At 42.9% G+C, this 138,513-nt stretch overlaps 20 protein-coding genes across 22 annotated transcripts; 6 read left to right on the top strand and 14 right to left on the bottom strand.

Moving 5' to 3' along the window:
- Positions 1-8,407: 8,407 nt before the first annotated feature.
- LOC101786233 (germin-like protein 8-5) lies at positions 8,408-9,434 on the bottom strand. The gene is made up of 2 exons (XM_004972626.4): positions 9,259-9,434; positions 8,408-9,094 (listed from the first exon to the last, which is right to left on the bottom strand). Exons 1-2 carry the CDS (start codon positions 9,371-9,373, stop codon positions 8,535-8,537), a joined length of 675 nt encoding a protein of 224 aa, XP_004972683.1. The 5' UTR covers positions 9,374-9,434; the 3' UTR covers positions 8,408-8,534.
- Positions 9,435-13,389: 3,955 nt separating this feature from the next.
- On the bottom strand, positions 13,390-14,622 carry LOC101785826 (putative germin-like protein 12-4). Its single transcript, XM_004972625.2, has 2 exons — positions 14,318-14,622; positions 13,390-14,155 (listed from the first exon to the last, which is right to left on the bottom strand). Exons 1-2 carry the CDS (start codon positions 14,565-14,567, stop codon positions 13,596-13,598), a joined length of 810 nt encoding a protein of 269 aa, XP_004972682.1. The 5' UTR covers positions 14,568-14,622; the 3' UTR covers positions 13,390-13,595.
- A 15,047-nt stretch (positions 14,623-29,669) lies between these two features.
- Positions 29,670-30,821, bottom strand: LOC101786629 (germin-like protein 8-5). Its single transcript, XM_004972627.2, has 2 exons — positions 30,618-30,821; positions 29,670-30,452 (listed from the first exon to the last, which is right to left on the bottom strand). The coding sequence occupies exons 1-2, from the start codon at positions 30,733-30,735 to the stop codon at positions 29,890-29,892; spliced, it is 681 nt and encodes a 226-aa protein (XP_004972684.1). The 5' UTR covers positions 30,736-30,821; the 3' UTR covers positions 29,670-29,889.
- A 10,500-nt stretch (positions 30,822-41,321) lies between these two features.
- On the bottom strand, positions 41,322-42,289 carry LOC101752483 (putative germin-like protein 12-4). Its single transcript, XM_004972628.2, has 2 exons — positions 42,100-42,289; positions 41,322-42,004 (listed from the first exon to the last, which is right to left on the bottom strand). The coding sequence occupies exons 1-2, from the start codon at positions 42,215-42,217 to the stop codon at positions 41,442-41,444; spliced, it is 681 nt and encodes a 226-aa protein (XP_004972685.1). The 5' UTR covers positions 42,218-42,289; the 3' UTR covers positions 41,322-41,441.
- A 2,834-nt stretch (positions 42,290-45,123) lies between these two features.
- LOC101752894 (putative germin-like protein 12-4) lies at positions 45,124-46,233 on the bottom strand. Its single transcript, XM_004972629.2, has 2 exons — positions 46,067-46,233; positions 45,124-45,882 (listed from the first exon to the last, which is right to left on the bottom strand). Exons 1-2 carry the CDS (start codon positions 46,182-46,184, stop codon positions 45,320-45,322), a joined length of 681 nt encoding a protein of 226 aa, XP_004972686.1. The 5' UTR covers positions 46,185-46,233; the 3' UTR covers positions 45,124-45,319.
- Positions 46,234-46,814: 581 nt separating this feature from the next.
- On the top strand, positions 46,815-47,707 carry LOC101753303 (germin-like protein 12-2). The gene is made up of 2 exons (XM_004972630.2): positions 46,815-46,979; positions 47,134-47,707. Exons 1-2 carry the CDS (start codon positions 46,859-46,861, stop codon positions 47,694-47,696), a joined length of 684 nt encoding a protein of 227 aa, XP_004972687.1. The 5' UTR covers positions 46,815-46,858; the 3' UTR covers positions 47,697-47,707.
- Positions 47,708-50,672: 2,965 nt separating this feature from the next.
- Positions 50,673-51,693, bottom strand: LOC101753713 (putative germin-like protein 12-4). Its single transcript, XM_004972631.2, has 2 exons — positions 51,495-51,693; positions 50,673-51,399 (listed from the first exon to the last, which is right to left on the bottom strand). The coding sequence occupies exons 1-2, from the start codon at positions 51,610-51,612 to the stop codon at positions 50,837-50,839; spliced, it is 681 nt and encodes a 226-aa protein (XP_004972688.1). The 5' UTR covers positions 51,613-51,693; the 3' UTR covers positions 50,673-50,836.
- A 2,201-nt stretch (positions 51,694-53,894) lies between these two features.
- On the bottom strand, positions 53,895-55,004 carry LOC101754119 (putative germin-like protein 12-4). Its single transcript, XM_004972632.2, has 2 exons — positions 54,838-55,004; positions 53,895-54,653 (listed from the first exon to the last, which is right to left on the bottom strand). Exons 1-2 carry the CDS (start codon positions 54,953-54,955, stop codon positions 54,091-54,093), a joined length of 681 nt encoding a protein of 226 aa, XP_004972689.1. The 5' UTR covers positions 54,956-55,004; the 3' UTR covers positions 53,895-54,090.
- A 581-nt stretch (positions 55,005-55,585) lies between these two features.
- Positions 55,586-56,571, top strand: LOC101754512 (germin-like protein 12-2). Its single transcript, XM_004972633.2, has 2 exons — positions 55,586-55,750; positions 55,905-56,571. Exons 1-2 carry the CDS (start codon positions 55,630-55,632, stop codon positions 56,465-56,467), a joined length of 684 nt encoding a protein of 227 aa, XP_004972690.1. The 5' UTR covers positions 55,586-55,629; the 3' UTR covers positions 56,468-56,571.
- A 3,024-nt stretch (positions 56,572-59,595) lies between these two features.
- On the bottom strand, positions 59,596-60,527 carry LOC101754789 (fatty acid desaturase 4, chloroplastic). The gene has a single exon (XM_004974325.2). The coding sequence runs from the start codon at positions 60,511-60,513 to the stop codon at positions 59,716-59,718; it is 798 nt and encodes a 265-aa protein (XP_004974382.2). The 5' UTR covers positions 60,514-60,527; the 3' UTR covers positions 59,596-59,715.
- Positions 60,528-64,612: 4,085 nt separating this feature from the next.
- Positions 64,613-71,064, bottom strand: LOC111257632. Its single transcript, XM_022827584.1, has 5 exons — positions 71,044-71,064; positions 70,690-70,983; positions 70,335-70,498; positions 66,227-66,518; positions 64,613-64,876 (listed from the first exon to the last, which is right to left on the bottom strand). Exons 1-5 carry the CDS (start codon positions 71,062-71,064, stop codon positions 64,613-64,615), a joined length of 1,035 nt encoding a protein of 344 aa, XP_022683319.1.
- Positions 71,065-71,260: 196 nt separating this feature from the next.
- On the top strand, positions 71,261-74,045 carry LOC101754915 (CRS2-associated factor 2, mitochondrial). 2 transcript variants are annotated; one of them, XM_004972635.2, is made up of 6 exons: positions 71,261-71,776; positions 72,475-72,602; positions 72,687-72,912; positions 73,029-73,156; positions 73,320-73,460; positions 73,535-74,045. In XM_004972635.2, exons 1-5 carry the CDS (start codon positions 71,272-71,274, stop codon positions 73,431-73,433), a joined length of 1,101 nt encoding a protein of 366 aa, XP_004972692.1. In that variant the 5' UTR covers positions 71,261-71,271; the 3' UTR covers positions 73,434-73,460; positions 73,535-74,045. The 2 variants fall into 2 exon arrangements, with proteins under 2 accessions (XP_004972692.1, XP_004972691.1); XM_004972634.2 differs by having other exon boundaries at positions 73,320-74,045.
- A 239-nt stretch (positions 74,046-74,284) lies between these two features.
- LOC101755587 (fatty acid desaturase 4, chloroplastic) lies at positions 74,285-75,704 on the bottom strand. The gene is made up of 2 exons (XM_004972636.4): positions 74,620-75,704; positions 74,285-74,509 (listed from the first exon to the last, which is right to left on the bottom strand). Exon 1 carries the CDS (start codon positions 75,534-75,536, stop codon positions 74,622-74,624), a length of 915 nt encoding a protein of 304 aa, XP_004972693.1. The 5' UTR covers positions 75,537-75,704; the 3' UTR covers positions 74,285-74,509; positions 74,620-74,621.
- Positions 75,705-76,768: 1,064 nt separating this feature from the next.
- LOC101755994 (glucose-6-phosphate/phosphate translocator 2, chloroplastic) lies at positions 76,769-80,881 on the bottom strand. The gene is made up of 6 exons (XM_004972637.3): positions 80,593-80,881; positions 79,225-79,718; positions 78,911-79,136; positions 78,170-78,392; positions 77,651-77,864; positions 76,769-77,154 (listed from the first exon to the last, which is right to left on the bottom strand). The coding sequence occupies exons 2-6, from the start codon at positions 79,711-79,713 to the stop codon at positions 77,143-77,145; spliced, it is 1,164 nt and encodes a 387-aa protein (XP_004972694.1). The 5' UTR covers positions 79,714-79,718; positions 80,593-80,881; the 3' UTR covers positions 76,769-77,142.
- A 9,254-nt stretch (positions 80,882-90,135) lies between these two features.
- Positions 90,136-99,089, top strand: LOC101756392 (polyadenylation and cleavage factor homolog 4). 2 transcript variants are annotated; one of them, XR_001164379.3, is made up of 8 exons: positions 90,136-90,554; positions 91,478-91,843; positions 92,074-92,181; positions 92,701-93,399; positions 94,517-95,467; positions 95,572-96,104; positions 96,931-97,063; positions 98,398-99,089. XR_001164379.3 is itself a non-coding variant. In XM_004972639.4 (7 exons), exons 1-6 carry the CDS (start codon positions 90,312-90,314, stop codon positions 96,088-96,090), a joined length of 2,886 nt encoding a protein of 961 aa, XP_004972696.1. In that variant the 5' UTR covers positions 90,138-90,311; the 3' UTR covers positions 96,091-96,104; positions 98,398-99,089. The 2 variants fall into 2 exon arrangements, 1 of the variants encoding a protein (XP_004972696.1); XM_004972639.4 differs by lacking the exon at positions 96,931-97,063 and having other exon boundaries at positions 90,138-90,554.
- Positions 99,090-99,758: 669 nt separating this feature from the next.
- On the bottom strand, positions 99,759-105,406 carry LOC101757084 (homeobox-leucine zipper protein ROC1). Its single transcript, XM_004972640.4, has 12 exons — positions 105,166-105,406; positions 104,763-104,914; positions 103,625-103,887; positions 103,395-103,512; positions 102,357-103,010; positions 102,153-102,254; positions 101,851-102,051; positions 101,513-101,687; positions 101,135-101,406; positions 100,932-101,027; positions 100,400-100,799; positions 99,759-100,245 (listed from the first exon to the last, which is right to left on the bottom strand). Exons 2-11 carry the CDS (start codon positions 104,844-104,846, stop codon positions 100,407-100,409), a joined length of 2,358 nt encoding a protein of 785 aa, XP_004972697.1. The 5' UTR covers positions 104,847-104,914; positions 105,166-105,406; the 3' UTR covers positions 99,759-100,245; positions 100,400-100,406.
- A 12,765-nt stretch (positions 105,407-118,171) lies between these two features.
- On the top strand, positions 118,172-126,223 carry LOC101758007 (5'-3' exoribonuclease 3). The gene is made up of 23 exons (XM_004972643.4): positions 118,172-118,562; positions 119,478-119,580; positions 119,758-119,834; positions 119,964-120,155; positions 120,313-120,432; positions 120,517-120,579; positions 120,808-120,954; positions 121,039-121,203; positions 121,379-121,456; positions 121,571-121,657; positions 122,246-122,497; positions 122,593-122,688; positions 123,000-123,095; positions 123,222-123,292; positions 123,401-123,529; positions 123,616-123,692; positions 123,777-123,817; positions 123,929-124,003; positions 124,106-124,263; positions 124,432-124,536; positions 124,619-124,694; positions 124,806-124,960; positions 125,042-126,223. Exons 1-23 carry the CDS (start codon positions 118,359-118,361, stop codon positions 125,667-125,669), a joined length of 3,195 nt encoding a protein of 1,064 aa, XP_004972700.1. The 5' UTR covers positions 118,172-118,358; the 3' UTR covers positions 125,670-126,223.
- A 356-nt stretch (positions 126,224-126,579) lies between these two features.
- On the bottom strand, positions 126,580-129,049 carry LOC101755190 (CRIB domain-containing protein RIC10). Its single transcript, XM_004974326.2, has 5 exons — positions 128,953-129,049; positions 128,707-128,789; positions 128,485-128,588; positions 128,269-128,350; positions 126,580-127,135 (listed from the first exon to the last, which is right to left on the bottom strand). Exons 1-5 carry the CDS (start codon positions 129,030-129,032, stop codon positions 126,888-126,890), a joined length of 597 nt encoding a protein of 198 aa, XP_004974383.2. The 5' UTR covers positions 129,033-129,049; the 3' UTR covers positions 126,580-126,887.
- Positions 129,050-130,476: 1,427 nt separating this feature from the next.
- On the top strand, positions 130,477-133,902 carry LOC101759101 (polyubiquitin-D-like). Its single transcript, XM_012846750.1, has 2 exons — positions 130,477-130,629; positions 133,615-133,902. Exons 1-2 carry the CDS (start codon positions 130,477-130,479, stop codon positions 133,900-133,902), a joined length of 441 nt encoding a protein of 146 aa, XP_012702204.1.
- Positions 133,903-134,174: 272 nt separating this feature from the next.
- Positions 134,175-135,076, bottom strand: LOC101758695 (expansin-B9). Its single transcript, XM_004972645.1, has 2 exons — positions 134,592-135,076; positions 134,175-134,499 (listed from the first exon to the last, which is right to left on the bottom strand). The coding sequence occupies exons 1-2, from the start codon at positions 135,074-135,076 to the stop codon at positions 134,175-134,177; spliced, it is 810 nt and encodes a 269-aa protein (XP_004972702.1).
- Between the last annotated feature and the right edge of the window lie 3,437 nt (positions 135,077-138,513).

Below are 138,513 nucleotides of genomic sequence, written 5' to 3' on the forward strand. Positions count from 1 at the left end.
GCATTTCAAAGGGGTGCTAGACTATAAAAAACCTGCACACCCTAATGAAAAGCATGTATTTGAGATGATAAAGGATGTAGTAGTCTTTAGAAAGGGTCTTGGTAGCAAACCTGTCCTGAACGATGATAACGGACGTGCACCCATGTAGAAGAAGAAGTCTATATTTTGGGAGCTACCTTATTAGGAAATCCTAGAGGTCCGCAACGCAATTAACATGATGAACCTGATGAAGAATCTTTGAGTGAACATGCTAGGCTTCCCGGGTTGTTATAGGAACTCAAAAGATACATTGGAAGCATGATAGGACCTGAAACTTATAAAGCAACAAGATGATCATTATCCGAAAAAGAGAGATAAAGGACAACACTACTTACATCCTGCCAATTACACTCTCAGCAAGGAAGAGAAGAATAGCATGTTTGATTGCATGAATAGTATCAAGGTTCAGTCTGGGTACTCCTCGAATATAAAGGGAATAATTAATATGAAAGAAAAGAAATTCACAAATTTAAAGGCCCATGACTACCACATGTTGATGACCCAGTTGCTTCTGGTTGCATTGAGGGGTATTCTACCAGAGAATGTACGATTGGCTCTCGTAAAGCTATGCACATTTCTCAATGCAATTTCGCAGAAGGCAATTGATCCAACCAAGCTACTAAAGCTACAGAATGATGTGGTACAATGTCTTGTCAACTTTGAGTTGGTACTTCCACCATCCTTCTTCAAAATTATGATGCACCTCCCAATTCACATAGTTAAAAAGATTACTATTCTCGGTCTAGTATTCCTGCACAATATGTGATCTTTCGAGAGGTTCATATCAATCCTAAAAAACTATATTCTTAATCATGCCCGTCCAAAGCGAAGCATCACCAAGGGATATGGAATCGAAGGTCATTGAGTTTTGTGTTCATTTTATTGACTCAATTAATTTGATTGGGGTTCCAGTATCATGTCACAAGGGGAGGCTACGGGGGAAGGGCACCCTTGGAAGAAAATCATGTTTGAACACTGATAGTGATTTGTTTCATAAAGCACACTTCATGATTCTGCAACAATCAACCTTGAGGGCCCCGTATATCGAGGAACACAACCAGATTCTATTTTTCCAATACCCAATGAAATCCGATGCCTGAATTATATGTCATCACATGATTACTTTTCCCTCTTGGTTGCGTCAACACCTTATGGGTAACTCCATGATTCATGAACAACTTGTTTGGTTAGCTAGGGGGATCTTCTAGCACAATCGTGAAATTCCAGGGTTACGAGATAAATGGTTATATATTTTACACAAGAGCTCAAGACCAAAAAAGCACTAACTAAAATAGTGACGTCCGTACAGATGTCATAGACAGCCACAAGAGCAATGACTTGTATTATGATTTTATAAAGGAGATTTGGGAACTCGACTACTGACTGCTGAACATCCCTCTATTTCGTTGCTAATGGGTGAAGCTGACTGGAGGTGGTGTAATGAAAGATCAATATGGAATGACAATAGTGGACCTAAGCAAGACTGGATACAAAGATGAACCATTCGTCCTTGCTAATGATGTGCATAAGGTTTTCTATGTGAAGGACATATCTAGCAAACCCAAGAATAATTCAGAAGATAAAGAAAAATAATGGGAGCCAAAGTGCCACATAGTTCTTCCAGATAAAAGAGTAACTGTGGGAGTCGAGGACAAAACGGACCAGTCAAATGATTTTCATCAGCTTGATGGCATGCCTCCATTCGCTGTCGAAGTTGACCCAAGCATCATGCTAGCCAAAGAAGAGGCTCTGTACTTACGCCGTGATCATGACCAAGGAACTTTGGTCAAGAAGAAATTTTTTAATGTTACATTGTAATGATCTATGGTCAACCTTTATGTAATGCTCTATGGTCATATGTCAGAACCTTTCTATTATATTTTAGTGATATGAAAAACTAATTTATGTAATGCACTAGATATGATCATCGAGTTTTTTGGTCATCACATTATTATTTGATCAAATTATTATGAGGTTGTGCGGGAAATGCAAAGGGGAGGAAATTGGGACTTCCATCAAGAGCAAGTTCAAAATTATTATGAGGTTTAAAACAATTGAATACACTTTATCATGATCAAATTATTTATTATAAGAGTTTTTTATCAATAAAGTGTAGAAATTATTTGATAATTTAATATATTTTTGCATGTTCAAAATATTGAATATTACCATTTTTCTTGGATGATAGAAGTACAAAATAAATTTAGAAACATATGAAGAAATCAACTTAATTTAATCGAACTTTTGGTATAGCGTGGGAAGTGAAATGGGAGAATTCGTTTAGTCCCGGTTGGTAGTAACAACAGGGACTAAAGGGGGGGCATTTTCATCTGCCGCGTGCCAGCCACCCTTTAGTCCCAGGTGATATTATGACCAGGGACTAAAGACCCCCCCTTTAGTCCCAGGTGGTAATACCAACAGGGACTAAAGAGCGATATAAATATTCCAACCCCTTCTCTGTCCTCGGGACCTAGCCGTTTTCATCGCCTTCCGCGCCCTTTCGTCATCCTCGTCGCCTCCGAAGCCGCCGCATCGCCGCCGTCATCTCCGCGGGCATCCACGATGATGTCATCATCGCTCCCCGGCCACCGCATCGCCACCATAATCTCCGTGCCCTGGTTCCCCGGTGTGACCCCCCCTCCCCCTCCCCATCCCCACAGAGCGTCGCTTCAGGTGTCCCGGCCCGACACCGCACGCCGCCATGCCGCTGACCTTGATCTCCTTTGCCTCCGCGCCCCGCAGCTCCCCGGTGGCGCCCTCCTCAAACCCCAACATCACCCTCCCGCCCTAGCACTGTGCACCCAGCCGCATCACCACCGTCGACCGCCCCTTCTCCTCCGGCTAGCCCCCTCTGCGACGCTCGCGTGGCCCCGACAACGCCCCTCTTGCGCCGCCATCCGTCGCAGCCCCCTGTGCTGCCTTCCTGATGCCCCGACCTACCCCCACCACCCGTCAGCTGGTAAGTACGGTGCCAATCGGGTGCTAACGCAAGCCAAAAAGGATTGCCATCATCATCTAGGGCAAGATGGAACATGACCTACTTGATCGAGGTATCGTATCAGCGACTATTAACTAGCCTAATCAATCAAAGAATTGGTATTACGCTCCTGGAGGCACCCTTAGCCCTGAGGATGGGACTTGTTTTCAATGAAACAATATGTGAGAAGGCCCTTAGGCTTATCGAAAACATTGAAGATTCTAAAGTGGGAAAGTTCAAGCTTGATAGAGAGAATGATGAGCTGACTTTAGCGCTCAGGAATCCCGAACACCCAGGACATTGCCGAGGCTTCGGTGTGGTTTCAAGGAAGTAGGCTTTCCATAGGGACATTGACACATACAAAAGCTAGAAGAGAAGAAAGGAACACCAAGAGGAGAGGTGGCGGCGCATGTTAGAAGCTAAAGTGCATGAACAAGATGTAAGAATGTCGGAAGAAATTAATTGGCGAGTGGCCCTGGCAGTTATTGAGATGGCCCAATCTGGAGTACTGCTGGATCCCAACGTCGTCTTTAGCCCTTCTCAATGCTGAAGCAACTGTGCTGGACAATCTTACCCATGGTTGTGCTGGACAACCAACGGTACCTTGTGGATGACATCACTCAGCGCACCTCATGTGAGCTGTATAGACCATTTGGCAACCTCCCTATTAAGGTTACATATATATAATATATGCAACTATCTCAATTGATCCACGCCTCAATCAGGAATTTAATAACTTCTTTATTTCTCCTATATGTATAGGTGGTGTACGGAAGTGCTTTACCAATACTGCCAGGGCAAACAAGCCATGGCATGACGATTCCACCTGGCTGCTCCATTGTTGGGGAGGAGCAAATTTTTGATAGTAAATATGAAGGCCTAGAGCTCGACCTCCCGAGAGGTGATGGGGAAAGGACACTAGGAGATGCACTTCATGGTATCATTCTATGGCGCAAATATTACATCATCATTCCTAGCCAGGAGGCATCATTTCTTCTCATAGATCCCCCACAACCACCATCTCCTTAGAACTCAAGACCGTCATCTCCAGCACATCCATCTCTAGGACCGTCGTCACCACCAGGACCGTGGCATCCTGCTTGGTCACCATCTCCAACACCATCGAGTCCTGTAGGTGGGAGCGACAATGAACAAAACAACCCTCCTCAATCACCATCTGCAGTGTTTGGACTAAAGTCTAGTGTGAGCAAGGAACCATCTGGAACACCTCTCAAGAAGTCACGACCACCGCCTTCCAAGCCAAGGAAGGCAGCCAAAGGCGAAAGAACCGAGGAAGCACACAAACAAGTTTGAACCTATTAAGAAGCTAGCAGGCAATATGACTCTCGAGGAATTGAAGCAGGCATCGCAAGCACATGTAAGGGAGAGGTTGGAAAAAAATTGCCGCAGAAAGAAAAGCGAAGGAGATGGAGCCTAAGCCAGTAGATCAAGCCACTTTAAAGTTTTTTTTTCTATGAAAAAACAAGTCAAGAAAACGTTACCATCGAACTACAATCGTTCGTTAATTAAGTCTTGGCAGAAGAAAAAACAAGGAGAGTTGTTGTCCAGTCGTACTATCCCCCAACTTGAGGAGCAAGATCAACAAGCAGATCAAGAAGCTCAACAAATAACAGCTTTGCCTTTAGAACAATAAATCAAGGTCATTAAGTTTATGGAAGTGACAGGTCTCTCGCTTGCTAAAGTTCTAGGGCAAGATGAACCACCACCTGCGGAAAAGACTGTACCAAAATGGCCCTTTGAGTTAGGCAAGCCTCTAGTAAGGCCTGAATTGGTATGAAAGCTCACAACTAAGTTGTATGAATTCAATAAGTGGTACATGGAGCAGTTGGCCAATGATAGAGCATGTTCCCTCTTCTTCTTAAACCTATTAATTTTTTCAGTGAAAGTGAGAAACTGATGTGGTTGGAATTTAAAGATATTTATGAAGTGTACCATCAAGATGCCCTTGATGTCTCTCTTATCAGCGCCTGGGTTCTGTAAGTGTGTGTTAATTAGATGTTAATTTTAGCTCAGCTCATTATTAGGTGTGTGTCGTCCCACTAACTTTGTCTTTCATTTTATGTAGGATGCAAATTCAAAGGTGCCGCCGAGAATCCTACTTCAACGTTGGCCTGATGGACCCAACACTTGTTAACCAAAAGCAGATACGGAATCATCCAAAGTCTACATTGGATGCAATATACATATTCTTGTAGCAACAGAATTACAAGCGATACATACTACTGCCTTACAAATTTAAGTAAGTGTGGGTACCGTCTATTTTTGTTTTCCTTTCCTTACCTAATTAGTATTAGTTAGTTCTAATATGGACATTTATGTACATAGTTACCACTGGATTCTTCTTATAATTATGATTGATCAAAGCAACGTTATTATATTTGATTTGTTGAGGAAAGCAAAGGGCGAGTACCAAGACATTCAAAACATGCTTAACTCATAATAATTTTTGACCTTTATCTCTATGCAAAAGTTTGTTTCCTAAAGTTTCACCTAACACTGTATCATATTCATTAATTTAATTCACAGCGCATGGAAACGCTGGTACAAAACTCGCCTTTAGTCCCGGTTGGTAGGGGGCAAATCTCCCAAAAATCCATTTAATTGTTGGTGTAACATTCACATATTTTGAAGGATAATTGTTGGTGTAACATTCATATATTTTCAAATTACAAATGTGACGGATTAGCGAAGAACTCTTGGAGAAGGATAGGCTTTTGGCAATCCAAGAAGCTCTCATAGAATTTCTGGTGGATGAGGCGATAAATCCTAAAGGATCCTAAGAATTAAGTGGACAAATTATTGTATATATAGATACTACTTTGATGTGTATTATATACTAAGAATTGTATATATAGTAGTTATAATTAATATTATGCATATACTATCATGAAATATATATATATATATGACATGTATAAAATACGAGCGTATACGTCTTAGTGGTGTACGCTAAGGATGTACATGTATAGGTAAATATATATATATATATAAATAAGTGAAGCAACAATTAGTGTAATATGGAAAAGAATTCATAGTAAAAAGAAAAAAGGTCTTTAGTCCCAGGTGAGTGACCTGGGACTAAAGAGGGGACCTTTAGTCCCGAAAAATTAGTTCCGGTTGGATATTCGAGAGATATGACTCTCTCCAACTGGGACTAATGCTCACTTTTCCACAAATGGTGGTTTATTAATTATTGCAATGCAAGGTGCTGTTGTTGATATGGTTCACAAAGAAATTAATAAGTGTCATCATCCATTATTTACCAAATCACCTAAAAAATGGTATTATGTATATGATCCAATTTTCCAAAACAAAAGGGACAGAGTCACGTACAACACATCAGACCCTGCCATGTGTGCATAGCTGGTGCACTGTCATAGATCTGAAAAGTAGAAGGATGGACCAGTGCATCGGTCAATCTATTGCGCTCACACAGGATGTAAGAGGGAGAACTTGTCAAGGTAGGTGTCGTGCACATTTTACTTTTGGGCTCACATAACTTGGCATCATTCGTGATCACACTCTTTACTTGTGAGATAATCAGGTCCTACACATATATATTTTTATTGCAAGACTAGTTTCAACTTAAAACATGTTCAACTTTTTAACTGAGTCTTTTGTTGATTGGTATTTTATTAGCGTATGGTGGGACTAGTTTTCTTTCTAAGCCTGCGTTCACCTTGGTTCAGAGTGGATTCAATCTTGTAAATTATCAGGCATATATAGTCCGTTGGTAGGACAAGAAAGGGCGTATATAATAAGCAATTTAGTCATGGATGATCGGAATAATATCCTGAAAGGCTTTACAAACAGATCTTATCATATCTTTGCTTTGTACCTAATGTAGCTACTACACAATGTCCATATTTTCATCTATGATCGCCTGAGTCACAGAAGGTTAGTGTATCCAACATTTATACTTGGCAATTTTGTTGGAGCAGTTACTTGCACGACTTAATCTAGTGCACCCGTACCAAGATGGGAACGGTAGCTATCGCACATGCTTTTGTGCTAAACAAGTAAGGCTCCTTTCAATACAAAGTAACCACGTGATCAGCTGCCTAGTCAACTTGACTTGTTCATAAATCATACCCATACCTGCTCCTTCTGGCACACTAAGCAGCTGCATATGAAAAGTAGTGGGGCTGTGATTAATCATGTTTAACAAAACAATAATCTATATAATGCTGATCAAGTCAATTTTAAATATAAATCATATGAACATTAATGATTTCTTGGCTTATTCATATGCAGTTCACTACACTTGTTTCTTTTTATGTTCTTGGATGTGTGATTACTTGAACGCAGCATACGCATTTATAATTCTCAAGTCTCCGATACTGCATAGTCCTGATAATCGAACTCCTCAAAATCCTAAACCAGGATCAGCGTTGCCGGCCTTAAATTCGTTTTTTTAATGGAAATAATTTGACCTTTACGACTGCACACAGCCATCAACGGCCTTAAATTCTTGACATCATTTAACGTCCGCCACAGGCGCTGGCAGCGGCAACTTCTCGTGTCCACCTCATCGAGAAGATCCTGTACTGATCGACTCGGCCCCTACGCCTCGCACAGTTTGTAAGTCATGCGTGTCTACCGTCACCTGGCGGCTTGCGAGACCCGTCTTGCACTTGTTCATTGACGCGCTCGTACGTCTCCACCATTCTGTAGCTAGACAACCTGTTCATTTCCAATTTTTATCTCGATGGTGAACAGGGCCAAGGTGACGCTGGGCAATGGTAGTTGTTTTTTTATTTTATGAGCCGAGGAAGCACGCACGGGTAGAGAACCCGGTATTAGTCCCGGATGGGGGACGTAAATCTCCCCAAAAACCATCCGAGATAAAGCAATCGAGACAAAAAGGAGGTCTTTTATCCCGGATCCCTCAACCGGGACTAAAGAATCCCTTTTATCCTGGTTGGAAATACCAACCGGGATAAAACGGTCGCCATGTCAGGGGCAGCCCCCGCCCCCTTTTATCCGGTTGGTATTAGCAACCGGGACTATATGGTTTTGCAAAAAAAAATGCAAAAAAGGAAATCCCGGGGGGAGGGGGGGGTCCTTGGGAGGCCGCCCACACACGCATGCTCCAAGTCACAAGTCATATGTCACGTGATTTTTCACGCGAAATATGCGCATGCGCGCAATAAGTTGTCACACACAAATCAAAACAACCAGTTGCATGCAGGCTACCAGAAACCCACATGTTAAATATATTCATTCTTCTACATATCTGGATGCACAGAAATATTGATTTATGTAACATCACATCATGAATATACATACTTCAAGAAATTTTATACAAGCTCCATGCAGTTTACTTCAGTTTTCCAGAGAGAGCAGGGTACAGATCGCAGGCACACAATATGCAAGTAATAAGCACTCACCATTTATTTTATTGATCGTAGCATATAGAAACTCAAAACATGTAGCAATATGCAAAACGCATACAAAGCAGACACTCAGTACAACAAAGCCAAAACACTAACTACATTTAGTTGTGGTTATTCTCCCAGAATTGAGCTTGGAGCCAATCAATTGTGCCCTTTTGCACCTGGAATGCCTTGGCCAAGACATCATCTGAGATCGGTGGCTTTGATCCAAAAACCGCATTTGCGATGGTAATAGCCCCAGGGTTCTGGCTGCTGAGCGCGGCAATAGCAACTGCTGGCTTGTGAGGGTTTGGGTTGAACTGGAAGTGGATGAGCCCTTGTGGGAATACAAACACATCACCCTTGTTGAGAACCTTGGCAAACAGTTTGTTTGGGTTGGAGGTGACAAATCCGACGTACAGGGTCCCCTCGAGCACGGTGAGGATCTCTGTGGCACGTGGGTGGGTGTGTGGTGGATTCTGACCTAACGGCGCATAGTCAATGCGGGCCAATGAGATGCCCAGTGTGTTGAGTCCAGGCAACTGCATGACATTGATCAAAGTGACATTGGATCCAACCTTGCTCTTCTTGGTGTCCATAGGCTTATCAAGGTTGGCTGCCTTGAAGAAGTCATCTGCGTTCACGGCCATGGGGTCCTTGCAAACAAATCCATTGACCTTCACTGCAAATATAGATGAAAGAAAATTGGTAAACACATATTAGAAATTATTGGAGGCAGTAAATAAAGATGCTTTTTGTATGTAGATGTATGTTAACAAATGATTTTTTTGTGATCATAGATTTGGTTAAGGAACACATAATGATTTGAAGCAACTGCGTTCGTACCAGGAGAGTGTATGTCGGCAACACAAAAGTCCTGGAGCGGGCCAGGGTCGGAAGCAATGGCTTGAGAAGTGACCATTGCTAGAAAAGCTGCGAGCAGAAAGTAGGAGGCAGCCATTTGAGTTTGTCTCAGCTTTTGTGTTTGAGCTCTGAAGTAGACTATTCAGCTGCTTGTGATGGTGTATGTCTTGTTGATGCTTTGGGCATGGAGATGGTGGGCTTATATAGGCTGCCACAGAAAGTGGCAACATGAAGTTGACGACTGAACTAGTCTCGCTATGTTGAACGTACCAAAACAGAAGAAACGGTCTCTGGCTGCTAGAAGCTGATGATGAAACAACGCAATAAAAATTTAAAGCCGGTAACTAATTCCTTGATGTGTAGTGGTTTAATTATTTGTTAATTGTTACCACGCAAGGTACTGCTGCTGATACGGTTCAGAAAGAAAGCGCCCTCGTCCATTATTTACTTAACTAACTGCCACAGAAAAGTTGAAATATGGAGATGATCAACTTTCTAAAGCAAACTGACAGGGTCACACGATATGAGCCCTGCACAGGCGCGTAGTTGGTGCACTATGATAGTTGTGAAAACTAGAAAAATGGTATGGTGCATCCCGGTCAATCTGTGCTTGCACACACACATACGTACAGAATTAAAGAGTCGACAGTGCAAAGGTGTTTATTTTTAGATTAATTCACTTTGTATACTCATACAATAATCAGTCTCCCTATCGTCATTCATGATCACCTCATCTTTTTTACTTTTGAGTTGATCAGGCACGGCTTCTATCGCTACTAGATAAGAAACAGTTATCTGCCTATTCAACTCCTTGACTTGTTCATATCACACACATATCATCACACCCGTATAGGAAACTGCTGTTTAATTTAGGCCAAGTATTCGGGCGTTGCTAAGTGGTTTATTTGCTATGACTTAAGAACTGCAGGATCAGGTGATGGCTAATAATGCTCTAGAAGCATAGATCATTATTTAAAATACTGATCAGTACTAGATAATACAAAAAGTATTTTGCATTAAATCTCAAAACCATGAACAGATGTCTATCCACATAATAATTATTTCTCCGTTAATCTTAATATACTGGTTTTAACTTAAAAAGAAAACATGATCACCAACTTTTTGTTTACTGAGTCTATGCTTGATACTTTATTAGTGTATGGTGGGACGGCTGCTGCTTAGTGATTCAAGATGGTAAGCATTAATTTTAAAAAAATGTAGAAGTTTAGATTATGGAGTAATGTTCATAAAAGATATTTCCATTAATCACTACAGTGCTCGAGATCCAAATGAAAAATGTTGAAGCTGGTAAATGATTCTTTTATGCGTAGTGGTTTGTCAATTGTTACCATCCACGGGCATTTTATTGATTCGATTCATAAAAAAAGTGTCATCCATTATTTAGTTAATTAACTGATAGAAAATTGAAATATGAAGATGATTTAGTTTTCTAAAAAAAAATAGAGTCACACAAGAATTATAAGAATGGCATATGAGCAGCTTGTGGACTGTGATAGTTGCGGAAACTAGAAAAATGGTATGGTGCAGTGCAAAGGTCAAACTATGCTTGCACTCACCTAAATAAGAGTAAAAAGCGTGCAGAAATCTATTGTTACTTCCTAATATCCGCACATTGTACCTTATACAATGAACAATTTCCCTGTACTCATGTTCACCTGATACCAAGAAGGCATGCAAGAACAACTTGTAGAGGGGAAGCTGCCACACACGATTTACTTTTGAGATCAAACCAAATTAGCTGTGTCCTCACACGCTTTCCTTGTGAGTTAATCATCAGGTCAGGCTGCTATCACTCCTAGATAAAAGTAAAAAAGATGATCTGCCTACTCAGCTCCTTGACTTGTTCAAATATTACACAGGTATGTGTGAACGTGCTAATTAATTGAGGCCATGTATTCGGCTGCTGCTTAGTGATTTAACGGCCTATGACTTATGAACTACAGGATTAGGTAATGCATAATCATGCTTTGAAAGCATAACTAATTATTTAAAATACTGATAAATACCAGACAAGATGAATATATATATACAGTATATATATATATATATTTAAAATCATGAATATAGTTTTAACTTAAAGAGAATACTTGTGCAGTTTTTTTTTGTTAGTGTGTGGTATGTGGGACGGGTTTTCTTTCTTGCTCTGCATCTATGCCTAGGCCCATAAAGTGGATTCAATTTTTAAGGCATATACAGGTCCCTTTGGTAGAAGAAGCTGGATTAAGCGTGTAGCTGGTGGACGGCGCTGCTTGGTGTAAACTAATTACGAAGAAATGATGTTGCCTCTGTCAATTTAGTTATGTATGCATTCAAAAAGAAAATCCCACGTCATGGAGCACTTACAAACAAACCTTATAATATCTATGCTTTGTACCTAACACAGCTGGTAAAAAACTCAAGGTTATTGTCATCGATGATCACTTGGCCATAGAAGATCAAGGTTTCCAATATTTACTAGGCCAGCATTTTGTTGGAGCAGCTACTTGCATGACTTAATCCAATGCATCCGTACGATGATGAGGAGGGTAGCTGTCGCACATGCTTGCCTGTTGAATATTACCAGGTCAGTAACCATGTTATTGGCCTAGTCAACTTCTTGACTTGTTCATACTATACCGCCGAGTCAATAAGCAGCTGGATCTCTTTTCTTACAATACTATATATAGTTTATACTACACTTGACCTGAAGAGAGAACATGCATGCATGTACATTTTTTCAAAGATTCAATTCTATTGTTGCTTGATATTGTAACAGGGGAGGGTGTGGGAGGGTCTATTTGTTGATTCACAGCCTAGGTGAGGTATGTTTGACTAGGTGCTTTGAATATCTTGTGTATTTTCCGTAGCTCTAAAAATGTACTCCTTTCGTTTTAAAATATATGAAAAATATCTTGTCCTAAACACCGTGCATTTAAAAACATAGTACTACTGTTTGCACATCAATTGTCTAAATTTGCTGGTCTGGATGTTTCTTTTAAAATATTGGTGTTATTAGTTAGATAGAAAATTCTGCTCCTTGCGCGTTGTTGCAACTTGAAACCACATTGTCTGTAGGAAATTAAATGATAGATAATACTGATCTTTGTAATTTTGGGGTTAATTTATAGGAACTAAAGCACAATTCGAACTAATGATTTTAGATGGTTTTAATGGTGATTTCTTCCTGCACTATGTAAGAGGGTTTACGAGTACACTATCAAATATTTGAATAATTGAATGGCTAATCCTCCTTCAAATCGTCGTTTCATTATGTGGAGTACAGTTACAGAAGTTGTACTAATCATGTTGGACACACTAGCAAATCTGGCTTGTTTTATTTGCACTTACAACGTAACACTTACTCCCTCCGTCCCAAAAAGAATGCAACTCTCACTTCTCGAGGATTCAAACGGTTTTAAATTTGACTCCGAATAGATTTAGTATAAAAATATATTACATGGTTAATCTATTGATATTTATTTTGTACCATAAATGTTAGTACTATTTTGTATAAATTTGGTCAAATTTAAAATTGGTTAACTTCTCAGAAAACGAGAGTTTCATTCTTTTTGGGACGTTCCTTTCTTTTTCTTGCACATGAGATTACTTGGACGCAGCATAATTCTCAAGTGTCCAATGCTGCGTGTGGTCCTGATAATCAGACCCCATTTGTCAATATCTTGAAGCAGGAGCAGTGCTAGCGGCCTGTGGAAATGTCGACATCGTTCAAAACGCAGCCGATCAAAGACAAAAAGCTGTCACGTCAGCCAAGCACCGGAACCAGTTTGTTGACAAGCTCGTCTTCACAATTCTAGACAACCTGTTTGTTCCAGTACGTGTTCCATCTCAGTGCAAGCATCATCTCTCCATCCCAACTGAGCCAAGAGATGCTGCAATAATCTGCAAGGACTCCAGAGCGACCAGAGGAACGGGAGGTTTCATTTGAGCACGGCTTCAGTTTCATGGGCTAACATCTTGCGTGTAACAGGCTTCATGTTTCGTGGCTATATGGATGAAGATAAATTGCACCGTGACACTCAAAGGACAATAATAAGTTTTTTGCGGGTATAAGGACAATATAATAAGTTGAGGTACAAGTCAAGACCATCTGTGTTGAAGAAAAATATTGTTTACATTAATATAAAACGAAGACATATAATGGTACAACAGCTCGCAGGCACACATTAACAAGAAGTCAGTAGTACCTAATAGTCACCATTTATTTTCTAAATCGTAGCATAGAAACTTAAAACATGTAGTTATATGCAAGATGCATATAACGAAAACTCTCGGTACAACAAACCTAAAACATTGATTACTTAGTTGTGGTTATTCTCCCAGAATTGAGCTTGGAGCCAATCAATTGTCCCCTTTTGCACCTGGAATGCCTTGGCCAAGACATCATCAGAAATTGGTGGCTTTGATCCAAAAACCGCATTTGCGATGGTAATAGCACCAGGGTTCTGGCTGCTGAGCGCAGCTATAGCAACTGCAGGCTTGTCATAGACAGGGTTGAATTGGAAATGGATGAGCCCTTGTGGGAATACAAACACATCACCCTTGTTGAGCACCTTTGCAAACAGTTTGTTTGGGTTGGAGGTGACAAATCCAACATACAGGGTCCCCTCGAGCACGGTGAGGATCTCTGTGGCACGTGGGTGGGTGTGTGGTGGATTTTGACCTAACGGCGCATAGTCAATACGGGCCAATGAGATGCCCAGTGTGTTGAGTCCAGGCAACTGCATGACATTGATCAAAGTGACATTGGATCCAACCTTGCTCTTCTTGGTGTCCATAGGCTTATCAAGGTTGGCTGCTTTGAAGAAGTCATCTGCGTTCACGGCCATGGGGTCCTTGCAAACAAATCCATTGACCTTCACTGCAAATATAGATGAAAGAAAATTGGTAAACACATATTAGAAATTATTAGAGGCAGCAAATAAAGATGCTTTTTGTATGTAGATTATGTTAACAAATAACTTTTTTGTGATCATAGATTTGGTTAAGGAACACATAATGATTAAAGCAAGTGTGTTCGTACCAGGAGAGTGTATGTCGGCAACACAAAAGTCTTGGAGCGGGCCAGGGTCGGAAGCAATGGCTTGAGAAGTGACCATTGCTAGAAAAGCTGTGAGCAGAAAGTAGGAGGCAGCCATTTGAGTTTGTCTCAGCTTTTGTGTTTGAGCTCTCTGAAGTAGACTATTCAGCTGCTTCTGATTGTGTATGTCTTGTTGATGCTTTGGGCATGGAGATGGTGGGCTTATATAGGCTGCCACAGAAAGTGGCAACATGAAGATGACGACTGAAGTAGTCTAGCTATGTTGAACCTACCAAAACAGAAGACGGTCTCTGGCTGCTAGAAGCTGATGATGAAACAACGCAATTGTCTTATATGAAGAACATTTCAAAGCAGCAACACTTTCAGTACTTTTGCACTCAACAAACAAATCTGACGTGTTCTGTTTGATCTGATCCCATCACAATACTAGAAAAATATGTGCTTTGTTTACTTAGTCTATGCTTGATACTTTATTAGTGTATGGCGGGACGGCTGCTGCTTAGTGATTCAAGATGGTCAGCTTGTATTTTAAAAAATGTAGAAGTTTAGATTATGGAGTAATGTTGATAAAAGAGATTTCCATTAATCAGTACAGTGCTCGAGATCCAAATGAAAAATGTTGAAGCTGGTAAATGATTCTTTTATGTGTAGTGGTTTGTTAATTTTTACCATCCACGGGCGTTCTATTGATTTGATTCATAAAGAAAGTATCATCCATTATTCAGTTAATTAACTCATAGAAAATTGAAATATGAAGATGATTTAGTTTTCGAAAACAAAACAGTCACACAAAAATTATAAGGCTGGCATATGAGCAGCTTGTGGACTGTGATAGTTGCGGAAACCGGAAAAATGGTATGGTGCAGTGCAAAGGTCAAACTATGCTTGCACTCACCTACATAAGAGTAAAAAGCGTGGAGAAAACTAATGTTACTTCCTAATATCTGCACATTGTACCTCATACAATGAATAATTTCCCTGTACTCATGTTCACCTGATACCAAGAAGGCATGCAAGAACTTGCAGAGGGGCAGCTGCCGCCTGCCACAAACGATTTACTTTTGAGTTAATCAGGTAAGCTTCTATCCGTATGACATCAAACCAAATTAGCTGTGTCCTCACACGCTTTCCTTGTGAGTTAATCATCAGGTCAGGCTGCTATCACTCCTAGATAAAAGTAAAAAAGATGATCTGCCTACTCAGCTCCTTGACTTGTTCAAATATTACACAGGTATGTGTGAACGTGCTAATTAATTGAGGCCATGTATTCGGCTGCTGCTTAGTGATTTAACGGCCTATGACTTATGAACTACAGGATTAGGTAATGCATAATCATGCTTTGAAAGCATAACTAATTATTTAAAATACTGATAAATACCAGACAAGATGAATATATATAGTATATATACTGTATATATATACAATATATTATACACAGTATATATATATAAATTTAAAATCATGAATGTGTCTATCCACACAACGATTATTTCTCTATTAATATTACTAGAATACAGTTTTAACTTAAAGAGAAAACTTGTGCAGTTTTTTTTGTTAGTGTGTGGTATGTGGGACGGGTTTTCTTTCTTGCTCTGAATATTTGGTAGAAGAAGCTGGATTAAGCGTGTAGCTGGTGGACTGTGCTGCTTGGTGTAAACTAATTACGAAGAAATGATGTTGCCTCTGTCAATTTAGTTACGTATGCATTCAAAAAGAAAATCCCACGTCATGGAGCACTTACAAACAAACCTTATAATATCTATGCTTTGTACCTAACACAGTTGGTAAAAAAACTCAAGGTTAATGTGTCATAGAAGATCAAGGTTTCCAATATTTACTAGGCAATCATTTTGGTGGAGCAGCCACTTGCATCTCTTAATCCAATGCATCCGTACCTTGATGAGGAGGGTAGCTGTCGGACATGCTTGCCTGTTGAATTGAACAATACCAGATCAGTAACCATGTTATTGACCTAGTCAACTTCTTGACTTGTTCATATCATACCGTTACCTGCTCCTTCCGAGTCAATAAGCGGCTGGATCTCTTTTCTTACAACACTATATATAGTTTATACTATACTTGACCTGAAGAGAAAACATGTTCATTTTTTCAAAGATTCAATTCTATAGTTGCTTGATATTGTAACAGGGGAGGGTGTGGGAGGGTCTATTTCTTGATTCACAGCCTAGGTTTGGTATGGTTGACTAGTCAATGGGACTTCATCGGACTTGAATACCTTGTGTATTTCCCCTAGCTCTAAAAATGTACTCCTTTCGTTTTAAAATATAGGACATTTTATAAACTATGTGAACTAATATAAATATCTTGTCCTGATCACCGTGCATTTCAAAACATAGGACTACTGTTTGCACATCAATTGTCTAAATTTGCTGGTATGGATGTTCCTTTTAAAACATTGGTGTTATTAGTTAGATAGAAAATTCTGCTCCTTGCACGACGTTGCAACTTGCAACCACATTGTCTGTGGTCAATTATAGGATAGGTAATAAAGATCTTTGTAATTTTTGGGTTAATTTATAGGAACTAAAGCACAATTAGAACTAATGATTTTAGATGATTTTAATGGTGATTTCTTCCTTCAATATGTAAGAGGGTTTACGAGTACACTATCAAATATTTGAATAATTGAATGGCTAATCCTCCTTCAAATTGTCCTTTCATTATGTGAAGTACAATTACAGAAGTTGTACTAACCATGTTGGGACACGGTAGCAAATCTGGCTGGCTTGTTTTATATATATGCACTTACAACGTAAAACTTACTCCCTCCGTCTCAAAAAGAATGTCACACCCGGTTTTAAAAAAATAAATAGACAAGCATGGAGCGTCTATCATTGTAAAACAAGAAGTCCAGGTGAAAAGGGGCCAAGCGGGGAACGTAAGTTATCAAGGAGGATTAAGAAAAAAATAGTCAAGGAGTGAAATATTCACCGAAGAGGTCAAGGATTAGGTAGAAATTGCTTTTATAGTAAGATAGAACTTAGGAAGCGACCATTACTATCTAGGCTTACGTTCTACCATCGATACAATTCTGGTACGACTTTTGTCACACCTGGTTTTAAAAAAACCAAGTGCTACCTATATGTATGGTAGGATCTAGTTTCATACATATAGTGACATCATAAGTGGATAATAGTAATAGTATCACGTAAAGGAATAAGAGAGTATATCAAAGATTTATGCTTAATCATGGAAACGAAGACTCCAAACTTCACAAGCAAACGATTGGGGCTGCGTACGCCTAGAACTCAGGATCATCTTCACAACAACTTCACAGCAGCTTCTTCTTCTAAGCAACGTTGTTTATAGCAAGGGTGAGCACATGTAGTACTCAGCAAGTGTGGAGAAATATGAATGCAAGCCTTAAACAAGGAAAGGCTGACTAGTTGGCTGCATTAAGCATTTTTAGTTGGTCAAATTTTTATTAGCACCTGATTACTAAGGTATAAATATATACCAACCCACATTTAACATAAACATAAGCCATAAGCATATGGCATAACCATAACCACAATTTAAGTCCACCTTCAAGTATATTAATCATGTGAGGGTCCAGGCTGCTCTTGACCGTGAGCATGGCTAATCAATCAGTTTTACACTCTGCAGAGGTTGCACATCTTTACCCAAAATTCGTGTAAAAGTTCAAAAGAACTTTGGACCCAACCATGTTGTGCTGATCAGGCACTCATCACACTACTGAGATGTGACTACATAGGGATGCTACGAGGCCTTTACAAAGATTCGCTAGCAAGTGGTAACCCGCTAAGGTTTCCGGATCAGTAGCAGAGCATAGCCCTCCCTAGTGGGTTTAGTGTCTTAGCCAAGCCCACTTCCCAAGAGGACTAGGCTATACCCCATCTACCGCCACCCCTCTTTCCCTTTCCAAGCAAGATTACCTTAGACTAGAGTTTCTAATTAGTTAGCCAAGACCAGAGCCATTATAGTTCTTGTGGTTGCACTGTTTTCCTGGATGGTCGCTCCATGTTCCAATTAAGTATTGTGATCTTGTATTAACAAAAGGTACAGCACAAATAAGTTTAATCATTGAGTTCATTAAAACTACCATAACTGTCACACCCAATTTTAAGGACAAAACCGAGTGCATTGAATACATGTGCACCAGGATCAAGTTACACACATGTATGACATAAGTGAATAATAAAGATAGTGTCAAAATGGATAAAGAGAGTATTAAACAGTTATTACATGACTGAAAGTATCAATAAAGCACAAGCCTAATTTATTACGCAGCGGACTCCGAAGACGACGACGACACCACAGGCAGCTAACTGAAGAACTATACGCCTAGAACTCCTCAAAGTTATCAATGTACTCCACTAGATTATCTTGGTCTGAATAGCGGTTTTGCAAGGGTGAGTACACTTATGGTTGGTACTCAACATGTCGTGGGGAATAGAGTAGCGTAACGCCAATTAAGGTATGGCTAAGGCTAAATCAGCATCAGCTTTTAATTAAGTTGGTGAAATTTTATTAGCATTTAACTAAGTTCAAGTTCATACCACCCAAAATTAAACAAAAGCATAAATAAAGTAACAACATATGCATGAATGAAATAACAACAATTTAAGTCCATCTTTCGAATAGTATTATCATGTGAGGGTCCAAGCCGCTCTTAACCATGAGCATGGCTGATCGATCAGTTTTACACTCTGCGGAGGTCACACATCTTTACCCACAAGGTGCGTAAAAGTTCAAAAGAACTTTGGACCCAACCATGCGGTGTTTGCAAGGCACCATACCACACCTCCGAGGTGTGATTGCATAGGGACGCTACGAGGCCTTTACAAAGATTCACTAGTAAGTGGTAACCCGCTAAGGTTTTAGGTCAAAGCAGAGCATAACAGTCCCCTAATGGGTACAGTGTCTTAGCAAGGCCCACTTCCCAAGAGAGCGAGTGCTATGCCCCCATCAACGCCTTCCCTCTTGCCCTTTCGGTAAGATTACCCCATACTAGAGTTTCTAATTATTCAGCCAAGACCAGAGAGATTTAGTCTTGTGGTAGCACTGTTTTCCTGGGTGGTTCTCCATGTTCCGATTAAACATTTATGATCTTGTATTAATGAAAGGTATAATATAAGTAAAGCAGGATTAACCATTGAATTCAGTTAAACCACCATAACCCAAGTAAGCACTAAGCATGAGCTACCCAACATAACAATAACCCAGTTGGTCAAGGCAAAGGTAAATAAAATCTAGGCGAACCTTAATTGGGACCTATCATTTTTAAACTATTAAGTGCGTAGCGATGTTGTATTGAACATGAAAGTAAGTAAAGGTGAATAGGACTTAAAGAAGTGATCAAGGACACGACTTGCCTTCTTGACCTTGCTCTTGCTGTTCGTACTCCTCGAAAGCTTGATCTTCAAATCCCTCGAACTGCTGAACGTCTACACACGTCACATGAGCACATACAAACAAACAAAGGCATAATATAAGAAAAACAGTACACCAATCATAATAAAAAGAGAAAACAAGTTTGAAAAACTAATCTACGCATTAAAACAAACATGTGGATATAAAGAATGCGAAAAATAGAGTTAAGATGCAAAAGATATGATTAAAACAAGTTTCAGGGGCTTTTCTGCGAGAAAAACAAAACTTCCAAGGCTAAACTGCGAGAAACCGAGGACTTATACATAATTATGTGTATAAACCAAGGTTTAACGTGCAAAAACGCAGCTCAGGATGGTGGGTTAATTTTATAAAAAGCAGGGTTTAAAATAGAAGAAAATAGGATCGGCTCGTAAATATTTTTGAACTAGCTTGGACTGCAGGTTGATTTGCGGAGAACGTGAGGGCTTAAATGCAAAAATGATGCGGCGCGGCACTGTTGCAGTACGCTGCCGGTTGACTCTCGCGCAGGCCGTTGATTCGAGATTGAGCGGCTGGCAATGCGCTGCGCTGACGCCAGTGGCGGCGGGAGGTGGCATTGCGGCGGTGCTCTGCCAGAGCTGCTCGAAAATGAGCTCCTAGTCGTGGTTTCACATGCGGAGGAAGGAAGGCGGAAGAAAGGAAGGAGAAGAAGAAAGGTGCAGCGGAGGAAAAAGGAAAGGCCGGGGAACAAGAAAGGAAGGTTGAAGGAGGGACTGACCGACGGGCCCCGCGCGGCAGTGAGAGGAAGCGGAGCTGCAGCTCCAGCTGGGCCGCGCGGCGAAATGGGCTGGAGGGAGCTGGCTGGCGTGAGAGATTTGGCCGGGGGAGCGAGCTGCTGTGCTGCTGGGCTTCAAGGTGAAAGGGCAAGGAAAAGGGTCGGGGGAAAGAAATGGCCTGCTGCGCGGGTGGGCTGACGGAAAAAAGAAAAGAAGATGCAGGCCAAAAGAGAAAGATAGAAAGGAAAAGGGATAGTTTGAAATAAAATCAAATTATGAAATTTAATTCAATTCAAATCCAAGCACACAAAAGATATGCAGCAGCATGAATGCACAAAGAACCCCTATGATGGTTTAACTTAATTTTGGAAAATGCGTTTAAATGCCTAAAAATTTAAATGCGACCCTAAATTGGTTGAATTTTATTGAGTTTGAAATTTTAGAATTTTCGGGTGTTATAAATCCTACCCCCCTTAAGAAGAATCTCGTCCTCGAGATTCGGAAGATCTGGCAAAGAGATGGGGAAACTCCTTCTGTAACTCATCCTTTCTTTCCCAAGTTGCGTCGTCCTCTGTATGGTGACTCCACAGAACCTTGCACATCGTGATTACCTGGTTCCTGGTAACCTTTTCCAAAGTATCCAAAATCCTGATGGGGTACTCCGTATAAGTGAGGTCATATTGAACATTTAATTCCTCCATAGGCAACTGTTCTTCTGGAACTCTGAGGCACTTCTTAAGTTGTGAGATATGGAATACATCATGCACATCCGATAGCTGATTAGGTAAACTCCAGTCGATAAGCTACGTGTCCCACTCTTTCAAGAATTTTGAACGGTCCAATAAAAGTGATAACTTCCCTTTGACTTTGAATCTGCACATACCCTTGATGGGCGACACCTTGAGATACACATAATCACCTGCCTCAAAGGTCAATTCCCTTCTCCTGGTGTTAGCATAACTCTTCTACTGAGATTGTGCTGTCCTCAAGTTCTCCCTGATGATCTGGACCTGTCTTTATGCTTCTTGGATGATTTCTGGCCTAAACAACTGATTCTCTCCAGTCTCACTCTAGTAAAGAGGTTAAGAGAACTCTGCATAGGGCAAACTCTTGTTCCAACTGCCTCCATACTTTCGTGCACACGCTCTCAACATATCTTCCAGTATCTAATTTGTTCTCTCAGTTTGTCCATCCGTCTCAGGATGATAAGCTAAACTGAAGTTTAACCTTGTACCTAGAGATTTATGCAACTTTTGCTAGAAGCGTGATATGAACTGAGTATCTCTGTCAGACACTATCTTCGTGGGCACACCATGTAAACACACAATTCTTGCCATATACAACTCTGCTAACTTGGACCTAGTGTAGGTAGTCCTTACCGTATGAAGTGAGCTACCTTAGTCAACCGATCCACTATGACCCATATCGAGTCATACCCATCTTGGGTGCAAGGCAATCGAATGATGAAATCCATACCGATTTCTTCCCACTTCCATTCTAGCACCTTCAATGGTTGAAGTAACCTAGCTGGTCTCTGGTGTTCAGCTTTGACTCTTTGGCATATGTCGCAAACAGCACATGTGCAGCTACATCCCTCTTTATTCTGAGCCACCAATTCCTCTGCTTCAGATCCTGATACATCTTGGTACTCCAAGGGTGAATGGAATAAGCTGAATCATGAGCTTCCTTCAAGATTGAGGTCCTTCTGAGTGAAAATATACTTGAGACTCTTATGATCGGTATAGATCTAACATTTAGTCCCAAGAACATAGTGCCTCCAAATTTTCAAGGCATGTACCACTGTGGCTAACTCCAAATCATGAGTCGGGTAATTCTGCTCATGTTTCTTCAACTGCCTGGAAGCATAGGCTATAACATGACCTTCCTGCATAAGAACATAGCCTAAACCCTATCGAGATGCATCACAGTATATGTCAAAACCTTTATGCAGATCTGGCATTACCAACACTGGAGTTGTGGTCAACCTTTTCTTCAATTCCTCGAAATTTGCCTAACATGCCTCTGTCCACTTGAATTCCCTTCCTTTTTCCAATAGTGATGTGAGGGGTTTCACTACCTTGAAGAATCCTTCAATGAACCTGCGGTAGTAGCCTGCGAGTCCAAGAAAACTTCTGATTTCAGTCACTGTCTGCGGTGGGTTCCATTTTAGAACATCCCTGACCTTTGCCTGGATCCACCGCAATGCCACCGTTGGAGATGATATGACCAAGGAAAGAAACCTCTCTCAACCAGAAATCGCACTTACTGAACTTTGCGTATAGTTGATGTTCTCTCAACTTTTGAAGCACTAACCTCAAATGTTTTCCTCATGTTCTTCATCATTCTTGGAATAAATCAGGATATCATCAATAAACACCACAATGAACTTATCCAGGTACTCCATAAATACCTTATTCATCAGGTACATGAAGTAAGCTGGAGCATTTGTCAGCCCGAATGACATAACCGTATACTCATACAGACCGTATCTAGTAGTGAAAGCAGTCTTGGCTATGTCAGATGGCCTGATCTGTACCTGATGATAACCCGATTGCAAATCAATCTTGGAGAATACCTTGGCTCCTCTCATCTGATCAAACAAATCCTCGATGCAGGGCAATGGGTACTTGTTCTTGATGGTTAGCTCATTGAGTGACCTGTAGTCCACACACATCCTCTTCGTTCCATCCTTCTTGGGCACAAAAATAACCGGTGCTCCCCATGGTGATGAACTAGGCCGAATAAACTGTTTTGCTAATAATTCCTCTAATTGTTGCTTTAATTCTTTTAATTGCTTGACCAGCATTCCATATGGATGTTTCGAGATAGGTGCAGTACTACGTAAAAGATTAATAGCAAATTCAATTTCACAGTCAGGTAATTCGTCAAGGAACACATCTGGGTAATCATACACCACTTTGATATCCTCTAAGGATTTCCCTGCCAACGGATGCACTGCGCAGTTTGCTTTTGAAGGTAGAGTAGCCACAAACTCAATTCTTTCCCCTGTTGGACTTGTAAGAAGAATTGATCTTTTTGCACACTGTATTACTGCATCAAACTTGCTCAATCATCCCATACCAAGTATCACATCAATCCCCTTGGATTCCAACACTATAAGATTAGTCGAAAAATCTCTACCCAATATCTTGAGGTTCACTTGGTTACACTGATATGATGCCTTCATGTTTCCCCCTAGTGAGCTAACTAGCATGTGGCGTGGCATGGTACTAATGGGTATGTTATGCTTAGCTACATACTGTGCAGTAATGAAAGAATGGGATGCTCTAGAATCAAATAAAATTGAGGCGGGTGCCGAGTTGACAAAAAACATACCGAGCATAACTTCTGGAACCTCCTGGGCAGTGTCAACATCTACGTGGTTTACCTTGCCACGAATATAGTTTTGCTGTCCCTGAGAGTGCTGCGGGGTCTGATTCACATTCCTCGGCTGCTGCCCCTGCTGATTCTGCCAAGGAGCGCTGTTGTTTTGCACGGGAGTAGACGGCACATTCCTCTTAGGACAAGCGTTGGCATAGTAGCCAACTTCACCACACCTGAAGCAAAGTGTTTCCCACTGGAGCATTGGGCCTCACTGGAGTTCCTGCAAGAGTCATCTGGCGATTCTGCAGAAAACCGAAGCGTGGAGTTTGCATCCCTAGGTGCTGGAACTGCTGAGCTGGGCGCTGGAATGACTGCTACCCAAAATTCCCACTCGAGCCCCCTAGGCGGAGTGTTGTCCCTTGCTGTGGAGCAAGGCGAGGGTGAGTGTTGCTTCTTGACGATGATTGGGAGTTGAACTTCCTCTTCATCTCCCCAAGGTCATTCCTCTTGTGCTCCAGACCAATTGCTTTGTCCAGCAACTTCTAAAAGCTAGGGAAGGTATGCGACATTAGCTGGTACTGGAGTGGTCCAATCAAACCATCCAAGAACAACTCCTGCTTCTACTCATCATCTGTGACATGTTCAGGAGCATAGCGGGACAACTGGATAAATTTGTCCTTGTTCTCGGTCACTGTCATGTTCCCTTGCTTGAGAGCGAGGAACTCCTTCTTGAGTTTCATCAGTCCAGAAGAAATGTGGTGACTCCTGAAGTTAGTCCTGCATTCCTCCCAGGTAATGCCATTAGCGTTAGCATGGGTGGTGGTGTAGGCATCCCACCAATCTACAGCTGGCCCCTCCAGGCATCCTGAAGCATACAGGACCTTCGATCTATCAGAGCACTGGGTAATGTTCAGCATCTTCTCCACAGTCTTCAACCAGTCATCAGCATCAAAGCGGGTCTGGAGAGTGGGAGAACGTCGGGGGCTTATGGCTCATGACTCCCTGTGCTTGTCCCTAGGCTGCGGTTGCGGCTGGTTGTTGTTGTTTAGCTATGCCTGCATAGCCGCCACGGTGTTGGCCATGTTGGTGAGGAGCTGAGTCTGAGCTGCAAAGAACTGCTCCATCCCTACTGGTGCTTCTTGATTCGGCTGAGGAGCGAGGTTGGGGTTGCTGTTGTTGTTCCTATTACGAGGCATGACGGGCTGGTCAACTCCTGATCTGGACCTGGTGTTTACCATCGGAGCGTAAAAGACAATAGATTTAGATAGGTGTGTGAAGAGATAACTAAGAAAGATAAAGCAACAAGATATACAAGTAAGACATATTCTGTTAGCTTCATTAAATTAGATGTGGTCGTCAGTATGAGTGTCCAAAATTAGTGAAAAATTATCAGGACATAATTCACTAAATTTGTAAACCAACCCAACTGGAATCACCTCAATCGGAGATCTAGATCTCAGGATATTAACAAGCTAACGGCATCAGGTGACAGTTTCAGATTCTGATTGCTCCACTAATTCACACATATCTCCCAGATACATTATCCAAAAATTGATACATTATCCAAAAATTCTGAAAAATTTACAGAAACTACTCCACGAAATTCTGAAACTAACCCCACTAATTTCATGTCATTTGGAATTCCGTAGCTCGAGATATAATGAAAACAATACTGACATGTTGCTTAATGTCGAGAACAGAATTGAACATCTCATAGCTTGCATGACTGATAGATTTAGATAAATGGGAGATTAAGATTAAGAAGGGCTAGAAATTGATTTAGAATAGAACTAAAACCCAACCAAGCACTTATTACTAAAACCATTGCCATTGTGGCAATTACTCCACAACACACCGCAATCATTACAAAAATCCAACTCAATCGTTTAACACAAGACCAAGCATCCAAACACACTTTAAGCTAGCACACTCTAACGATGACGATGCTAACGATTACAAGAATTTAAACTTAACACTCCTAAATCCTAAAGATCTTCTGCAGCGGCGCCGGGTGAGTCGTAGTGGGGGCGCTTGGGTGATGGTGATGAAACTGGATACTCCACATCCTCTAGCGGTGGAGGTGCTCCTGTTGCAGAAACCACTAGTCGATCCCTCTCCCACCTAACTTCATGCAGCTCTTGTTGAGTAGCATAGAGAGCATTGTTAGTCTATTTCAAGGCGGTGAGAGTTGCAGATAGATACTTTCGGAGGTAGTCCATTGCCATGTCAAGTCCATCGTGCGAAGCTATGAAAGTCCTTGCTTCACCACTGGCCCTGGACGGAATGTACCGGCGATAGGTATGCTGCAGCCATGAACGTTCCTTGTGAGAGAGAACCTCAAGCGCTCTCCTAGCTGCCTCGGCTATGCCGGCCTCCAGGGTCATCCTCATTGCTACATCATGGTGAACAGACACCACCTCCCATCCTCTTTCATGCTCCTCATAGAGGGTAACCTTCACCTCCCAGAACGTAGGGTAGCGGGGGTGTGTGTACCATGCGCACTTGTAGGTAGGCCTCATGACATTTCCCAAATGGTGCCAGGTCCATCTCATCATGTCAGCCATAGGAACTCCTTGTCCAAGGTCCTCCTTCATCCACTTGGTCCACTTCTTGGGCTCAGGAGTTTGTGCAGCTACTTCTGGTTCAGGCTCTGGATCAGACGGCTCGGACGGATCTGACTCTGGATTTGAATCTGGGTCAGCATCCGATACGTCGACGATGTCAGGTGCTAGTGCTGGTGCTGGAGCTGGCGCAGGTACTGGAGCTGGTGCTGGCTCCTGCTCCACGGGTACGGCATCCTCGTCAGTCACATCCCCCGGGTGCTGAAAGTAGTAGACCTCCTCTTCTCTAGGCTCCATGGGGTGATACTGCATGATGCCGTGGCGCGGGGGTCGGGTGCTCTTGCGAGCTGTTCTCCTGGTGCGAGCCATCTAACAGAAGAAAGAAGATGGAATTAATTTAGAACAAAATTTTGAATGAACAAGGATAGACGCAAAATAAAGGATTAAGATAGAAGCATAGCAATAAGGATAAGGTAAAATCAAGGTTAAGATTATTTAAACAGATTTAAATTAAGGAGTAAGTAGGAATGGCTACTAGATAATTATAATTCTTAATTGTGACCATTTTCTAACTAGTCTAACGTCCTACAGTCAACACGGCTCTGATACCACTTCTGTCACACTCGGTTCTATCCTTAAAACCGGGTGTGACAATAACCCAAGTATAGCAGCTAAGCATAGCTTTCCAACAGAATGATAAATTCAGGTTGACAAGAAATGATTATAAAAACTAGGCAAACCTTATTAGGACCCATCAAGCATATGCAATAGTGATTAAATAAAGTTATTGGGATAAAAGCACAAGGACACACTTGCCTTTCTATAAGTAGTGTTGCTGCTCAGAATGTCTTCAACTTCTTGCTCTCGAATGTCCTTGAAGTACGTTCTACTCGCATCAATCATCCAAGACAAACATCCAGAGCACGCACATACAAGCAAACAAATGAAATAAATTAAAAACAGTACACCAATCATCAAACTAAATTATTCTACGTATTGATATGATCACGTGAGCGCAAGAATTGCTAAGTTCGAATTTGAAACAAGAAAGATATGAGATAAACAAAGTTGTGAACGAAATAAACATATTTCAGAAACATGGAGGTAAAAAGAAATTAGAAATCATTGAGCAAGAGAGATGTCAAACATGACCCAAGAAATAAGGAAAGAGATAAATGTAGTGAATAATAAGAGCTATGAAGTTAGCAAAGTAACGGTGGGCAAGGTTTGTAGTACTTGAAATAAAATATACTACAAATCAATGATGATAAGCATAAGACTTCGGATCTTTAATCATGCTGGAAATATGTAGAACCAAATTATTTTGCTAAAGAAAAGGTCAATGTTTATTGCATAATATGCATGGCATCAACGCGTACATATTGAGCTTGTACGAAGTCAAGTACATTGGTTGATTAGCGGCAGAACAACTGGCGATGGCCTCGTTGTACTGCACACAAAAGTATGCATCGCATGGCTACCCGTAACTCATCCAGGGGCATTACCATGCTTTGCTTGCAGGCGTGCATGGCTTGTGGATAGCTTTGGTAGAAGGTCTGTCTTGGCAGGGCAGCAAAAGGCATCTGCTCGACGCGCAGACAGCAGCAGCTGCCGACGGCACAGGCGGGGACGTTCATCCCGATCTGCAGACGAACGATCGGCGACGAGTGGAGACCAAACCTGACGATGACATCTATGGTTCAACCTCAGCGTGGACATGCTTCTGCTCCTCCTGCAGCAGCTCGGTCATGGACGGCGACCACGCTGGTGCTCCTCGTGGTGAAGTCCTCCCCGGCGGCCGGAAGAACACCGCCGACGGCTTCTTCAAGCCACGTCGCTCCAGTGGACGGCCGGCATCAGGAACCGGTGGCGGACCTGCAGCTCGATGGCGCGGAGCTCTAGGCGGTGGCGGCCCGGCACGTGAGGCATGAGGGGGGCGGTGGCACGGCCGGCGGCGGTGCGGCTCCGCGCTAGGCGAGGTGGCGGTGCAAGGGAGCAGCAGCAGGGCTGCGGGGCGCTCGTCGGTGGCTTTATATAGAGCGCAGGGCTGCGCCTGCCCAGCTAGGCACGCACGCCCAGAAGGCCAGAGCGGCAGCGACGGCCAGATGGGCCTCGGTCGGGCCGAAGCACGCCGGCTGGACGGGCCATAGAGGATCGGGCACCAAGGGCTCGGCCCAAAGGGTTAGGATAGGATTTTTTTTCAGAATTAATTTCTCATGAAAAGAAAAATTCAGGAAATCTTGATAATACATTTAAGCCATGAAAAATACTCTGAAAATCCTAAAATTTCCAGGACAATCCAAAGAAAATACTTGGAGCTCGTGAAAATAATTTTAAATCCTTCCAAAAATTGGATTTAACTCTAGAAAAAATGAGAATAAATTCCAGCAAAAGCTGCATGGACATCGTCTAAACGTATTTTTGAAAATTTTGCACTCAAGAAAAATCAAGATGCATCGGCATGAATGCACAGACACAGAATAACAAGATCTAATTTCAAGAACAAACAATTATTTTTTCCCTATACTAAATTTACTGCAAAGAAAAATAAATGCCAGGAAAAATTTTAAAATTATGAGAAATTCATGGTTATTTATTCCTTTTAATCGCATCCTGAAATTCAAAAATTTCAGGGTGTGACAGAATGCAACTCTCACTTCTCGAGTCAGACAGTTTCAAGTTGACTCCAAATAAATTTAGTATAAAAATATATTACATGATTAATCTATTGATATTTATTTTCTACCATAAATATTAGTACTATTTTGTATAAATTTGGTGAAATTTAAAATTGGTTGACTTCTTAGAAAGTGAGAGTTGCATTCTTTTTGGGACGGAGGGGGTATTTCCTTTCTTTTTCTTGCACAACATGAGATTACTTGGACGCAGCATAATTCTCAAGTCTCCAATGTTGCGTGTGGTCCTGATAATCAGACCCCATTTGTCAATATCTTGAAGCAGGAGCAGTGCTAGCGGCCTGTGGAAATGTCAAAGACAAAAAGCTGTCACGTCAGCCAAGAACCGGAACCAGTTTGTTGACAAGCTCGTCTTCACAATTCTAGACAACCTGTTTATGTTCCAGAACGTGTTCCATCTCAGTGCAAGCATCATCTCTCCATTCCAACTGAGCCAAAGAGACGCTGCAATAATCTGCAAGGACTCCAGAGCGACCAGAGGAACGGGAGGTTTCATTTGAGCACGACTTCAGTAACAGGCTTCATGTTTCGTGGCTATAGCGATGAAGATAAACTGCACAGTGACACTTTAAGGACAATAATAAGTTTTTTGCGGGTATAAGGACAATATAATAAGTTGAGGTACAAGTCAAAACAATCTGTGTTGAAGAAAAGTATTGTTTACATTAATATCCAAAAAAGACATATAATGGTACAACAGCTCGCAGGCACACATTAACAAGTAGTACCTAATACTCGCCATTTATTTTATAAATCGTAGCATAGAAACTAAAAACATGTAGTTATATGCAAGATGCATATAACCAAAACTCTCGGTACAACAAAACTAAAACATTGATTACTTAGTTCTGGTTATTCTCCCAGAATTGAGCTTGGAGCCAATCGATTGTTCCCTTTTGCACCTGGAATGCCTTGGCCAAGACATCATCTGAGATCGGTGGCTTTGATCCAAAAACTGCATTAGCGATGGTAATAGCCCCAGGGTTCTGGCTGCTGAGCGCGGCAATAGCAACTGCTGGCTTGTGATAGTCCGGGTTGAACTGGAAGTGGATGAGCCCTTGGGGGAATACAAACACATCACCCTTGTTGAGGACCTTGGCAAAAAGCGTGTTGTTTGGGTTGGAAGTGACAAACCCAACGTAGAGAGTCCCCTCGAGCACCGTGAGAATCTCAGTGGCACGGGGGTGGGTGTGCGGTGGGTTTTGACCTAAGGGTGCATAGTCAATGCGAGCCAGAGAGATGCCTAGAGTGTTCAGGCCAGGGAGCTGCAAGGCACTGATCAGTGTGACAACTGATCCCACCTTGCTATGCATGGTGTCCCTAGGCTTGTCCAGGTTTGCTGCCTTGAAAAAGTCATCTGGGTTCACGGCCATGGGGTCCTTGCAAACAAATCCATTCACCTTCACTGCACAGACAGATGAAAAAATGGTACACAGATCATAAGTTCTTTTGGAGCAGACATAAAAAAGCTTTTTGTATGTAGGTGTATGTTCTCACAAATTATTGCTATTCCTGTGATCAGCGATTTAGTTAAAGAACACGCAACGACTAAAAGTGAGTGCATTCATACCAGGAGAGTGCATGTCGGCGACACAGAAGTCCTGAAGGGGGCTGGGGTCAGAAGCAATGGCCCGAGAAATGACAATTGCGAAGAAGGCTGCTAGAAGAAAGTAGGAGGAGGCAGCCATTTGAGTTTCTCTCTGTTTTGGTTTTGAGCTATCTGAAGTAGACAATTCCGCTGCTTGTGTTTATGTCTGTTTTGTTGATCCTCTGGGCATGAGATGGTGTGCTTATATAGAGCCTGCCACAGCATGTGGCAACGTGAAGATAACGACTGATGAATAAGTCTTTGTTGAACCTACCAACAGAAGAAACGGTCTCTGGTAGAAGCTGCTGATGAAACAACACAATTATTTTATATGAAGAACATTTCAAAGCTACCTCCACCTTCTATATTTTTACACTCTACTAACAATCCTGACATGTTCTTTTTACTCCTATCAGAACATTAGAAAAATGCATGCCCTTTCTTTTCTTATGTTTTAGGGATGCAGCTTGAAGATGGTTGCACTTTTTTTCAAAAAAAATTCCAAATTATAGAGTAAATAATCTGAATAAGTGAGATTTCCAGTAGTCACAAAATAGTGCTCAAGATCCACAACAAAAATATTAAAGATGACGATAAATTATTTCTTGATGTGTAGTGGTTTGTTAATTGTTACTGTGCAAGGTACTTATATTGTACATCCATATGGTTCAAAAAGAAAGTGTGTCCCCGTCCATTATTTACTTAATTAATTGATAAAAAAAATTATTTTATGGGGACGATTCAATTTTTGAAACCAAAACGGACAGAGTCACGCGATATGAGACCGGGCCTAGCATGCGTAGCTGGTGCACTGTGATACGCTTGTGTAAACTAGAAAAATGGTATGGTGATGCACCGGTCCATCAATGCTTGCACTCACGTATGTATAGAAAGAGTCAACAGTGTGAAGGAGAAAAACAAGATTTGATCCAGTGCAGTACATTTGGTACCAAAAGGGCGAGAAACTTGTACTAGGGTCTACTACCAGATAAAAAAATGTGTGATCTCTGCCTCTTCAACTCCTTGACTTGTTCATAGCACACCCGTATCTGCTGCTCCTTCTGAGGCAACTTGCAGCTGCATGTGAAAGTGTTGTTTAATTTAGGCCATCTATTCGGCTGCTACTTTGCGGTTTAGTATTTGTTAATACGTATCATATATAGCGTATGAACAACGTACAGGATTAGGTAACGGTTGATCATGCTTTAAATTAAAGGTGGTAATAACTCATTATGGAAAATACCGAAGTATCACAAAAATGTATTTTTTATGTCCGGTATTATTAAGTCTAAAATAACGAACATGTTTGTCCTTCAAATAAGTATCAATATCTTAGAGGTGTCCTAAGTTGGTTACACAAAAACCGGGTGAGGTAATTTCTTCGTCATGGTGGTTCTGTTTCATGAGGTTTGTATAATGTTTTATAATTGAAGAAAACTTTTGTGATAGAAAATATTTTATTTGCCGTTGTTCTTACGGTATGAATCCCTTCAATATGAACAAGACCAATGCAAAAATTCACCATAACGACGACGTAGAAAACACAAGACACAATAACCTCTGACATCATATATGATTTCATATCTAAATACAGAGCACAAGAAAGAGAAAACATAGACAATATGCGTAAGAAGGAGAATCTCTATATTCAGTGACGTGAAACAAAATCGCATCACTAATCACTTATTAGTGATGATGGATATGTAGTTGAAACAGTACCACGTCATTAATGTTAGGTGACAAGTCATTAGTGACCGCATATATGTGGAGAAGGGTCGTCACTAATATTGTTCCATATCTATCACTGACGTGGTTCATTTAACCTCCAACACACATGCGCGCGGCTGTGCCACCCTAGCTACATACCCATCCCGGTGCGTGCAATGCATTCTAGCTGCCCCAGTGCTGTTGCCTTCCACCGCTTCTTGCCTAACTGATCTCGCAGCCGTGTTCCTGCAGAAGCTGGATCAGCTGCGGAACGAGCGCCAACCTGCAGCATCTCAATCTGTAGCATCTCGAGCTCCTGGGCCACTGCGGCGAGGTGCCCAACGTCTATGACATCAATAGCCTTCTCTATAATCACACTAGGGGCATCTCTCCCGACAATAAGACGCACGAACATTACAAATTAGATTTCATCAATTTCTACGCAAGGATATACATGGTAGTAGTACAGTAATGAAATGAAAGATAATATGAAACAAGTAGCTAGGAATATAATGTTCAATCGAGACTGTAGGATGAAGTAAGTCAAGTCAGTGCACTTAAAAAGTAAGTCAATTCAGAATTCAAACAAACAACGATGCGAAGGTAATACCATATTATGCTTGCACATTAGGTTCTTATTAAAAACATATTTATCGATGTGAGCAATAGCTATGCAGCCAATCAACTAGTCAAGGTCTTTAAGTAGACAATCAAGGTCATCCACCAGCTGATTCTTCAATGGGAACTCGAATATATCATCCATTGCTGAAAAAATTAATAAAAACATTAGCATGTAGACACACAGTAATGTAGAAGTAAAATGAAACGAAATCATGTGTAATCAGAAGAAAACTTCAAAGAAGAAGCATACCTGCTGCAGGATCGGCCTCTGCTTGATTGTCTTCTTGGGCGTTTGCAGGGTTCTGTTGCTGCACGAGGCCTGCTGGAATATTATGTCATAGAAGTTTTAGGTATCCAATGCACTCTTTGAAGGGTCCACAACTGGATATGGATTACAGTTTTACCTGCTTGTTCCTCCAAAATGTTTTGTTCATTATTCACAGCATTTGGTTCTTCTGCAAAACCTAGAAAAAATAATTACATATTAGCAGGCATCACAATAATGTAAAAAAAATTGCATGGAACAATTAAATGAAACCGTAATCAAAATAAGATTTCAATGGAGTTAAAAACCTGCAGGATCTCCGGCATTTGCAAGTTTCTGTTGTGGTGCTATGCCTACAAAAATATTATTACATTATAAAAGTCCTAGTTCTCCACTGCACTCTTTGAAGCGTAAAAAATTATATTTACCAAATTGTTCCTCGGGAATATCATCTAGTTCATTGTTTACAATATTTGGTTCTTTTGGCAAACCTAGAAAACAAGCAATACAGATTAGCATATCACCACAATGGTCGCCATAATTAAATGGAATAATAATGTAAAAACAATTCGAAAGGAGCAACAACATTACCTGCAGAATCTTCCAGAATGTCTTCACTGTTTGCTAAGTTTTGTTTCTCCATGATGCCTAGTATTATATATAGAACACTTAGTTTTCAAATGCAGTCTTTGAAGTGTCTGATTCAATGAGTTACAATGTTAGTATGTTGCCTGTATGCTCCTCTTGAATAGGGTGCTCATTGTTAACACTATCTGGTTTCTTTGCAAAACCTGGAAAAATACATTGAAAAAAGTCAAGGCACAATTTCATGTGCCTACATCACACAGTACTTAAAAAGGATGTATGTTTCATCAATTCCATTATTTGGTTCACTGGAGGCATAAAAAGTACCGTTTCCCTCCCTTATAAGTTTATGATTTGGTATAGAAAAACTCCAGATTAGTGGAAGGTACATGGGTTTTGTTGATCCCAAAGATGCACTTAACTAAATTACCATTGACAATCTTGAATTATCCTTCAAGGGAAGTTACTTATTAGTCTATGTGCTCCCTTTAAATTAAAATAAATAGTAGAGATTCTCTACTTCATCCTCATTTCTAGATTCTGCTCAGCTACTACACATGGACATGATACCCCCTAAGACACATGTCACCATACATCATGTGGCAAATCTTTCAGCACTATTGAATTGAAAATCTTTAGAATTCCTTCACCAAAAGAGGCAGATAACAACTCATGAAATTAATTACATCCACAATGTACCTGATTGTTGCTTCATGTCATGTGCACCCGGAACATCAAGCAGCAGCAAATCTTTTTGCCCTGTAATGTTATTAATTATTGGATCAATGTAAGTATATCTATTTACATTTCATGACTTCTTTAGTAGGAAAGAAGACTATATTCTTCATTCGAAGAAAAAGACAGTAGATAGACAAAACAGGGAACTGATCAAGTATAACCTGAGCATCCTATGGTGACTGCATCCCTGCTGGTTGCAGCCCTATGGTCCTTTCTTTGACCTAAAAATGAGAAAAATAATAATGAACAACAATCTTTTGTAAGCCAGGGAAGCTATTTTGTTGATTTAAAGAAAGAGCGAGTAGAATATATGAAACGGTGAACCATATGACCTTCTGTGGGTTCATCTCTGGGAGCAGCTTTTCGATTCTTTCTTTGATCTTGCAAGAGAGAAGAAAATTGTAAATCACAAAATGCAGTACAAATAAGAGTTTTACTTTTCAATTTCCCTATATAGCTTCTTCCCTAAAACAGAGGCTCACATAGATGCATCATATCGGATATATACTAACCAGCTGTAGCAGTACTTTTGGATGTTGTTCCCCCCTTTTCCTCCGCAGCACGTGACTTGTTTTTCTTGGGTTGGGGTGGAAACACTGCTGGTAATGCTAGAATAACATTGTCGTAGTCAACCTTGTTCCTTTGCCGCTTTGTTTCACTGTGTGATGCCATCTGAACAAAAAAACTGTATTAGTCAGTATATATAATATAATATAGCCAGTGCCCATTGGACTCTAGAACTGTGATATTGCATGCCATGATTTCAATCAATTAGAATATACAAACATTAGTACTACATACTCGGCTTGTTATATGTTATAGATAAGCCAAATGTGTCCATCTCTTCTTTTCCAATAGGTTATTAATTCATCAAAATAAAACCAAGAAAAAACAAACAAGAAAGGGTCAAGAAACTGGGCCCTGGGTGTTGTTTGGAGGACATGTGAACTGGACCAAGGGCACATGTAATGGAGACACAATAGGCCATGCAGATCCAAGTACCATTAATCGAACTTATCATTTAGGCAGACAATGCGCGGGTCTCTCTTGGTTGTCAAGGAAGAGGGCTGGGTACGAGTCAAGAGATCAACCATGCATGTTGATGACGATGAACATAATGTTATCAGAACCGTAGCCGGCCACATAGACAGCCATTGAAGTTAGGCAATTAACCAGAGCATACCATACACCATGTTAGAGTATGTACATACAACTTTGGCGTAATGTGTGCTCCACCACTTCGTCAGTTTCATTTTGACTGCCAAGGTAATTCCTGTTTAGGGTAGTGCGTGCTCCACTTTGTTTGTAGTTGGAAGACTTGAAGGTGAAGAAAAAAAGATCGTAGGTCCTGATGGCCATCGCAAGTGACAATGTGCAGAGAGAGAATATTTTGAAGCACAACGCACAACGAAGTGACAGTCATGCATTGGATGCATAAATATAGAGAGATACGGCCATTTACACAAGGCATTGTAACACACCGATATACCATGAAGAGGATAAGCCTAATGTTTATCGTGGATAAATGCTTTCATCAATCAAATAATAAAAATGGCAGTTCTTACCGTACGTAGCTTTCTCAGAAAAAAAATGGCTCCTCGCAACCAAAGAAAGATAAAAAATTTGGACGGTTGAGTGGAGTGCCTAACTCCACATAAGTGCTCAAGGCATGCTTGAAGAGCCGAACACTAACAAAGTTATCCAACAGATTTTTAGGCCTGTCCAGCAAAATAACTTTTGGACGCTGGAATGGAGCAGCTGGCTGCACATGAACACTCCTTCCACGCTCCGACCAGAGGCACACACGAAACATGCAGTACATGTAATAAACGAACGCAAGTGTCTGGCCCAGATCGATCGATGCGGTTTACCAAGTTCCCTTCCCACTTCCCATTCACCCATTTTGACCGAACTGAGAGACTTCCAAACTATAGAAGGATCTCGCAAACCGCACCAACCCTACGAACCACACTGCGACGCAACCAAGATAGGTGGCTGCAAGTTTTTTTAAAAGCACAATGCACAACACGAAGTGTGACATGCATGCAAGGATAGAGAGATACAGCCATTTGCACAAGGAACTGTAACTCCGATATACCATGAAGAGAAGAAGACCAGCTCTTACCACGGATAAACACTTCCATTAATCAACTAATAAAAATAACTTTTCAGAAAAAATATTTCGACTTCTCGCAGAAAAAAAGGGATAAAACATTTTGACTGTTGATCATGAGTGGAGTGGAGTGCCTAACTCCACGTAAAGTGCTCAAGGCATGCTTGAAGAGTCGAACCAAGTTTCCAACAGATTTTTAGGCCTGTCCAACAACTTTTGGACGCTGGAGTGGAGGGCCTGGCTGCACATGCATGAACGATCCGTCCAGACGCACACACGAAACATACATGTAAACGATCGAAGGCAAGTGCCTGAACAAGATCGACATGCAAGTGCCTTTGCCACTTCCCAGTCAGGCGCCTCCAAACTGACTCCCAAACTAGAGCAACACCGCCGAGAACTTGCAAACCCTATATCGCAAACGCTACGAACCAGTACGGCGCTACCAAGCTAAGACAGGCGCTCCTGGGCGGCTGCAAATCGACGAGACGGTGCCCTACGAACCACTGAAATCTAGCAAGCCCTGCATCTCTTTTACCTGCGCCGCCGGTGATGGCCTGGGTGTCTAGATGCAACTTGACGCGCGCGGTGACGTCGGGGGCTTGCGCTCGTCGGCGGCGGGCCCGACGGCGAAGCGATTCCTCGCGACCAGTCAGCGGCCAAGGACGACGAGCGCGGCCGGCCGGCTTGGGACTGCAGGGCGCGGTGGTTGGGGATTTCAGGTTGAAATTCCTCTCCGCTCCCTCTTTATCTTCCCCCTGGACTCATTTCCATCTCCTCCAGATTCCCAGAATGGCAGTCGAGGGAGATTCGAGCTGGAGTAATGAATTCAAATGATGGGTTTTGGAATCAAAATCGGTGAAACAAACAGCCTGCAGCTTCATGGAACCAGCAGTTTTTTGCTGGTACTCCGTTGTATATATGGGAATTTGTTTATTGCTCGCTCTGTGCTGGCAACCTGGGTTACTGGATACAGTACGTGTGGCGGTAGAGCAAGAATCACCCTGGATTATTTTTTTTTCGCTGTCAGTAGATGATCTTGCATGAGTTGTAATTAAGCAATCATTTATTGTAGAATTGTGTTTGCAAATCTATCAGATCTCGAGTCCTCCTATCTCATGCATATGTTGATTTGATATTTTGAAGTCTTCCAGTTTTACTGTATCTTCCTTAATTTTCCTTTTTGATCAGAGAACATCTGCAATATTAATGAACATAATATACGGTCTTAATTGGAGGCTATATGTAGTATATATTTCTGCTTTTTCTGAGGTATGTTCATTTTCTCTACCCTTAAGGCCAGCTGAATTGAAATGGCCCTATTGGTAAAATAGTACACTCTTGGTGGTCCAGCATACAGCCATGTAGAAATTCTGTTGCTGTATGACACCTAGAGAAATTAATGGTATAGTATGTATAGAACTCTTAAATTTCCCATTATACTATTTGAAGCTTGTCTAATTTGATTGGTTACAATATTACCTTTTTGTTCATGTAGAATAATATAATGGATTGTTCAAACATTTGGTTTGTTTGAAACACCTGGAAATATATTGGAAAAATAAGGTGCAATAATATAATGTTTATATCCTATTTCAAGCGCATATGAGCAGCTCTAATAAATCTGGAGAGAAAATAAATATAATTTAATTGCAGATACATTTGTGTATATGCCACTGGGAGTTCGACGTGTTTTTCACATGCCATTCCAAACTTTTTATTTGTGCGTATGCCACTTCAATTTTATGTGTATATGTCAACGGCCAGTACGTAGCATATGCACCTAAGGATACTGGGAGGGCTGTGGCCAACACAGAAATGTCAAAATTAAATGAAACAATAATCCAAGGACAATTTGAAAAAAGCAACAGCATTTCTGTAGAATACTCCAGAATGCCTTCAGTGTTTGCTAAGTTCTGTTGCTCCATGATGCCTAGAAAAATATTATATATTGAACTCTTAGTTTCCGAATTCAGTCTTTGAAGAGTCTCCAATTGAATGGGTTGCAGTATTACCTGTATGCTCCTCTGCATTCTTAGTGCTAGAATAGCATTATCATAGTCAACATTGCTCTTCTGCCGCTTTACACTGTATGTATGTCAATGGCCAGTCCCATGCACGTAAAGGATACTGGGAGGGCTGTGGCCTACACAAAACTTCAAGTCTCCTACATAAAACTAGCAAGTTTCGGAACAAATAAAGTTACAATCTTTTTGTGGCATACACACAAATTCCCGTAAATTGTATTTCAGTTTATTTTGTGCAAAAAAATGAACTTTGGGGTTCATACTATGGAAACAGATGAACAAAAATAATTTGCACTAGCATTGGCTATGCATCCACTCAGAGTCAAGGTCCATGTGTGTCGATTCTTCATGGGAAAGTTAAATATATTATTGCTTTTGTTTCCCAACCAAAATCTGACGACAGATTATGCTTCATTTAACCAGTCCACTGACAAATTACAAATAAGCCGGCCTCCAGTCCGTTGCATATATGGGGTGACCCTGTTTTTTTTTCTTTTTGCGCAAGGGGGCGACCCTGTTATTGGATACAGTGGTGGCCATAAAACCAAGAATCTCCCTGGATTTCTTTCGTGTCAGTCAATTATTTTTCTTATGAGTTGTAGCAATCATTTATTATATATTTACTAAATACATATCAGATCTCGAATTTTCATAGTGAAATTCAGATGCTTCAAGAAAAAATTCAGCAATGAAATCCTACAAATTATTTAATGTACTGATTTTTTTTTACATCAGATAAAATCATTGCCCAAGCAGCATCAAGAGAAAGCAAAAATTGAAAATTTGCATCTGTGTACCACAAACAATGCAGGAAATTGCACCCTGCACTGGCATAGCCACACAAGCTAAGGCTTGACAAATTAGATGGTCTTCTTGCTTCAAGCTGTAGAATATATTTTGTTAGTTCATGGTGCACTGCATAAGTTAATATTATAACTTTTAAACAATGGAAGTACAACTCTCCACCTCTCCACTAGTTCTATTATGCTCTCATGTTTCCTGAAGAACCATACACTTCCTGTACCCAGACAAGTGGGCGGGCACAGTGGCATCTGTGCTGGCGGGCCACATAAGCACACCGCCAGCACAGATTGGGCGATCTGTGCTGGCGGGTGCTTGTGTCGCCCGCCAGCACAGTGCCCACTGTGCTGGCGGGCGCTCCCCTGCCGGCCCGACGATTCTCTGTGTTGGTGGGTGCCAATCGCACCCACCAGCACGCTAATTTCTCTATGTCAGCACAAATCGTTTCTGGCGTAGTGCTAGACAAGTAGAGATGACCTTAAAATTTTTCATCATCACAGTACTATAGAGGTGGGCCTGCTCAAATTAGGAGCTGATTGGTTGCCTGGTTTCAGCCGAACCAGGCTCCCCGCATGCAACTAACGCATGATTGGATGGACGCAGCACAGACTGGGCTTATCCCGCATGGTGCAAGATTCCCTTCTCAGCTAGGCTCCAAGGATACGGAGGAAATGGTTGTTTCTGTCGAGCTAGGCTGACGGGGCGTGCAAACTGTACCAGGTAAAAAGAAACCTTGTTAATTATTAGGTTAATTGTAAGACATGCAATTTGGATAGGTTCATGCATGCGTTGCCACTTTCTTAACAGATAACCGTCTGCACACAAATCACTAACTGATCTGATTATTCTAAACTTATATATTGGTACCGTGGACACAGCATTGCACATGTATGACTAATTAGTTTGATCAGTTATACCTAGCAGGTGAAAAATTATTTTTCCATTATATTCACTTATCAAAAATAAATTTTATATGCACTATAAACTTATATATCAATGAATTAGATATTACACCTATCGACTGCAAGGGGGCACCAAAAAAATCCACAGCCATTGGTAAAATAAAATTTCTGCAAAGGATACTCCACTTTCGCACAAAAAATATTTTTTCTTTGGACGAGATGGCCAGTCACCACAATTAATAGTTTGACAAATGCGGCTTGACAATTAAGTTTATATTATAAAATCACTTTTCATGAAGAATCTTCTAGTTTCAAAGTTACCCGCATGTTTAACAATAAATAATCATTACTAAATAGTTTGACTTAGGAAAGGGTAGCCCCATATGTTCTAAATATTTTTTTAGAATGTCCTAAATAATTAAGCTGTACCATATATGTTCAAAAAACAATTCTAGTGTGTTGTAGTTATCATATTTTATTTTTTTCAACACATTCATACTAGCCTTTCATGAAAGTGATGTCATGGCAAGAGATGTTGACTATCAGGAAACATCACAAATAATGAACTTGATGGCAAAATGAAAGAGATACATAGGGTTCCACTAATTGAAGCTGGCAACATAAATCACCTGCATAAAGCTTGTGACACAAGTCAGAGTGCATATATCGTCATGCAAACCATCCAATGTCGAACATTTCTGGATCATGATCCGATTGTCTTTACGGAATATGTGTTTCACAGGAGTTTTGAAATTCTTTGATCCAAGAGAAGACCAGCATGGGTCCCATGCTTTTGCACAAACTTACTCAACGTTTCTGCATCATGATCTGATTGTCTTTATGGAATATGAGAGCTGAAAACCATATATTGCATCTCAATTAATTAACAACTGCATTTCATATATGATTTGCAGTTTACAAATGATGTCATATAATGTTTTACACAATCTATAAGGGAGTAATTTGCTACATCATATAGAGAAATAAAATTAATCAATGTTGTTTCTTATTACACAGCTAAGCAACCATGATGAAAGCATTCTTGACTTAGTTGTGGTTGTCCTCCCAAAACTGAGCTTGGAGCCAATCCACAACCTTCTTGTCCACCTGAAACGCCTTGGCAAGAACATCATCCGCAATCGGTGGTTTCGATCCAAACACTGCATTAGAAATGGTAATAGCCCCAGGGTTCTGGCTGCTTAGTGCCGCGATGGCAACTGCTGGCTTGTCATAACTTGGATTGAACTGAAAGTGGATCAGGCCTTGCGGGAACACAAAAACATCTCCCTTGTTGAGCATCTTACTGAAAAACTTGTTGTCCGGGTTAGACGTGACAAAACCAACGTAGAGTGAACCTTCAAGAACTGTTAGGATCTCCGTGGCACGGGGGTGAGTGTGTGGAGGGTTCTGTCCTTGAGGAGCATAGTCAATCCTTGCCATGGAGATGCCGAGGGTGTTGAGACCTGGGAGCTTCATCGCATTGATCAACGTGACGTTGGACTTGACCTTGCTCTTCGTCGTGTCCCCAGGCTTGTCAAGGTTGGCTGCTAGGAAGAAGTCATCGACCTTAACATCCTTCACATCCTTGCAGGGTAACCCGTTGACACGTACTGCATCAGCATACAAGCATGTGTTAGGAAGCTATTCTCAGGTTTTGCTGTAAAACATCAGAATGTGATCATGTTTTCTTAGATGAAGTACATACCAGGCGAGTATTTGTCTGCGACGCAGAAGTCCTGGAGAGGACCGGGATCCGAAGCCATGGCCCCATAAGCGATCAAGGCAAGAAGAACAAAGTGAAGAAGCAAGTTGGAGGAGGCCATGTCTAGCAACCTCGGAGTTTGCTTTCTTCTTGCAAGCTAGGGAGCTCCTGGTTGTGTCTCGGAATTTGTGTGTATAGCAATAGCTAGCTGATGCTTTCTCCTTGGGGGTGGTTCATCCTTATATATAGCTGCTGAGAGTCTGAAGAGGTCAATCAGCAGGGCCGGCGCACTATATTGAAATGGTCGATCAGGTGTAGTGCAACCCACGCAAGCAACTATTTGAATTTGTCAACACGGTCTTGTGTAGGTCATCTACGCCCAGGACGCCTGATGAAGTAACCTAGTAGTAATAAACTGGAGATCATGTAGATATAATGTGTTTCTAGCTATCGTCATGCATGACAATACAAAACGATAGTGCTGATTGGTTCTGTGATCCAGGTAAAAAGAAACCTTGTTAATTATTAGGTTAATTGTAAGACATGGCCATTTAATTTGGATAGGTTCATGCATGCGTTGACACTTTCATAACAGATAACCGTCTGCACGCAAATTACTAATAACTGATCTGATTATTCTAAATTAGCTCTTGTTTACTTCACCCCCAACTTCCAACTTTGGCACTATGCAAAAAGAAGATTCCCCATCACATCAAACTTGCGGTACATGCATGGAGTACTAAATGTAGACGAAATCAAAAACTAATTGCACAGTTTTGTTGTGCTTTGCGAGACGAATCTTTTGAGCCTAATTAGTCAATATTTAGACAATAATTCACAAATACAAACGAAACGCTACAGTGTCGCATTTATGACAAAATGTCAATTTTGGGGCTCCCAAGTTGGCAAGTAAACAAGGCGTTATTAGTTCGTAACAAATATTTATTGGTACCGTGGACACAGCATTGCACATGTATGACTAATTAGTTTGATCAGTTATACCTAGCACGTGAGAATTTATTTCTCCATTATATTCAGTTATCAAAAATAAATTTTATATGCACTATAAATTTATATACCAGTGAAGTAGATATTACACCTATCGACTGCAAGGGGGCACCAAAAAAAATTCACAGCCATTGGTAAAATAAAATTTCTGCAAGGGATAGTCTGCTGTCGCATAAAAAATATTTTTTCTTTGGACCAGATTGTCACTGAACGTCAGGATGTGATTAAAAAGAATAATTAAGCAATGATTTTCTCATAATTTTAGAAATTTATTATAGGAAAACAATTGGTCGTTTGTTTTAAATTAAACAAGGTTGTTCTGTGTGTCTGTTGCATTCATGCCGATGCATCTTGGTGTTTCTTAAGTGCAAAATATTTTAAAATGCTTTTAGATGATGACCATGTTCTTCTGAGTATTTCCCAACTTTTTCTAGAATTTGCACTCATTTTCCTATAGCTAAATCTATTTATTAGAAGGCTCTACAATCTTTTTCATGAGCTCCAAGTACTTTATTTGGATTCCTCATGTCCCAGTCTATCTATGGGATTTTTCCAAGAATTTTTGAGATTTTCAAAAGTATTTTTCATGGTTTAATCGAATTACCTAGATTTTTTCTGGATTTTTCTTTCACGAGAAATTATTTCTGAAAAAAAAGAAAAATCTAATCGATTCGGTCAAGCCTTTGGGGCCTAACCCTCTCCAGTCAACCCGCACCGACCCGGCACAGTTAACGGCCTAGCCTGGCCCACTAGACCCACCGGCCACCGGCAGCTCAAGGCCGAGCGTAGCTGCTCCTAGGCACCACCGAACCTCGCCGTGCGCGCCAAGGCAGCCACGGACCCACACGCCTATAAAAGGGCGAGCCCGTGCGCCTGCGACCCCCCCCCTGCTACAACCGCTTCCGCCTGCCGCTCACCCGGATCTCCATCGCCGCGCGTACCTGAGCCGCCCGCGAAGTAGAGTGCCCCCGGGCCCTCTATGGCCAGTCACCTCAATTAATAGTTTGATAAATGCGACTCGACAATTAAGTTTATATTATAAAATCACTTTTCATGATGAATCTTCTAGTTTCAAAGTTACTTGCATGTTTAACAATAAATAATCATTGCTAACTGCCCGGCCTGGCCCACTAGGCCCACCAACCACCGGCATCTCGAGGCCGAGCGTAGCTGCGGCTAGGCGCCGCCGAACCTCGGCGTGCGCGCCAAGGTAGGCACGGGGCACGGACCTGCGCGCCTATAAAAGGGCGAGCCCATGCGCCTGCGACCCCCCCCCCCTGCTGCAACAGCTTCCGTCTGCCGCTTGCCTAGAGCTCCGTGGCCGTGTGTTGCGTCCCTGAGCTGCCCGCGAAGCAGAGCGCCCCCGGGCCCTCTATGGCCAGTCACCACAATTAATAGTTTGATAAATGCGACTCGACAATTAAGTTTATATCATAAAATCACTTTTCATGATGAATCTTCTAGTTTCAAAGTTACTTGCATGTTTAACAATAAATAATCATTGCTAATTTAAATAGTATGACTTAGGAAAGGGTAGCCCCATATGTTCTAAAATTTTTTTTTTGCGAATGTTCTAAATAATTAAGCTGCACCATATATGTTCAAAAAAACAGTTCTAGTGTGTTTTCGTTATCATATTTTATTTTTTTCAACGCATTCATACTAGCTTTTCATGAAAGTGATGTCATGGCAAGAGATGTTGCCCATCAGGAAACATCTATCACAAATAATGAACTTGATGGCAAAATGAAAGAGATACATAGGGTTCCACTAATTGAAGCTGGCAACATAAATCACCTGCATAAAGCTTGTGACACAAGTCAGAGTGCATATATCGTCATGCAAACCATCCAATGTCGAACATTTCTGGATCATGATCCGATTGTCTTTACGGAATATGTGTGTCACAGGAGTTTTGAAATTCTTTGATCCAAGAGAAGACCGGCATGGGTCCCATGCTTTTGCACAAACTTACTCAACGTTTCTGCATCATGATGTGATTGTCTTTTTGGAATATGAGAGCTGAAAACCATATATTGCATCTCAATTAACTAACAACTGCATTTCATATATGATTTGCAGTTTACAAATGATGTCATACAATGTTTTACACAATCTATAAGGGAGTAATTTGCAACATCATATAGAGAAATAAAATTAATCAATGTTGTTTCTTATTACACAGCTAAGCAACCATGATGAAAGCATTCTTGACTTAGTTGTGGTTGTCCTCCCAAAACTGAGCTTGGAGCCAATCCACAACCTTCTTGTCCACCTGAAACGCCTTGGCAAGAACATCATCCGCAATCGGTGGTTTCGACCCAAACACTGCATTAGAAATGGTAATAGCCCCAGGGTTCTGGCTGCTTAGTGCCGCGATGGCAACCGCTGGCTTGTCATAACTTGGATTGAACTGAAAGTGGATCAGGCCTTGCGGGAACACAAAAACGTCTCCCTTGTTGAGCATCTTACTGAAAAACTTGTTGTCCGGGTTAGACGTGACAAAACCAACGTAGAGTGAACCTTCAAGAACTGTTAGGATCTCCGTGGCACGGGGGTGAGTGTGTGGAGGGTTCTGTCCTTGAGGAGCATAGTCAATCCTCGCCATGGAGATGCCGAGGGTGTTGAGACCTGGGAGCTTCATCGCATTGATCAACGTGACGTTGGACTTGACCTTGCTCTTCGTCGTGTCCCCAGGCTTGTCAAGGTTGGCTGCTAGGAAGAAGTCATCGACCTTAACATCCTTCACATCCTTGCAGGGCAACCCGTTGACACGTACTGCATCAATGAAGCAACATACATGTGTTATGGGAGGCTCATCATCAAACGTGTACTACGCCATGTGATTTTCATTACAAGGCGGTATAAACTTTCTCAATTTTCATTTCAGCTTCGTTATGAACCACGCAATCATGATGTGATACAGACGTGTTATGATTAAGATGAAGACTGAAGCACATACCATGCGTGTCTTTGTCGGCGACACAGAAGTCCTGGAGAGGACTGGGATCCGATGCTATGGCACCGGAAGCGGCCAAGGCGAGAAGAACGGTGAGAAGAAAGAAGTTGGAGGAGGCCATGCCTAGCAACCTAGACAGGAGTTTTCTCTCTTCTATGGAGCTGCCTGTTGTGTATATGTATCTATACTTAGCTGATGCTTTGTCCATGGAGGCGTTGCATGCATATATATAGCAGCTGAGACTCTGAAGAGGTCATTCAGCAGGTTGCCCAACAGAAATTGTCTCAGGTGTAGTGTATCCCGAGAAAGAACCTATTTGATTTGGTCAACACGTTCTTGATGAGTAAATCAATGCAATATCTACTCCCAAGACCCAGATGAGGTGACCGTGTAAAATTGTGATCGTGGTGTAAAATTTTAATAAACACAACAGTTATCCATCAGGAAATATGAGAGCAAAAGAATACTAACAAGTAACAGTGTTGCATAGTCCCATGCATGACCACGTCTGATTAGTTACCAAACACATACATAAAAAAGGATGAACTCGAGGAAACTTCGTCGAGTTTGACTGATGCAAATAAACAATTGCAGATGGTCAGAGCATGTACTCGACCTGATAACGACCGTTTCAATCTAGCAATGTTGCTCATCTTCTGGTTGACTTATTCCCAACCTCACCTACTCTTTCTGCTTCTATATATACACGTCCATCCTCCCCAGGGCCAAAGCATCAAACAGCTAGCAGAAACCCAAACACCACCAAGCCAAATAAGAACAACAGAAATACACCAAATGGCCTCCTCCACCACCTTTCTTGTTCTGACCGCTCTTCTTGCACTGCTCTCATGGCAAGCGATTGCTTCGGACCCAAGCCCTCTGCAGGATTTCTGCGTTGCTGACAAGGATTCTCATGGTATGTACCTTCACATATATCATCCGAACATTTGTTAATTATTTGTAATTGTACAAACTATATGTATAATTACATGTAATCAAACATATGTCGGACTTCAATTCTTATTAGCTTTTGGGCATAACTTCAACATGTGTTCCCCTCCATGATGCAGTGCGTGTCAATGGATTTGTGTGCAAAGACCCGAAGGACGTCAAGGCAGATGACTTCTTCCTAGCAGCCAACCTCGACAAGCCAAGGGACACGACAGTTAGCAAGGTTGGGTCCAATGTGACCTTGATCAATGTCATGCGGATCCCTGGCCTCAACACCCTTGGAATCTCCCTAGCACGCATTGACTATGCTCCACTAGGCGAAAACCCTCCTCACACACACCCTCGTGCTACTGAGATCCTAACAGTGTTGGAAGGCACACTCTATGTGGGATTCGTGACATCGAACCAAGATAACAAGCTGTTCACCAAAACGCTCAACAAGGGTGATGTGTTCGTATTCCCAGAAGGGCTCATCCACTTCCAATTCAACCCTTGCCCTGACAAGCCAGCAGTTGCAATTGCTGCACTTAGTAGCCAGAACCCTGGTGCTATTACCATTGCCAATGCTGTTTTCGGATCAAAGCCACCGATCTCAGATGACGTCCTAGCCAAGGCATTTCAAGTGGAGAAGAAGACTGTAGACTGGCTCCAAGCTCAGTTCTGGAGTGACAACCACAACTAAATTCACGATGTTGTATTCATACAAAATGTTCTTAATGTTTTTTATTTTCTCAATTTATTTCTTGGAAGTCTTGACGTTGTAATACATTTGTGACCAGAAGATCACATGCTACAAAATATAATTTACAGTTTAAATAAGACTGTTATAAAGAGATCACACAGAAACAATTGCTCTACTGAGACTTTTTTGCCATCCCAACTCATTTTTGTGTCTTTGTTAATTGAATTGTTTTGTGAGTCACAGGACTCTTGGCATGAGAGAGAGGAGAGTAGCCTAGGGAACGGATGCGAGACTTGCGAGTTAAGTGGATTGTATTTTTTTGGGTTCACGCTGCGTTTCACAGCTGGACAGTGTTAAATTCCCACCTCCAACCAGCGGTGAAAAGTATCATCAGTGCCGGTTTTTGTGATCCCTACCCCTATCTAGTTATAAACCGGCGATAAAAGGATATCACCGCCGGTTCGCATAAAACCGGCGGTGATAGCCTGTTAGAGATAGCTCGTTTTGTAGTAGTGCTACTTTATCCAAATGTATGTCAGGATCTAGTTTCATACATATATATATAGTGGCATCATTATTGAATAACAGTAACAGTATCACGTAAAGGAATAAGAGTGTATATTAGAGATTTATGCTTAATCGTGGAAACAAAGGCTCCAAACTTCACAGGCAAACGACTGGGGCTGCATACGCCTAGAACCCAAGATCATCTTCACAACAACTTCATAGCAGCTTCTTCTTCTGAGCAACGTTGGTTATACTCAGCAAGTGTGGAGAAAATATGAATGCAAGCCTTAAAAAAGGAAAGGCTGACTGGTTTGCTGCATTAAGCATTTTTAGTTGGTCATATTTTTATTAGCACCTGATTAAGGTATAAGTATATACCAACCCACATTTAACATAAACATAAGCTATAAGAATATGGCACAACCATAACCACAATTTAAGTCCACCTTCAAGTATATTAATCATGTGAGGGTCCATGCCGCTCTTGACCATGAGTATGGCTAATCGATCAGTTTTACATTCTGCAAAGATTGCACATCTTTACCCATAAGTCGCATAAAAGTTCAAAAGAACTTTGGACCCAACCATGTTGTGCTGATCAAGCACTCATCACACTACCGAGGTGTGACCGCATAGGAACGCTACGAGACCTTTACAAAGATTCGCTACCAAGTGGTAACCCGTTAAGGTTTCCGAATCAGTAGCAGAGCATAGCCCTCCCTAGTGGGTTTAGTATCTTAGCCAAGTCCACTTCCCAAGATGACTGGGCTATACCCCATCTGCCGCCACCCCTCTTGCCCTTTTCAGGTAAGATTACCCCAGACTTCAAGCTCGTGAAAATGATTTTATATTCTTCCAAAAATTGGATTTAGTTCTACGAAAAATGAGAATAAATTACAGAAAAAGCTGGATGGACATCATCTAAACGTATTTTTGAAACTTTTACCCTCAAAAAACCCAAGATGCATCGGCATGCATGCACACACACAGAATAACATTATTTAATTTCGAAAAATAAACAATTATTTTGTTTCCTATTCTAAATTTTCTGTAAAGAAAAATAAATGTTGGGAAAAATTTTAAAATTATGACAAAATCATGGTTTATTTATTCCTTTTAATCACATCATGAAATTCAAAATTTTCAGGGTGTGACAGCTCTCACTTCTCGAGGAGTCGGACAGTTTCAAGTTTGACTCCAAATAGATTTAGTATAAAAATATATTACATGATTAATCTATTGATATTTATTTTCTACCATAAATGTTAGTACTATTTTGTTTAAACTTGGTCAAATTTAAAATTAGTTGACTTCTTAGAAAGTGAGAGTTGTATTCTTTTTGGGACACAAAATAAACTTGGTCAAATTTAAAATTAGTTGACTTCTTAGAAAGTGAGAGTTGTATTTTTTTGGGACGGAAGGAATATTTCCTTTCTTTTTCTTGCACGTCATGAGATTACTTGGACGCAGCATAATTCTCAAGTCTCCAATGTTGCGTGTGGTCCTGATAATAAGACCCCATTTGTCAAGATCTTGAAGCAGGAGCAGTGCTAGCGGCCTGTGGAAATGTCGACATCGTTCAAAACGCAGCCGATCAAAGACAAAAAGTTGTCACGTCAGCCAAGAACCGGAACCAGTTTGTTGACAAGCTCGCAGGCCTGTGGACAATATAATAAGTTGAGGTACAAGTCAAGACAATCTGTGTTGAAGAAAAATATTGTTTACATTAATATCCAAACAAGACATAGAATGGTACAACAGCTTGCAGGCACACATTAACAAGAAGTCAGTAGTACCTAATACTCGCCAGTCACCACAATTAATATTTTGATAAATGCGACTAGACAATTAAGTTTATATTATAAAATCACTTTTCATGATGAATCTTCTAGTTTCAAAGTTACTAGCATGTTTAACAATAAATAATCATTACTAAATAGTTTGACTTAGGAAAGGGTAGCCCCATATGTTCTAAATATTTTCTTTTGAGAATGTTCTAAATAATTAAGCTGTACCATATATGTTCAAAAAAACAGTTCTAGTGTGTTGTCGTTATCGTATTTTATTTTTTTCAACGCATTCATACTAGCTTTTCATGAAAGTGATGTCATGGCAAGAGATGTTACCCATCAGGAAACATCTATCACAAATAATGAACTTGATGGCAAAATGAAAGAGATACATAGGGTTCCACTAATTGAAGCTGGCAACATAAATCACCTGCATAAAGCTTGTGACACAAGTCAGAGTGCATATATCGTCATGCAAACCATCCAATGTCGAACATTTCTGATCATGATCCGATTGTCTTTACGGAATATTCGTTTCACAGGAGTTTTGCAATTCTTTGATCCAAGAGAAGACCAGCATGGGTCCCATGCTTTTGCACAAACTTACTCAACGTTTCTGCATCATGATGTGATTGTCTTTACGTAATATGAGAGCTGAAAACCATTGCATCTCAATTAACTAACAACTGCATTTCATATATGATTTGCAGTTTACAAATGATGTCATACAATGTTTTACACAATCTATAAGGGAGTAATTTGCAACATCATATAGAGAAATAAAATTAATCAATGTTGTTTCTTATTACACAGCTAAGCAACCATGATGAAAGCATTCTTGACTTAGTTGTGGTTGTCCTCCCAAAACTGAGCTTGGAGCCAATCCACAACCTTCTTGTCCACCTGAAACGCCTTGGCAAGAACATCATCCGCAATCGGTGGTTTCGATCCAAACACTGCATTAGAAATGGTAATAGCCCCAGGGTTCTGGCTGCTTAGTGCCGCGATGGCAACCGCTGGCTTGTCATAACTTGGATTGAACTGAAAGTGGATCAGGCCTTGCGGGAACACAAAAACGTCTCCCTTGTTGAGCATCTTACTGAAAAACTTGTTGTCCGGGTTAGACGTGACAAAACCAACGTAGAGTGAACCTTCAAGAACTGTTAGGATCTCCGTGGCACGGGGGTGAGTGTGTGGAGGGTTCTGTCCTTGAGGAGCATAGTCAATCCTTGCCATGGAGATGCCGAGGGTGTTGAGACCTGGGAGCTTCATCGCATTGATCAACGTGACGTTGGACTTGACCTTGCTCTTCGTCGTGTCCCCAGGCTTGTCAAGGTTGGCTGCTAGGAAGAAGTCATCGACCTTAACATCCTTCACATCCTTGCAGGGTAACCCGTTGACACGTACTGCATCAGCATATAAGCATGTGTTAGGAAGCTATTCTCAGGTTTTGCTGTAAAACATCAGAATGTGATCATGTTTTCTTAGATGAAGTACATACCAGGCGAGTATTTGTCTGCGACGCAGAAGTCCTGGAGAGGACCGTGATCCGAAGCCATGGCCCCACAAGCGATCAAGGCAAGAAGAACAAAGTGAAGAAGCAAGTTGGAGGAGGCCATGTCTAGCAACCTCGGAGTTTGCTTTCTTCTTGCAAGCTAGGGAGCTCCTGGTTTTGTCTCGGAATTTGTGTGTATAGCAATAGCTAGCTGATGCTTTCTCCTTGGGGGTGGTTCATCCTTATATATAGCTGCTGAGAGTCTGAAGAGGTCAATCAGCAGGGCCGGCGCACTATATTGAAATGGTCTCAGGTATAGTGCAATCCACGCAAGCAACTATTTGAATTTGTCAACACGGTCTTGTGTAGGTCATCTACGCCCAGGACGCCTGATGAAGTAACCTAGTAGTAATAAACTGGAGATCATGTAGATATAATGTGTTTCTAGCTATCGTCATGGATGACAATACAAAACGATAGTGCTGATCGGTTCTGTGATCCAGGTAAAAAGAAACCTTGTGAATTATTAGGTTAATTGTAAGACATGGCCATTTAATTTGGATAGGTTCATGCATGCGCTGACACTTTCTTAACAGATAACCGTCTGCACGCAAATCACTAACTGATCTGATTATTCTAACTTAGTTCGTAACAAATATTTTATTGGTACCGTGGACACAGCATTGCACATGTATGACTAATTAGTTTGATCAGTTATACGTACCTAGCAGGTGAAAATTTATTTCTCCATTATATTCAGTTATCAAAAATAAATTTTATATGCACTATAAACTTATATACCAGTGAAGTAGATATTACACCTATCGACTGCAAGGGGGCACCAAAATAAATTCACAGCCATTGGTAAAATAAAAAATTTCTGCAAGGGATAGTCCGCTTTCCCATAAAAAAAAATTTCTTTGGACCAGATTGTCACACCTTGAAATTTTTGGATTACAGGATATGATTAAAAAGAATAATTAAACAATGATTTTCCCATAATTTTAAAAATTTTCCAACATTTATTTTCCTGACAGGAAATTTATTATAGGAAAACAATTGGTCGTTTGTTTTAAATTAAACAAGGTCGTTCTTTGTATGTTGCATTTATGCCAATGCATCTTGGTGTTTCTTGAGTGCAAAATATTTTAAAATGCGTTTAGACGATGATCAGGTTCTTCTGGGTATTTCCCAGCTTTCTCTAGAATTTGCACTCATTTTCCTATAGATAAATCTATTTATTAGAAGGCTCTACAATCTTTTTCATGAGCTCCAAGTACTTTATTTGGATTCCTCATATCCCAATCTATCTATGGGATTTTTCCAAGATTTTTTGAGATTTTCAAAAGTATTTTTCATGGTTTAATCGAATTATCTAGATTTTTTTCTCGATTTTTCTTTCACGAGAAATCATTTCTGAAGAAAAAAGAAAAAATCTAATCGATCGGTCGAGTCTTTGGGGGCCGACCCTCTCCAGCCAACCCGCACCAACCCGGCATAGCTAACTGCCTGGCCTGGCCCACTAGGCCCACCGACCACCGGCAACTCGAGGCCGAGCGTAGCTGCGCCTAGGCGCCGCCGAACCTCAGCGTGCGCGCCAAGGCAGGCACGGACCTGCGCGCCTATAAAAGGGCGAGCCCATGCGCCTGCGACCCCCCCCCCCCCTGCTGCAACAGCTTCCGTCTGCCGCTTGCCTAGAGCTCCGTTGCCGTGTGTTGCGTCCCTGAGCTGCCCGCGAAGCAGAGCGCCCCCGGGCCCTCTATGGCCAGTCACCACAATTAATAGTTTGATAAATGCGACTCGACAATTAAGTTTATATCATAAAATCACTTTTCATGATGAATCTTCTAGTTTCAAAGTTACTTGCATGTTTAACAATAAATAATCATTGCTAATTTAAATAGTATGACTTAGGAAAGGGTAGCCCCATATGTTCTAAAATTTTTTTTTTGCGAATGTTCTAAATAATTAAGCTGCACCATATATGTTCAAAAAAACAGTTCTATTGTGTTTTCGTTATCATATTTTATTTTTTTCAACGCATTCATACTAGCTTTTCATGAAAGTGATGTCATGGCAAGAGATGTTGCCCATCAGGAAACATCTATCACAAATAATGAACTTGATGGCAAAATGAAAGAGATACATAGGGTTCCACTAATTGAAGCTGGCAACATAAATCACCTGCATAAAGCTTGTGACACAAGTCAGAGTGCATATATCGTCATGCAAACCATCCAATGTCGAACATTTCTGGATCATGATCCGATTGTCTTTACGGAATATGTGTGTCACAGGAGTTTTGAAATTCTTTGATCCAAGAGAAGACCGGCATGGGTCCCATGCTTTTGCACAAACTTACTCAACGTTTCTGCATCATGATGTGATTGTCTTTTTGGAATATGAGAGCTGAAAACCATATATTGCATCTCAATTAACTAACAACTGCATTTCATATATGATTTGCAGTTTACAAATGATGTCATACAATGTTTTACACAATCTATAAGGGAGTAATTTGCAACATCATATAGAGAAATAAAATTAATCAATGTTGTTTCTTATTACACAGCTAAGCAACCATGATGAAAGCATTCTTGACTTAGTTGTGGTTGTCCTCCCAAAACTGAGCTTGGAGCCAATCCACAACCTTCTTGTCCACCTGAAACGCCTTGGCAAGAACATCATCCGCAATCGGTGGTTTCGACCCAAACACTGCATTAGAAATGGTAATAGCCCCAGGGTTCTGGCTGCTTAGTGCCGCGATGGCAACCGCTGGCTTGTCATAACTTGGATTGAACTGAAAGTGGATCAGGCCTTGCGGGAACACAAAAACGTCTCCCTTGTTGAGCATCTTACTGAAAAACTTGTTGTCCGGGTTAGACGTGACAAAACCAACGTAGAGTGAACCTTCAAGAACTGTTAGGATCTCCGTGGCACGGGGGTGAGTGTGTGGAGGGTTCTGTCCTTGAGGAGCATAGTCAATCCTCGCCATGGAGATGCCGAGGGTGTTGAGACCTGGGAGCTTCATCGCATTGATCAACGTGACGTTGGACTTGACCTTGCTCTTCGTCGTGTCCCCAGGCTTGTCAAGGTTGGCTGCTAGGAAGAAGTCATCGACCTTAACATCCTTCACATCCTTGCAGGGCAACCCGTTGACACGTACTGCATCAATGAAGCAACATACATGTGTTATGGGAGGCTCATCATCAAACGTGTACTACGCCATGTGATTTTCATTACAAGGCGGTATAAACTTTCTCAATTTTCATTTCAGCTTCGTTATGAACCACGCAATCATGATGTGATACAGACGTGTTATGATTAAGATGAAGACTGAAGCACATACCATGCGTGTCTTTGTCGGCGACACAGAAGTCCTGGAGAGGACTGGGATCCGATGCTATGGCACCGGAAGCGGCCAAGGCGAGAAGAACGGTGAGAAGAAAGAAGTTGGAGGAGGCCATGCCTAGCAACCTAGACAGGAGTTTTCTCTCTTCTATGGAGCTGCCTGTTGTGTATATGTATCTATACTTAGCTGATGCTTTGTCCATGGAGGCGTTGCATGCATATATATAGCAGCTGAGACTCTGAAGAGGTCATTCAGCAGGTTGCCCAACAGAAATTGTCTCAGGTGTAGTGTATCCCGAGAAAGAACCTATTTGATTTGGTCAACACGTTCTTGATGAGTAAATCAATGCAATATCTACTCCCAAGACCCAGATGAGGTGACCGTGTAAAATTGTGATCGTGGTGTAAAATTTTAATAAACACAACAGTTATCCATCAGGAAATATGAGAGCAAAAGAATACTAACAAGTAACAGTGTTGCATAGTCCCATGCATGACCACGTCTGATTAGTTACCAAACACATACATAAAAAAGGATGAACTCGAGGAAACTTCGTCGAGTTTGACTGATGCAAATAAACAATTGCAGATGGTCAGAGCATGTACTCGACCTGATAACGACCGTTTCAATCTAGCAATGTTGCTCATCTTCTGGTTGACTTATTCCCAACCTCACCTACTCTTTCTGCTTCTATATATACACGTCCATCCTCCCCAGGGCCAAAGCATCAAACAGCTAGCAGAAACCCAAACACCACCAAGCCAAATAAGAACAACAGAAATACACCAAATGGCCTCCTCCACCACCTTTCTTGTTCTGACCGCTCTTCTTGCACTGCTCTCATGGCAAGCGATTGCTTCGGACCCAAGCCCTCTGCAGGATTTCTGCGTTGCTGACAAGGATTCTCATGGTATGTACCTTCACATATATCATCCGAACATTTGTTAATTATTTGTAATTGTACAAACTATATGTATAATTACATGTAATCAAACATATGTCGGACTTCAATTCTTATTAGCTTTTGGGCATAACTTCAACATGTGTTCCCCTCCATGATGCAGTGCGTGTCAATGGATTTGTGTGCAAAGACCCGAAGGACGTCAAGGCAGATGACTTCTTCCTAGCAGCCAACCTCGACAAGCCAAGGGACACGACAGTTAGCAAGGTTGGGTCCAATGTGACCTTGATCAATGTCATGCGGATCCCTGGCCTCAACACCCTTGGAATCTCCCTAGCACGCATTGACTATGCTCCACTAGGCGAAAACCCTCCTCACACACACCCTCGTGCTACTGAGATCCTAACAGTGTTGGAAGGCACACTCTATGTGGGATTCGTGACATCGAACCAAGATAACAAGCTGTTCACCAAAACGCTCAACAAGGGTGATGTGTTCGTATTCCCAGAAGGGCTCATCCACTTCCAATTCAACCCTTGCCCTGACAAGCCAGCAGTTGCAATTGCTGCACTTAGTAGCCAGAACCCTGGTGCTATTACCATTGCCAATGCTGTTTTCGGATCAAAGCCACCGATCTCAGATGACGTCCTAGCCAAGGCATTTCAAGTGGAGAAGAAGACTGTAGACTGGCTCCAAGCTCAGTTCTGGAGTGACAACCACAACTAAATTCACGATGTTGTATTCATACAAAATGTTCTTAATGTTTTTTATTTTCTCAATTTATTTCTTGGAAGTCTCGACGTTGTAATACATTTGTGACCAGAAGATCACATGCTACAAAATATAATTTACAGTTTAAATAAGACTGTTATAAAGAGATCACACAGAAACAATTGCTCTACTGAGACTTTTTTGCCATCCCAACTCATTTTTGTGTCTTTGTCAATTGAATTGTTTTGTGAGTCACAGGACTCTTGATGGCCTTTTTAATTTGTTGTGCCATTGGCCAATGACATAATTCATATGCACACAGAAGGCAAGTTTAGGATTCAAAGCAAAAAATAACAACAAACTGCCAACCGCATACACGTAAATAGCTCTATATTTTTTCCTTTATCTTCCTTGAATAAATGCGCTAATAATGGCATTGCCACGTTGTCCACGCACACTGGTAGAGAACTCGGTATTAGTCCCAGTTGGTAGGGTGCAAATCTCCCAAAAATCCATCCGGGATAAACCAATCGAGACAAAAGGGGGGTCTTTTGTCCCGGGTCACTCAACCGGGACTAAAGGCCCCCCACACGCGCATGTCGCGAGTCACAAGTCACACGATTTTTCACGCAAAATATGCGTGTGCGCGTTGCGTGGGATTCAAACCCAGGACCTTCAGCCTCGCGCATAGCTTCCTTGCGATCTCACCTACACAGCACATCTGACTATATAGGGGATGCAATCCTTTTGTATTAACTCGTGGGGGGGCCCTTTTATCCCGGTTGGAAACACCAACCGGGATAAAAGGGCCCCCCCACGAGTTAATACAAAAGGATTGCATCCCCTATATAGTCAGATGTGCTGTGTAGGTGAGATCGCAAGGAAGCTATGCGCGAGGCTGAAGGTCCTATCCCGGTTTGAAACACCAACCGGGATAAAAGGGGGTCTTTTATCCCGGTTGGTATTACAAATCGGGATAAAAGGCCCTCGACCCTTTTATCCCGGTTGGTAACACCAACCGGGATAAAAGGGATCTTTTATCCCGGTTGGTATTTCAAACTAGGATAAAAGGCCTCTCAGGATCTTTTTTTTCACTAGCCTTTGCAACCAGGATAAAAGATCCCGGTTGGTGAGCCCCCCGCCAGTGACCGAGCTTTAGTCCTGGTTGGTGAACCTTTTGTCCCGGGCCAACTTTAAACTGGAATAAAATGGGACGCATGGAAGGTAAGTTCTCTACTAGTGACAGTCCCGCAGTAAGCCTGATCAAGTCCTTTTCAACTTCTAATTTGTCAAACTGATGTGAATGTAACGTAGCTGCAGGTCTTGATCATCCTTTCCGTTGGTTAAAATGTCTTACACGCATGTCTCTCTCTTTCCGTAGTGCCGACCTTTTTCCTTACCCATCCTCTAGTGACATCGATGTGGTGCATCAAACACAGCTTTGATAAAAAAACAATATTTATTTTAAATTAACTTTTTAAGAAATATCTCATATATATGATTTCCAGGTTTTGAAACAATACCGTACCTACATAGCCATTGATAGTTTTGAAAGTTTGACTATGTGCCACAGCAAAGTTTGACTATGGGCCATTGATACCGTAACTAAAACAAAATGTAGTGACAACTGAAGGCCACAGCAAAGTTTATTTGGCCATCTGAATATATGGGATATTCGGTTGTTCTAGATTATCCAGCCTGTGGAATCTTTTCGGGTTTAGCTTTGGTCGCAAGCAAAAAGGAAGTCTGGAAATCAACCACTTGTAGTGAGGTACAACCCCTTCTCTTCTTTATTAGACTCCCATTAAAATATCATTGTTCTTCTTCGCTCATTATCTACTTGGTCTTTAGTTTGCAATATTATTATAATAATATGGTTTTTGAAAACCTTTTACCATGCTGTTGATATGTATCGACCCTTCTTGTAATAGTGAATTTTTGTTATATATGAACAAAAGAAAAAAGTAAAATTTTACACTCCTTCGTTCACTTTTGGGTTTGCCACCCAAGTGTTTCACTGAAAGGTCACTAGCAAAAAAATACATATAGTGCGAAATCTTGCAGAACTAATCAATTGAAAATACTCTGAACTACTACTACAAAGGGCCATATACATCACTGCCGGACCCAAAAACGACATCACCGCTGGTTTTTGGCATAGTTGGTTAAAGGTTGTCAGTGGTACTCTTCCCCTTCAATAACTAATGGTGCTAGACCTGGCGGTGATGTCCACTAAAAAAACAAAAAAAGCCATGCCTCCCGGCCCCACACCAGCTCGGCCGCCACCATGCCTGCACCGCTCCCAACCGGCCGCACCTCATCCCAGCACGTACTGAAGGAGACGAGCCTCGTCGCCACTTAGAGACAGGGAGAGAGAGAGAGGCATGGTGGCACACCGGGGAGAAATGAGGGGCGCCAGATCCGGTCGCCACGCCCGCCGCCGCCAGATCTCGACCGTCGCAACCACTGCCGCGCAAGGCCTCCCTGCGCAACGCACAAGCCACATGCCTGGAGTCCCACCGCACACGCGCCACCAACTCCGCTAGAGCCCCCACCGCGCCGCCGAAGCCCATCTAGCCAGATCCCCGTCACTCCCGCTCCAAATCTTCCCCACCACTCCTCATCCCGCCGTCGCTCCTCGCTGCCCCAGCGAGTGAGGGGTGAGCAGAGGGAAGAGGGGAGGCTGATGATCCCCGCATCGGCCGGCATCGAGAGAGATGTGGAGAGAGAAGGAGGGAGGGAGAGGTGGGAGGCGTGCGTGAGAGAGAGAGGGAGCGGCAGAGGGGGAGAGAGTGTTGGCATGAGGGAGAGAGGAGAGTAGCCTAGGGAACGGATGCGAGACTTGCAACTTAAGTGGATTGTATTTTTTTGGGTTCGCGCTGCGTTTCACAGCTGGACAATGTTAAATTCCCACCTCCAACTGGCGGTGAAAAGTATCATCAGCGCCGGTTTTTGTGATCCCTGCCCCTATCTAGTTATAAACTGACAGTAAGAGGATATCACCACCGGTTCGCATAAAACCAGCAGTGATAGCCCGTTAGAGATAGCTCGTTTTGTAGGAGTGCTACTTTATCCAAATGTTGACGCATGTAGTCGTCGTCAGTTCAGTTAAAGATGTTCGTTCAGCACTGGGTCGAAAAAGGTTGATACATGAATCATTACTTACGAATTCTTGGGTTGTATGGCCTTTGGTCCCTTGTGTGGCATATGCTCATCAGCATCATCATTAGCAAGCCATCGTCACCTCTACTGAATTCTGCCCATTATTTCACATCTTCATCCCCACGCCACGACCGCGGCTTGACACCTGTAGCAAGGTAGATCACCTTCTCCAGGGCCTCGAACACCTTGCATCCGTCGAGCACCCGGTTCCACATGCCGCTGACGGTGCAGTAGTTGGTGTTGTACGGCGGGCGGTGGTGCTCGGCGTGCTGCGGCCGCGACACGAGCACGCCGGCGGCCTGCAGCGCCGCGACGCCGGGCGGCAGCCTCGACGGCCGCCTCTCGTGCGCCCACGCGTGGAACTGCACGCTCAGCACGACGCACGCCGCGAACGCGCAGGCGCACGCGTGCGCCGCCGCATGGGCGCGCGCGGCGGAGAGCGCGGCGCCCACGGCCGGCAGCGCGACCGCCACCGCGCCGGCGACCACATGCAGGTTGTTGCAGGGCTCCAGGCGCGTGATGGCGGAGGGGTGGAGGTGGTGGTCCTGGAACGCGACGATCTGCGCGCCGAGGATGGGTGTACCCGCGCCGCCGTAGTTGTCGATGAACCAGTGGTACACCCCCGTGGCGAGGTCGGCAAGGGAGTAGCCGGCGAAGGCCGCCATCGCCGCGGCGAGCAGGTCGGCGCCGGCGGAGCCGGAGGCCCCGACGAGGCGCGCTGTCGTGAGGAAGGAGGCGAGGATGGCTGCCGAGCCGGCCAGCGTCCACGCGCGCTGCGGCCACGTCGACCGCAGCTCGTCCGGAATAACGTCGTTGGACGCAGCAGTCGACGACATTGTCGGCGTCGTCCGAGTTGCCGACTCAGCCTGGCTCAGCGGTGCCGACGCAGAACTCGACATTAACGAGTTTTGAGCTCGATGCTTGAGAACGTGCAGCGCAGTATGTCGTCTATGCATTTTATAAGAGTTCCGAAATTAAATTAGCGTGCGAAGCGCCCATGCGGCGATTTCTTGCGGGATCAGGATTAGTGATCTGACAGGGACCCATGCGACGACTTCTTGCGGGATCAGGATTAGTGATCTGACAGGGAAGTAACGCAGGCTGGCAGAGGGAAGAAGAAGAGTACAAGAGCACGCGAGGTGCCGAGGTCGTCGCGATGGACGGCTCGCGTGGCCCTGCCTCGACCATCCGTGTATCAGTAGGAACAGAAGTAGTTTGCTTCGTCGGATGTTACTCGAGGTCTCGAGCACCCGGCACAAAGTGCTCTCGTCAGAAGTTACTGACTCTAGCAGCGCTGAAAAGAATTGAGTGAGACTTAATTGGTTCAAATTTGAATTACATCGTCTCAAAAATTCTTAGAGCCATGCATTCTTTCTTTCCCCGACAAGCCCTAGCTAGGGCAGAGGCCAGAGGCTATGCCCTCTACTCTTCCCTCAAGCAGTCAAATCATTGCTTGCATTGCTTCTAAACTCAAGGGTACACAGGAGAGCACATCTATCCCTATCTCTATGGGTTGACTAAGATAGAAATATGAGCACACGTAAGGTCTATTTGTATGCCGTTGAAAATCGTGATGAGTTGATACCTTGCGTGCAAGAAAACTGAAAAGTGGAAAAAAAATGACCATCCATTAGAATATAGACTCCCTCCCTCTTAAATTACTACTTGTTTTGACTTTTCTAAATACGTAGCAAAAGTTATATAACTATAAAAGTCAAAATGAATAGTAATTTGGGATAGATGGAGTATTAAAGTAGAGAACCAAGCTAGCACATAGATCATTTTTCTTGAGAAACTTATAGTAAATGGATACGAGAACTGCATTAGCAACAGATGCGTGTAAATGATGGACTTTCTGTGTCGCGTACTCGCATCCTTGTGTAGTTGTGTGATGCGTGGACATCCTGTCCTCTTCGTATAAATGCCGGAAAACAACAGTTGATGGGAGAGTAGACCGCACGAAAATATTGAGCCAGCTAGTCATCATGTTTAGAATTTTGGAATCTTGCACGATTTGCCATAAAACACTTCAATGCAGGAAAAAAATCAGGACCTCTGTAAATTGTTGCATTTATTTCAAATAAGAGTAAAGTCCATTTTTTACACTCTATTTGTGGGCACCTCCCTCCAGGAGTCCTACTGATCACATGTATTAGTCCCTAGCTAATACAGTTATCATCACAGTTCAGTATTTTAAGCAATAAAAGGTGTATATTTTAATAAAAGAAAGGTTTTCACCTTACGCAACGAAGTGGTGCCCATCAACTAACAAAATGGTCTAAACACCTGAAGATCTACATCTGCATGATGAAGGCAAGACTGAGTACACTTATGGTTGGTACTCAGCAAATCCCAACATATAATTAAGTAATTATATGCATTTTGAGAGGTGGACAAGGTGTATGATTGAGGGGCAAAACCTATGCCTAAAGCATCTCACATATGCAAAGTGGATTAAGAAAGGTGAGTTTTGCAAAGACTCTCTAAAAGTTATTATTATATTATTAAATGGAAGTTGTGGTCTTGGAGGGGGAAAACTACCTTCCCTACCAGTCCGCAAGTTTTAACTCTAAAATTCGGTCCACGACCTTCATCCATGATTTCCAAAACACTAATTCTCACCCAAAGAGTTTCAGAGGTAATCATGGGAGATTTAACTTTGTGAGCTCATAACCGTGAGCCTCAGCTCTTCGAATAGATTATACTCTGCACGGAGGTGTACACTTTCCCCATACGTCCGATCAGCCCATGCCTTCGCGAAAAGGTGGTACTGACCTACGAGATCCATACCCGCCTGTGTCCATCTCTGGACAACATTCCCTTGGTCCATCCACAGATAATACTGCCACTATCATCCGCTTCACGGATCTCATCCCGGGAACATGCGCATAAAATAAATCAAATAGGACCTCTGGCCCTCTAACCCTCTCTCAGTCAACCCATGCCGACCGGACTTGGGATTATGCAAAGGTCCTGCTCCAGCATATACATTGCCCACCTTGACCCCTTGGGATGGATGAATAGGTTCAGCTAGCGGGGTTTGAACCAAGGCCTCACATAAACGGCACTCCCAAAGGTTGTGCCATTTTGGCACGTTTGGCTATACGATTCACAAGAAAGACTCGCCCAATAAACCGGTCCTTATGTGATCGGATTAAGCTCTGGGACGGAGTACCCTCCACTGAGGCCGTCCCCTTACTCCCAAGTCCATAACACACCCTAGCGGTTGCTATTATTATCATTTTATCTTTTAACTCATGCTTTTCAAAAGATAAAACCCTTCCTAAGCTTTTGTTTCATAAAAAGAATGATATTTTGTTAGATCCTCTTCATAGAGGATCCAACAGTGTTTTATCCCCCCTTTATGGGGCGTGACTCGACTAGCGTAGCGTTTCTAATATGGGGTAGCTTAGGGAATATGTAGTTTGTCTAGGGTGAATATGGCATGTGGCATTTCAATAGCAAAAAGGACTATTATGTCCTTTTTGGGGTTTAGCTAGCAAGCACACATTCCAAAGAAATAATTTAAAAACAATGCAGTCCATATTAGGTTGGTTATATTATTATCTCTCACACTCAGTAGGATAAAACAAGAGTTAAGAGTCGGGACTTGCCTTCATTCAAGATTCTAAACGTTTCCTAAGGCGACCAGGTCATTTGCTTTAAGTCTTCTGGTTCCTTTGCTTTGGAGCAGAGCCTGGTCATCTATCGGCTGGCATAAGCATGCAATGGTACATTCAGTCTAACAATCAATCAATCAAATACTTAAGGAATTGGAGAAGGAAGGATGGTGGGCATTTTGGGAATTGCCTGGCATTTTAAAGGTGAATTCCCGAGTGCCTACCAGCTCGGCGTTTTGACTTTTTTTTTTGCCGCTCAATCTGTGATACAATACATATTTGAATTTTTAAATTTCTGGTGCTAAAAAACTACCCTTGTACCTGACTTTTTTGCGGGTCATGTGGGTAGAAGGGGGAAATAATTGGTGGGGGACTTGAAAGTCGACATTTGAACTTGCAATTTTATAAATCTAAATGTAAGGAATGAACATAGGAACATTTACATGCTAAACTGTTGGATGATTTGGAACCTGCAGGATCACTGGAATATAATACAAATTTGTAGCTAGGAAAGCAAACCTAAAGCTACATGAAAAGTTGTAACAAGATTGTAGAAGTAGGAGAGTGAATCCTCTTAGAATGTGAATACTTGTTGTCAAATATTACACCTGAGTAGTGACAAAAATAACATCATAATCAGAATACATAGTTAGCAAAATATGTAAAAACATATTTATTTATACATTTCTTAATACTGAAAAGCAATTAGATTCATTGTAGTACTTTGTAATAGATTCAATAAATGTTGAACTACATGTACACAAATGTTGGATACAACAATCTGAAATGTTGAAGTGTACTGACAGATTGTTGAATATAATATATGAAATGTTGAACCTTACAACAGGAAATGTTGAAACTAATATATAGAAGTGTTGAATTAGTAATGAGAAATGTATCACACAAACAAATTATGGCATTTTTACCTTCGACAAAACTCTGTTGTGCTTTATCTATCTCTGTGACAGGAATAAAGTGATGTATTAGTATTCTGTTTAGATGAGAAAAAAATAGCGATCAAAGGTATTCTATAAAAATCTTTAGTAGTTACGTACATGTTGAAATTAGGAAAGTTAAATTCTCTCAAAAGAAATGTTGAACTATATAAACATAATTGTTGAAACGAATAATATGAAATGTTGATCCTTGTAAAACCAACTGTTGGAACCATATAAACAGATCACTAGAAATGTTGAAACTGATAATTTGAAATGTTGAAATTAATAATGTTGAATGTTAGTATAAATTGGAAATATTGAAACTAATAATTAGAAATGTTGAAGCTAACAATGTTAAATGTTGAAAGTATAAATTAGAAATGTTGGAACTAACGTAATTATAAATGTTAAAAACAATGAGAATTGTTAATAACGATTAACTACCTGATTAAACACGTTATTGAGTTCACATGTTTTGAACTATGTTCACTTGAACAGCTCTGCATATTCTCATGCTGAATATTAGCATCTTCCTTAGCCTGACCACAACCTACTCTTCTATAAGATTCCTTCTCAACTGACATAATTTTGGATGCCGCCGGTATGTTGTCATCTACTTTTGAGTTAGGGCAGAATGAACATGTACTTTGATTAACTGAAATAGAGTTGGGTGGAGTGATTATCCATCCCCTATTCCCTTGCATCTACCACTACAAGAAATGTGTTGATCTATAATGAAAATTTTATGACGCATTTGTTCTCGTCGTAGATCTATGACGTTTCTGTCTGAAAACGTCACAAAGTTTCACATCCGAACAAATTTAGTGACAAAGTTACGGAACATCATAAAAGTTTCCATTGTAGCCAAAAAGAAATCATCACTAGTTGTTACATGGTGGTTTTGTGACGATATAAGCTCCGCAAAAAGGCATAAACCAACCAAGGTCCCACATATAAGTTAAGCTAATAAATAGGGTGGTAAATAAAAAGGAAGATGTGCTCCCCCCGTGGGTCGAACCTATTACCGATCGAATAGGAAGTCTTTACTGCTATCGGGTCCCACATGTAAGTTTTAGGTGAGTATTTACCGATCGAATGGTCGGCACAACGCTTCGCTAGCTTCGCAAAGACGACTTCGTTATGAAGATCTGCAATAGCCCACGGCGGGAATGGCGCATCCTAGTGGCGACTGGAGGATGATTGCGCCACCTCCCAGCTACGAGAGGATGAGGAGCCACAATGAGGTCAGTCCCCTGGTTTGAGCTGTAACGAATTCTAATTTGTACCCGAGAATTAACATGGCAACCGTCCACGTTCCAGCACCGTGTAATGTCACATCTTCCACATCCACGCAGTCAGTCTTCCTTGGTTCTCGTGTAGGCATGGTTACTTGAAACCAATTTATGTTATTCCCTCATTTAATTCCCAATGGGTCATTCTCCTACTCACATGCCTCTAGAAACCAAGATGGATCAAATTTTAGGTTTCATTTTATGAGAATGTAGCTGGAATAGTGCATTCGTTTTTTGAGAGATTTAAAACCAATATGGGATTATTATTAACAAATAATGTGATCCTATTTGACTATCTCTCAAAAGTAAAGAAATCCTTGCTCACCTTACCAAAATTCAGACAAGCATCTTTTTATCTTTTTCCCAATAAAGGATCACAAATGTTAGTCCAGCCTATTCAATTTTTTGAGAACGGATCATATGTATGATTGATGCTAATATAATACATAAGAAGAACATATAAATCTTTCTTGCATGGATTACAAAAGGATTAAGGTAACATAAAAGTTCACATAACATCTTCATGATTTATCTTGCAGTGAGAGCACTAACAGAAAAGGATTAAGGTTGCATCTTCTCCTTCCGGGATGATTTTATTGTGTCGAAGTGGCGTTGGACGTTAGTCCTTAGCATCCCCAATGCCCTGACGAACACCAGCACGATGTCCGCCCCAAGAGCTTCCATGTCCACCTCCCACCAGTTCAGTTTCCTCGCGCTTGTCTAAGCCACCAAGATCTTCGACCATGCGGCAGCCTAACGCGCCCTTTCCGCCTCAGCCAGGAAAGCGGTCTCCTTCGCCTCCCACTTCATTCCGTCAACCCTAGCGGCGGCCTCCCCCGCCGTTTCAGAACTAGCTGGAGACGGCGAGCTATGGATCTCGAGGAGGTAGGTGCTGAGGACGGAGTCGCCGGTGGGTGCTCCGTAGGCTTTGGGCTTGCTGGTGGGGGAGAATGTGACAACGGCAATGTGGGCGCCAAACTCCTGGGATAGGTCTTTTGCCATGGAGAAGAGTGTGTTCGTATGCTCTGAGAAGCTTGTCTGGCTCTGAGCCATGCTGGTGGATTTGGGCATAAGGATGAGTAGTTCATCAGGCAGCGGAGGAGATTGGAAAGATGCGAGGAAGAGAGCAAAGGTAGTGAACAACAGGGGATTTCTTTTGTGCCTTAAATAGGGAGCAGATTATAGAGGACTATCAGCTTATATAAGAAGATACACAATGTAAGTTCCTCTATTCTGAAATAGTAATGAACAAACCATGACCGTTCTTATTAGACCACATTCTTAAGTACACATACATGATACATCCCCGTAGATCCACACTCATACAGTGGCACAGGCACGCGCGCGCACAACAATAAAACCATACAAATTTTAAGTACTAAACTGAACAATGTCACCAGGCACCGACAGGCTAAAACCACTGATCCAAACGATACAAATAAAGTCATCTCTGTTACATGAAAGTGTCACAACACGCAGATGCAATACATCAGACACAGACATGGCAACGAGGAGACAACGGACACGGCCATGGAGATGTATATGGCATAAGCTTATTCCAGCATACCTGCGGCAACACGGAATGCAGCAAAACGAGGTTCGCCACGGAGATAGTCGTCAAATGCATGATGCCTAGCCCTCAAGTCCAGGGTAACACGACCCGAGCGACCAATGCTAGAAGTATGTTGCAGGATGTCATGAATACGCCTTGTCCAGTGGGCAAGAAAGAAGTAAGGGTACACAAAGCGACCATTGAGAAGAACACGAGTGCAACCATGGTCTTGCAGCCAAGCGAACATAGATTTCTTCAGCTCCCTGTTTCATCCTCATCCGCTTCTTCCATGTCGTACAGATCATATGGATCAACGAAGCCTGGCTATTGCGAAGGTGGCACAGCATCGAAGTTGCCTGCTCCGTTCACTTGACTAGCCATCGTCCTATAGACACTTACCAACAGAACTAAAAATTATAAGCAATGACCACAAGCAATGATGGTAACCTATAAATAAGATGCGGAAGCTATGAGCTCACCTCTCACAGGACGCAGAACCAAGTAGGTCTCCTAGCACAACCACTAAACAATGCGTGTAAGATGAAGAGCCGATGAGCAAAGGCCTTCGGGGCACTCCTATTTATTGAAGCACCGTGACCGATCAACAACGCAGTGCACCTTCTTCCAACTCACACCTCACGGGATTACACTAGCCATGAAAATATGTGGATGCTCGGAATACGCAGGCCTACACTGATCAGGAATCCTGCCACAAGTATAGAGTGGAATATGCAGGCTTTCGTTCATAGGTAGGCATACCAAAATTCGATAGGTACACAAGCACACTTTGGTTCGGATAAAAAGAAGGAAAATCCTGACATCCACATGAGTTAAAAAAACAGACGTGTAGACATTTTAGTTGGAGAAAGCAGTTGTTACCCTTTGTGGTCAGCAACCGGAAACACAACCAGGTTCACTGAAGCGTGGGCCTCTTCCAGATATTTGTCTCCCGCCTATGTTGTATGCAAGATGAAATGCACACAGCTTCGCTGACAAATGGGTCCGATAAGAGCGCATAATCTTGTCAGTGATCCCGCAGCAAGTGCAGCTTACATAATTTTCATTCCGCACCTAGGAACTTGAAAGTGGGATCTTCAAATTCGGTATTCCCTCGCCTCCCCCGAAATAATAAAAACATGGCTACCGCAGTGCCCCTCCAAACTCCCACCTTGTATTTCCAAAATCAGCACTCTCCTCTCTGATGGCTCTAAAGTCCAACTAGACCTGCTGTGGCGGTTGACCTTGGCGGCCACAGGGTACCTCGGCGGCGGCGGCAAGCTCCACAGGCGGCGGGCATCAAGGTGCGGCATGGTCGGCAGCACTCTTGGAGAAACATCCCAGCGTCCTTGCAGCGGCTGCACCCATGCTTGCGCAGCTAAGCAGTTGAGCGAGAATGTCGCGCAAGCACCAGCTACCCCGTCCAACCATGCGCCACTGCATCTTCAAGCTCCACAAGTGAGAATCTCATTTCTTTTCTCTATAGTCCCCTCCAATTTTTTGGATCTACATCTACTTCACCAGAGAGCACTTTGCTCAAATTTATTTCTGTTTGGAGTGGAGCCTAGTTACGCCTAGATGTGGCCACGACCCCATGCTGCTGGAGTATTTCTTTAGTGAAAAGTAAATTTCTCCGTGTATTGTGTTAGATTTGAGATCCTTCTCTTACCTGGCCGCTCTAGATCTATCTGCAAGGCTGGCATCTGCATTTCTATGGTCATGGTACATTATGTTCCTTATATATATGACAACTGACCAAATACTTATTGTGTAGGGCCTAGTATCACGTTCCTACATTGCTGAAATTCAATCACATGTCGCGGTATGTAACTAAACAAGTGATTATCCTGCTCCTGTATTCGTTACTTTATTCAGTTGCTTTGTTTAAGATTGAAGTTTGAGTTCTGCTCCTTGTAGGTTGAAATATTGAAAACAATCCTTGGAAAGTTACAATACCAAATTCTGGTCCTCAGGATTTGCAGTCAAGTTCCTTCCTTGATTATGTGGCCGTGCAGCCAGCCTCAGCTACAAGCTCAAGATCTGAAGTTTCTTTAGGAGGGCTACAAGAAGCTGCAGAACTTAGACAACAAGTTGTTGAACAGGAGCAAATGTTGAGCGACTTGAAGATAAAGTCACAAGCTTCAAATGCAGCAATGAAAATGCAGTTTAAAAAGATTGAGAGTTTGAAGAAAGCAGTAAGAGAAACTGAGTACCTCCTTCGTCAACTGCTAAACTTCAAAGGGTAAGGTCAATGTGTTTCTTAGGCATCTACTCATGTCCTCCCAGCTGCTTATGCTGGTATATGAGTATTGTGGTTTTGTGCTCAATGTGTTTCCAGGCCAGCTTTGTTCTTGTCAAAGAGATATCATGTGTAGTGATTTGTGTGTACAATATGCTTGTGCTTGTTCTTTGGTCATGAATAATAATGTGTGAAGTGTGATGAGAAATATTTATCTGTATGTGTGGTATGTAAAGATTAATTATGCTATCAATCCGAATTGATTTGTATGTAATATTAAATTATATTATATTTCAATTAAGCGCTACCTGGGCTACACCCGAAAATAACTAGGCCTAAAATTTCGTGGGCTCGCCCCGTCGGCCCATTATTTCGTGGGCCTAAACAAAGTTATGACATCAGCAATTGTTTGACTAAATCCATTAAGAATTGGGCCTAAACAAAGTTATGATGTCAGCATATGTTGTGCTTAATCCAACAAGAATTGGACCTAAACTAAGTTAGGACGTCAACAATTATTGGGCTCGATCCAAGAAGAATCGGGCATAAATCAATATATGACGATAGCAATTATTGGGCTCAGCATAATAAGTTGGGCCTAAATCAATCTATGACGATAGTAATTATTGGGTCGGCCCAACAAGAACTAGACCTAATTTAATCTATGACGAAACAGTTCGTTACAACCGTCATACCATATCAGACTGTGGTCCGACGTGGCATGCCAGTTTATGACGACATGTGAGACAAATTTTCATTCGTCATTATTTTAGTGATGCATCAAAATAAGGAACGTCGCTGGTCACGGTTTATGATGCTCGACTAATGATGAAAGATTTGTGTCACTTTAGCGTTATAAATCAAGATTTATGACGAAAAAATACGTTTATAATACTTTTTTATTCATCACTGGTTGGAAATTTCTTGTAGTGCATCCGTATACTCTCATGCTGACCACTTGTTTCTCTGGGTCGTGCCAGTGGTCTTTCAGGCATGTTCGTTCTGCTGCCATATAATCCCCCCTTATGCAGCCATGTTTCCTATATTACCATCTGCTAAGTTTGAAATGCTATGGATAGCACGTGCATCCATATTGCTGGTATACCCTGCGTAGGAAATCATTCTCTTCCAAAGCATATCTCATTGGATTAGTACCATCGTCACTTAAGAACTTGCCCATCCAATATTCAATTGGATGCCTTGGCGTGTTAGTAGTAGATGCTGATTGCGATTGTTCATTCTGCTGCTTCATGTTTGGTAAACAAGCTTAAGCCATTGTTTCAGAAAGCCATACTGGAACTATCGAAATGCATGATGCAGGAAAAAGGAATATAGAAATTGGTGCAAAGGGAAGCCCATTTACTAGCAAAGCACCTTCCAAAACTCTAGCCTCTGGAGACTAATCATTCATGAGAGAGTACAGAGAGAAAGCAGTTACCTCAGTGTTTTGTCACGTGTACGGGGAATGTTCAACAGATGGCAAATCCGTATTTTGTAACCATCCTCAGTATCTATAGCGTTGTAGCCATGGCGCCGGCGAAGTTCGTGTTGCTCCGCTGCTGGAGCCCGGCGGGGGGCTCGTACGCCATCTCTATGAGCGGGGGAGCTAGAGAGCGGCGGCGCCGCCGCCGCGGGGAGAGGGGAGGACGAGCGGCGTAGCGGCGGCGGTGACGGAGCCTGCGGCTCAGGAAAACGGAGAAGGGAAGAAGACGATAGCGGCTCACGGAGTACCTACCAAATCTAACGGATAATATACACCGCACGAATCTTATACATCGGAAGCCACGTAACGAAAAAAATTCCAGAAGCCATATAGGTTCCCTGGGTCGGCGATGGCTTCGGATGGCCCAAATACGATGCATTCAAGTGGGCCAAAAGAAAATAAATTTGGGCTCACGGTTAGATCTGGCTGGACCGAACCATGCAAACCAAGGGCCCACAAAGCCCAGCTCCGTCCTCAAGCCTCAAAACGACCAGCCAGGTTCATCTTCCTCCTCTCGCTCCCAACCCAACAAAAAAATGTTTCTTTCTCGCGAACTTCTTCCATGGCGGCGCCCCACCCATGGCGCCCAGGCCCTGGCGGGTCGCCTCCTGAGTTCCTCCTCACCCCACTCCTACACAGACGACGATCCACCGTTTACGCGGATCCCTAAGAGCCCACCTCGAGCGCCCTCGACGCCGCCGCCGCCGCCGCCCCCGAAGCCCAAGGCCCTGGCGGGAAATATCAGGCCCGACGAGCCTGCGCACTCCGACCTTCCCTTCGACTTCAGGTACTCGTACTCGGAGACGGACCCGGCGTGGAGGCCCATCGGGTTCCGCGAGCCCACCCGGTTCTCGCCCTTCGGCCCCGGCCGCCTTGACCGGCCATGGGACGGTGTCGCCGCCGCGCGAGGCGGAGGCGGGGATGGAGAAGGCGTTGAGAGGAGCAGGGAGGAGGTTCTTGGGGAACCGCTGTCGGAGGAGGAGGTCGCGGAGCTGGTTGAGAGGTACCGGCACAGCGACTGCTCACGGCAGATCAATTTGGGTGAGTTTTGCTGCTCCCAGTACCAAAATGGCGTATCCTTATGTTGGTGATGCTTTTTGTTAGAGATTACCAAACCTGGTGTTGGTTAGTTGTTTGATTAAGCTTAGTTAAGTGCCATTTTTGTGAAATGGGCTGGATCTTATGAAAAGAAATTGTACCAGCAAGATAGTTGGTATTGGTTCCAAAAGACTGAACCTAAAGATTGCTCATGTCTGTGAATGCTCCCTCTTTTCATTTGTGTGTGGGTCACCTTTTTACATCTGCAAAAAGTTCAATCAATTCCTCTTGAAGTGCTCACTTTTGGGGTTGAAATGTGCAAGGAAAATGTGTTGTTGTTGGCATTGGCGTATAGGGGAAATGGTGCTTGGTTGCAGTTTCCTCTTCTCTTGAGTAGAAAAGATCAAAATTTGCAGTAGTATTTTCTAAACCTTGCAAGTTTTGCTCATATAGCATAGAATCAATTTTGCATTCTGAACAATTAATATCATGGGTTGGATTAACATCTTAATATGAAGCATCATAATGAATACCAAATTGTATGTAAAATCCATGTGTTGCATTGCACGTAAAGGATGTTAGCAGAATATACTGGTTCGGTGTTGCATCTGAATTTTTTTCCTCAGTCATGTCAAGGACATTCCATTTATCTTAGAAAGATTTCTGTGCTCTAGTATAAATATGATGTTTCATGCTCTCAGGAAAAGGTGGTGTAACGCACAATATGCTCGATGACATCCACAACCACTGGAAACGTGCAGAAGCTGTGAGGATCAAATGTCTGGGAGTGCCAACACTTGACATGGACAACATATGCTTCCATCTCGAGGTCTACATGCTTGAGAATACTAGGATATGTTCTCTTCTCTCTGTGCCTATCTGTCATGTCCTCATGTGAGTGCACATTGTGCAGGATAAAACAGGTGGCAAAATCATATACCGCAACATAAACATCCTTATCTTGCATCGTGGTCGGAACTATGATCCAAAACAAAGGCCTGCCATACCATTGATGTTGTGGAAACCATTAGCTCCCATTTATCCTAGGCTTGTGCAAAATGTTGCTGAAGGGTTGACTTTCGAGGAAACAAAAGAATTGAGGAACAAAGGGTTAAATTCTCCACCACTTACGAAACTGAGTAAGTTGGAGACTACTTTATAAGCATTTGAATTATATGAGCTCACAACTCCATCACGTGGTTCCGTTATTGAGTTATTTGTTTCATCAAAGTTTGAATCTTTCTGCATTGTGCAGCTAGGAATGGTGTCTATGTCAATGTTGTTGATAAAGTGAGAGAGGCCTTTAAGACTGTGGAAGTTGTCAGACTAGATTGCTCTCATGTTGGGACTAGTGACTGCAAGAAAATTGGTGTGAAGCTGAGGGTATGTTCCATTGTTCCTAGGCATCTGCTGCCATATTATACATTCAGTCTTCCCTTTTTTTTAAGTTTCTATGCATCTAGAAATATTACTGTCTTAACCTCTAGTTTGCGAGCCATAGAAAATTTGATGATTGTTCATTTATTCTTTTTTTTTCATTTCACAGTATTTGGTTCCCTGTGTTCCCATATTATTTAAAGATGAACAAATTATACTCTGGAGTGGGAAAGTTAATCAGGAGCATTCAGTTTCAGCTCAGTGCACTTCCAGGCCACAATGATGCTAGCATCTGCCTATACCCAGAGAAGTTGCTAACACAAGCTGCTTTGATGACTTTCCCCTGGATATGATCTCTGAAAATTATATGGTAACTGTTTTCAGATGGTGGGTTACACGGAACTGCAGCTAATGAGCAGATTGGTCGTCTACATTTTCTTCGTGCTGGTTTGCTGCCAAGGATGCAATGCCACGGAAAAGAGAATGATACCTGCTCCACTTTGAGTGCACAGCAATGTAATGCTTACTGTTTCAATATGCTGCATCATCTTCAGAAAGTGATGCATTAGGATCACTTGTAGTTCCTACAGTGGGATCCGTATAGTCAGTCTTCCATCCTCTGGCCTCAACTATTTCATTCTGTAGCTTTGACTGTCTGGATGGAAATCGCTACTCTAGATTAAGAGGTGTGACAAATTGGGACCATGCCCTTTTGAACAGATAGTGTGTAGCCTGACTCTTAACTAGGCGTTATTCGGATAGGTAGGGATTACATTGAATCCATTTGAATTGGGGACGAGTTTGTTTGAGCTTTGATGAGGTACAGACATTACGGTGTACTGAACGAGAATTATGTTATGTTAGAAAGAGAATCTGCATTGTTTGTATGGCTCTACCATGCTTGTAACTGTAGGCCAGTAACTGATGCCATTGGTTCAGCAAAGACTGAATATGTGGATCATCTCAGGCCACTCATCATTTGAAAGTGGCTTGGCTGGCTCTGAACTTTCTGAAGAAAAGACAAAAGAACTCTGAAATTCCTCGAGCATCCCGCTATGATAACGCAAAATATTCGCACCACAAAATAGAAAACCTCTGAATTTTCAACCACAGGAAAACTGTTGGCAAGGGAAATTCTAGAGCACAATAGGAAAAGCATTTTGATATCGAATTTCAAATATCACCAATCTTTCTCTTTCCCAGACTAGCTACAGTATTACAACACAATCTTTACACAGAACAGGAGAAAATAACAGGAAAGAATATATACTGTTGGGATTAACCAAAAAAAAACTAAAAACTTTCTTTGATTGTGTTTCTCTCCAGCCTACTTAGCACCATTGTTCCTCCAAATGAGAACTGTCATGAATTAAAACAATAAAAAGTTCCTTTTGATATCAACATTCTTGTGTAGTGCTGTCTCAATTACTGTGCGGTAGCTGTATACTTCTATGTGCGTCAGTGCATACCGTCAGTCAGAGCTGATGCTCGACGCCGTCTGCAACAAGCCATCGTCGCCGGCGGCGGCTGTGGCGGCCACATCGTCTCCGGCGACCTCCATCCACGAGGCGCCCGTTTCGTCCCACGACCGCGGCCGGACGCCGGTGCGGAGGAAGACAACCATCTCGAGCGCCTCGAACACCCTGTACCTGTCCAGCACCCCGTTCCACATGCCGCTGACGATGCAGTAATTGGTGTTGTACGGCTGGCGGTGGTGCGCGGCGTGCTGCGCCCGCGACACGAGCACGCCGGCGGCCTGCAGCGCCTCGACGCCGGGCGGCAGCCGGCGGCGCTTCTCGTGCGCCCACGCGTGGAACTGCTGGCTGAGCACGACGCAGGCCGCGAACGCGCCGGCGAAGGCGTGCGCCGCCGCGGGCGCGGACGCGGCGGAGAGCGCGGCGTCGGCGGGGACCAGCGCGAGCGCGGCGGCGCGCGCGAGGGCGTGCAGGTTGTTGCAGGGCTCCCGGCGGGTGATGGTGGACGGGTAGCGGTGGTGGCCCTGGAACGCGGCGATCTGGGCGCCGAACACGGGGGTGTCGGCGTCGCCGTAGTTGTCGACAAACCAGTGGTAGACGCCCGTGGCGAGGTCGGCGAGGGAGTAGGCGGCCAGCGCCGCGGCGAGGGGCTCGGCGGCGGAGCCCCCCGAGCCCGCGGCGACGAGGGAGGCGGACGTGGAGAGGGAGGAGAGGATGGCGGCCGAGCCCGCCAGCGTCCACGCCCGCTGCGGCCACGTCGACCGCAGCTCGTCCGGATCGGCGCGCGACCGGGCGGACAGTGATGATGACGGCAGCGGCGGCGGCGGCGACGTCGTCGTCGAGGCGGCCTGGCACGGCGGCAGCGACTGGCGGAGCGGCGGGAGGTGGCAGCGCGGGGTGAGGGTGTACATGGCTGCGGCTCGCGATCCGCGCGTGACGTGCGAGCTCGTGACTCGTGAGCTGCTAGCTGAGGTCTGTATCAAACGGAGAGCTTGAGGAAACTGGAACGGCAAATGGCGTGGAAGTCTGTCTTTAATTTGCCTCTCGCTTAAAGTGCAGGTGTATGGTTATGCATGGATGTGTGGTGTGATGGGGATATACGTGGGGAGATGGAAGGCGGAAGATGAGGACCAGGGACATATTTGGAATAATTTAATGTAATTTTTTGAAGAAAGAAATGGGGTAGTTTTGCAGGGTTTTTTTTTTACCTCTGAGAAGCTAGAGTCCGATTAACATAAAACTAATTTTCCAAACTAATTTTTATATTAATATTTAAGTGTTCAGCCCTATAGTAATTCTCTTCCCCGTCTATTTTTATTTATCTTTTTTCAAGAACTTGACTGAGCAAGCATTTCATTGAGAAATAAGACGTCTGCTTCTGTAGCTTGTATTTTGATTTGAAATGTTTCAACATTACGCAAACTACATACATGTTTCCACTAACAACTAGTCAAATGCAGGCATAATTCATAAAAGCTGCATCAACAAATTTGTACTTTTTAAAGTATTTTAAAGATGATAGTGATTGAAGTTAAAATCTAAAGAGAAATTGAAGTTCAAAATATAATTTTAATAACTTTTATGCCAAAATACGCCCTACATTAATGCCATTGGTGCACAGCATGTATATTTTTAGATGGGAAAATACCAGAAGAGTTGACTGAAACAGTGTGCTGACGTAGCTCAAAAAGTTCGCACAGCGGGCTGGATTGTGTGGTCTCTACAGAAAGTACGCCTTGTGCAGTTGCTGGCCATGTAAAATGGAACGGAACGGAAGCAATGAAGCATCAACCTCAGCCCGATCCATTGCGGCATTGCTGCTGCATCCGCAGCCACAGAGAGGCCCACGGATCTGGACCCATGAGGCTGTGACGTCGCCCTTGAGCAGCCGCCAGAAAAAGCTGTAGCCTGTAGGAACACAAAGAATGAAAGAATTCCCACACACCCCAAAAAGATCCAAAAAAAAACCTCAAGATTGCAACCATCATGCATCATATTTCATGCACTATGCACCTTTGATGATTTCAAAACTGGCAGTTAAGGCAAAGCGAAACAAAGCACTACTGTTCATTCTATTGCAGTCTTGATGTTTGTCAGCTCAGACAATCTCAAATGGAGGTGAATGAAGAAGGGTGCTCAAGTATTCATGGTGTGAAAGTGAACCCTGCTAAACACTGGAATGCATAAAATTCGAATAACCCTTGATCAGCACAAACTATTGAAACCGGGATTCGGATGACCGATTATATACCCGGAAACAAACAGCATCGGCGAACTCCGTTACAATATTATTTGGATACACTCAACCACACTTGATGGCCTATGGATTTCAGTTTGTGGTCAACAAACGAGTGACAGGGAAACAGCAGCCATTGATCCATTATTAGACCTCATATGGAAACCTAACCCTATATCTACATGATGCTTGCACAAGCAAAACTGGATTCGTTGATTGCTACTGATTCTGCGGAGACGTTCATCATCCATGGCCCTCCTGATCTTGCCAAAGTTTCAACCTCATGCCTTTGCCTGCATCAGAATGCAATTTTGCAGGGAGTTTAGCATACATATCACTCACTTGATGAATCAAAATCCATACAGCACAAGATTATCAGTGATTTTCTCTTTCCAGTTTTGTAAATAAGGTTTTGCAAGCACATAATTCTTATCACTGTACTGTATGTATTTCAATGTGGAAGAAACATTTTAAGATTTATCTTCATGCCTACCTACAACTATGCTATTCTGACGTTACTAACCCTCAAAGCAAACCATCCTACTAGTTTGAATGATACTTGCCAAGATTGAAAAGTAGGATAAAACAACTAAGCATATAAAGAAAGTAAGCTATGCCAATTTTTGCACTTGTTTGTCATAGACCACACATCTGTAGACACAGATTGACTAGTGAAAACTAACGCTACACATAAATTCCTTTTTCTTTCCCTAGTTCAGAAAACAATGATCATTTCAGTCTATACAGGAAAACAGCAACCACGTGGAAATTATAAAACAGCCAAATTACCTGAGAGTACAGGAATGTGCCAAGGATGGCAATGGCAGCTCCTAGCGCATTGACAGGGCGGACAGGTGTGTGGAAGATGATGATTGACGAAACAATCACTGATATGCGCTTCATTGTATTGCCAATGCTAAACGTCAATGGAGAAATCTGATCCAGAGACATGTAAGACACCTGGTTATACAAGTGGTAGAACACGCTCTGAGCAGCAATCCACCTACAAAATTCAACAGTAACACATTAGAAAAATATCAACATGTATAAATTTGTGATATGAGATTGCCATAAATACTGACACTAATCCAGCATATTTTATAGTCCTTCATAAGGACAGCGATGAAGTCTAACATGTATATGCCCAACAGAAGAGTAAAAGAAATAGTCATGCAAGTAGGTCTCCCTCTTAATATAACAAGAACATTGAGACCATTTCAAGCCACCTCATGCAGTTTGGGATCATACTACAATCTACAATACGACAAATATAGAAGGAAAATTGTAAACCATTAACTTCTTGTTTACCAGATAACATTTGGGCCAACTTCCGCAAGAGCCTTTTGCCAACCAGCAGCCCACATTTGGGGGCCTTCCATAGCAATAGCAAATGGAGTTAGTATGACAAGGGACATTATTGACAGGCAAGCATAGTAATTCATGCCACTGACAGACTTCCCCTTCATGCCCTTCTTCGAGAAGATGTTGCGGAAAACAAATGCAAGGTTGGATATCATAGCACCCATAAATCCTGGTGGAAGGCAAATGGTTTACATTAACATCATGAAAAGGAGAACAGTTGTTTCACCTAACATGAGAAAGACTTTAAAACAATTCAAACTTATTAGCAACTCCTATTTTGTCTCTCTCTAAGCTTAAATCTAGGCATGAAACTTCACGGAAAAAAATGGGAGAAAAAGGACATCAACGCGTTTCATTTGTTAGAAAAGAGGACAAGAATATACATATGTAGCTTTTTTCCATCTAGGTTCCTTAGACCATTAATAATTCTATCTATTTTTCAGAATTTTTTTCAAGTCTCCATAAGTTCATGAAACGCACAGAAATCTAGATAGAGATTATAGAGCAAAAGAGTAATTTCACAAATCAAATTTCTTCAAAAGCAATTGGAAGCAACGGCCTTATTTAGCTCATAATTAAATGCATGTTTCTAAAATTTAGCCTTTACACTAACAATTCAAAAAAACCCTACATTAATTTCTAAGCAAGTAATTGGAAGAGAATACCAAAGAAACAATTTATACTTACCAACCATATTAAAGTTCAGCTCTGTGACAGCAGCTAGAGCACAACCACCAATGATTGGAAGAAGAGAGAGATAGACTGGAACTGGGAATGTCTCCCCAAGGATGAACCTCGACACCAAGACACTGAATGCAGGTTCCGCACTTTTAATTATGTGCGTGAATGATACTGCCACCTTAGACATGCTCACCGTCGCAGCAACATGGCCAATTGTATGTGCCACAGCAACCTTCATCAATTAATCAACAAATTCGGTTACACTTTTTTCCATGCAGATACAATAGAAAAGAACAATGGACATGAAAGAACCAACTCACCGGGAAAAGGACTTTCCAGAAATCTAGGTCGGTCTTGGGAGCCTCAACAAGACGGGTGGCCCATGAGAAAATCATCATCGCAGAGCCGCAGGCGAGGGAGAGTGTGGAGGTGAGCCAGGGGTATGGGAAAGCATTGAGAACCTTCTTGTTGTAAATGTTAAATATCACATTCAGCGCCCACCAGGTCGCAAAATAGATGGAGATCTTTAGCTTCTGTGCACCTTCTGACTGGACTGGCACCACTTCAGCCTTGGACTCCTTGTCATCAGCAGCAGAAGCTGCGCACCGGAATTCAAGTGGCTGCCTCTGAGCCTTAAGCTCGGCAGTGCGCGGACCATCTAGCGGTGCAAGGTAGAGTGGTCTGAGGGAGGAGACCACATATTTTGAGGGTTTGAGACTGGAAATGGATGGAATTGAAGCTGATTTTGAGCGTAGGCTGGAGCCTGAGAAAGCTGCAGGGGCAGGAGAGAGCCTCACAGAAGGTAACATGGCTTCTGCAGATCAACAAAGAAGGTTTTAGATGGCAGCATATGAAGTACATATAGAAAGTGACACAAAAGCTTGGACTTTTCCCTCAAAAATTGAATAAAACAAATTCTGATGTTGCTCTGAATAAAAAGCTTTCTTTGTGTTGCAGATCAATACATCAGCGCTATACAGAAAGCGACATGAAAACTTTCCTCAGAAGACTGCTTCGAAGAAATTCTAGATATTTCTCTGGTCAAAGGTGTCATTTGAAGTAATATCATGAATAATCGAAACATAAACCTTTCTTCACTCAACAAGTCATCAGCTTCTTGCAAAGACAGTACTACAGAATTCTACACGGCAAAGCCACCGCCATCTAAAATCTCATCGATCGATCCCCATATGCTAAAAGCTAAAATACGAGATGAGGACAAATTGCATCCAGGACATCGTTTTCGAGTTGTAATCTACACGTAAGGGTGTCACCTTTCTTCTTACGAGGGTTCGAACACCCGTGATCTATTCAGGCAGATTTCACATGCAAAGCACCCACCTTTTTCAGTTAATACCCATACGCACAAGGGGAAAAATAGATTGGCCTTGAATCGAGGTAAAAAAAATGGATGAAAAAGGGGAGAAACTATGAAGGTGATGTGGTGCACGGGTGCAGTCGGGTGTTGTTATAGCGGCAAGTAGCCGGCGCCAGCAGGTGGTGGCGGCCGGCACGGAAACGGGGGTGGGGGGAGAAGGAAGGCGGCGGCCGTGGTTCAAACGGCGGCCGCCGGCGCTCCCCCAAGGGGTAAAGTCGTAAAGATCATCCACCGGCTATGCAGACTAATACAATAAATAAAAAATAAAAAAAAGGAACGAACTTTGCAGGATCAAAAGAACGGATCTTACCTTTCCTCCCACAAACCAATCAAGAACGGCAACACCTCTTCCCGGGATCAATCCGCCCGGCTCAAATCAGAACAATAGCAGCTGGTGACGGCGGGGGTTTTCGCGAGGGATTCGAGGCGGGGGCGGAGCCTCTGGATATATGGTGGGCGGGGAGAGACGGGGATCGCACCGGGCGGCCCTTGGAATCTGAGATGGGAATTCGGAGATCACAAGGAAGAGCAGGAGGTGGCACGAGGAGCGGTTCGCTTCCGGCGAGTCGCGAGTATAAAGGGGGAGGAAGGTGGCGGCTTGGTAGGTGCCGGTGCGCGTGTCTTTGTTTATTTTTTTGCCCTTTTGACGAGTGGTTTGGTTAGGATGGGGAAGTACGGGGTCTTTTGTGCAAATGTCTTTTGGAGGGAGACCAGGGTACCCGACCATAGTTTTGGGGTGCACATGGGTTTGGTTTGGGGTTTTATGGAATGGAACAGTGGCTGGTGAGGCATGCATTTCATGTGAACTTGTTCGAAAACTTAGGAATTGATCATTGGTATAATCTAAGTTAGTTAGCTTATGTGTTAGGTTCTTCAGATTTGTTTTTAATCTAAAATAGCTAGGGTCCTCAGGTGCTTTTGTGCTACGCTTCATCAGATGTTCTTTGTAATATTTGCTAGTACATGTACAGCATGAAAATATGGCACCCTCACTGTAAAAAAATATTTTTTTCTTCTTTACATTGATGTAAGGCTGAAGCATGACTTTTGTAGACGATAGAATACATTGTAATTTAAAAAAAAAGGTTTTCCATGAAACTATGTACTCATAAAGCTTTTTACTTCAGTTAAAAAAAAAAGGCATGTCACCCTTTCGTAGAATATCTCATATCACCGAGTATACATCTTATGTCGCTTTTCAACTTTTTTCCTTTTCTTTCATCTCATCAATGATGTGAGAGTTTTTCCCGTATTTGTGAATAACTGATGAGATGATGTAATCCATTGATATATATTGGTATCAGATTTGCACAAAATGCATTTAAGAAAATATCAACAAAATAATAAACGCATGCCATTATATCAACAAAATCAATTTACATGTGTTCTCTTGGTTCTTTTTTGATATCAAAACCTTGGATGATAATTTCTTTCTCTAACTTTCTTTTGTCCGGGAAAAAAAGGTACAGACAAACAAAATCGATGCAGTGCACTGCAGAAGCTTCTTCGTATCTTTAATTATCAAGATCATCATTTGCATACTAATCTCTGCAGTAGCCGGAACCAACTAATAAAAAATACAAACGCCCACAATAAAAAACACATCCCGTACTACTTTTTTTTAAAAAAACGATCCATTCAGGTCAATCTAGGTTCAATTTTTACAAACAACCCCACCATTTCCCAGGGCTCAATTATTCGCATCTTCAGAGGGTGCACATGCAAAACCGCTGACCAGAGAAAGGTTTGGTGCGAGCATATTCCGAAACTGTCCCCAAATTTCTCGGGGAGCCAATGAAGCTTCAAGGGCTTCAGTAGGTAGGTGAACCCTGAACCTGAACCCTTTGGGGTCTGAGGACAATTTTGACCTCTGGCGCCTGCTGAACCCCGGCGGCTCTTCTGCTAATCCAAGAGGTCAGCAGCTGAACTGAACAGCCGTGATGAGCTCGTGACATCACAGCTGCAGCACACCAAAAGTGCTGTGTTAGAAGGCTTTGCCAATTTGGCCTCTTGCACTCTGATTATTCTGTTGCAATGACCCAGGTACATCTGTTGCAATGACCCAGGTACATCACCAACGGTCCTACTACGATCATTGTGTGTGGAAAGAAAATTAGTCCTGAGGTTCCGTTTTAGAGCACGGATGGTCCATGGCATAAGCTGAACACAATAACAGATTTGAACTATGATTATGGTCTTTGTCCAAATCCCCCGATCCAAACAACCAAGATCTAAGGTTGAAAAAGAAGCGAGAAACCTATTGTTACCAAAAAATGTAAAATGTTTTTTTTGGCTCCATGGATTAGTTTTATTTTTTGAAGTTGATAATCTCTAGCTCTAAGTTCTCGGAGCTAGAGTTATGACCACACTAAGGATACATACTTCCCCATTCCAAAATATAAGCGCATAAAGTTTTGTCATAAATCATCAAATATAGCAAGTCCATAACAACTCCAGTGCACATCTTCCTCTCAGTAATTAATGCAATAAGCAAACTACTCATCTTAAATATAACACTGAATGATGGCAACATGGTCATTATACCTCTCATCCTAATTCTTGTGGCCTAGTCCAAATGAGCTGTTCCTTTTTTTAGTTTAGATAAGTCGTCCAAGCATGTGTCTGCGCCATGCTAAGCAGACCCATAACATCTTCAATCCATCATCATGCTATAATAAAAGTAATCACGAGTAAGAGAAGGGGCTTATCCAATAGTAGCAGCCTAGAGAGAGAGTCCACTACATAGCAGCCGAGAGAGAGAGAGAGAGAGAGAGAGAGAGAGAGGAGAGCAGATTAGCAGGCTGTTATGGGCAGGTTGGTTGGGCGGCTTGGTAAAGGGCTTTCGGCGATGTCGCTTTCACCACGCCGCCGCTCCCGTGCGTGCGCCCTGAAAACCGCCGCCTCCGCGCGATCCCCTGAGCACTGATGAGCTCGATGGCGCGCCAAGCCGACGGAACTGCTACCCGCCAAAACAAAACGGAGGTCCTCGCGCTCTCAGACTTGAATCCTTCAGGGTGCGTTTGGTTGGGAGACAACGTAGAACGGGACGGTCCCGTCCCAGTTTTTCAGGATGGGATGATCCCATTTCTTGTTTGGTTGAATGGGATGGGGTCGTCCCAATTTTTTGTTTGGTTGGAGAGATTGCGACAGACGGGATGAGCACCGTTTTCTCCTTCCGTTAGACACCGTTTGTGGGGCCCACTCGTCATACTAACAACGTCTTCTTCTTCCTCCCTATCTTCTCCTTATCTTCTCCCACCGGCCTTATCTTCTCCCGCCGGCCTCCTCCGGTCCTCTCCCGCAGCTCGGGACCTCGCCCCCGCCGACGTCGGGCCCCGACCGCGCCGCCCAGGGCGCTCGCCCCCACCGGCCGAGGGCCCCAGCCGCCCCAGGGCCGCCGCCGCCGCCGCCCCTGCTCCACCCCGCCTCCCCTGCTCCATGCCGCCGACGTCCCGGCCGCGGCGGAGCTCCCGGCCGCGCTCGCCCGGAGCTCGCCCGCGCAAACGGCGCGTGACGGGGGCGAAGTGGGATGCCCCCGTCCGCTCGTTTTGGTGGGATGGGGGCATTCCGCATCTGGAGGGAATATTCCCTCATAGGGATGTCCCCATCCCACCTGTCTCCAAACCAAACACGGGACGAAGTGGGATCGTCCTGTCCCGTCCCACTTCGTCCCTCGAACCAAACGCACCCTCAGAGTTCAGACTTGAATCCTCCTGTGCCTCGCCCTCGCGTATGGTCGCTCCGTGCGATCAGGATCAGATGATGCCCAAGAACGAACAAAGCAAGAGCGTGATCACTGCTGCACCTAGCACGCACGCATGGGCAAGCTGTCACCCTGTGAATCGATCGAGCTGATCGATCTCGCTGATTGAAGACGAACACTTCGATGCGTGTTTCCGGAGTTGTTTTTGTACTCGTCGGAGCTGCCAAGACGCAAGTACCAAGGTGGCTAGGTCCTTGGGAAAACCACTTGGGAACCAATAGTAACATTTTTGTTTGCGATCGGACGGAGCTATTTTCTTTTTCTTTTTATGTAATATAAGCTAGCTTGTTAAGGAATAGGGGCGTGCCAGTGCCATATCTCTTTTCTTTTCTTGTTCTTTTTCTTTTTTTAAAAAAAATATAGCATACGGTGGGTCACCAATCTTGTCCCAGATGGCTCAGGTAGGGATCTCGGAAATGAGAGCCAGATATTTTAGTCATCGTAAACATTGTATATATGTGGGGGCACACGTGAAATCTCGATGGGCTGCTATAGTAATATGTGTATACCTGTTAAAAAAAATTGACAGCACTACTGCTACTTGATGCAGGACTGCGTGTTATCCGCGTGGGCACCCGGCCCATTCGTCCAATGTGTGTATTCCTACCACTACTCCGAGATAAGCTAGCTACACAACTTTTAATCATTGTTGCCCACATCAGTTTCTTTTTTTTAGCAAAGAGCCCAAGTCATTTTCTATTTTTCTGAATTAGAACACACATAATGATCATTCTTAATGTAGGAATCCCGGTTAGGATCTCGGGCCCTCCTCGAGCTCTCAGTAAGCCACGCCGCCCCGCTAATCAACGCCATTGGCTAGATTGCTGCTGCAGCGCTGCAGCTGCAATTGCCAAGCAAGCATTCTGAGTCTGAGTTGTAGGCCTGCTGCCCCGTGCAGCTGCAGCTGCTTATGCAGCCAGCACAAACAAACAAAGCCATTGATTCACCGGTCTTGTTGGATCGGGCAGTTGAAAAGAGCCTTGTCAGCTAGCGTTTTTCAGAGTCTTCTTGGGAACTCCCATCCTACTAAGCGGCGACGGCACCATCGGTAAGGTGCACTCGCCTCGCCATCTCCCCGACGCCGCTCACAGCTTGGCGTTGTCCATTCAGCACCCCTTCCCTGTTCTAGTGGTTAATTTCAGGCCTCGTTTGGATCAGAGCTGATTTTCAGAATCCATAAGCTGTAATATGAAGCTCCTCCGAACAGGTCCGATTCTAGTTCAAATTTCAGAATCTAGATTCTAGATTAAGCTCCTCAAAGGTTGATTTTACATGAATGCAACCATACAATTAGATTTTGGAATAGGAATCCAAACAAGTGCACCTTGATTTTGCCCAGAATCCAGATTTTAAAAATCCATCCAACCCAGGATCCAGATTTTGAAAATCCATCCAAAAATCTAGATTTTGGAAATCCATCCAAAAATCCGGATTTTCTGAATCCGGATCCAAACGGAGCCTCAAGCAAACACGACTCCCACGCGTCTTCTACGGCGCCACCACAGCAGGCCAACAGCAGTACCAGCAGCAGTTGCGTAGCTGCCATTCACGTAGCAGGCGAGCCTGGTGCCTTCGCCTGCCTGCGTCCATGCCCGTCGGCATGCAGCACTCTCGTTTGACCAGTGCAAGGATGATTCCCTGAAATTTGATGTCTTTTTGTTCCTCCTCGATCCCTATTTCTTCAGAGAATGTTTTTTTGAAAAAAAAATCTTCAGAGAACGTGATTGCCAGGATCAATAGGTGAGCTGATACTGTATCAAAACGCTCATCATTTATTTATGTGCCACCATGTTGCAGTCTCGCTCCAAAGTCATCATCAGCGTCATCTTCGACCTCCATCGTTGAAGTTAATTCATGGTAAGATTATTAGCCTCTAATTTTTCAAATACTTCCGAGCATCACTCACTGCATATCAGCGTATACAAGATTTGTAATATGCATGAATCATCTGCTGAAATTCTACATTATTCATATGGCCTTATTCTGAGTATAATGGCTCTATCTAGATAGTATAAATCGGTTTAGAAGTAATGGGAACTACTCTTTAACCAAAATTGCAGGATAGTCTGAAAGAAGAACGGAAGACTGTTCAGCATTAAGCTTTCCATTTAAAAATGGTATTCTTGGGATTCAGACATGCACCGAGTACTTCCCTGGTTGTTCATGAGGAGAATTAGGGGCTGTTTGGTTACTTTTGCTTATTTTTAGCACCCGTCACATCGAATGTTTAGATACTAATTAGGAGTATTAAACGTAGACAATTTACGGAACCCATTACATAAGTGGAGGCTAGACGGGGAGATGAATCTATTAAGCCTAATTAGTCCATGATTTGACAAGGTGTTGCTACAGTAAACATTTGCTAATGATGGATTAATTAGGCTTAATAGATTCGTCTCGTCGTTTAGCCTCCATCTGTGTAATGGGTTTTGTAAATAGTCTACATTTAATACTCCTAATTAGTATCTAAACATTTGATGTGACATGTGCTAAAAATAAGCAAAGGGAAATGCCCCCTTAGTACTGGATATACTAAACTCTAAGAAGTGTTTAATCACTACTGTAAAACTGAGCATTGGTCTTAACCTTAGTACCGGTTGGTTTTTGGCCCGGTACTAATGTGAGCATTAGTACCGGATCTAACAGATAGCTCCCCAGGAGCGCCCCCCCCCCCCGACCCCTTTATTATCAGTTGGGAGCTCCACCTGATATTAATGGTCTCCCATTAGTACCGGGTGGAGCCTCCACCTGGTACTAAAGGTTCTCGGGCACATTAGTATGCGGTTGGAGCTACCAACCGGTACTAAATGACCTCCTGACCGTCAGCTCCCGTCGCCCCATCCCCATTATAATCCATCCACGTTATTCCTCTTTGTCCTCTCTCTCTCATGCTCTCGTTCTCTCTACTCTCTCCTCCTCTCGTTCTCCTCCTCTCGTTCTCCCCTGCCACCGAGCTCCTCTCTGCTCTCTCCTCCTCTCGTTCTCATTCGCGGCGGGAGGGCGGCGGGCGGAGGGATTTCTTTTTTTATTATTTTTTAATACCCCTTTAGTACTGGTTATTTGACCCGGTACTAAAGATCCCCTTAGTACCAAAGTAGTAATACTGGTTGCGCAACCGATATTAAAGGGGGGCTAAGAACTGGTACTGAAGGCTCTTTTCCCGGCAGTGAATTCTGAGATTTAAATATGTGGATGTTACTTTTAAATTCCAATCTTATAAGTACAAGATGGTACCTTGAATCCCAGCTTGTCATGATTATATTGGGTATTTTAAATATTGTAGTGATGGCTCTTATAAGTACAAGATGGTACCTTGAATCTCAGCTTGTCAAAAAAGTTTAGTTGGAAAAAAATTTCATGTGGAGCAAAGTAATAGAAATTCATGGAACAAAATATTAATTACACATGGAACAAATCATATAACTCATGGAATAAAAATATATAAACATGGAACAAAATAAAATGATTCAGAGAAACAAAAAATATACATGAAACAAAACATAGGACTTGTAGAAAAAATATGCATGGGACTAGCTGAATAAAAATATACATATGTAACAAATCATAGAGCTTATGGGAAAAATATACATAACGACAAATCATAGGACTCGCAGAACAAAATGCATTGACTTGCGAAAACAAAAAAATATACACAGAATAACTCATAGGACTCACTGAGAAAAAATATACACAAGAAATAAATTAAATCATAGAAGCTCATGGAACAAAAATTTATATAAAAGAATAAAATTTTATAGAACAAATTTGGGCTAAATCTAAGATGGGCTCAATTTGCTCAACCTGGGCCAAAGAAAAAGATGAAAGAAAAATTGAATGAAAAAAATGGAAAACAAATCTAATAGCTAATGAGTCCATAACTAACATTTAGATGGGCCAAAAACTAGCCTAAAGTATAGTTATATCATAAGAGCTTTGTTAAAATTATTGTTAAGTACTACATGTACTTTTTTCTTTATTTTTTTATGACCGTTGATCTAAGGAATGTAACTAAAAAATAAATTAAATTAGTACCGATCCCACTGTTTTTGGTACTTGGTCCCACTTATTTGGTACTTTTTCTATAGGTACCTCTAGGTATTTCCTCTTTCCAGTATACGATTTCTCGGGATGGATGGCTCTCTTTTTTCCGATCATTGAAAAATCCTCATATCATAAATAGAGATGTGAGGGGGTGGTTGGAGTTGTTGCCACCGCATGATCGGAATATATCAATCCCGCCACACAACTTCCTTTTTTCTAACCCTAAAAAATTACATTTATCTTGATATGATGATTTATCAAAATTACAGCATCCAAACATGCCCTAAGTATGTTTGAGGAGGTTTTTTTCACACCAAGAGAGAATAAAAGTCTTGTATGCTCCGACCAAAACACACCTAGCCCATTAGGTGTTCTGAGCATGCCTAGGCTGCTATCACTATGCACAATGCATTTATGTTGTTTTTTTTCCGTTTGTTGGATGACATACTTGGCACATGAAAGAATAACAAACATATAGACTTTGCCATAGATGTCTTGGATTTGGGGGCGCGTTTCGTTAACAGCCACCATGCGCCACGTCTAAACTGCGGCACGCCAAGTCCACTTGAGTTGCTATTTGGTAGGTGAGTAACCTTCGGCGCGCCAGAACAATTCAGTTCACTCGCAGTTAAAAAACTTGCCGACCTGCGGCGCCGAAAATCGGCGCCAAACCTTCGGTGGCGCCGCAACTGCGGTGTGGCAGACAACGGCCGGAACCCAGCAGGTTGTTGATGCCCTATCCCAAACAATGAAAGTGTGAATATAGCAGGGGTGTTTGGTAGACAGGGACTAAACTTTAACCCCTGTTATATCAGATGTTTGACACTAATTAGGAGTATTAAATATAGGTTAATTACAAAACTAATTGCACAACCCCTAGGTTAAATTGCGAGACGAATCTATTAAGCCTAATTAGTCCATGATTTGACAATGTGATGCTACAGTAACCATTCGCTAATGATGGATTAACTAGCATTAATAGATTCATCTCGCGATTTAGCCTAGGGGTTCTGCTATTAGTTTTGTAATTAGCTCATATTTAATCCTCCCTATTAGCATCCAAACATCTGATGTGATAGGGCTAAAGTTTAGCCCCTGATATCAAACGCCTTGGAATGATGCCCCCCCCCCCCCACCACATAGCACGATGCATTATTTATGCTAGCAGGGCATTCACATGCTGGGCACATGATGCTGTGCGTGCTAACACTTTGTGATGCAAAGCCTTTACCATGCTACAACAAATTTTTGGTAATATGCTATGTTGAAGCATAAATTTGGATGTGCTAAAATTGTAGCACATGCAAGAACCCTTTTGGTTCTCCTGCTTGAAAAACATTGCTGATGCATGTGCCGGACATTGTGATATGAATGCATGATCGCATTGCATATCACGCATTAAGGTCAAATGATTTCCTGTGACTCTCGTTCATTGCAAGCATGATTGCTCGTATAATATACATTGCATCGTTCCATATCTTGTCCTTCTGATTTGAATTTACTGTTAGTACCGCCACAACGTGTTGAAACAAAAAAAATATATTAAAATGTTCTCTTTATGAATCCATTAAGGTCAAAATGATTTCCTGCGACTCTAGCTCGTTCATTGCAAGCATGATTGCTCGTATAAAATACATTGCATCATTCCATATCTTGTCCTTCTGATTCAAATTTACTGTTAGTACCGCGACAAATGTGTCGAAACAAAAAAAAATATCAAAAAGTTCTCTTTAGGAATCCTCCATACATGTTTATCTCAATGATCTCTGGGAAGGGTTATTAAAATTGAAGTAGACCATCTAATCTTTTTCCTACCATTATACAAACACATGTATATTGTACATAAAAAAAAATACTAACATGGTTCCTCTTCTTCATGCAGTTGCTCCACTGTCCGATGAATAGTAATACACCAGAACTTGCACCCCGTTCAATCGGGTGCGTCGGATCTCGATCGGACGGCTCATCCCGGCGCCGTACCTCCGTTACCGCAGCAATTAATTTCCTCCCAGAAACTACAGAAAGAGCGAAGGCGGAGCCGAAACGAAAAGAATCGCGGAAACGCGATCCTCGCCGTAAATCGCCGACCCCGTCTTCCTCCCCGCTTCCGCTCCCACCCCCTACCACCACATGCCTCGGCCTCCCTCTCGCCGTCGCCGCCACCCCAAACCCTAGCCACCCCCCACCCCCCACAACCCGAGACCCCTAGATCCTGCCCCCGCCCGATGGCGGGCGCCCCCGCGGCGGGCCAGGTCGTGGAGCGGTTCCGCGCGCGGCTGCGCGAGGAGGCGGGCGGCGCCGGGGGCGAGCCGGGCGCCGCCGCGGTGGTGCGCGTGTACGCGGAGGCGCTCCGGGAGCTCACCTTCAACTGCAAGCCGGTCATCACCGAGCTCACCATCATCGCGGGGCAGCACGCCGCGCTCGCCGCCAGGGGCATCGCCGACGCCGTCTGCGCCCGCGTCGCCGAGGTCGGTTTGCTGCTCCTTTTGCTCTGCTCCTCCTGGGATAGTTGCTCTTTTTTTGTTGGGGTTGGCTGCGAGGAAGCTTGGGTTCTGGGTGCTGCGTAGTCTGTGGTATGTCAAGTCTCGCCGTGTGGTAGCTAGGGTTTGGGGATTGGTGTGCTTGTGGTGGAAGTCGACAAATTCCGTGAAATTGATGGAGTACCTTCTGCTCATAGCTTTTGTAATAGCTGCATTCGGTAGAGATTTGTTCCCCTTTGGAGGAAGCGATGTACAAATAATCCAGTCTGTCACTCTGCTTGCTGTACCTGTTTCATACACTTGTGTTTAGCAACCGGTGTGGAGTTTTCTTAGGTTGGATTGAATTAATGGAGCTTATGTGTATGAGGTTTATTTCTCTTGAACTTTCTGCGTAGTACAATTGGGGAACCGACTTTCACATGTTGGGATATGTAGCAACTGAGTAAAAATAGGTGTCTGCGCACTGAAGTTGCAAATAGCTGTCACTACAATTTGATAACTGCCGTTTGAGAGGCGAAATTTTAGGAGGCTTAGGCTGTAATATATGAATGTGTTGCACTGATTTCTCCATGGAATTACAATAAAACGAGTTCATTTTTTGGGTTATTGGTTGCACATTGAGTCAGTTACTTGTTTTCTTGTTCTGTCGTCGATTTGGTTTTATTTAGAAATATTTTGTAATAGGCTGTTTTGCTGCTTTTCTTGAAGATGAGAGTCAACATCTTTAATTTTAAATGGAAATAATCCTAAGATAGTAAGCTACCAGGGTGCCCTGCACTTTTTTTTCTTTCTGAACCTGTTGGCTATTTGAGACTCTTCAATTCACTTTTTTTCTTTCTCGCATGATGCATTTTAATAAAGTGCCTATACTTTCAAGGTTCTTTTTCATTTATTCTGCGATATTCTTGCAGGTGCCACCTGACCAGATATTACCATCTTTGTATCTGCTAGATAGTATTGTGAAGAACATAGGGCGCGAATATGTAGACCGTTTTGCCGCAAGGTTGCAGAAGGTATTTGTTGATGCATACTGTAGAGTTCATCCCAGCCAGTATGCTTCAATGCGGCGCCTCTTTCGTACCTGGTGGCCAGTGTTTCCTTCTTCTGTGCTTCGTGGCATCGAGGACGACCTTCAATTTTCTCCCTCACAGGAAAAGCGTCCTGCCATAGCGACAAATCCACATCAATCAGAGTCTCTATCTCCTAGGCCCTCTCATGGCATACATGTAAATCCCAAGTATCTGGAAGCACAACAAAAATTGAAGCAGGCCAATGTGGTAAGATTTTTTGTTAATACAAAGTATAGACAGTAGAATTACTGGTGTGTTTGCTGTTGTGATTCAAGTTTGATAATTTTAGACTAACGGAGAAATGTATGACACAGTGTATTACTGTAGTATATTGTTGCACAACATGGTGTATTCTGTCAGTCGTTATGCTTTAGTTAATTTTATTTTAACTTGATTGTTGATGTTGATATTTGTCCTCTATATTTCCTTAAATTCAGATGCATCAGCCTGCCGTTCGTGGCACTAGGCAAATGGCTGATGTGGAGGAGGATCTGATAAATGGATTAACATCGAACGGCTTGCGAGGACGTCCTTCAATGTTTCAGGTATTGAGAGCACATCTGCTTTGGTTGCTCCTTGTCATTCTTATGACTAGTCTCCTGTATCCTATTCCAAGTCTGTCTTCCACACCTCCGTATACTTTATGGCACATAATAATACTGGCTTGGAAAAAGAAACTGTCTTCTGTTTGTTTTACTCTCCTGATTGGTTGACAAAGGGAAACCTTTCCTTTATATTTTTGGGGAATGCTATATTTATTTTAAGACTCTAGCATGCTTACCTACTCTGCCTCTGTACCAAGTCTTCAAGAGTTCCTACCAATTCTTATACCTGATTTAGTATTGCAAGTTTGCTCTTAAACAACCAAACTTATCTAAATGACTTCGTAGATTGCTTGAGACAATGTTGGGTGCTTTATTTTTTCTAAGGTTAAACAAAACCCAAGTACTTCAATATGATAATAAAACTGCTCATTTTTTTTTGGTTTTATTCTAAGCTATATTGTAGCACGCGCCTTTTACTTTATGATGACTCATACTCTGTGTTCGGAATCATATGGGCAGAAATCTACTGTGCAGTATGCTGATGATCCTGATCAACAAGATACACTCCGATCTCTTGCTGGAACAATAAGGGCAACATCACCACATCTGTTGAGTGCACATCCATCTGATGCCATTCTAGATGGGCCATTAGACACTTCAAGGAGAAACCTGTCCAGGTCGCCACCTCTTGATGTGTTCCCTAGGAATGCGTCCCCCAAGAGAGTGCTAGAGAGGCTACCACCATCTCGTTCTATATTGGGACCTGATCCCAGAAGATTGCCTGATCGGAATGGCAGGTCGAGATGGACCTTCGACGATGGTGCACGGCGGCCTACAATCAGCATGCTTGATGAAGAGTACAGGAAGCAAAGTGCAAGAGAACTTATTGACGCTTATGGGAATTCTCAAGGCCGAGATGCTGATGAAAGAGTTTCTAAAATGCAGCGCCTGGATTCAAATGGGATGGCTAGTGCACGAAATTGGCTCACTTCAGAGGAAGAAGAGTATTCTTGGGAGGACATGAGTCCAACTTTGACTGATCGAATCAGAAGCAGCGTGCCATCATTTCCTCCTGGAACCATGAGAGCTGGATTTCCTGGGGCAAAAGCAGGGTTACTGGAATCTGATATTGGGAGGCACAATTTTCCAAGCCAAGCTCCTCGATCATCGGTTGATGGCCCACCATTAAATCTTGAAGATAGGATTACTGCTGCAAGTGTATGATTGCCTCATCTTTCTTTAATTATAGTGGATAGATACATTAGCATAACGCCTTATGTGCCTTTCATCATTCTGCCAGTTTACGAATAATTTTTTATCTTTTATACCCTTCATTTATTATAGGCTTCCTTGCTCTTAAAAAAGTTAGTCTCCAGTACACAAGTTGGATTGCTGATTTTAATTTGATATATTTGTAAAAAAAACATTGTTCTAAAAGGTAGCTGCCTTGGTGCTGCGTGCCAACTAGCCATGCTTTTCCCATCATTAGTACCTTCAGCTGGGCTGCTGCCTAGATGCATGATGAGCTAGTTGTGATCTGCTGGCAGCCATGGCCACCAGAAGAGGAGCAGAGGTAGTAATGAGGAGGAGCCGGCAAAGGACCGGCAAGAACATGACTTTATGTGCCCCATTCTTCATTCCTCTCCCCATCATCTCCTTAACTAGGTCACATGTCACACGCCCCCTGTATTCCTCTTCCCGTTCTGCCTTCCTAGAGCCTAGTGCCTAGTGCCTTTTAGAACAATGCAATATCAGATTTACTCATAAGCTTCAGTTGGCTAATCTAGGTGCACAAAAAGGTATTCTTGCCAAATTTCGAAAGATTTAACCACATGTATCATGTGGCCATCCTTCTTGACTGAAAGGAATGGCCATAGTCTCTGTGTATACTGATTATTGCCGTGTTATGTACTTGGGAAAAAAATCTGTGAAAAATTAGTCAGAAAACAATTTTGTGCCATCACATGCATGTGTTAGGGAAGCAACTTCCCCATCATATTTTTTTGGCAGTTTACTCCTTTTATTTCACATTTGATGTTAATAATGTCTGCCCTCAGTTGTGCATAGATTTCAGAAGTTTTTAAAAATGCATGCACCATGAGGAGGATGATCCGACAAGCTCTTGGTCTTCCAGCCTTAGATGTTTTTGGACACTGTTCATTCTTTCACCACCTTTTTGGCTTATTATGTTTGTGTTTAACTATAAAATTTCCAACATTTTTATCGATGCATCAAATGTAATTCATATGCAGACTTGTTCACCTGTCAATGTTTTATTTGCATGGATCTACTCTTAACACCTATTGACAAATTTGTCATTTTTTTCCCTTTGCAGCATGCTAACATGCCTACTAGTAGGAGACATCCTAGCAATTTTGGTGTTCAGAATGGAGCTCTTTTGGAGTACCAGAGTTCTGAGCATACCCTCAATCATGGGAGAACTGCTACCATGCAAGCTCCACCTTGGCAGCAGCCTACTGGTCTGCCATTACGAGTACAAGCACCTGAACATCCATCAGTACTTGATAGAATACCACTGCCTGCTGACGGTGAAATGCCAGTCAAGAGACTAGAGATCGGTGGTATATACAATGCTTTGAGTGCAGATATACCTTTGGTGGAGAAGCACAGGCCGTTAACTGCTGCTGCCCCAATAGAATGGCCTCCTCTTCATCATACTCAGTCGCAAACTTTAGTACCAATTCCACCTGATACAAAACATGTTAGAAATGCAGCAGATAGTCTAGAAATTAGGCCATTTGTTAGTCAAGGAGCCAGTTCATCTGTATTTGTTCCACGGCATCAATATGATGCCTTGGATCGGAAAACACTAAGTACCGGTAGCTTAGCTCAACCACCATATCAGCACCAAGATTTGTTGCCATCAAGTCAACAGAATCAAGGTGCAGTTTTGGGAAACCAAGCACAGCCTCATCATCCTCAACAGTTTCATCCCCATTCCCATCCCCACCATCAGGAGGCTTTTAGAGGCTTTGGCCCGGGCATGTCTATATCCCCGTTCCCAGGACAAGGGGGTAGTGCAGCATTGCCACCAGTTTCACTTCTGCCCAGCTCTTTTTCTGGTCCACCTGCTGTGCCACCATATGGCATGCCGTCTGTGTCCAGTTTTCCTAGGCCACCACTACCTCCCGGACCGCCACCTGGTTCGCTGCAGATTGGTTCATCATCATCACAAGTTGGTGGCCCTCAACCATTTGTGTCTGGACTATTGAGTAACCTTATGCGGCAAGGTGTAATTACATTGGGACCACATAGCCAACCTCAGGTACTTCTCATGCATTCGTGCACCTTATTGCTGGTATATAGTATTGTTCTGTTAATATGCTTGATGTTAATTGAATGGTGTATGTTGTGAATCTTTTCCTGTAGGACTCAATTGGAGTTGACTTCAATATAGACCTCAAGGTACGGAATGATTCTGTCATCAATGCTTTGTATCAGGATCTTTCAAGACAGTGCAAAACTTGTGGCCTTCGGTTCAAATGCCAAGAGGAGCATCGTGCTCACATGGACTGGCATGTTACAAAAAACAGAAATTCAAAGAACCGTAAGCAATCTTCACGTAAATATTTTGTCACTGCGGAGGAATGGTTAAGAGCAGCAGAAACAGTTGGAAACGATGGGGTTCCCGCTTTTGTGCCCTCAGACCCAGTCCCAGACAGCAAGGAAGAGAAAGAAATGGCTGTTCCTGCGGATGAGGAGCAGACAGCTTGTGCATTATGTCATGAACCATTTGAAGATTTCTACAGTGATGAGACTGAAGAGTGGATGTACAAAGGTGCAGTTTACATGAATGCACCAGATGGTAATATTGATGGTTTGGAAAGGTCACAGTTGGGACCTATTGTCCATGCTAAATGTCGATCTGGGCCCAGCAGTACTTCTTAGGATGGGCATAGCTGGTGAGTATCTGTAGATTTCATTGTGCTATAATTAACGTATGCAAACTTTTACATATGTCTTGAGTTTAACCTCACTGGAGTCAGGGGAGATTATCTCCTTGCTGATTTGGCTGTTTGCAACATGTTTCAGCTATGGTTATATGAAACTTCATGATGATATCTGATTAAATAAGAATGCTGGATATGGATATGCAATGTTTTCGTTCATGATAATTATAGTTTGCGTTCAATGCTCTATCAGATGAAGATACTCCTGCTGTGCGAGTTAATGTTTGCGGTTTTTATTTGTTTTTATGTATGTGATATTCTTTTAACTTCTATGGTACATGTTGACTATTGTTACCATGCTTTTTCCTTTTTATATTTGGGAGCCATTCTTTTTTGTGTCCATTAGAAAGTTGTTGCTGAACCCCGCAGATCCATCATATGGATTTTCCGAATTTCCAGTTCTACTAGTATACTTAATAAAATGATCTTTCAATTGCTCCATCTATGTAAAATAGAAATGTGAACATATGCTTGTTTAAGTGTTGTTATTTAAACAGTGCAAACCCACAACTCTATACATATATCATTTAATTTGATCTGATGATGATTTGCACAAGTCATATTTTCATAGCATGGCTATGCTGTTAATATTTCTCAACTTTTGATATCTAGTATCTAGGGTGGATAGAAGCTTAAGCAGGCTTTGGTCTAATCTCTACCTAATATTAAAGTGCGGTTGTTTCTTCCAACCGTCCAGGTTGTTTTGCAAAAAAGTCCCTCAACTTTTTCATAATCAACCCGCAGTCTTTGGAATATGTCTTGATGATTTTGCAAAAAGGTCCCCAGATTCTTCGAGGCGAGAAAATGTGCGTTGGATGGGAAGCAGACAAGGGGACGCGGATGATGTAGAAAAGAAATCCAAGGGCTTGGATTCATTATCGGCGGGACAACAAAGTGGAGAAGCACCTGACGTACGTATGGAGTTTTGTCGCCTCCTTAGTTTTATTAGTAGTAGATTGTTCAGCTGGGGAGGCGGGCAGGACTCGCGGGGTCGATGAGATTCACAACTATCAGGGCGGTTAACGGATCGGCCATCTGGAAGAGAAATTCCCAATGATTAGCGCATGCAGTTTGGTGAGATCTGCAGATAAAGTAAGAGGCATTGCTGGTAACCTGAGTCATTGGGTTCGAAAACCATCGCGATGTTTCGGGCGTTCATCTTGTTGTGGCTTTCATGCTCTACTACATCGGCCATCAGATTAATAGCCCAATCAAGTAGTGCTGCTTCCACTGGTGGTAACATAGAAGCAAGGAGGGCACACTTAGAAGGGAGGTGGATGGAAACGAGAAGAGGAGGAGAACGCACTCCTGCTCATGGCGGCTAGAGGCGTTGTGGCCTTGCGCTTGATGCGGGAATGAGGCTAGGCACGGGGAGGACGAGCGCTTACCTGGGCGACGGTGAGGACGGCAAGATGTGCAGCGCTTGGGTGACGGGGAGGATGGGGCAAGATGCGGGTGGTGCCGATGGACGAAGAGGTAGCGACTGGCTGGATGATGATGAGTACAGGGGAAATTGAATGAATATGTTAAGCGGTGAATTTTTTTTATTTCCATGTGGGTCCTACTTAATAAACATATGGCATCAAACCACCCACACATATCTTCTACTACTACACTTGCAAAGAGAGGATTACTAGGGACAACGCACCAACATATTGTGAAGTGAAACCAACATATTAGGAACAAACGAATAATAAAGTGAGAGCAAGTAAGGACCTGTAGCAACGCACGGGCATTTCGGCTAGTTTAGAAAAAAGGGGGGATAATCACCCATCATGCATCACTAACCTGCAAACTATAATGCCTACCAATCAGAGATTCAGAGAATACTAGTAGCGTTTCTATTTCATTTTGCCATATCCTGTGGCCTTGGTGCAAGCTTTCGCTGTACAATAATAGAATTTAGTTATTTGCTGGAATACTAGTTGCAACAATTTTATTCTGCTATGGCTTCAGAAAGGATCCTTTCATGCTACTTGCTGTAATAGGAAGATGAAGTGTTTTTTATAAAGCCTCCAGTGAGCGTTGCCTGCTGGATTGTCCTGAAGAGTGTATGATCCTACGAAGTGGGGTTCATTGGTTTGCTCCTTTTGCAATAGTTATGGTTGCTTTAAAATGTATATGCTTGTTGTAACAAATCATGAAACTTGCCGCCATCTAATGGTTAATGAAAAAATCCCTTTGAAGCGCATCATAAAAGATATAGCTGTGCTGATTTGCTGACTATTTCTTATCTTTATCGCAGGTTTGACTTAATAGTTCTTTTTGGATGCGGCTGTAGACATGACCTGTAAACTACCGTGAGACTCAGATTTTGGTATGATTACTTCTTTCCTATCTGGCTCACTTGACAGCCAGTGCATAGAATGTTAACGCGACAATAGTGTAAACTGTAAAATCTTTCTGTAATTCAGTGATTGAGCATCAGTAATCTACCGTACAATCACTATTGTCAAATTGTGCTTGTGCCCTATCATTTTGTCCTTCTGTAGTTGCAGAGTGCTTCATATCTAGGGTCAGGCAGCACAATTGGTGACAGGCATATATGTAACCATTGTTTCACTAGACGTGAAAAACAATATCTTTGTATTGTTCTGCTTTCTTTCCCCTTGTTAATATCTTATGCAGGATAATATCGAAGGTAGCTTACAATTTACAAAACATCGAAGGGATCATGCAAGATGACCAAGAGTTGTGGCATCTGTCTACGGCTGTCCTGAACGGCTGAAGGGACTAGATGCTATCATTGCTTTTTTTATTTTTCTTTTAGTATTTTCTTTGTAAATTGAGAACATTGTATAAAGTGTTGTGAAGATTATTCTTGGTCACTTGTATACTTCCATCTTGCTGGACATGTTTGTGCTAGATAAAATCAGATGAGAATGTTTTTAGACCTTATACTTTGTTTCGGAAGTTATGCTCAGGCAAATTGCTCTATGGAAAGTATTTTATTTTTCCAAGTTGAGGGTTGCTAATTGCTATCACTGTACTGCCGTCTGAAATGAACTGGACCGCACGACTCTGAATTTAGCTGTATCAGCAACTGTTATTTGTATCCGATGTGTTTGCCTTCCTGATGAGATGCAGGAACTGCAGGAGCTGACGTTTCAGCAAGACTATGAATGTTTGCATTCATTTTGAACAGTGTTGAGTTGTGACATTCGGTTATTTTTGCAGAGTCTGTAAAATGTGATGATCGGATCACTTGCGTCGCTTTAAAGCATTTCTGTTGAAATCATGCTGTTAGAGCCTTAGAGGACACTATTGTGGACAAAACTAAGCATACGCTGTCATGGTGTGCGAATACGATCTCCATTGATGTAATTCCTGCATTATTTATAAATTATGTGTGCTAGCATTCGAACGTGATGTTTTATGTTTGTCCGTTGCTGTGATCAGCTGTAATGGGCTTTAATTTAAGAACTAGGATTGCATTCAATCTAAGAGCTAGGACACTTGGATCTGATGGAAAGATTTCCTTCTATGATAGCAGTCGATTTTCCTCTACGATAGGTTGCGCACAAAGTTCGCTCGTCGAACCCATGTTGACAATGGGTACCGTTTTCAGAATTATCTGACTACAAAAAACTAGGACCAACAAGAAACAGAGAGATCGAAATTGCAATGTTTAAATGGCGAAAAAACTACAAGCAACAACAGGCAGGTTTTAGCCGAGGATTGGTTATGCCCGAACACCTAGATTCTACAAATCTTTGCAAATCCCCAAAAAAGAGAGGCAACAAATCTCTGTTCTCTAGCTACCAGCATGCAGGCAGGCGCCTTAGCCTGAACAACACAGCAACATCACAGACATGGCAAAGTACACAGCAGCAAATCGAAAAACCCTAAAATTATGGGAAGAGACCCAGAAACAGCATCATCTCAGCAGCATCCATTCCGTTGTAGAATCGACGGGGAAGTCAATACCCGAACCATCCCCCCTTGCATAGTGGTGACCGCCTCTTTTCCGCGACGTTTTCGCAAAGGTTTCTTGACACACTAGCAGTATGAGCACCACATGGCAAGGAGGGTCTGAGGTGCGTTCTTGACTCCCCACTGATGAATTCTCCAAGAAAATCTAGCTGCTCCTCTCCTGCAAAAGATTCAAATATCCATTTCAACATAGAAAATAATTTGAATACCGTACCCTTTGGTGCACTGATGGTCAAGCCTTCACAAGTATGAATGCAGCATTTTAGGATGATGATGATGTGGATTAACAATGGGAGGCTGTAGGTGGCGTGTACCTTGAAATCATATGGATGGCTGCTGTGGGTTGCCTTCCGCGCAGACGGCGGCCTTGATGCGGTCGACGGTGCAGGCGATGAGGCTGTTCACGGTGGCGACGGAGCCGAGCGAGAGCTTTGCGGTGGGGACAGAGTCCACCAGGATCTGGAACGCCACCGTCAGGAGGGACCCGCCGCCAGCCTCCAGGCTGCCGCTCTCTCCATGGGGAGCAGCGCCTGGTGGCCCGTCGGGGAGGATGGCGAAGCCTGAAGGCAGCAGGGCCACGTAGTCCGGGTCGCCGCCGTTGAGCACCACGTTCATCGCCACCACGTCCACCGGAGCGTACACGACGTAGGATCCCGACGCGTCGGTGCAGCTCTCCTGCAGGATCAGCATGTTGCTCTGGTTCGAGTTTGCACTCTGCATAGCACCATGAGACAAAAAGGATGATCCAGTTAATAGTGAAAAATTCATGAGCATGAATAGTAGTTAACAACGCGTTATCAGAATTCAGAAAAGCAAGCACTAGGATTAAGTGTTATGAACACTTACATTGACACGAAGAAGGGAGACGCAGTTGCCATGGTCCCGGCCGTTAGCAATGTGAGCCATTTCTTGGACGGCACCGCCGTTGGAGAGGATGTCCCACTGCAGATTCAAATTTTGACAGGAAAAGAGTATTTTAGCACTGCAGTTTCATGTGTGCCGTAGAGTAAATCAGAGATAAAGCCATCAGCAATGTGTTGTGCATATACCTCGCTGCGAGAAGTTTCATCACGGAGGAAGTCGAAGACCCTCTTGGGCGGGACGGGGAGCCAGAAGGAGGTGGCGGCGTTGAGCACAATGCCCGGCGGCCTGCCGGGGTCGTCCACGCTCTTCCTGGTCATGACACGCACGTCTTCAGCACCGCTGCCTGAGAGCGTCGTCCACTGGTGTGCAGCAGACGCCGTCACGCCACCGCAGAAGCTCGCCACCATCCGCTCCGCCAGCTTTAGCATGCTCTTCCTCCCCTCTATGCTTGTGATCACTGCAGTTTCATGGGTGCACGCAGATGTACAAGTACTAAGTTTATGCTATCTGTGTTCACCTCAGTGAATGACTTGCACTGGGTAGAGTTGGGGATGTGTACTTACCACCAAGGTCACCGTTGGGGATGTTGCTGGCCATGGCACTGGCGAGACGCTCACATTGTCGGTCAAGGGTGCCGACCCACCGTTTCGCACCGAATGCAAGCCCTGAATTCACCAAAGGCCTGTAGAGAATGTGCACTGACCTGTCATCCACCTCAACATGCTCCACCCAGGTCACCTGCATATGCACAAGAACCCATACTGATATTAACAAGAGTTTTCTGACAGGAAACACAATTGCTGGTAGACATTTGTTGAGTATGCACGCATTAAAAGAAATGCTAGTACTGCTATTACATGCAGTTGATTGAGCAAAAAAAATGGTCAAGGAGTTAGTTAACCTTTGAGTAGCCATTAGGCATTTCTTGGATCAGGCAGCCAGACGGCCTGCGCCGGCACTTCAAGACAGGGCTAGGGCGGAGGCTGTCAAGCGAGACATCCACGACAGCCCACGTCCCATCGGCATTGTTCTTGCAGTACCTCGCGAAGTAGCTCTCCCGTGTTGGCACCAGTGGTGACGGCACCTGAAACTCCATTGACATCTACAAGTTGGCAATCAACATTGTCAGTTAATCACAGAGTCTAGTACACACTTTGATCAGATAATGCACAGTGAAACAGAAATATAGTGGAAGATACACACCACTTGCAATGCACCATTATAGCTCCCTGCCACGCCAGTCGACAGCACCTCGTGCGTCGAAGCCCTCGACACAATGCTCGAGAACACTGCAGCGAATCGGTTCTGCACGCAGAAGATTGAACCACACAGATCAGCAAGCAGAGATCAATCAAACCAATATTCAGCCAATTAAAACCAACGATCAGTTTGTGCCTAGGTACTGACCGCGTCCATGAGTATCTCGACGAGGCTGTCACGAGTCATGATCACGACGGCGCCGTCCCGCGATGCCTCCGGCCGTAGACCGTACTGCCTCAGCCCGAGCCCGCCTGGGAACATCCGGCCATACTCCTCCTCGTCGAGCTGTGCCCCTGCCGCGCTCGCGCCCCACAGTGGCGCGTCCAGCCGTGCCATCCGTAGGAGCTCATCCATTGCGGCGACGGCCAGCTCCACAATCATGGGCTTGTCGGCATCCAGCTGGCCGGTCGACACGCTCCTCAGCAGCTCTCCCGTGCTGGCTCCAACGCCGAACAGGTGGTCGGCGCCGAGGCCAGACGGCTGAACGCCGAACGCGCCAACAACGTCCAGCGGGGAGCGGGCCGCGGCGGCAGCGAGCGGGCTGGAGAGCACGGGGAAGGAGACCATGGGCTTGCCGACGTGCTTGGCAGCGATTCCCGAGATCCGGTCGATCTCGTCGCGGAGGCGGGCGTTCTCGAGCCGGAGATGGTGCTCGTCGAAGGACATCTCGCCGAGGGCAGCAGGACCGCCACAGCTGGGGCACGAGGCCGTGCTGAGCGCCTCCTTGTACCTCAAGTTCTCAGCGCGTAGCTTGTCGTTATCTGCGCGCAGCTGCGCGTTCTCCTGCCGCTCGTGCTGGTTCTGCACACACCCAAAATCACATTGACACGATCAATTACATGTATACTTGCACAGCACATACGTTCATTCCATTTTCATTTTCATGCATGCCATGGTATCATATGATGCAGTTCAGAATATGCTAGTAGCTCTGTTCACTTGTGATATGCGTGTTGTCAGGTCATGATCCACAAATATCCACAAATTTGCACATATGGATTGAACTTTGACCAAATGAAATTCATTTTTTCTAATCCCATATAATGTCATGGAATCCACTTAATTTCAATCAAGTCAAAATGAAAAAGGGAGACAATTCTACATTGCAAGAATCCATGGAGGGGGAGAAATAAAAATAATACGAGAATAAAAGAACAATGTATCTAGTGTTGTAGTAGAGCTTGCCTTCATCTGTGTGCGCTTGTTCTGGAACCAAAACTTGACCTGCAGTGGCTCGAGGCCAAGCTCCCGGCTCAGCTCCTTCCGCTGCTTGTCATCTGGGTGCGGGCACTCCTTAAAGAACCTAATCAATCACAATTCAAAACGCCCCAAACAATCAGATATGAAACATTATCTAGAAAAATAAGCCTTTCAAATGGTGCTCAAAGGAAGAAGAGTTGAGTCACGGTTATTACGCTTCCATTTCTTGGATCTGGTGTTGGGTGTGGCGGTGATACCGCTTCTTCTTGTTCGGCCGCTGGTTGGGGTCTTCCTGGCCGTCATCGCCAGAGGTGCCATCGGGGTTCTCGCTGCACGACTTGCTCTCAAACTCATCTGCCAGTGTGTCGGAGCGGCCATGGATGATGTTGTCGCCGCTGTCCACTGCACCAGCTGGGATCTGATCAAAGAGTTGCTGCTGGAACGCTTGCTGCAGGTGATGGCTGTCTAGCAGGTCAGTCTGCAACCAAAATTATAAGATAGAGTTATTAGAGAGTTTAAGATTATATGAATAATTTGAAAATTATATAAATAAACTGAGGAGGGAGAACATAAATGAGGAGATGATACTGGGGATTACATAAAGTAAATGAAATATTAAATACGAACAGGACATTAAATAAAAAAATCATTTGGAGCAGTACAACTTTGAATCAGAATAAAGATGAATGCACAAACTATTTGCTAACATGTTGAATTCTTTTGTTATGCTGTGGGCGTGTGAAAGACAAGCTGCCTCCATTCAAAATGAAAAGATAGCTAGGAATTTTTCTTCTTTTAAATGGATGCAAATAAATTAAAAAGGATGAAAAATAAGCACAAAATTCTCTATTACATAGCGCGTAAGATGATCATTTCATTTCTCCTTTTTTTTCAGAAACAAAATACGTGTGCAGGATCAAGAAAAAGATAAACAGCTGCATCTATAAGTATGCTAATGGCTATACACCCCATGAGATCAACTAGGAGCTGCATCTAGTCTTCTTCCTCCTACCAGTACCACCCAGCTTACATTAAATAGCAGATTAACTGGTCAGTATCCTTGAATGTGCCGCCCATCAATACATCGATACATGTACAGCCTACCGTTTCACATCGAAATTAATCGAGGAAAAGATATGCACAAGCATGAACATTAAAGAACAAGACACCAAAATACTTGTAGCAAGGACAAAAAAGAAGAAGAAGAGAAGAAACAGTCGAACACAAGAAGAAGATCTTCCCTCGCTTTGTTTTAAGAGAGGCACTGGCAAAGCTAGGAGAAGCAAAACAGAAAACACTTGCTGCTCAGACACTGATCCCTGCACACTCCAAAAGATCTCTCACTGGAATCACCTGGTTCAGAGACAGCGCCGACGAGGACCCATACGCGACTCCATTCCGGCCGATCATCGCCGGCATGCGCCTCGCCGGCGTCATGAACGATGGCAGCCCGCTCCTAGTACCTCCTCCCAAGCCCTAGCTCGTGCCCTCTACCAGCTCTCATTCTGCATAAAAAAGAAGGAAAAAAAGATGCATGTTACATATATACATATATATATATCTCTGCTGTCCGCCCAAGTCAACCAGGATAGAACGACAGAAGTAAGCGGTAGCCCAAAAATGTCCACGGATTACTGGCTTACACGCCACGTAACAGCAGATCTAGGGCACGCGCACGCAAGAGCTCCCGAGCCAAGAACTCGGCGAGGAGGAAGCCCGGATAGGCCGCGAGAGATCTGAGACAGGCGATCTGTACCTCCGATCCCTGCTTCTTGCGATGCCATGTGAAGAAGAATCGTCTGGCGGCGATATCGCATGCGAGAAGATGCGGAAACGAGCGCTCTCCGTGGACGCAGCTGGCTAGCAGGAGCTTGACGAAAGCGCGTGGAGAGATCTCGCCGCCATGGGAGGGGGAGGGAGGAAGGGGAACGGCCGATGGGAGAATGTGGAGATGGGGAGGAGGGGAGGAAGGAGTTATTGCGAGCTGGGCAGTGGAGAGCGGATGGGTGCAAACGCATTTATTGGGAGAGGGTGCAGCGTTATTGCTGAGGCAGCGCGAGGAGAGAGAGAGAGAGTCCATGGAGGAGAGAGAGAGAGAGGTAACATTTTCCATGGAGGAGAGAGAGACGACAGAGATGGAGAGCGAGCGAGCGAGAGAGAGAGAGAGGGGTGGCACTGGTAACGTACACGGTGACAGCTTACTACGACTTCATGAGTGACCTGTTTTTTCCTCTGGAACTTTGGCTACTGCCAGATTTACAGTGCTGCAGCCTAGCTGTGCTTTAAAAAATTGGAGGCAGGCATTGAAAGTTTTGAAACCTGACGCCGGTCATGTTGTTCATGTGAGTGCAGAGGCATGGCGCCTCAGGAGGCAAATTGTGAGAATTATTCTTCGAATTTCAACCGTGTTTTTTCTTTTAGTTCAATATGTCAGGGAGAAAAGAAATTTGATCTTTGAAGTGCTAATATGCCATGCCTACTAGAAACTAGCTTGGTTTTTATAGTTTATCAATATTTTCTTAGAATACACATAACTTATTTTTAAAAACTATTCACCTGGAGCTTTACTTCCAATGCAACACATACGTCTTGTCACCTAGAGACGTTTAGCTGCAAAGTCTTCACCACTCACCGTACCTGCGGTTGACAATGGACAAGATCATGAGGTGGACAACACTGTCCTCTGCTCACAACCACAACGCATACATCTTCCGCATTCAACTATTTCCTAAAAGCATTGATTTTAACTCAAATAAAATATAACAGTATAATTTATAGTCTAACGAAAATGGTTGAAAACTTTCATATCAAAGTAGTGAAATTTTCAGTGTGGGTTTGAGGCTCCAGTTAATAATTCCTCAACTCAAATAATGAAATAATTTCCAAATCAAAAGGCTAGCTTTACATCTTGGTATGCATCCTCGGACCTATATGCCAATTTTGGCTAAGTCGGGCGCAATTAGGGTTAGGTCGAAATAGAGGAGGAAGCCACTCTAGATAAAATTGTAAGAAGAATATATAACCAATGAAACAACCAAAAATGGTTAGGACATAGGGAATCTTTCTACGTGTGTAACTGCATGAATAGAGAAAAAGTGCAAGGTGGAAACTGATATATACGCTCTCTAAGTGGCAAAAAAGCCAATTAATGGGTGGGTCATGACCGACCTCCCATCGGAGGTACATATGTGCACCATGCTTGTGAGAAGCAATTAAATTAGCAAAAAGTGCTAATTCAATTTAAACTCATCCATATTTTTATGGCATAAGCTAATATAATTAACCTTCATTCATTAAACATCCACCTATATATTTCATCTTGATGTGATTTGGCAACTCAGATGTCGCATGACCATCAGTTTGGTGGTTGACAATATTTATGAAGCAAAGGGACTTAAAGGACTAAAGTCCAAAATTTTGTAGCTTCATTTCCCCCCTACGTGGAGTTAATTTTTGATGTTTGCGTCCTGGGATTCATTTAAATTGAGTGTACCTTGATCCGTACTGAAGACCTGTAAATTCAATATACGTGAGACAAGCGTTGAATGCTCTAATATATGCAAGTTTATTCACTGAGAGTGCTGTGGAACTTACAGTAGTTTTTTCTTTATTTACTTACTACTGAAAAGTAATTTTACATATCCCATCGAAATAACTAGAATACTACTGTTCATTTTATTCTACACTTATTTAGACTCAATCAAGAATACATCCCTGCAGAAACAGAAAATCCTTCCGACAACAAATTGGTTCATCAGAGACATGGCAATTTCACTTATCAGATAACAACTAAAAATTACCAAGTTTTTTCTTTCTGAAAATTATGGGGGCACCAATGCTCATTTCGCATGAAAATGCAGTTTCTTACATCGAAACAATCAAGATGCATGATGACCTATATAGACTTCATGTCAACCGAATGCTTATGTATAACATGAGCTAGCTAGTAAATCGTTACTCCCTCTGTTCCAAATTATAGGTCGTTTTAATTTTTTTAATTCATAAATATTATTATGCATCTAGACATACACTATATATAGATGCATAGCAAAAACTATTCACATAGAAAAACCAAAATATGGAACGGAGGGACGACATCACTAGCCTAAGTTCAGAGATTCCACTCAATAGTCCTGTCACCACTTTTAATTTCCTCCACTGAAGGAGTATATAGTACCGGTACACTTACGTAAGCTGGTAAGCATAAACTTTGATTAATGTAACCTGCAGGTCGATGGGACATGCAGTAACTAACAACCAAGTGCTCTTCTGTTGACTCATCATCCAGAATTCAAATTACATTGAATACAGTCATTACTTCATGTCAACTTCTGATAGTACTATATATACAACATAGTCTTGTTGTTTTCCTTTTTGTTGACTTGATCAAGAGGATGACCTTATACAGGCTTTTATGAACTTTGAGGTGGTCTGATGCTACTAGACTATAGTAAGACTTATTCTTGGACTCAGATTTATTAGTTGCATAGAATAAGTCAACTCCACGGTTGAATGATCTTTAGGTAGTAGTAGTACGGTTTACTTGGACTAATCATATAATCAATGCATTCGAGAAGTGACATACGGTTAATTGTTAGCGTGGGATTTTATTTCTGTCTTCCGATGTTTAATTGGTTAATTAAACCTATTGTTGTTTTCTAATCTTAATTCATAAAATAAAAAACACGGTACAATTGCTAGCATTAAGACAAATAATTTTGTCCATAAGAGAAAAGCAAGGGAATCAAAACTATATCCTCACATACTATTGGATTGGAAAAGAAAACTTACACGGCAGTTTGGCAGGTATTTAGTTTCTCAAAGAAACATTTCAGGCGAGAATCTGTTTTTGATTCGCCTGAGAAATAATTCTTTTTCGTTTTTATAGAATTTGAGAAGCATTTCTGGTTTTTTCTTTGAATCCCTGGATCACTCAGTAGGGATTCTGTGTTTCTCGTTTGGTATGGATTCTCAAGTTTTTGGAGAGAAACGGCTTGGATCGAGAATCTCTACCAAACAGGACCTAAGCCTCCAAGTAGCCATTCAACATTACAGATGGGAGTGAAATCGCATGCATACATATATATATATGTAGGTCTTATTAAGTATATTCTATAATTAATTAAGAGTTCTTTTACATCACTACGCGAGATTTGATTTGTGCTGGCACATGCAATTTGGTGTGCTGGCGGGCGTGATTGGCACCCACCAGCACAAAGCTTCTTTGGGCCAGTGGGGAAGCACCCGCCAGAAGCCACTGTGTTGGCAGTTGGCTTATGTCGCCCGCCAGCACAAAGGACACCGTGCTGCCGGGCGACCTAAGCACCTGCCAGCACAGATGCACCCAATCTGTGCTGGCGGTTGGCTTATGTTGCCCGCCAGCATAGAGCTTGCTAGCACAGAGCTCGTCCATTTATGACCGCAGGCATCTTCTTCCCCATGCAACCTTCCATTTGGAGCTTGCTCGAGGGGAGCTCGGGAAAAGCTCCAAAAACACCAAATCTAAGGGGGAAGGTTTTGCTCTTGATTTATTTGGAGAAGGTGACTATATAAGGTGAGTTTGTGCCATTCCAACCTTCTTTTTCAACTTCTATTGATCATTTCTAGCTTTATTAGGTTGTCATCTAGATCTAGATCTAAACCGAGGAGAGAGAGGAGGGATGAGAGAGAAAATAACTATAAATGGATTATTTTTTTAAATAAAATTCTATGGTCATATTATAACCATTACAATGCTATGTTTGTCATTTTAATGTAATATCGAATTGAGTTTGATTATATTTTTCCTACTTATTGATTATTACATCCATAGTTTTAATTAATGAAGTTGGTTATCTTAATATGTAATTGAGTTTGATTTTTTTCCTTCTTCTTATTAATTATTACATCCATGGTTCAATTGAGTCTCATTTAGGGTAATATAGAATTGGTTTTTATTATACTTTTCCTACTTATTAATTATTACATCCATAGTTTTAATTAATGAAGTTGATTGAATTAATCAAGACAACCCAAATATGTTGTCCGTGTTTTGACTGTAGCAACAATATTGTATGGGAGGATACTGATGTCATCAAGAGGTATTTGATAAAGCGAGGTTTTATGGATGGATACACAATTTGGTCCCACCATGATGAGGTAGGAGGTACCTTCAACAACACAGGCATCGATACTGGCTGTGATGAAGTGGGTGGTGATGATGCAAACGAAAATGATCATGTTATGATGGATGATGATTACGACCATGGAGATCAAAATGGTGATCAAACAGATGCGCGTGTGGAACCACAGGTGGACAAGGAACATGATGTTGATATGGAGGACATGTTGCGCCACATTGAACCGGAAGTGTTGCTAGGGAGTGCTAAAGGGTTAGAGAATTTCGAGACACTCAAGAAGGCAGCAAATGACCGTATGTATGTGGGATGTGGGAAGGAGTGGACAGTGCTACGTTTCGTCCTTCATCTTCTGATCCTAAAGACTAAATTCGGATGGTCAAATAATAGTTTCAATGATCTCCTTACTCTGCTGGGCAATTTTCTCCCGAAGCCTAACTTTGTGCCAAAAAACACATATGAAGAAAAGAAGATTATCAATCCAATGAAGATGCATGTGCAAAGAACACACGCATGCAGGAATCACTGCATATTGTACCACGGTGAGTACGCAGCATTGGAGAAGTGTCCAAATTGCGATGCTAGTCATTAATGCTGATTTCTATGAGGACCATGTCGGTTCCTCCATTAGGAATAAGAGGAAGAAGGTTGCAAACAAAAGTGTTGGCGCTCAAGTGGAGGACGAGTCCTGTACAGGTACTGACACAATGACTCAGTGCAGAGTCTCTGCCTTGGTGATGTGGTACTTGCCGGTGGTGGACTGTCTGAAGCGTTTGTTCTCAAACCCAAAGACTATTGAAATGATGACTTGGCATGCTGATCGCCCAGTAAAGGATGATGGAAAGTTTCGACATCCTTCCGATGCTCGCTAGTGGAGGACATTTGATGCCAATCATCTAGAGTTTTCAGATGAAAAAATGAATGTACGGTTCACATTGAGTACAGACCATGAATCCATTTGGCACATGGCCAGTGCTGATGACCACAACCTTCCCCCATGGCTATGTCACAATAGAAAGTTCATTTTACTAATCATTCTCATACAAGGCCCGAAGCAACCTGGCATCGATATAGATGTTTTTCTTGAGCCATTGATGGAAGATATGCAGAAGTTTTGGGAAGATGGGGTTCGGATGGGGGATGAGTACAGACATGTGCACTTCACACTAAGGGCCATTATCTTTGTTACCATCAATAATTATTTCGCCCTAGTTACCCTGATAGGTCTGGTAAAAGGTAAGACATCATGCGTAGTTTGCCTGGATGGAGCATCATATGTGTACCTTAAGGGATCTACGAAGATAGTGTTCATGCGGCACAGGCGCTTCTTATTGAAGATGCACATACCGCAGGATGAAGGACTTTTTTATGGCACCAATGAGAATGATTTTGCTCAAAACCAGCTACGGGTAAAATAGTATTTGAAATGTGCGATAAGGTCAAGTTCAAACTTGGTAAAATTCATTAGGTGGTGCTGATAATTCGAAAAGGGGAAGGAAGCAGAGTGAAACTACAAATGTCGCGGACATGCCGTTTAAGGAGATGTCTATCTTCTTTAAGTATTTGCCATACTGGCAAGAGCTGGCGGTGCGCCATGCCATTGATGGGATGCATCTTCAGAAGAATGTGTTTGATAGCACCATCGGATTCTTGGGCTTATCAGGCAAGGCAAAGGACGGACTAAAATCACGTAAGGATCTAGTTGACCTTCAAATCAGGCCAGAGCTCCACCCACAAGAACTTCTTAATGGTAAGTATTACCTTCCCTCGGCTAGCTACAACTTAATACCAGATGAGAGATTGGCTATCTGTGCTGGCGGGTGATGTAACCACCTGCCAGCATAGAAAGCATCTGTACTAGCGGGTGGCTAACGTCGCCTACCAGTGCTGGCAGCCGAGCACCCACCAGCACAGGCGGCATTTGTGCTGGCTCAAGGTTGCTAGCGGGTGCTCGGCCTGCCAGCCTAGACCCCTTCTAGCCGCCAGCAAAAACCTTTTGTGGCCAGTGCATCTTCATGTCAATAAAAGTTCGGATGTTTTTGTCGCAATAAACCCATAACCGCCTTACAATTAATCCACCCAACATTAATATAAAAACGTGCAATGGAGTTAAGTGTATATATCCCATGCATGGCACGAATCTCTACACTTAACATATACACGTTCTCTCAGTGGATTACATCTTAAACCAGATACTAGAGTTTCTATTATTTAACCTATCTATAAAAAAAATGACCGAGAGGACAGAATCTATACACTTAACATACATGTCTTCTCAGTGGATTACATCTCGAACCAGATACTAGAGATTCTACTGTTTAACCTAGGTATAGAAAAAAAATGAGTTCCACCTTTAGATTTCAAGTAAATAAATTCAAAAATATAAAACAAAACTACTATGGAAAATGTATGACACGTTATTCTCTTTAGACAACATTATATGATTATACAGTACAAGGCTAAAAGAGAATTATGAGCAACAAAGGTGAAATTAAGTAAATATATGAGAATTACCAAAATGTAGCAATGCAAGATATTGTCACCATATATGTAGGCGATGCACGATAACACATTAGCACGCACAATGACAGCCTGGAGAAAATTGGAGAGGGGTCCACTATAAAGGAAATATCCTTAGCAAACTTAGGCATTTTTAGATTATTTCTCTTGTCCTGGAGATTAGGGGGTTGGGGTGGGCTTGGCCCCTTAGTACGTAGTCATATACTCATATATCAAAGGTTCTGGAGATTAAGGAAATATCTAATTTGTTTGATTGACCAATCAAGAATATGAAACTAATAAAAGCCACATAAATACTCTTGAGGTTTAGTGGAAGGATAAAAATATAATTAAGGATATTCTAACAAGATGTAGCCTTCAAAAGGCACTTATTACTTGGTATGTTCATCCTTAGTAGGTTCCACAACTAAAACACGGTCAATAGAAGCATACAATTTAGCTTTATCTAGTGGTAGATTGGCAAGAATCCTTAAGATTGAGTTTTTAAAAAACTCCTGCTATCTAGATTGGAGTCCTGAACGATTAATGATTATTATATTAGCTACAAAAATGATACATGGCCTCTAATTCATCACATTTGCAGAACATGCATGACATCTTGTTGTCCATACAGTGAATATATGGATGCAACCATGCCAAGTATTAGCTTCTCTGACTCCAAATTATTGGTATACGTCCTTTTCCCTTGTTGATGTGTGGGCCAAAAACATGTTGCTGTGCCCCCCTGTCATGGTCACAATGAGCCCCACAAATAGGAGTTATCAAATCAAATGCCACTTGTGTATAGCCCATTGTATTATTTCTCTAAATAAACTACAGCTTTTATTAATAAACATTGATATGAAAATATTCATAACAAATATCAAATGTGGTTCAATTACCTAGGTTTAACTTGTTCTTTATTTTATTTAATATTAGGAAATTAATACTAAGGATATTTACAACAAAACAAAACAACACATTTTGGGTTGGAATAATTCTGAAATCCAGTTAATACTGTCGGTCAGCATCATGAATATATAATATTTTTTATTACAAAACCACACATGTTGGTGGCCTACACACCATTCAAAATCAAACAAGTCTGGATCATCACTAATGCTACATTGACATTGATTTTGATATGTGGGTCTCCATGTCCTTGTATTAGGCTAGTCTCAATGGAGGGTTTCATGAGAGTTTCATGGCATTAATTAAATTCAATGACACATCAGCAAAATTGTTGACTTGGCAAGGTAATTAAGAGGGGGAGTTTCATCAGATGAGAAAGGAGTTTCATCCCTATGATACTCAGCTGACACAATTACCTAATTCTCAGCCTTGGTAACTGTGCAATGAATCTGTGCATTGAGACTAGTCTTAATGTGCTGGTTGATGTGGAAATACCAACTTCAATTCCCTGTGATGCTTGCAAGGCTCCTCTACAGCAGTATGCTAGTACAAAGTTCTTGCAATAATTGCTTGTATCCCCTAGACAAAACTTAATAGGAAGCATTACGTTGTGCATGGTTAAGGATGTCTCACCATAAGGGATCAAACACTCAATTGTCCCTCTTCAACATAAGTAGTACTTGTGTTCATTGATGTGGAGTGCGTTTATTTCCAAGATTTTGTGTGTGCGTGTTCCTTTGGACTTGTAATAATCTATTACGTATTTTGCAATATAATGGTGGTATATTAATTTATTAGAGAGTATGCAGACAAGTACTCATTTTTATTGGAAAAGAGAGCTCATGATCCCTGCAGGCAAACTATATTAAAATATTGAGATTTTAAATATTAAACAACATTTGGAATTTGTTATGAAATTGCTTCCATATTATTAATAGTTACTATAATTATGTTGTAGTAGAAGCTGAGGGTCTAATTAATTTGCCTTTTGTATAATCCGTCAATGCCCAAGATGACACACATTCTTGTACGATTGGAGCGAGCTGTTTTTTAGATTAAGGAATAGAATCCGGCCTCAACCATTCACAAGTGAATGTCTCCAGCCAACGGAATTATATCACCCAAATGGCGCAGTTTAGCAGCACTAAGGCTGACAAAGGAGCACAAAACTCCACAAAAGTTGGAAAACAGAAAACTTAAAACGAGACTAAAAGGACGATGCTTAAAGCCTGCTTCCGAGATTCCATCCAAACTTACTAAAAATCTCCACGACCGTGACCTCTAGCAAACTACAGCTCTTTTTCAAGCTAATTTTCTATTCGTCTTTAGATAGCAGTGACCAACACCTTATCCAGTAAGTTTCTCTAAAAATTATCTAAAAAAAGAGTTAGGAACCTACTCAACTACAAGGCCCAGCAAAGGGCAGCGACTCCCACTAGAATTTGATTCTGGTCTTTACTGAAAAATTACTCAGCCAAGAACCCAACATATGTGAGACACTAGTCGGAGGTTGAATACCAAAAGAAATGAACATATCATTCCAGATAAACCTTGCCATATGACACTCAAAAAACAAATGTTGTATGGTCTCCTTAGAGTTAAGGAAACAACACTTTGTGCATCCTTGCCAATTTCGTTTAGCAAGATTATCTTTTGTAAGTATGACCCCTTTCCATAAATACCATAAAAAAATTTTGATCTTAAGGGGGATCCTTAACTTCCAGGAAGCACATCTTGTAGGTGTTCCTTCCTGTCTTACGAGACCTGAATACATAGAGTTTGCTGTGAACAACTTAATTGGAGCGAGCTGTAGGTAGGAAGAATAATCTATACAACTTGAACAATAACTCTAATTAGATTGACAAAAGTTTTGTCAAGTAGAAAAACGAAAGGGGTTCCTTTCTAAGCCATCATTACAAAGTTAAATCATGATAAACCATAAATGCCTACAAACATTATGGCCCTAAATAAACTCTAGACATATCACTGTCATACTATGTTCCACTAGCTCATTATAATTAAGTTGCTCCCTAACCTCAAGATCGATCTAATTCAACTCCCCTCGAAACCACCATTAAATTTGTTGGCTTATAGCGGCATTAAAAATAAAGATTGTCCCTTTACCACTTCAATACTCCATGCACCCTCACTTATTGGCTGTCCACCAAGATATAAATATCACAGCATTAACATTGCAAAATGTTCCTTTTGGTACATACATACATGATCCTCACTTAGTACCCAGCGATATAAATTTGCATTTATACAAACAAGTGTACTGTAGGTGATACTGAAAGTTGCTGCTGTACTGACCTGTCTGTAACCTGAAGAAATGACAACTGCTGCATGAAATTTGGGTAGTTTGGATTATTGGATCTCCTGTTTGAGCAGTATTTCTTTTGCTACCATTGCTTCATTCACAAGTCCAAGCGCCAATGTAAGTACGGTTCTTATCCATCAAATTAGTAATTGTTGTATATGCAAATTGAGGATGCCTCCTAAGATCTGAAAAAAAATTCTGAAGGGGAAAAAGATCTGACGATGGGAGTACTCCGGTACTAAAAGTCCTCCGAGGATCGAAAATTTCTATCCAGTACTAATTTCGCGCGTTAGTACCGGACGGCTTATTCGCGTGTTAGTACCGGATGGCTTACTAATACGAATGCTCATATTTCTAGTAGTGAGTGCAGAACGATGCATTCTTCAGTCTGAACTAAATGGTTAGTTTTTCATGCATGCTCTGCAGCCTTGGTATACATGATCAAATGGTAGAAAAAAAGAACTAATTATGTGCCATGTTAGGCAAATCTGCTACCAATAATAATGTGATAGAGCTTTCAACACAGCTTAATGATGGGAGGATTAGGTCGACTGCAGAAAGTCATTTGGGATAAAGATGATTAGGTCTGCAGTCAACTCTTGTCCTTGCCTCCTTGGTATATAGGGCATCACACCAATCTTGTTACAATAGAGAAAAATAATTTCATTTCCAATGAATAAATAAAGAATAATACAGCTCTAAAAATTGTGCAAGAGAGGGAGAAGGTGAGAACTAAATAAATAGACATGCAAAATGCGTACAGCAATGAGCAGCGTGCATTTATTTTGGTATCGATGGTGCCTGTGTGGGGGCGTGGATTTATACTTGATCATCAGCTGTTTCTACGACATGGGTGCCCGCATCGCAGATACTACGCCTGTAGAATACAGGAGGTGTAGCAGGTGCCAGCCTGCCATGCATACCCTACTACACTGCCAAGTAGCTTCTTCTAATTACCTTGATCAATCGTTCACCTTGCGTGAGCATGACTGCATGAGAAACGACTTTTATTTGACCATAAACTTTGTGAGAAAAACGATTTTTTGTTAGAAATAAAGTTGATTTTCCCAGCCGCGAAGATGATAATAATTGGCTCATATATAGCATATATAATTGAAAATAGGACAAGTAGTAGCATGGGTGATATGCTGTATCTGATGCATGCGTTGACATTTTATTTGCAAGGAGAGGAAAATCTTTAACCAAAAGCTCAAATCAAAGATTGGAAGGCAAAGAATTGAATGTGAATAGCTTACGAACAATGTGGCACTGGGATGCATAGGATCTGAGATTTGGACCATCAAGTACGGCAACTAGCTAGCTTGTACCAACACTGCAACATCGATGCATCATTTCCTCTAGCTGTGCAATCGTGCATGACGTAATTGTGATTCAAAAGTAAAGACTGCCACGATGTAGGGTGTACTTGTTCCCAGCCAAGCCACACCACACCACACCACAGGGCTGTGGCGTTAGAAAGAGCCCTATACCTGCCACGCTACAGTGGTGTGGCTTTTGGTGGCGTGTAACCAGGCACGTCCATATGGTTTGGTGTTGATTTTGATGTCCAATTAATCTGACAAATCTATGCTTGATATAAAAGATGTGGCAAGAGATCTTCCTAATGGCCAACCATTTGGAGTGGGCCTGTTCGCTTCAGCTTATAAGCCGGCTGAAAAGCTGAAACGGCTGATTTGTTGTGAGAGAAAAATACTATTTGGTGGCTGATAAGCCAGCTGAATAAGCTGAAGCGAACAGTGTCCCAAACTTAAGAAGTTAGTACATCACTGATTGATCTTATCAATGCACCTATTTTTTTATTTTCCTTTGAACAAACAAAGACCATCTTCTGTCTTACCTCTTTCTTCTCCGACACCCCACAATATGACGGTCGTTGTGCCACCCCTACCACCCGGCGGCCTTCACCGTCACCGGTGACTCTGCCGCATCGCTCCCTCCATCACTACTCCTCCTCCGCCCACGCTGACACTACCGGGGCAATCATGTTGAAAGGTCATCGGAGTTGAAAAATAAGATTGTAAGGACATGAGCGGCAACTTATGCTCGTCGGAGTTTCTTGCCCATGTTAGAGAAGATAATAAGCAGGTGATGAAGGAGTTGCAGGGGATACGGAGGAATTGAAAATATGGTATTTTATGGATATTGGATAGTCCAAGCTTGAGTGTGGGTAAATGCTCAAGTGGCCACACACAACCTTTGTTTTTCTTTTGAGAGTTGAAGGTCAAACACCCACGCACCATACTGAAATCCACGCACTAACCTAGGTACATCCTAACACATGTGTCTAGCAAGATTTGATGCCTAGCCTGAAGTAGCAAATGCACGTGCTTTGACCCATGTGTGCATGCCGTTCTATTTTTTTCTCAAAGTAAATATGAGAAAATGCGAGCGTCCAGTAATTGAGTTGAACTACGGTGGACATGTTTCATAACAAAAACCATAACAAAACCGAAAGAGAGTGCCCTATTTGGATGCATTGTAAGTTCTAGATTGTCGGTACAAAGGGTACATCAGGCGTCTTTATTTTTTGATGGAGTATATCTGAATTCATTAGCCAAGGAATCAGGCCTTCTGGTGGGCTTCTGCCCCGGTAAGTTGGATGCAGCCAGAAGCCATAAAAGCCCAGAAAGAGAGAACAAGGGCCGATATGCAAAAGCAGGCTCATCTGGGCTTTATCTCAGCAGCCCCATAGTTTTGGGCCTCGCCAGTTTGAGCCGCATCCAAAATCACGAGCCCAGAAAAATATGCTGGGCCTCTACATACTTTTTTACTCTCACTCTTGGGCCACCGACCCATCACGTGCTCGTCTTTCTCGTCGACGACGCGTCGATAGAAATACAAAAAAACCCGGGTCTCCAAGGTCCAGACCGCAAAACGACCTCCTCCCTTCCCTCCCGAGATATTTGTGCCGCGCCGCAAAAGCGCATACGGCATATCCCCCTTCTCGCTCCGCCGCCCCGTGCGCGTTCCCGCCCCCCCCGCTGCCCCGTCAGCCAGCCTAGGTCACGCGCCGCGCGCCTCTCCTTCTCGCACCCGCGCCAGCGAAAGCTCCTAGGGTTAGGGTTCCCGGCGGCGGCGGAGATGGGCGTGCCGGCGTTCTACCGGTGGCTGGCGGAGAAGTACCCGATGGTGGTGGTGGACGTGGTGGAGGAGGAGCCCGTCGAGATCGGGGGCGTCCGCGTCCCCGTCGACACCTCCAAGCCCAACCCCAACGGCCTCGAGTTCGACAACCTCTACCTCGACATGAACGGGATCATTCACCCCTGCTTCCACCCCGAGGACAGGGTACGTTACCACGCAGCGCCGCCCTCCCTTCCTTCCTCCCTCCCGCTCTGCCCTCCACCACCAGATGTATCCGGCTCAGGTTGGCCTGGGGTATGTGAGGTGGATTTGTGCTCGGCTTGTCGATGTGTAAGAGCTGTAAGCTGCTGACAGAAAGAGGAGAGATTTTATTTGGGCGAATTCGTGAGCTTGACCTTGTGCTGACAGATAAAAGGGGCCGCTGAATTGCCCCCGCGTTGTTTAAATTTTTTGACCGAAGTCAGCAGGGGAAGCCTCTACCTATTTTTTTTTATAATTTTCTTTATTCGAGACCCGAGCCTGCTGGGTGCTGCTCAGCTGCTCTAACCACTAGGCTAGGCTAGAGGCCCTTTCACCCCGCGTTGTTTAAATTAATTCGGGGGATTTATTATTCGAATCCATTCTTCTCTTGTCATGCCGAAACTGCACTTCGAATGGTGTGATCTGCAGATTTGCCACATACCTACGAGGAGCTGAGGTTATTTTCATTATTCAGCTTGTAGTGGAATGCATTGAGGGCTTATGAAGATGCTTAGGGGGGTGCCACATCATTAAGCATCCATCTAAAAGATCAAGATTCTAATGCAATAGTCTATCTTGATTGGGGTTAGATAATTTCGTAATCGCATATAGCAAAATAGCAACTAGGACCGAACAATTCTATGATGAAGTTCCTCACCTGTCCTATGTAGCCCGAAACATCTAATTTTATTTAAGCACCTTCATTTAACATGCCCCTTGGAAGCTGTGTGAGCTAGCACACTGTATGCTGTTGTACTGCCAGTAGTTTTTGAGGAAGCCTTTTCCTTTCTTCTGTTGGAACCTTTTAGTGTTCCCTTCATCACTACTTATTCTGTTACCTGTATTGACTGCTGTCTGATGTCATATTCTCTGCTACAGCCCTCCCCGACAACATTTGCTGAGGTTTTCCAGTGCATGTTTGATTACATCGATAGACTCTTCGTCATGGTTCGCCCTAGGAAACTTATGTACATGGCCATTGGTACGTTTTTCCATGAATCTTTATGCAGGTTACTCTGTTCCTACTTTTTTTTTTCTGTCAATCTATTCTAATGCAATTAGGAATACACAGGATAGTTACTCTTTTAAATGTTATTAGAATTTGTGCCACTGCTGAAATTGTTCTGATGTGTATGCCGATTATACAATGGGTTTACAGATGGTGTGGCTCCACGTGCTAAGATGAATCAGCAGCGTTCTAGGCGATTCAGAGCTGCAAAAGATGCATCTGACGCGGTTAGTATTCTAGTGGAATTGTCTTCCTATGTTCAGTGTATGATCATATGCTGTCATTTCAATTGTTGGTTTTGGACTGTATCAACCGTTCATAGTGGCACTCATTTCTCAGTATTGCTCTATATCCAGGCTGCAGAGGAGGAACGGCTGCGCGAAGAGTTTGAGAGGGAAGGGAGAAGGCTTCCTGCGAAACAGCAATCACAAACTTGTGATTCCAATGTTATTACTCCAGGAACAGAGTTTATGGCTGTTCTTTCAGTTGCTTTGCAGTACTACATCCATCTCAGGTTGAATTACGATCCTGGATGGAAACAAATTAAAGTAAGTGCTATCTGTTGCTAGTTGAAGTCTGATTTGCCATGCCTTTTTTGTTAGCATATTCCATCATATTTATTCAAGTTGAAAAAGGATATGCACTGGAAAGAGATTAATTATGAATAAGTAGCACATTCTGATTTTTTACCAAATCCTTTTGAAGGTTATTCTATCAGATGCCAATGTTCCTGGTGAAGGAGAACATAAAATAATGTCATATATTCGTGGTCAACGGAATCTCCCTGGATTTAACCCAAACACACGCCATTGCTTGTATGGCCTGGTATGTTCTTTAAACTAAATTCTATATTTTCCGTTTGATTTCATCTCTTCTGTTTTGCTGATGCATGGCCGCTTACAAATGCAGGATGCAGACCTCATAATGTTAGCTTTAGCAACCCATGAAGTACACTTCTCTATATTGAGAGAGGTAAGTCTCCCTTCTCAAATTTGAAATTTACTCTTTTCTTCATAAGCAGTGTTGATGCCATAAGCTAAGGAAAAACTTATCGTCTGGTTTTCCTGTTGTCTTTGTCATTATTTCTTTTGTTTTACTCGAGAAAATCATAAGTTTTACCTTCTATCCGTGGTTATTCATTACCATATCCTTCTAGGATTTTCAAGTTAAAGATTAGTTACATGCATCTTGTGTTTGCAGGTAGTTTATACTCCTGGACAGCAGGACAAATGTTTCCTATGTGGTCAGGTGGGACATCTTGCTGCTAACTGTGAAGGAAAAGGCAAAAGAAAAGCTGGGGAATATGATGAGAAAGGTGATCCTATTGTTCCAAAGAAACCATACCAGGTAATGACACTCTGTTGCAATTTGTATCCCCCAAGGGTCTTAATTTTTTGTTTTGTATTGCTTCTTGACTTTGTGCCCTTGCAGTTCTTGAATATCTGGACCCTTCGGGAGTACTTAGAATACGAGTTCAGAATGCCAAATCCTCCTTTCCAGATAGATTTTGAACGCATTGTTGATGATTTCATCTTCATGTGCTTTTTTGTTGGCAATGATTTTCTTCCACATATGCCAACATTAGAGATCAGGGAGGTTAGTTTTCTAGTTTTTACTTAATTTTTACTAAATATCTACCTTGGCAGCTAGTAGCTTTTAAGTTGTCACTTTCTTGCTAGCAGGCATGCTCTTCAGTTTTCTTTCAAAGTTTACAAAATTTGATTTCTACTTCATGTAACTGTTGTCAAATTCCTGCCTTGTGTGTCTGCAGGGGGCTATAAATCTGTTAATGGCTGTGTACAAGAAGGAATTTCCTTCAATGGGTGGCTATTTAACGGATTCTTGCACGGTAATGGAAGTTAAATTTTATTGGGGTTGGTCCATAACATTTTCTCAAGAAACTTTACCTTTGATAATCATATACGCTTCAGTTATAACTTGTAATGTTTCTTTGATATTTTAGCCGGATTTGGATAGAGTGGAACACTTCATTCAAGCAGTTGGCTCTTACGAGGATAAAATATTTCAGAAAAGGGCTCGTTTGCATCAGGTGCAGAAGGATTACTAAATTTTATCTTTTTCTTTTAAAACTTATTGAATTATACCTGGAAATAATATTATAAAGAACTCATAACTTATTTGGTTACATTTTTACTTTTTATCAATTTCCTGTTGTGTGCTCATGTTGGCGAGTGGCAACTTATATTCTTGTTTGAAGAAAAGAAAAACAAATATGTCCCTGTCTGCAGTGGGTTCTAGGCTCTACCTGTATTTGTTTTTTCCATGTGGCTAGTGGTACAGCAAAGAGTTGTGGTTTTCATGGGTTCAAGTCTCCATCTCTGATCATGTTTGTATTGGTTTCATATAGTTTCCAAACTTGCATCTTATTGCGTGCGATATAATGGACGGCACAATAAAAAAATTGCCAATTCAAGGTCCTTTGTCCAGTATTTACTTTCTTATAATTCTTGTATGAATGAAATTTTCATCTGTAGCTTAACACATTCATAAGTATTATAAATACACCTCTCAAATATGCTGCTTGAATTGGTTAAAGATTTTGGAAGGAACATCTTAAACATTTGAACACAATATTTGGAAGCTTAATTGTTAAAAAGTTGTTTAATATTGTACTCAGCGTCAAGCGGAAAGAATAAAACGGGAAAAGGCCCAAGCAAAGCGTGGTGATGATCTTGATCCCCATGTCCGAGAGGATCTTATTGTTCCCGTTGCAAATTTCCGAGGATCTCGCCTTGCATCTGGGGCAGTACCATCACCGTATGAACAAAATGGAGCTCATAGCCAAGCTCGGAAAGCTGCACGGGTATCATCACCAGGTTCCAGCATTGCTGCTGCGATTGTTGAGGCTGAAAATGATCTTGGATCACAGGTAGTTCATTTTATCTGGCTTTGTCTTGGAAGATGTTATGAGCATTTTGGAAGTAGTGCTTTCTTAATCTTATTTTCTTGCTTTTTGTATCTTAGGAGCGTGAAAACAAAGAAGACTTGAAGTCAAGGCTTAAGGATGCTCTTCGTGAGAAATCAGATGTCTTTAATTCTGAAAATCCAGAAGAGGACAAGGTATGCACCGAACATATCCCATTATGCCCACTATGTTGATTTTATATGGTTATAATTGATAGATTGCAAATATTGTGGAACTTAACATTTGAGTCTCTAGGTTTGAATCAGCATTCCTATATTTTGAAACTTAAAAACAATTGAAACATTGTATTTAGTAGTTACTTTCTACTTGCCATGGTTTGACATCCAGTGTCTGTGCAGTTTAAATTGTTTAAGCATAACACATAATTTCTGTTTCTTGCGGTCTAGCCTCTAGTATCTGTGCACATCAAAGGCTTAAAATGACACACAATTTTATCAATGTTCAGGTAAAGCTTGGAGAACCGGGATGGAGGGATAGGTATTATGAAGAGAAGTTTGGAGCAAGAACATCTGACCAGATGGAAGAAATACGTAGGGATGTTGTAAGTATATTGGAAGCAATATTGCCACACCTAATTGTGCTTGGTAGAATATTCCATTTGATCTTTGTTAGATATGTAAAGTTTTCTAGTTTTTCAATATACTTAATGTCCTCTATCCATCTTTAGGCTCTCAAATATGCTGAAGGTTTGTGTTGGGTAATGCATTACTACTATGAAGGGGTCTGCTCATGGCAATGGTAATTGCTTGCTCTAGTTAGCCAATTATGCAAATAATGAATAGTTATTTGTAAAGCAGCTGTAGAATTTACTGAATCATTCTAAATTTATTATCTTACTACATGTAGGTTTTACCCTTATCATTATGCTCCTTTTGCTTCGGATTTAAAGAGTTTGAGTCAACTCAATATAACTTTCGAACTTGGGTCACCATTCAAGCCATTTGATCAACTTATGGGGGTTTTCCCTGCTGCAAGGTGAATATGCGAAGATTGCATTTCTCCTGTCATAGTTCATTAATCATTGTGCTTTTTGTTTATTGGTTTCTACCTTTCATTTTCAGTGCTCATGCACTACCTCTTCAGTATCGGCAACTGATGACTGATCCAAGTTCACCAATAATTGATTTTTATCCCACTGGTATGCTGATTTCGCAAACATAAGAATGACCCTCTCTTAAGCTATAAGATATTTCTAATCTCTGTTCTCCCATTGACTATGCAGATTTTGAGGTAGATATGAATGGCAAGAGATTCTCTTGGCAGGTACTTAAGGGAGCATAATTATATGTCATACATCGGACATGTCTAACTAAATGTCCTAGGATAACATATTTTTTTAATCAGCCATGACTAAAAACAATGCATACTTCACAGGGGATAGCAAAACTGCCCTTTATTGATGAGGATCGGTTGCTGGCTGAGATTAAAAAGGTCGAGCATACTTTGACGGTACGAAAATGAAGCAGTTTCCTGTTCATATGTTCTTTTAAGCCATGTAGCATAAAAAAATATTATCTAAGATTTGCATCTCTTTCCTCATCTTTTGTGCAGCCTGAAGAAGCAATGAGAAACAGTACCATGTGCAATATGCTTTTTGTGAATGGCTCCCATCCACTTTCGCCTTATATCTACTCTCTCAACAGCAAATTTGGGAATCTGCCAGACAAAGACCGCAATGAAATCAAAGAAAAGCTTGATCCTTCTCATAGGTTAGCTAAGCTTTTCAGCATTCTTAATCAATTGACCATGAGTTGATGTAACGGAACCAAATCTACCTGCTTCTTGTCTCTGGAAATTAAGTCTGCCTACTGTAGGAGTTTCCTGAAAAGTTCATGAGTGATTTCTCTAACACTGCTGCTCTTGTCTTTCTGATTTAGTGGAGGAATGAACGGTTACATTGCACTTTGTTCTGGGGATCCATCCCCTCCTGTATTCAGATCACCTGTAGATGGGCTGGAGGATATTATGGACAATCAAGTGATGTAAGCTTCATTACTTTTGCCAAGCATCACTGATAAGATTTTTAGCAATCTAATTAACGAGCATAACATTTCCCTTAACCAGATGCTCAATCTACAAACTTCCGGATCCTCACAAGCACATTGCCCGTCCACCTGCTGGTGTTATCATACCTAAGAAGGTATACAACTTTGCACAATCAACATACTCCCTATAGGATTGCCCCCTAATAGACCAAAATATGCATATTTCTTCTGAGTAATTGAATCTTTGTGTTTGATCAAATTTGCAGAGTGTTGAAGCTGGTGATCTGAAACCACCACCAGTGCTGTGGCATGAAGACAGTGGTAGGAGGCCTCATGATAACAACAACCGAAGGCCTTATGATAACAACAACCGGAGACCTTATGATAACAACAATCGGAGGCCTTCTGATAACAGCAGCAGGTACTGTACCACTTATTTCCTTAATTTTATCATATCTTGCAGCCACATTGAAAATCCATGTCTACTTATGAAATGGTTCAGGCAAAACCCAGCAGGAGCTCTATCTGGCCACCAACTTGGGGAGGCTGCCCATCGACTGGTTGTAAACAGCTTGAATGTTCGAGGTGGTGGGCAACACAATGCCCCGTCTATGCCATATCAAACGATAATGAATGGTACAAACTATCCAAATGGAAGGCACCATATGGGTAATCAGGGAGTGCCACCAAGAATGGAACAGCCTGCTGGACAAGGCTGGTATGTTCCTGGTGATAACTTGACCAATGGTCAAGCAGCATATGGTCATTATCAGCATGAAAGGCCAGGGCCTTCTCGGTATGAACGAGATAACCATGGAAGGCCACACTACAGCCCATACGCGAGAGATAATCACCATGACTCTAGAGGAAGAGTTCCACCTCCACCTGGATACCATCAAAACCATGGCAACTCGCATTCTGCTGCATCATCAGCAGGTCCTGGGCGGTATGGACAGCCCCCGCCAGCATATGGTGGGGGTTACCAGCCTGCACCACATGGAGCACAACAGTGGCAGCAGCGACCTTATGGAGGTGGAGCACCTCCCACAAGACCTAACTCACAGCAATCACAGAACCGTTATGGCACCTTAGATAAAGGTTCTAACAAGAGGAGTCATGGTCGACACTAGTCCCTAACCCGATAGGGGCCTTATTGAATAGAGGGGTAATAGGATGGATCTAAATCCAAACAACCCCTTTGTTATAGCCCTGTTCTTTTTTGAATCGCCAAGCAATGCCCTCTTCCAAACAACCCTGTACTGTTATAGCCTGTTCTTGTTGTTAGTGAAACTTTCCAAGTATCGTGAAGGACGTTGGCGTAGCCATATGCACTCAGCTTTATGAGTGAATGACTACGAGCTTCTAGGTATTATTAAGGATTCCAAGGAGCAAATGTTGTTGTATACTAGCATTATTGCCAGACCACCCGCAACTGGTGGTTTCGGCTGTTCTTTCATTTGGGATTCTCATTTATTCAGAGTAAGCATCCTAGGGGTTGGTTAGATAGATGATCTAAAAGTTTTGAACTGTGGTGATAGTGTATGTACCATAAGCTTATACAGTTTTGATGATGGATATATCCATAATCATGTATCTCGTTCTTAGATGGCAGTAATACAAGTGTGATTTCTATCTCATCGCTGTGTCTTCTTGGAAGATTGTCATTATGCTACCGCCAGATTTATCCTTGAAACGTGTACTATTTTAGCATACCAGACTTGACAAATACTATATGCTGAGTTGTGTGGTACAGTAAGGGTGACTGTCTCTGATCTCATATGTGTATCATTGTTTGTTCCCTTTGGTTACTAGGAACCTGGTGAACAAATGGCCGGTTGATTTGTCATTTGTGCTTAACTTTTATTCTGGAATTTTACTTGCATTTGTATGGCAGCATATTATGTCTGTGTTAGTCTCAAAAGAAATCAAATGGTTGTGTTTCTATATGTCGTATATTGCTTTTTAATTCTTGGCATTGTAACCTGTATTTTGAACTCACTTATGCATCAATCGACTTCACTATGAGAAGAATTTTCCCCCGACTTATATTATATTTGAGGATCCAAATGCTGCCTCGTCTGAATTGTTTATGCGGTGTTGGGAATCCCATGAAGGCTGGAGAGCACAATGCCATCAACAACAATAAATTTCTACTGCCGATTTGCTTTAAACAGGAAATAATTAAAGAATCCCTACAACTAATCAGCCACTTAACAAAAAGAGTCAAAAAGAACCAGTCTTGCCTCAATGTCCACAGAATACCAAAGCAGATAGCCTACTTAACCTTTCATCTGCACTTGAAATCAACAAATATATGACAACTACCGACGGTGGATCACAAGAAAGACCTATACAGTCTGGATTTCAGGTTGTCTATCATTGGCACCAATATTGTCAGCTGTAGATGAAAATGAGCTTTTGGACCTTGATCTTGATGACCTTGAAGATCTTGCGGATGCCCTCGGCGAATCGTTCTTGGATTTCTTCCTTCTTGACTTCCTGGGTGGCTTTGGTATGTCAAGGTATGGGGTTGCTTCTCGACTGGCATTTTCTGGGAATATACCAAAGGGTGATATATCACGAGGCTCGTCAAAATCTGTGAAGGAAAAAAAGGAAGAAATTTAGCAAATAAGTGACAAACATTGCAGCAGAATATAAAAAAGCTTTTAAATACGTTTTTGCGTATGAGGAAATTAAGTTACCCTTTCCAAATATCTTGCTATACCTTTTGTAATTGATTTTTAATAGAGCCATATACTTAATCATGTGCTTACTTCAATAAATATGTGGGTATGATAATCAGAGTTATTATAGCCGCCTTATTGGGAGGAGAACATGAACGACACGAGTATTAAGTTAGTATCTCATAAATTTGGTCCATGATACACCTTCACTTGTTCTTAATCTTTTATTCACGATTTCCCATCAACTTGCAATGGATCTGTTAGTTGGGAACACTGGAAAATCTCTTTGTTTACATAGAGCATATGGGGTTTCAGACAGAAGGCAACTTAGTGGATGACATGTTATCAAGTTTGACCAGCTGCAGTTCAGCAGGAGCTTTATTTGTATTTTAAAGCAAGTTTGGTCACCCGCAAAGTATGTTCTGAGTTATTTTGGTTCATTAATTGCTGAATGATTTTAAGAAGGAAAAATATTTGAATACTCTAAATATGTGTTTATGGCATTTCGTAAAAGGATAATCAGTAAGGCTGCTGTTCGTGTTGAGAACCTCAACTAGCCAAAATTTTCACAGAATGAAAGTGATGCAAATATGATGCCAGAGACAAACATCTAGAGAAACTGTATCAACAATGCTCATCAAAGGCATTCTCTCAAGGGTATAATTTAGATCCATATGGGCCAAATCTTATTGTTTAGTTATCATAAGTTGCATTGGTCCCAGCTCCACCAATCACACAAGATGCTGTTGGCAGTTGAAAGACACACAGTTTTTTTCAATAGCATCATGAATGCCTGCTAACAACTCTGATCCTTGATGGATCATGACTCAATTATTAATGAACCAGCATAAGATTGCTATCTAAAAATGGCAATATGAGAGCGCATTCCTGGGATAAACAACTGCAGTTTCCTTCCCCATACATACATCGTCACTAAAATAAATTGAAGGAAGAATATTCTTCACTAAAGAAAAGCAGAAGCAATTGGATCCAACATGGGCACCACTACTGCAAGAACTCATGAACGAAGGGATCTGAAAATCACCTTGAGAAGCCCAGGAGGTTCGTGCCGACGGTCCAATACTGCTCAGCGATGAGACGTCCGGTGACCCCTTCATGCCATTCATCTGCAAAGAAATTTGGAAGTTATCAGCTTCTGAACTGGTCATAAACTCCTACCTAGCGGAGCAACCTGGCAATGGTAAGAAAATATGAGTTGCAGCATTGTTCGGAATTGTGAATTTTGCAATGTATTATGTACCCAGCTAGGAGAGGCTGCACTCCCTGTTGGGCTGTCCCAACCGATGTGCGCAACATGCTTCACATCAGTCGGATGACCGATCTCCATCTGATGCTCCTTGACCACTGAAAGGAAGGAACTTGAACTTTCAAGATCATCTCGGAAATCGTCACAAATCCATCCATATTTTCTATTTTATGAAAACACGTCAAAAAGCCACACATTTTGATGTTGATTACATACCGAAGATCTGAGAGATGACCTTGAGGCCCTTGAATACGCCTTTCATCTTGTACGCCATTGGTAGATGTGAACAAGAACAGGTCCTTGGACAGAAATGCAAAGAAGGCAGCAAATGTCAATCAAAGATAGCTAGTTTCAATACTGCTTTTGTTTCTACAAGATTTTTTTTCCCAAAACAAAAGATATGCACAGCTGAAGAAGTTTTATATAGCCAAAAGAGCAATTTATTGGTTGGGTAATGCATACCTGAAGGTAGAAGATGGTGGTGTTGATACCCTCGTTGAATGTTTCTCAATGAAATTACTTGGAGTACGCAACAGTCCCATCACCTCCCATCCTCTCCTCTAAGGCATCAGCAGCAACCATGAGAAGACTGCATCTATAGGTACTTATATCGTTGCATTGGCAGCAGGAATGGAATAAAGAAACCAGAAGAGTAGGTTTCTATGATTGCAACCGTCCTCTACGATTAAATAATAAGTAAGTTAACCCTTTTCTTAGATGTTTCCGGAAGGATCAGAATGGGTCGCTAGTCTTTTGACCTGATAAAAAAAAATATTTGTAAAGAGTAATGGCTATTTCATGGGATCTGAGCTCGGAAAGCTGAATTCCAAATTTTCATCACAGTACCTGGAAAACTAGAACTTCAACTATATGCCAAATATCGTGGCATATTTGATTTGTTGAAAAAAGGAAAAATAGAGTACATATCGGTCAATTATTTTGTCCTAACAAAATGAAATACGCTTTGTAATTACTAAACAGAGAGAGTGGTTAGTAATTAGCTTTCACTGCGAGGAAGTGGCAAAGACTGTCTATGCATGCCCTCCCTGCCATTTAGAGAAAGTACAACAGCAAATCCAAACATTTCCTTGAATAGAATAAAATGTGTTTATTTTTAACCCTGTTTTTGTTTATAACAATTTGGTTAGACTTGCCTTCAAGGAAGGGGGGAAAACGGCATTGTCGGTAATCTACGTCCCATGCCGTGGCATCCTGTTTCTGCAGGGGAAATGCACTGTTTCTTCTTTCTTCGTTCTTCCCCTGTTTATGGGCTAGCTGCTGTCTCACGGACACAGCTAAGAATCTAACGGAGAAGTGGATTGCATTAAGCATGAGATGCAGCCACGTTGAGGAACAGGCCTGCGAATGAATCGGTCAAGAACCGCGTTTTCGGATGTTCCCGGATCTGAAGAATCGACGAAAAATGTTTCTGGCTTTTCATTCTGTACGAACTGATTGGCACGCAAACACAACTGGTTGTGTGGTAGTACATGGTTTAACATAGTTTTAGACTGAAGTAGGGATAGTGTCGATTATTGTGGAAGACGACCATTCCTGTATTACCAACGACTTCAATATAGCAAAAGAATACTCCCTCCTGTATTAACATGGTGGCAAATGCAAGGTCAGTTCGGCACGGTCGCAACGCCAATTCTTTAGCCGGGCACTAAGACTGCGTTGGCTCTGGTTTCAATGGAAGCACCTAGATCGCCCATGGGTCGGAATGGAGCTACCTGTGGACAACATTAATATGGCACTTTTTGCTGCAGCAACGAGAGTCACGGTTAACAGTAGCTAGGTTTTGGACATCTAGCTGGCTGGATGGGTGCTCACCAGTCCTTATGTTTCCAAACCTCTACAAGCATAGCAAGAGGAAGAACAGAACTGTTGCAGAAACCAGAAGCGCTTGTCAATGACCAGTGGATTCGCGACATTGCTTAAGACCTCACAGTGAACCTCATTGATGAATATGTAAACTTGTGGGGGATGATCGAGGAGGTGAAGTTTGACATAAGCAATGCAGATCAGGGCACCATCATTTGGACGAGAACATCTTCAGGAGAATACACAGCCAAATCAGCATATGGCATGCAATTTGATGGAGGTCTGGCCTCACTGTTCCTGAAGATGGTGTGGAAGGTTTGGGCGCCGTCCAAGCGCAAGTTTTTTATGTGGTTGCTACTGCAAAACAGAGTCTGGACTGCAGATAGGCTGCTGCAGCGTGAGCAGTGGTGTAGCCAGGATTTTTGTACAGAGGGGGCCATAAACAATACTTAATAGATTACATGTAGTATATGAGTGCCTGATTTCAGTTTAAATTTAACTTAATAGACTACATGTTTTTATCAAGTGCACAAACAAAAAAATAACCAATATTTATTCAATTAATCACTGTTTTGTGTGCTTACTTACTTAGAAATGTATTAGTAATTAGTATATATTCACATGTTTGCACAAACAGTGTGTGTGTGTGTGTGTGTGGGGGGGGGGGGGGGGGGGTTGGCTACGCCACTGAGCGTGAGTGGCCGAACTCCTAGTTCTGAATTTGGAAACAGCTTTGCACCTCTTCTCTCAGTGCCCAACATCGCAAACAGTTTGGCGGGAGATCAGCAACTGGGCAAACTGTCCGAGTTTGGACCCAATTCAGTCGAATGCGGGAGCAATGCAGGACTGGTTTCATCAAGTTCAAACTCGTCTACAGTGAAAGGCATTCGCTTACTGTCCATCCTTGTTGTTTGGAGCATATGGCGTGAGCGGAATGAAAGAGTTTTCAACGACAAGGAAAAGTCCATGTGCAGGATCATCAGCGAGATCAAGGATGAAGCACGTCTTTGGGGTGCAGCCGGTGCAAAGCATCTAACTGGCATTGTTGTTTCGAACTCTTGCGAGTATTCCAATTTTTTTTCTTCCCTTCTTGTTGGGGGCTACTCCGATACCCCGGCTGTGCCTGTAATGTTGTCTCCTTCTTATTAATTAATGCCGGCAATGTCTGGATCTTTCGAAAAAAATCCATTTTTCTCAGAAGTAAAGATACATGCATGTTCGTTCACAAAACTCGGGTGTATAGGAGCTTACGAGGGTGAGGACGGTTGCCTTTTTAGGAGTCTTGAAATTCCAGCCCAATTGCAGAGTTTGTTACCTTGTGGGATCTGGTCCAGAATGTGAATTCCTCTGAATCCTCAGGATAAAATTACTTGGAGATGGACAGGACATGATTCTTATACTTCCAAGTCTGTATACCTTGCACAATGCCAGGGAACATACAACACTTTTGATTGCAACGCAATTTGGCATGCTCATGCGGAAGGGAAATATAAATTTTTTGCATGGTTGTTGGTACAAAGCTGACAAAATGGCAAGCGAGGAATTGGGAATGCAACCTTACATATCCTCTTTGTGATCAAGAACCTGAAACATCAACACATCTTTGCCTGCAATGCTATTTTGCAAAGGAAGACTAGATGTTGGTGAGCAACTAGACCGGAGGAATGATCAAGGTGCCGAATATTGAGGATGTGTGTGTTGAAGAATGGTGGTGGAAATCGCTAGCAACTTTCACAATGAAGCAACGAAAGTTTGTCGCTGCATTAATCATGTTTACAGCATGGAACATCCAGAAGAAATGGAATCGCGTGTTTTTGAGGAAAAAAGCTTGAGGCCACAGCAGGTCTTCCAGCTGATCCAAGAAGAAGCCGAGTTGCGACAACGGGCATGTGGTAATCTAGAATTGGGTTAGAGTGCTTTGTATCTTTATATTATTGCTGAGTGAGTTAGTCAATTTACGTTATATCGGACTCAATTGACTTCAGTCCAAACTTTCGACCCATATTAGGTTCAAGTCTTGCAATTCCAGCCCATGAAAAAAAAAACAGAAAAAGGCTTTAACCAGGCTAACCTGGCCCTGGCCCACGAGGCCACGCGCTGACGCAAGCTCAAGTACACACCACACCACACCACAGTACAGTGAGCGAGCCACTGCACGTCGCTTCGTAAGTTCGTACCCTGCTGCTTCGGCTTCCTCGCCGGCGTCGGCCCCTCCGCCGCTGCCATCACCCCCGCACCGCAACGCGCCACTGCCGCCGCACCTCTCCCACCCTGTCTAGTCAGCGGCGGGGCGCCACATTCCCCTTCCACCACCGTCATCCGCGGCGTCCCCCGGCCCCGCCGCATCTTCCCGCTCGCGGCTAACCAGCGATACCAGTCGCGGAACTCCCTCTGATCGCCTTTTCAAGGTAACCGCTCCTCCTAATCTCGCCGTGCTCCATCTCTTCGCAGGCAGGCACTGGTCGAGTACCAATTTGTTCCGAGGCATGTTGGCTTTTTGGCCCCAATCATCAATCTTCATCGGTAAGCCTAGTTTGTTTAATCTTTCCCCTCACGGCTAGTTGATTTGTGCGGTTGAGCGGCGCATTCAACCTGTCTATGTATGATATCTCGGAATTTCATGGGCTTTCCGTGAGATCTTGCGTTGGGTTAACAGGGGCTTGTACTGTAGGATGCTTCGAAATTCTGTTCTTAAGTCGATGTTCCTTTGGTCTGCAAATTTCGTTGATCAAATGTGGGGATTAAATTCTGCTCGGATTGATCGCTGGCATGCTAATTTCTACTCATGCGATTTGCAATAGTTATTTGTTTAGTCAGTTCGTGGCATTACCTGTGTTTCTTCAGTTCTGAATTCCAACCTTTCACACCCTTCAATTTGCTGCCACTCATGTGTCAGTGTGATCATTTCCCTGATTGATTCGCATCTTTTGGATTAAATTACTAATAGCACCTAATCTAGCATGCTTTGGGATGATCATTTTGAATGTCTGGTTACCAATGCGTGTGGTGTGATCAATGATTTTCCCATGTATCTTGGTAGATTTTTACATTTACTTCTACTGCTATGATGATCATACTTAGCCACTTAGGGGCAGCACATTTGAACGATTATGTGTGCTACTTCAAGTGTGCTAGTAGTTCTTCAAGTAGCGTTCCTGCTGCTATTTGGTTCTGAGGGTTTGCATATTGTCAGAGTCATAATCATGATAGGACTTGTTTTGCAAACTCCTGCTTGCTCCTACAAATATGACGCTAGAATGTTGGCATTGTATATCCTAGCATATTTGTTGCTTGCTTCAGATGCAGATCTTTGTGAAGACCCTCGCTGACAAGATCATTACGCTAGAGGTTGAGTCCTGTGACAAGATCAGCAATGTCAAGGCGAAGATTCAGGATAGGATGGGCATTCCCCCGTACCAGCAGCTGCTCATCTTTGCACACAAGCAGCTTTCAGATTGGCACACACTTGCCAGTTATAACATTCTTCAGGAATCCACCGTGCACCTTGTCCTCCGTCGGCCACTTGATGGCATGCAGATCTTTGCAAAGACACTCACTGGCAAGGTCATTACCCTAGGTGGATGTTAGATTTAACTAATCTAGCATTAACTTAAACACGATCTTAATCTTAGCCTAATCATGATCAGTAATCATAATTAATGCGGAATACATAGATTAGACAAACCAGAGCCTTGAGTATGTAGATATGTTACAACTTTAATTTTCTTTCCCACTGATTAAATCTTGGACTCAAACAAATTAAAGACGGACCCGTTATTACAAACCAGAATTCAGAAACTTCAATCTGGTTAACACTTCAAGCTGCATTAATTGCATCGATCAAGCGGTAGAAGCATAATCTAGAACTGGATGTTGGAGTTGTAGACGGTGTTGGGCTGCCACTTCTCTGGGATGACGTCGGTGGCGACGAGCGTCTTGCCGGACTCGCTGGTGAGGCGAATGGAGAAGGGGCCCTTGAGCGGCCTGGGCGTGTCGGACCTCCAGACAGCGCCCCAGGAGTGCCTCATCGGCTGCCACTCCGGCGACGCCTGGTCCTTGAGGTCCATCTGCACGATGCTGCCATCCACCGCCACGAACTTCACCAGCACCGCCAGGTAGAACGGGTTCGACCCTTCCTCCACGTGGAACACGATTCTCTGCCCGGCCACGTACTTGCACGGCACCCTGCATTATGCAGCAGGCAGTTCATGGTATGTAATCCATGGCATTGTTGGTGGTGACTGGTGAGCAATTAATAATGATGGATCGGATCGGACCTCCTGAAGTCGAGGTCGATGATGCCGCGGCGGCGGAGCTGGTCGTTGAGGCCGGGCTTGGCCATGGAGCCGAACGCGGTGCCGCTGAGGTCGAAGTAGTAGGGGGCGACGGGGCCGTAGTTCATGTCGGTGATGAACACCCTCACCGGCTGGATCGAGCACTCAGGCACCTTGCATTTGATCTCGTAGCAGGAGCCGCAGCCCTTGCCGTCCTTGAAGAGCGGGAGGTTGCCGCAGGACGTCATGGCGGCGTAGGGCGGCAGGTTCACGTCCTTGATCCCGCACGCGCCGCCGTTGTCGTCGGGCCCGGCGCCGGTGGGCTGGCCGTACCAGGTGGCCCTCGCAGGGAGCCACCTGCCGTTGTAGTCCGTCGTGATGTTGGGGCCCGGCGGCGCCCAGCACGACACGCCGGCCACGTGCACCGCCAGGACGGCGGCGGCAACGGCGGCGACGACGACGACGACGTTGGGCATCAGGGATCCCATCGTGCTACTAGCCTACTACACTGTTATTCAGATATGTGTGTCAGGGTGTGCAGACGACGGTGCGGTGACCGGCCGGAGACGGGCTACTTATAGGGCGGAGACTGGAGAGCATGGTGTACCGTACCGGCAGCGCCGGCGTCGCGGGCCGGGGTCAGCGCAGGTCCCGCGGCCGCGAGGGCCGCCGCTGGTTTCACGCACGTGTGCGTGGTTTTTGAGGTTTGGGAAAAGGCATGCATGGGTCGATGGACAGATGATGGGGATACGCTGGGTTGCATGAGACATGATTGTGATCAATGCTGGAAGTATTTGCGGCGTCTGTGTTTAGTGGTTTCCATCTCATTGATTTCACTAGCTGTTCTGGCGTCTGTGTTTAATTTAGTATCTGGGGACTGCAGCAGCAAATCCGTGTGGATTTGATGGTGCCATGAGTATAATAGGAATATTCATATATAGTATCTCGTAGCTGTCTGGCGAATAATGCTGCATGGTGGCAATAATAATGATAGTATCTGGTGATGCTACCACGTTAAGGCTAGTCTCCGTGCAAGGTTTCATTGCACTGTTTCCAAGGATGCCACATTATCCAATGAGGTATATTCTCATGAATGAAACAGGAAGTCCTAGTGCACAGTTTCATTTCACGATTTCATAGGATACTTATGATATTTAATTGTGAGGCATGTGATTGGATATGGTTAGATGAAATGAAACTCTATAGCCCCTAATGCAAGTTTCAATAGGTTTCATAGTCTTGGAAACAGTGTATACACAGTTTCATCCTGATGAAACTCCTTCCCTCTCTCACTTCATAACTACCATGCCATGTCATCACATATGCTGATTTGTCACCGTATTTAATGTGCATGAAACCTCTATGAAACTCCCACTGAGATTAGCCTAAGTGTAGTTAGCATCCGTCTAAGAATATCTAAGGGCCTGTTTGGTTAGCATTACTTATTTATAAGCAACTTATAAATAAGCAAATAAGTTGCTTATAACCCAAACACTTTTGCTTATAGAGTTGCTTATAAGTTGCTTATGCATAAGCAAATAAGCAAGTTTTGAGTTGCTTATGGAGCACTTTCCACCTCCTACCCTCATTCTCTCTCCTCTTTCCCCTTTCTCTCTCCTCTATCCTATCACCACTCAGGCCACCGCCGGTTCCGCTCGCCGCCGCCTCCGCGTCGGCCGCCGCCGCTGCGCCCACCGCCCGCTCGCCGCCCGCCTCCGCGCCGGCCGCCGCCGCTGCGCCCGCCGCCCGCCCGCCTCCGCGCCCGCCGCTGCTCCCGCCCGCAGCCGCTCGCGCCCCGCCGCCGCCTGCCACCGCTCCCGCCTGAAGCCGCTCGCGCCCCGCCGCCCGCCGCCGCTCCCGCCCGAAGCCGCTCGCGCCCCGCCGCCCGCCGCCACTCCCGCCCAAAGCCGCTCACGCCCCGCCGCCGCCGCCTCTGTACTGAGCTGGTAATGGTTGGGGGTAGTGGGAAGTAGGATGGCAGGGGCAAATATGTCATATGCAATCAGATAAGCAACCCAAACCAAACACCTAGACTTATAAATAAGCAACTACAAATAAGCAAATAAGCAACTTATAAATAAGCATCCATAACCAAACAGGCCCTAAGTTACGTTGAGAATCCGTCTTAAAAAGGCCATGCGGCATTAATGATCGGCGGGAGGCGTGCTCACCTGTCTCCCAGCCCAGCCCGATTTGTTTTTTTTTCCCTTTTCCATTTACCTTCTCCTTCTTCCTCCTACTCAGGGGGTGTTTGGAGAGGGGTGCTAAACTTTAGCACCCCACTTTTTAGCACATTTTAGCACTTGGACTCCTAAACAGGAGTGCTAAAAGGGGTGTGCTAAAGTTTAGCATCCCCATTTTCTTTAGCACACCCAAGGGGTGCTAAAATGTGCTAATGGGTGCTAAAAGTGGTCCCAAGCTCATTTTTTACCCTGCTGCCCCCCTCTCTCCTCTCTCTCTCCTCCCCGCCACCTGCCTCTTCCGCCCGCCCCGCTGCCTCCGCCGGCCGTGCCTCTGCCGCCCGCCCCGCTGCCTCCGCCGCCCGGCCCCGCTGCCTGCGCCGGCATGCCACGCCGCCTCCGCCGGCCGTGCCTCCACCGCCCGGCCCCGCTGCCTGTGCCGGCGTGCCACGCCGCCTCCGCCCGGCCCGCCGCCTCCGCCGGCCCCGCCTCCTCCGCCGCGGATCCGACCGGCGCCGCCTCGCCCTCTCCGGCACCGGCCGAGGACCTGGAGCGGGAAGCCACAGAGCCCCGGCGGAGGCGGATCTGGTGTCCCGCCATCCCCGTCCACTCCGCCTATCCCGTCGCCTGCACCCAAGCCGCCGGACGAGGTCAAGGCTGTCGTGGATGACGTTGCTGAGGCCGAGCGCCTTGACGGCGCGATCGAAGAAGTCGGCGACGAGGCGGTCGAGCAGAGACCGGGCGGCGGCGCCAGCCTTGGGGCCGAAGAGGAGGGCGCAGAACTCCTCGAGGCAGAGGAGGAAGGCGTCGAGGAGGCGGGCTGTCCAGGTGAGGGAGAGGAGGTCGTCGCTGTCGAGGGCCAGGAGATCGTCGAGGAGGTTGGCGACGCAGCGCTGGAAGGCGTCGGCGACGGAGGGAGCGGCCGATGGAGGCGAGCGGTGCGGCCGGGGAAGAGGAGGAATCGGTGGCTGAAGGAAGAAATTGAGGAGGGGTAAGGAGAGGAGAGAAAGGAGGGGTATAATTGTCTTTTGCCACTAAATATGCTAAAGTTTAGCACCCTATCCAAACACTCCAAGGTGCTAAATTTTAGCTCTTCATTTGAGGGTGCTAGATTTTCAAACAGGGCCTCAGACCTAGTCGAGACTGGAGATGAGGGCCGACGGGAGAGAGACTCGGCGGCAGCTTCCACGCGGTTGAGCTTGCTGCTCGCCAGGGTGAGTTGCGGCGCCCGCCCGCGCTCCCTATGGGCCGGCGAAGCTCGGTGTTGGCTTTCGCACGGCTAGCTGTGCGACACGGTCGTGTTCAAAAAAAAAATAGTAAATAAGGTTTTATGTTTATAAAATATTTCCTTTATTTCAAACAAAATCGTTATGTCTAGATATATAGTAAAAATAATATACTTAGAAAAGTCAAAAAAACCTACATTTCAAAATGTTGAAAGTACCTAATACAATATTTCTCTTCATGAACTTCCATTAAAACTAGTCTTATCCTCGTGGAACACCTGTTCTAAATCTTTATTGTTTCTGGAGCAATATTTGACCAATCAGTCGAGAGCAACAGAAATTGACCAATCATTTTTTGCCCCCTCCTGCTACCGTTGAATCCGTTGAGTTAAAGGGGAGAACTTCTCTATCACATCGAATGTTTAGATACTAATTAGGAGGATTAAACATAAGCTAATTATAAAACCAATTGTACAGATGGAGGTTAATTCACAAGACGAATCTATTAAGCCTAATTAG

Source organism: Setaria italica, chromosome VI (assembly GCF_000263155.2).
Source record: "Setaria italica strain Yugu1 chromosome VI, Setaria_italica_v2.0, whole genome shotgun sequence".
Lineage (NCBI taxonomy): Eukaryota > Viridiplantae > Streptophyta > Magnoliopsida > Poales > Poaceae > Setaria > Setaria italica.

Coding starts and splice junctions, on each gene's coding strand:
- LOC101786233 (XM_004972626.4), bottom strand. CDS start 9,373: ATGGCTGCCTCCTACTTTCTGCTCGCAGCTTTTCTAGCAATGGTCACT. Junction 9,095..9,258: donor TGCCGACATACACTCTCCTG/GTACGAACGCAG, acceptor CTATATTTGCAG/TGAAGGTCAATGGATTTGTT.
- LOC101785826 (XM_004972625.2), bottom strand. CDS start 14,567: ATGTTGCCACTTTCTGTGGCAGCCTATATAAGCCCACCATCTCCATGC. Junction 14,156..14,317: donor TGCCGACATACACTCTCCTG/GTACGAACACAC, acceptor CTATATTTGCAG/TGAAGGTCAATGGATTTGTT.
- LOC101786629 (XM_004972627.2), bottom strand. CDS start 30,735: ATGGCTGCCTCCTCCTACTTTCTTCTAGCAGCCTTCTTCGCAATTGTC. Junction 30,453..30,617: donor CGCCGACATGCACTCTCCTG/GTATGAATGCAC, acceptor CTGTCTGTGCAG/TGAAGGTGAATGGATTTGTT.
- LOC101752483 (XM_004972628.2), bottom strand. CDS start 42,217: ATGGCCTCCTCCAACTTGCTTCTTCACTTTGTTCTTCTTGCCTTGATC. Junction 42,005..42,099: donor CGCAGACAAATACTCGCCTG/GTATGTACTTCA, acceptor ATGCTGATGCAG/TACGTGTCAACGGGTTACCC.
- LOC101752894 (XM_004972629.2), bottom strand. CDS start 46,184: ATGGCCTCCTCCAACTTCTTTCTTCTCACCGTTCTTCTCGCCTTGGCC. Junction 45,883..46,066: donor CGCCGACAAAGACACGCATG/GTATGTGCTTCA, acceptor TCATTGATGCAG/TACGTGTCAACGGGTTGCCC.
- LOC101753303 (XM_004972630.2), top strand. CDS start 46,859: ATGGCCTCCTCCACCACCTTTCTTGTTCTGACCGCTCTTCTTGCACTG. Junction 46,980..47,133: donor TGCTGACAAGGATTCTCATG/GTATGTACCTTC, acceptor TCCATGATGCAG/TGCGTGTCAATGGATTTGTG.
- LOC101753713 (XM_004972631.2), bottom strand. CDS start 51,612: ATGGCCTCCTCCAACTTGCTTCTTCACTTTGTTCTTCTTGCCTTGATC. Junction 51,400..51,494: donor CGCAGACAAATACTCGCCTG/GTATGTACTTCA, acceptor ATGCTGATGCAG/TACGTGTCAACGGGTTACCC.
- LOC101754119 (XM_004972632.2), bottom strand. CDS start 54,955: ATGGCCTCCTCCAACTTCTTTCTTCTCACCGTTCTTCTCGCCTTGGCC. Junction 54,654..54,837: donor CGCCGACAAAGACACGCATG/GTATGTGCTTCA, acceptor TCATTGATGCAG/TACGTGTCAACGGGTTGCCC.
- LOC101754512 (XM_004972633.2), top strand. CDS start 55,630: ATGGCCTCCTCCACCACCTTTCTTGTTCTGACCGCTCTTCTTGCACTG. Junction 55,751..55,904: donor TGCTGACAAGGATTCTCATG/GTATGTACCTTC, acceptor TCCATGATGCAG/TGCGTGTCAATGGATTTGTG.
- LOC101754789 (XM_004974325.2), bottom strand. CDS start 60,513: ATGTCGAGTTCTGCGTCGGCACCGCTGAGCCAGGCTGAGTCGGCAACT.
- LOC111257632 (XM_022827584.1), bottom strand. CDS start 71,064: ATGGCTTCTGGAATTTTTTTC. Junction 66,519..70,334: donor TACCAGCAATATGGATGCAC/GTGCTATCCATA, acceptor CAAATCCACCAG/CATGGCTCAGAGCCAGACAA. Junction 64,877..66,226: donor TCCTGGCTGAGGCGGAAAGG/GCGCGTTAGGCT, acceptor TTGTAGTGGTAG/ATGCAAGGGAATAGGGGATG.
- LOC101754915 (XM_004972634.2), top strand. CDS start 71,272: ATGTTTCTTTCTCGCGAACTTCTTCCATGGCGGCGCCCCACCCATGGC. Junction 72,603..72,686: donor ACATATGCTTCCATCTCGAG/GTCTACATGCTT, acceptor CACATTGTGCAG/GATAAAACAGGTGGCAAAAT. Junction 72,913..73,028: donor TCCACCACTTACGAAACTGA/GTAAGTTGGAGA, acceptor TGCATTGTGCAG/CTAGGAATGGTGTCTATGTC.
- LOC101755587 (XM_004972636.4), bottom strand. CDS start 75,536: ATGTACACCCTCACCCCGCGCTGCCACCTCCCGCCGCTCCGCCAGTCG.
- LOC101755994 (XM_004972637.3), bottom strand. CDS start 79,713: ATGTTACCTTCTGTGAGGCTCTCTCCTGCCCCTGCAGCTTTCTCAGGC. Junction 79,137..79,224: donor TCTGGAAAGTCCTTTTCCCG/GTGAGTTGGTTC, acceptor TAATTGATGAAG/GTTGCTGTGGCACATACAAT. Junction 77,865..78,169: donor GTTGGCCCAAATGTTATCTG/GTAAACAAGAAG, acceptor TGAATTTTGTAG/GTGGATTGCTGCTCAGAGCG.
- LOC101756392 (XM_004972639.4), top strand. CDS start 90,312: ATGGCGGGCGCCCCCGCGGCGGGCCAGGTCGTGGAGCGGTTCCGCGCG. Junction 92,182..92,700: donor GACGTCCTTCAATGTTTCAG/GTATTGAGAGCA, acceptor TCATATGGGCAG/AAATCTACTGTGCAGTATGC. Junction 93,400..94,516: donor ATAGGATTACTGCTGCAAGT/GTATGATTGCCT, acceptor TTCCCTTTGCAG/CATGCTAACATGCCTACTAG.
- LOC101757084 (XM_004972640.4), bottom strand. CDS start 104,846: ATGACGCCGGCGAGGCGCATGCCGGCGATGATCGGCCGGAATGGAGTC. Junction 102,255..102,356: donor TCGAGATACTCATGGACGCG/GTCAGTACCTAG, acceptor TTCTGCGTGCAG/AACCGATTCGCTGCAGTGTT. Junction 102,052..102,152: donor ATAATGGTGCATTGCAAGTG/GTGTGTATCTTC, acceptor GCCAACTTGTAG/ATGTCAATGGAGTTTCAGGT.
- LOC101758007 (XM_004972643.4), top strand. CDS start 118,359: ATGGGCGTGCCGGCGTTCTACCGGTGGCTGGCGGAGAAGTACCCGATG. Junction 120,955..121,038: donor TTCCAAAGAAACCATACCAG/GTAATGACACTC, acceptor GTGCCCTTGCAG/TTCTTGAATATCTGGACCCT. Junction 124,004..124,105: donor AGGTCGAGCATACTTTGACG/GTACGAAAATGA, acceptor TCTTTTGTGCAG/CCTGAAGAAGCAATGAGAAA.
- LOC101755190 (XM_004974326.2), bottom strand. CDS start 129,032: ATGGGACTGTTGCGTACTCCAAGTAATTTCATTGAGAAACATTCAACG. Junction 128,790..128,952: donor CCACCATCTTCTACCTTCAG/GTATGCATTACC, acceptor TTTCTGTCCAAG/GACCTGTTCTTGTTCACATC. Junction 127,136..128,268: donor AACCTCCTGGGCTTCTCAAG/GTGATTTTCAGA, acceptor TTTCCTTCACAG/ATTTTGACGAGCCTCGTGAT.
- LOC101759101 (XM_012846750.1), top strand. CDS start 130,477: ATGATCGAGGAGGTGAAGTTTGACATAAGCAATGCAGATCAGGGCACC. Junction 130,630..133,614: donor TCCTGAAGATGGTGTGGAAG/GTTTGGGCGCCG, acceptor TGCTTGCTTCAG/ATGCAGATCTTTGTGAAGAC.
- LOC101758695 (XM_004972645.1), bottom strand. CDS start 135,076: ATGGGATCCCTGATGCCCAACGTCGTCGTCGTCGTCGCCGCCGTTGCC. Junction 134,500..134,591: donor ATCGACCTCGACTTCAGGAG/GTCCGATCCGAT, acceptor TGCATAATGCAG/GGTGCCGTGCAAGTACGTGG.